The 144,179-nt window shown below is 38.6% G+C and overlaps 8 protein-coding genes and 1 pseudogene across 14 annotated transcripts; 2 read left to right on the top strand and 7 right to left on the bottom strand.

The window, feature by feature from the left end:
- Nucleotides 1–56,074: 56,074 nt before the first annotated feature.
- Nucleotides 56,075–57,819, bottom strand: LOC121995606 (probable carboxylesterase 16). Of its 3 annotated transcripts, XR_006115874.1 has the most exons (3): nucleotides 57,495–57,819; nucleotides 56,532–56,891; nucleotides 56,075–56,420 (listed from the first exon to the last, which is right to left on the bottom strand). XR_006115874.1 is itself a non-coding variant. In XM_042549335.1 (2 exons), exons 1-2 carry the CDS (start codon nucleotides 57,593–57,595, stop codon nucleotides 56,249–56,251), a joined length of 273 nt encoding a protein of 90 aa, XP_042405269.1. In that variant the 5' UTR covers nucleotides 57,596–57,819; the 3' UTR covers nucleotides 56,075–56,248. The 3 variants fall into 3 exon arrangements, 1 of the variants encoding a protein (XP_042405269.1); XR_006115873.1 differs by having other exon boundaries at nucleotides 56,532–57,819; XM_042549335.1 differs by lacking the exon at nucleotides 56,532–56,891.
- Nucleotides 57,820–60,662: 2,843 nt separating this feature from the next.
- Nucleotides 60,663–64,219, bottom strand: LOC121995605 (plastidic ATP/ADP-transporter-like). Its single transcript, XM_042549334.1, has 5 exons — nucleotides 63,295–64,219; nucleotides 62,887–63,153; nucleotides 62,660–62,803; nucleotides 62,199–62,546; nucleotides 60,663–61,206 (listed from the first exon to the last, which is right to left on the bottom strand). The coding sequence occupies exons 1-5, from the start codon at nucleotides 64,060–64,062 to the stop codon at nucleotides 60,928–60,930; spliced, it is 1,806 nt and encodes a 601-aa protein (XP_042405268.1). The 5' UTR covers nucleotides 64,063–64,219; the 3' UTR covers nucleotides 60,663–60,927.
- An 8,121-nt stretch (nucleotides 64,220–72,340) lies between these two features.
- LOC121995604 (protein FAR1-RELATED SEQUENCE 5-like) lies at nucleotides 72,341–75,161 on the top strand. Its single transcript, XM_042549333.1, has 2 exons — nucleotides 72,341–72,499; nucleotides 72,911–75,161. The coding sequence occupies exon 2, from the start codon at nucleotides 72,915–72,917 to the stop codon at nucleotides 74,955–74,957; it is 2,043 nt and encodes a 680-aa protein (XP_042405267.1). The 5' UTR covers nucleotides 72,341–72,499; nucleotides 72,911–72,914; the 3' UTR covers nucleotides 74,958–75,161.
- A 470-nt stretch (nucleotides 75,162–75,631) lies between these two features.
- Nucleotides 75,632–83,060, bottom strand: LOC121995603 (serine-threonine kinase receptor-associated protein-like). The gene is made up of 7 exons (XM_042549332.1): nucleotides 82,720–83,060; nucleotides 81,109–81,244; nucleotides 77,682–77,763; nucleotides 76,980–77,155; nucleotides 76,456–76,593; nucleotides 76,225–76,364; nucleotides 75,632–76,118 (listed from the first exon to the last, which is right to left on the bottom strand). Exons 1-7 carry the CDS (start codon nucleotides 82,835–82,837, stop codon nucleotides 75,880–75,882), a joined length of 1,029 nt encoding a protein of 342 aa, XP_042405266.1. The 5' UTR covers nucleotides 82,838–83,060; the 3' UTR covers nucleotides 75,632–75,879.
- An 11,898-nt stretch (nucleotides 83,061–94,958) lies between these two features.
- Nucleotides 94,959–95,533, bottom strand: LOC121993782 (annotated as a pseudogene).
- An 11,143-nt stretch (nucleotides 95,534–106,676) lies between these two features.
- LOC121995602 lies at nucleotides 106,677–121,918 on the bottom strand. Its single transcript, XM_042549331.1, has 10 exons — nucleotides 121,705–121,918; nucleotides 120,807–120,964; nucleotides 119,824–120,715; nucleotides 118,583–119,286; nucleotides 118,425–118,490; nucleotides 118,177–118,360; nucleotides 118,004–118,099; nucleotides 117,849–117,915; nucleotides 107,693–107,837; nucleotides 106,677–107,600 (listed from the first exon to the last, which is right to left on the bottom strand). The coding sequence occupies exons 1-10, from the start codon at nucleotides 121,771–121,773 to the stop codon at nucleotides 106,943–106,945; spliced, it is 3,039 nt and encodes a 1,012-aa protein (XP_042405265.1). The 5' UTR covers nucleotides 121,774–121,918; the 3' UTR covers nucleotides 106,677–106,942.
- A 1,533-nt stretch (nucleotides 121,919–123,451) lies between these two features.
- Nucleotides 123,452–123,751, top strand: LOC121993776 (MAPK kinase substrate protein At1g80180-like). Its single transcript, XM_042548090.1, has one exon. The coding sequence runs from the start codon at nucleotides 123,452–123,454 to the stop codon at nucleotides 123,749–123,751; it is 300 nt and encodes a 99-aa protein (XP_042404024.1).
- Nucleotides 123,752–124,156: 405 nt separating this feature from the next.
- LOC121995600 (cytoplasmic tRNA 2-thiolation protein 2-like) lies at nucleotides 124,157–127,382 on the bottom strand. Its single transcript, XM_042549330.1, has 7 exons — nucleotides 127,010–127,382; nucleotides 125,767–126,115; nucleotides 125,603–125,689; nucleotides 125,034–125,155; nucleotides 124,882–124,966; nucleotides 124,358–124,743; nucleotides 124,157–124,287 (listed from the first exon to the last, which is right to left on the bottom strand). The coding sequence occupies exons 1-7, from the start codon at nucleotides 127,330–127,332 to the stop codon at nucleotides 124,230–124,232; spliced, it is 1,410 nt and encodes a 469-aa protein (XP_042405264.1). The 5' UTR covers nucleotides 127,333–127,382; the 3' UTR covers nucleotides 124,157–124,229.
- A 2,241-nt stretch (nucleotides 127,383–129,623) lies between these two features.
- LOC121995599 (peptide chain release factor 1, mitochondrial-like) lies at nucleotides 129,624–137,136 on the bottom strand. Of its 5 annotated transcripts, none has more exons than XM_042549328.1 (13): nucleotides 136,918–137,136; nucleotides 136,703–136,825; nucleotides 136,349–136,541; nucleotides 134,986–135,086; nucleotides 133,636–133,738; nucleotides 132,217–132,400; nucleotides 132,048–132,096; nucleotides 131,906–131,984; nucleotides 131,722–131,796; nucleotides 131,543–131,620; nucleotides 130,527–130,685; nucleotides 130,059–130,154; nucleotides 129,624–129,986 (listed from the first exon to the last, which is right to left on the bottom strand). In XM_042549328.1, the coding sequence occupies exons 5-13, from the start codon at nucleotides 133,669–133,671 to the stop codon at nucleotides 129,795–129,797; spliced, it is 948 nt and encodes a 315-aa protein (XP_042405262.1). In that variant the 5' UTR covers nucleotides 133,672–133,738; nucleotides 134,986–135,086; nucleotides 136,349–136,541; nucleotides 136,703–136,825; nucleotides 136,918–137,136; the 3' UTR covers nucleotides 129,624–129,794. The 5 variants fall into 5 exon arrangements, 3 of the variants coding, with proteins under 3 accessions (XP_042405262.1, XP_042405261.1, XP_042405263.1); XM_042549327.1 differs by having other exon boundaries at nucleotides 133,636–133,734; XR_006115872.1 differs by having other exon boundaries at nucleotides 131,722–132,096; nucleotides 132,217–132,357; nucleotides 133,636–133,734.
- Between the last annotated feature and the right edge of the window lie 7,043 nt (nucleotides 137,137–144,179).

The raw sequence follows: 144,179 nt of genomic DNA, 5'->3' as shown, positions 1-144,179 counted from the left end.
CGGTTTGGTCCAATTTGGTTTGATTTAATTGCTAAAGGTTTAGAGGAGATTAAGTGAAGAAGAAGTCCAAATTCAAAGCCTCATTCAAAAGGCTAAAAAGGAATTGCAATTGAACTGGTTCATTTAGGTTCAGTGGTTCGATTTGGGTTTAGTCTAGTTTAGGCTGGTTCAAGCAACTGGTTCACTAGGAGCTTTAAAAGGGAATTTGGTTTAGTCTAGTTTATTAATTTGATTTACGCATGTGACATTTGCGAACATTATTAAGCACTTGGTTGCCGCTTACTATTGTTGCACCAATCTAGCCGCTTAGGCAGATATTAACTGTTGGTGCAGAGAGGACAACAAGAGGGGGGAGGGGGTGAATTGCCTACAATAAAAAAATAACCCCTTCTTGTTCTTTTGATTTGATTAGTAGCACAATAAAATAATAACTTAAAGAAAGTAGATAAAAGATCAGAGTTTTACTTGGCTACAACCTAGGTGGTTATTAATCCAAGACATTGAAAAGTTTTAATAGATCTACTTCGTTTAAGGCAGAGAAGCCTTTTATACACGTTAACAGTTCAGAAATGACTAGGAAAGTTAATACAGAAGTTGTTAATATTTTTTAGGTCCAGAAGTCTTTTTATAGCCCCTGAAAATTCTATCCGAGGCTGAAAGACGCCTCCAAGATGGTTCAACGTGCCTTCCATCATATATGTTTTATCCGTGCGAAGATAAAACTCTATCTTTGCTGACAATCACTGTTTGCTCAATTTAAGTCACCTCCAAGGCTCCTCCTCGGCTTCTCGTCCCTCAAATGCCGTGCATATTTTTCTCATCCACCTGTATACTCTTCCGCAACATCTTGTCCCTTGGATGCACTGAGTCTGTCGACTCCTTTTCCATGTCATCCTTCTCACTAGCCACGTCTTCTGCTCAACTTCTTGTGTTTCTAAGCCCATGCACAATTAGACACAAGGATCAAATACACAGGACTTAACTTAACTTAGTTGACCACATCAAAACAACTATGCGGTACTTATAATTTTCTTTTTTTTTATATGCATCAACTCAAGTTAAGGTTAGGATTAAACATAAAGTAATAACATGATTATTTAAAGAAGTAAGAACTTATAATTAGAATAAAATATTGCAATCCAATGAATTAAGTAATAAAATTGCAGTAGTCGTACAAAGAAAAAATGTCCTTACTCCGACCCCCTTAACTTATACATATTTCTTTCCCTTTAATTACATAAAAAAAATTAGAAAAAATAAAATAAACTTTTTAAAATATTTATCTTGGGGTATATAATAAGGATTATCAGTAAAATAATAGTTTTCAAAAATAATTTTTAGAAAATATTCAATTGTTAAAAAGAATAATTGAATAAGCATAATTTATATAACTAGAAAAATTTTCAAAAAAAATAATTAGTTTAATTAATAGAATTTATTTATTTTATCAGAATGATTGTATTTTTTTAGGATAAATCTTAAAAATATATTTAAATTCTAAAATTTCTTCCAAATTTTTTGAATAGGGACAATAGATTTTTGAACATTAGAAAAATCAAAGTTCCTAAATTCCTATTTTTCTGACTTTTTAATATTAAAAATTAACTTTTTAGAAGATAATTCATAATATTTCAGATAAATTCAAAAAAATATTAAAATTTTTTATTGTAATAGAATACATCATGATTTATCCTAGAAAATTAAAAGATTTCAAAGATACAACTTAAAAAAAATTTTAATTTTCAAAAATGATTTATCCTAGAAAATTAAAAGATTTCAAAGATACAACTTAAAATTATTTTTAATTTTCAAAAATATCATTTTCATTAACAAATTCATAGAAAATAATTTAACGGCAAAAAAATTTTAAAATTATTTATTTTGACAGAGAATATTATATTTGTTAGGGTTAATTTGTAGCTAGAAGGGGGAGGTGAATATCTCGTCGCGCTTGGTTTGCTTACTTCGGTGTTGTTGATTTGCAGCGGAATAAACTTGAAACAAGACTCACAAGGATTTACTTGGTATACATCTCAAGAAGAGGTTACTAATCCAAGGATCCACACATGACACGCTCTCTACTATGAAAAACACTCCTTCTCAGTAACTACCGGAGGTGGAGAAACCTCGTACAAACTCACACAATAAGATACAACACATGCAAGAAGAAGATTCAGGAATACAAAGTAAAACCTCTTCTTGCTTGACCTTGTTGATGTAGATCGCCTTTTGAACCTTGGAAGTGCAACAACACTTGTCCCCAATAGCTTCCAAGAACTGGCGGAGAGTAAGCGGAGAAGATCGAGTGCGCTAAAAGAAGGCTCGAGCAACAGAACTCTACTTAGAAGAAAGCTCGCCACGACTTTATACACTGCGCCTCTAGGGCTCCCAATCGATTGCCACATGAGATTCACGCTATCCTAGCCATCCAAAGCTTGCTACATGTGCAATAGTCATATTCCAATTGATTGGCAATTATTTGGGAAGACTTGAATCGATCGGCTGATTGATTGAGAGCGTCTCTGTGCTCTCACTAGAAAAGGCCTAAATCGATCGCCCAATCGATTCAGCCTTCCTCGCATCGCGCAAGAATTCCAGCCCCAATCGATTGACCGATCAATTGGCAGTGCCCAATCGATCAGCTAATCGATTAGGGATGCTTCTGTGCTCGCGATTCAGGCTCCCAATAGATTGGCCAATCGATTGGGTTGTTGTTTATCGCAGCACTCTACCAATCGATTGGCTGATGGATTGGACTTCGGTTTAATCGATCGGTTAATCGATTGACCTCCCTTGACTTGCTTAACTTAAGATCAAGGGTTCCTAAATCCAACATCCGGTCAACTGTGACTTGTTGGAACTCCTCATGCCTAGCATTCGGTCAACCTTGGCCTGTTGGAACTTCTTCACCAAGTGTCCGGTCAATCCTATGACCCACTTGGACTTTTCTCCTCATGCCAAGTGATAGGTCAACCTTGACCCACTTGGACTTACCGTCTCATGCCAAGTGTCCGGTCCTCCATGATCCACTTGGACTTCCTTCTACCAAATGTCCGATCATCCTTGACCCATCTGAATTTTCTTGTGCCAAGTATCCGATCACTCCTTTGACCTACTTAGACTTCTCAACACTAGGTGCCTGGTCAACCTTGACCCACCTAGATTTTCATGTGTCTGGCTTCACTCACCAGGTATTTCCATCTGCCTAGCTTCATTCACTAGAACTTTCCATCTGCCTAGCTTCACTCATCAGGATTTTCACTTAGCTTCACTCACTAGGATTTTCACCTGGCTTCACTCACCAATATTTTCCCACTGCCCCTGCCTGACTTCACTCACCAGGACTTTCACCTAGCTTCACTCACTAGGATTTTCATATGACTTCACTCACCAGGATTTTTCCACTGTCCGGCTTCACTCACCGAGACTTTCACCTTTACCTAACCTCCAGTTAGAACTTTCCCGATCAAGTATCTGGTCAATCTTGACCTACTTGACTCTTTCTCACATCAAACTAGTCAAACCTTGATCAGGAGAGAATTGCACCAACAATCTCCCCAATTGGACCATTGCATCTGCAATCTCCATATATTGTCAAACATCAAACTCACACATCAAGACTCAAGCTTGAGCCAATTCAAGCTTAGTCAATTTGGTCAACCTTGACCCAGGGATATTGCACCAGCAATATTTTATTACAAAAAATAATTGTCCAAAAAAAAATCTAAGGAATAATTTTAAATTTTAAAATATAATTTTTGTTAATAATTTTATAGAAAATAACTCAACAGTAATAAAAAAAATCTGAAAAATTATACTAATATAAATACTATTTTTCTATAAGTATAAAAATTTTGAGTAAGAGATTCGAACAAAAAAATTCTAATTAAAATAATTTCTATCCTAATAATTCAAAACTTTAGGAATATTAATCTACAAAAGATTTTGGAACTCAATATAGATTTCTACCTACTAGATTTACTAAAAATTTTGGAGGTACATAATTTCTAGAGATTTTCTTAATTTATCCTTGGTGTTTTCTAATGTACTAGTTAATTCTACCATTATTTTTTATTCTGATTTTTGAAAGATTCAAATTCAAACATGCATAGTTATTTTTTAGTTTTTCTATTTGTACTTTCAATTTTTCATTTCCAATTTTTAGATTATCAATCATATCTAAGGGGCTTGACTTTGCTAAGTTTAATTTTAACCTAACAGTATCTTTTTCTAATTGTATTATGTTCTTTGAAAGTATTTTAATAAATTGGAAAAATTGTTTGGGAGAAAGTACGCGTACCTCACTTACCTCATGTTCTGATGCTTCCCCTTCATCGCAGCTTTCTTCCGAAGACCCTCCCCTTCGTCGATGCTCATCTTTGAGAAACTTTCGGTGTTCCTCTGGTGGTCTGCCATTAGGGCTAGCTTGGCTTAAGCTTCAATCTCGAACTCGGAGGACGACGATTCATCCCACATAGCTTTCAAGTTCTTGTGCTTGGACTTTGTTGGTTTGTTGCCTTTATCTTTCTCTTTCTTCTTTAGTTTAGGGCAATTATCCTTAATGCGCCCTTCTTCTTGGCAGTTGTAGCACCGAACCTTTCTTTTGCTCCAAAAGTACTTTTCGCCTGCGACTTATTAAATTTATTAGATTTAATAAACTTGCTAATCTTTCTCACCAATAATGTTGTTTCATCTTCGTCGATTGATTCTTTGGAGTCTGGATCTGGTTCGCCTTTTTGGTTATCTTTTAGTGCTATGTTGTGGGTTGTCTTGTCTTCCTTGTTTCGTAAGTATGCACATCTTAAGTCATGAAGTTCAAAAGTGAAAAATAGATTTTCTAATGAACTAACTTTAAGATCTTTAGATATATAAAATGAGTCGACTATAGATGTCCACTCGGGTGTCCTAGAAAATGTATTTAAAGTGTACCTTAATGAATCATGATTCGTTACATTTTTTTCAAGATTCGTGAGTCTGGTGATGAATTATTTAATCCTTGAGTGAAAATATGCGACTGTTTAGTCTTCTTCCATCCAAAGGTTCGTTAGTTGGTTTCGAAGCAGGTCCCGTCTCATGAGCTTTGCTTCAGACGTTCTTTTGTGTAGCTTCAGAAACTTCTCCCAAAGTTCCTTTGTTGATTTGTAATCTCCTATCCGATTGACTTCCTAGGATGGAAGTACGCTTAGCAGGTGGAATTCGGCTCGTCTGTTTACTACAAAGTCAGCTTGATCCATTTTGATCTACTAGTACTCTTCTTTTTCGACTCCTTGTTGGTCTTTAGGGGCTACAAAATCATATTTAATAATTAAGAGTAATTCAAAGTTTATTTTGAAAAAAACCTCCATGCGTTTTTTCCATATTGTGAATCTCTCCCTCAAAATTCAACGGGTAGATTGTCGGTCCGACAATCGTCTCAGTCTTCAGTCGACGGTTAGTCCTTATGAGACATTCTGACTCTGATACCACTTGTTGATAAAGCGAGACCGGTAAGAGAGGGGGGGGGGGGGGTGAATTGCCTACAAGAAAAAATAACCCCTTCTCATTCTTTTGATTTGATTAGTAGCACAATAAAAATAACAAAAATAAATAACAACTTAAAGAGAGTAGATAAAAGGCCAGAGTTTTACTTGGTTACAACCTAAGTGGTTGTTAATCCAAGGCATTGAAAAATACTAGTAGATCTCCTTTGATGAAGGCAGAGAAGACTTTTACACACGTTGGCAGCTCATAAATGACTAGGAAAATTAATATAGAAGTTGTTGAATATTTCATAGTTCTAGGGGTATTTTTATAGCGCTTGAAAAATTCTATCCAAGGCTGGAATACACCTCCAAGAAGGTTCAAGGCGCCTTCAATCAGATAAGTTTTATCCATACGAAGATAAAACTCTATTTTCGCTAACAGTCACTGTTTGCTCAGTCTAAAGTGTCTCCAAGGGGTTGAAGGCACCTCCTACCAAAAAGGTGCAAGAGTGCCTCCAACCCTATTAGAAGCCCCTCCAGCAGCTCCGTAACTCTCTGTTTGCTCTTCCACTACTCCGATCGCCTGGATGATTTTGTCTATCCGGAATTGGGTGTTGGTGCAATATCCCTCAGGTCAAGGTTGACCTGGGTAACCAAGCTGAGTCTTGGTTTGGGTTTAGATGTTTGACAATAAGATATTGATTGAAGAAGAGTCAAGTAGGTCAAGGTTGACTGGATACTTGACTGGGAAGTCCTAACTGGGATGTTAGGCAAAATGAAAGACCTAGTGAGTGAAGCTAGGCAGTATGAAAGTCCTGGTGAGTGAAGCCAGGCAGAAGAGAAGTCCTGGTGAGTGAAGCCAGGCAGAAGGAAGTCCTAGTGAGTGAAGCTAGGCAGATGGAAATCCTGGTGAGTGAAGCCAGGTGAAAGTCCTAGTGAGTGAAGCTAGGCAGTGTGAATGAAGAAGAGTCCAGTGGTGAAGCTAGGCAGATGGAAATCCTGGTGAGTAAAGCCAGGTGAAAGTCCTAGTGAGTGAAGCTAGGCAGATGGAAAACCCTAGTGAGTGAAGCTACGTGAAAGCCCTGGTGAGTGAAGCCAGGAAAGGGAAATCCAGATGGATCAAGGATGATCGGACATCTGGTGCTGGGAAGTCCAAGTAGGTCAAAGGATTGACTGGATACTTGGCATGAAAGAAAAATCCAAGTAGGTCAAAGGGATTGACCGGATACTTGGCACAGAGAAAAGTCCAAGTGGGTCAAAGGGATTGACCGGACACTTGGAGTCCTAGCAGGTCAAGGAGTGACTAGATGCTAGGCATGACATACCAACAGTCAAGGTTGACCGGATGTTGGTTTGGGAGGTTTGGGACTTGGTTTTGGACAAAATCAAGTCTGGATCGATCGATGGATCGATCCGGACTGTCCCAGCGAACAGAGAGCTTACGGATCGATCCGTGGATCGATCCAGAGGTCCCAATCGATCGATGGATCGATTGGGACGCGACTGCTTCGCGCGATAGGATCGATCCGTGGATCGTTCCAGAGCACAGAGGCGCTCTGGATCGATCCGTGGATCGATCCAAAGCCTCCCCGATCGATTGGGAACATTCGAATCGATCGGGATCCGACCGTTGGCGTCGTTTATAGCTGCAGGCGTGTGATGGCTGCGGTATTGCTTCACCGATTCACTCCAGAGCTCTCGCCAACTCCTCCACAGCGCTCACAAAGCTCAGATCGCCAGTTCTTGAAGGATCTTGGAAGCTCTCCAAGTCAAGAGGCGGATCAAAGCCAAGAAGAGAAGCTAGGGTTAGGGTTTTGTACTCATTGTAAGCTTGTAAGCTTGTATTTCTTGTATCCTTTCCCTCTCTTCTTGTATTGAGTCTTGTAGGGCTTCTCCGCCCTTGGTAGTTACCATAAAGGAGAGTTTTATTTAGTGGAGGGTGTGTGTGTTGGTGTGGATCCTTGGATTAGTCACCTCTTGTGAGGTGGATACCAAGTAAAACCAACCGTGTTAGCGTTGTGTGTTTGTTTCTGTATTTTCCGCTGCACATCTTTGAAGGAACAAGCAACGCCGAGCAAGAGCGAAGCGCGATGAGCTATTCCCCCCCCCCCCCCCCCTCTAGCTACTTTTGGTCCTAACAAGTGGTATCAGAGCAAGGTTGCTCTTCACCGGAATCACCGTCGGAAGGGGCAAACATATCAAGAAAAGCTAGAGGGTGAAGAAGTTGGAGCAAATTCTTCAAGTTCAAGATTCTATCAAGCTCAACTTCAAGATGCAATTCCAAGATGGATTTGGTTTTGACACAAGGGTGGCTCCACCATACACATCGGCAAGCTTCGATTCTTGGAGATCAAGAATCGAAAACTTTCTTATGATGGAGATAGAGCAATGGTTTGCTCTAATGGAAGGCTTCAAAGCTCCAACGAACTCCAAAGAAAAGCAGATGGAGCTCAGAGCAAATTCAAAGGGGCGAGGCAAATGACAAAGTGACCAAGCTTCTGGTCAACTTATTGCCTAGCCACATCTTGGCTCGAGTTGGAGAATTCGAAGATGCCAAGGAGCTTTGGAGCAAATTGGCCAAGCTTCATGAAGAGATCCCCTCCACTGTACAAGATCATGAAGAATCCAAAGAGGGTGACTCTTTGGAGCAAGACCAAAAGGAGGATTCCGAGGTTGATAGATGCTCAACCTCCGAAGAAGTCCAAGAAGAAGCTTCATCCTCAAGGGAATGCAACGAAGGGAACAAGGAGGGAGCATACTCCTTGTTTCATATTCAAGATGATGAAGCCTCCACCTCTAGGATTGAGGGGGAGCAATCCTTGGTGACGCCGGATCAAGAAGAAGGAGAAGCTTCTACATCCGGGTCAAGAGACGAAGAGGAGGAAGTAGATTCTACCTCCACAAGTCAAGAAAAATCAAATGGAGGAGAATCAAGGTCCGATCAAGAGGAAGCTTCTACCTCCGGATCCAAAGAAAAAGATGTCACCCCTACAAGCAAAGGTATAAATATTTCAATTAATAATAAAAATCATATAATATGTTTTGAGTGTATGGAACATGGGCACTATAAGAGCAAGTGTCCCAACTTGGCCAAGAAGAAGGGCCAAGTGGCACAAAAGGGCAAGGAGAAGCCCAAGGAGACCACCCTCGGGACAAAGAAGAGCAAGGAGCACATTGTGTGCTTCTTGTGTCAACAAAAAGGGCATTACCGAAGTCAATGCCCCAAGGGGAAGAAGATGGTCAAGGCTCAAGGAGGCACTAGTCAAGGGGGAGCCTCCAAGGTAAAAAGGAAGGTAACTTTCATTGAGCCTATTCCCTTGCAAAATGGTAAAAAGCATGCTAGGTCAAATTTTTATCATTTTAATGCGATTTACCATAAGAATAGGAAGCATGAGGGCTTTAAGGAAAAGCATGTGGCCCTACATGCCAAAACTACTATCCCTAAGGCTAGGAATGTAGGTAAAAACCTAGGCGATAACTCTAAGGATGTAAGATACAAGCCTAGAAACAAAAATGCTCATGGATCAAATGAAAAACCAAAAACTAAGGACTTAGTGATAGAAAATCAAGTCTTGAGATCAAGGCTTGATAAAATGGAAAAGACCCTAAAAAGGATGGAAAATATCCTATTAGGGCAAAATGAGCATAACCTAGGTTTAGGGGTACAAAAGTATCCAATGGTCATAGAGGTTTGGGATACAAACCAAAGGCTAAGGAGGATGTGCCCTCTTACCATAGAGTTCCATATAGTTATGGAACAAACCCTAGGTCTAGTGGTCAAGCCAAAAATGCTAGGGAAGTCATCCCTAAGAGTATTTTTGCAATAAATGTGACTAAGACTTCTAAGAAGTCTAAGAAAGTCACAAACAAGGTCACAAGGGAGGTTATCCCTAGAGTTGACCTAGAAAGTGTGACCAAGGCTTCTAAGAAGCCCAACAAGGTCACTAGGAAGGTATCTAGGGAAGTTATCCCTAGTGAGTACCTAGAGCATCCAAGGAGCACCAATAGGTGTTGGGTTCCTAGGAGCATCTTCTCTACCCCATAGATGGGTTAGAGAGTGTCAACTCCGATTAGAAGGGTAGTTAACCCAACTTTGAGGAAATTGACACTCAAGGAGCATTTTCAAGGTTTTAGTTAACCTTTGAAAATGAAATGGACCTTTTGATTACTCCTTGAAAGAGTAAAATGTGCCTAATGGTGGAAGAATTGATTTTAATCTTAAATGACACATATTGGGAAATTCATAAGAACTATCAAGTTGGGATTTTGGTATGTTCTTAAGCAATTTAAGGCAACCGGGCCTTAAATTTAAAAGTGCTACTCTTGAGGAAACATGGAATATGCCAACATTTGAGGACATGTTTATTTTCAATTGGCATACATTAAATCAAGGAAATTAGAAATGCCAATTTAGGTTTTGACATTCTCTTGTAGCACTTTAGGGCAATCTAGGTTTAAGGTGTAAGTTTAGCTAAGACTTTAAGGATACTTAGATAGTTAATCTAGGTATATTTTATTTATGCTAAATCTTGCCATGATTGTTTGCCCATCATATGCCATGACATCATGTCTAGTTTTTGCATTCATGTATTATTATGGAAAATCCAAAAATATCATGTCATGACATTCATACATCATGTAGTAATAGAATATTTTCTTTTGAAAATTATTTTCTGTTGATGTATGCCATAACATAATCATGCATTTAGTTTAATTCCTTGTAATTAAGGACGAATGACATTTAACGACACTTATTAACAAGTGACATCCTGGGTGGATGTCTAATATCTCTAAAATGCCTAGATAGATATGCATGATCCCTAGATTAGGGCAAAAACCAAATTTTACATCTCACAAAGACCTCTAAGGTGACTTGTATGTGTTTTAGTGCATATTATATACAAGTGAGATGTTAGGATGATGAACAAAGCTCAAGATGTTGATTTAGTGCATTCCTTTGAGTTTTAAATTCATCAAAACACATAGTTATGTGTTTTCCCATCATTGGGAAAGCTAATGTACAAGTCATGTGCATTATGCCCAAGGAACATGATGGGATATTGGTTTTGAAAATGTTTTAAAATGTTTTGGAAAACCTTGGTGAAGGCTATCTTTTGATAGTAATCACCATTGAATAGTTAGACACAAACTTGAAGAAAAACACTAAAGTTTTTGCAAGTTTTCAAGTTTGTGTCAATCTTTGAAAATATGATGTATTTTCATAGAAAGCTATTTTTCCATGATTAAGTATGCCCTAAATAATGTCTACACGAAATTTCATAATTTTTAGATTTTTGTAGAATTTTCTAGGGGTTTCGAAGTTGATGAAATGGAATTTCAGCAACTATCGAAACTCCGATCGATCCATGGATCGATTGAGTTCTGAATCGATCCGTGGATCGATTCAAGCGGCAATTCCCGGAGCTCGCTGGATCGATCAGCCGATCGATCCGAGTCTGAATCGATCGGTGGATCGATTCGGAAAGGTTCAATCGATTGGAACCCAACTCAATCGATCCAAGTTGCTGATTTTGGTGGGAAGGCTGATTTCAACATCTTTGAACCTCTTTGAGTCTAGGTAACCATTCAAACCCTTAAATACATTTGTATACATACAAAGGGTGTTTTCATGTTGAAAACAAGGATGGATTGGTTAACGAAGACTAAGTAGAAGTTTAGGTTGAGGTTGTTTCAAATTTTGAATATTTGAACCTCAAAACTTCTAAATTTGGGTTTCTAATGTGTTAGGGATTCCAAGTCATTGTTGGTGCAATGACGAAGTTACCACCATGTCTTTAGGGAGGGACTCTTTAAAGACATGAAAATTATTTTCATGAACCTTGGAAGGTGGTTAACCTTCCTTTGTGAACTTGCTCAAGGTTGAGCATTTAAACTTGAAATGGGGAGAAATGGGGGTGGATATCCTCATTATTTCAAGTGGACACTCAAGTGGTAGATAATGCTCAAGGTTGAGTAGTTGTCTACATTGAGGAGAAGTTAAGGATAAATGAAGGGTATGGGACCTTCATTATCGTGTTGATCATAACGAGTGATGTTGTGAACAACGATGAGCAACTCTTCAGGGGGAGAGTCTTCAACAAATGGATTTGTTGAAGTGTGCCCAGAATGGAGCATAGGTTGATGTGTGTCCAACGATGGGTTGATGTGTGCCAATAGGGGGAGAATGTATGGTTAAGCTTAGTCCTTCATTACCTATGGGAAGGTCATAGGGGAGAATGAAAGGACTCATGAAAGGGAGTAAGTTAGGCTTTCATTACCTAGAGGGAGTTTGCCTTCTTAGGGGAGAATGAAGAGCTTAATTTATGCTTTCATTACCTAGTGGCATGAAGAAGGAGGCTATGGGATTAGCCTAACTTACATATGGGATTGTAAGTGTTATTGTGGTATTGTCAAACATCAAGGGAGATTGTTGGTGCAATATCCCTCGGTCAAGGTTGACTGGTAACCAAGGTGAGTCTTGGTTTGGGTTTAGATGTTTGACAATAAGATATTGATTGAAGAAGAGTCAAGTAGGTCAAGGTTGACTGGATACTTGACTGGGAAGTCCTAACTGGGATGTTAGGCAAAATGAAAGACCTAGTGAGTGAAGCTAGGCAGTATGAAAGTCCTGGTGAGTGAAGCCAGGCAGAAGAGAAGTCCTGGTGAGTGAAGCCAGGCAGAAGGAAGTCCTAGTGAGTGAAGCTAGGCAGATGGAAATCCTGGTGAGTGAAGCCAGGTGAAAGTCCTAGTGAGTGAAGCTAGGCAGATGGAAATCCTGGTGAGTGAAGCCAGGTGAAAGTCCTAGTGAGTGAAGCTAGGCAGATGGAAAACCCTAGTGAGTGAAGTTAGGTGAAAGCCCTGGTGAGTGAAGCCAGGCAAGAGAAATCCAGATGGATCAAGGATGATCGGACATCTGGTGCTGGGAAGTCCAAGTAGTGTTAGGACCAAAAGTAGCTAGAGGGGGGTGAATAGCTCGTCGCGTTCTCTCGGTGCTCGGCGTTGCTTGGCGTTGCTTGTTTCTTCAAGAATATGCAGCGGAAAATACAGAAACAAATGCAACAACGCTAACACGGTTGGTTTACTTGGTATCCACCTCACAAGAGGTGACTAGTCCAAGGATCCACACCACGCACACACCCTCCACTATGAAAACACTCCTTTTCGGTAACTACCGAGGGCGGAGAAGCCCTACAAGACTCTCAGTACAAGAAGAAAGGAAAGGGAAACAAAATACAAGCGCAAAGCTTACAATGAGTACAGAAAACCCTAACCTAGCTTCTCTTCTTGCCTTTGATCCGCCTCTTGACTTGGAAAGCTTCAAGATCCTTTGGCGACCTGATCTTTGAGGCTGTGGAGGAGTAAGCGGCGCTCGGGTGAATCGGAGAATGACCATCGAGCGCTGCGGCTATAAGCGACGCGGCGGATCCCGATCGATTGAAAGTTCCCAATCGATCGGGAGGCTGGATCGATCACGGATCGATCCAGAGCGCCTCTGCTGCGAAAGCGCTGGATCGATCCACGGATCGATCCGGCGCTTATCGCGCGAAGCGTCCCAATCGATCCAGCGATCGATTGGGACCTCGGATCGATCCACGGATCGATCGAAGCTTTCTGGGACAGGTGCGGATCGATCCAGCGATCGATCCGGCTCGATCGATCCAGAGCTTGGTTTTTGTCCAAACCAAGTCCTAAACCTCCAAACCAACATCTGGTCAACCTTGACTGTTGGTATGTCATGCCTAGCATCTAGTCACTCCCTTGACTGCTAGGACTCCCTTACCAAGTGTCCGGTCAATCCCTTTGACCCACTTGGACTTTTCTCTGTGCCAAGTATCCGGTCATCCTTTGACCTACTTGGACTTTTCTTTCATGCCAAGTATCCAGTCAATCCTTTGACCTACTTGGACTTCGACCCGGATGTCCGATCATCCTTGATCCATCTGGATTTTCCCAGCTTCACTCACGGGACTTTCACCTAGCTTCACTCACTAGGGTTTTCATCGCCTAGCTTCACTCACTAGGACTTTCACGCTTCACCTGGTTTTCCATCGCCTAGCTTCACTCACTAGGACTTTCACGCTTCACCAGGATTTCCATCCTAGCTTCACTCACTAGGACTTTCACCGGCTTCACCAGGATTTCCATCCGCCTAACTTCACTCACTAGGACTTCCACGGCTTCACTCACTAGGATTTCCATCGCCTAGCTTCACTCACTAGGACTTCCTTCTGGCTTCACTCACGGGACTTTTCTTCTGCCTTCACTCACCGGGACTTTCATTTTGCCTAACATCCAGTTAGGACTTCCAATCAAGTATCCAATCAACCTTGACCTACTTGACTCTTCAATCAATATCTTATTGTCAAACATCTAAACCCAAACCAAGACTCAGCTTGGTTACCCAGGTCAACCTTGACCTGAGGGATATTGCACCAACAATCTCCCCCTTTTTGATGTTTGACAATACCAACACTATCACTTACAATACCACATGTAAGTTAGGCTAATCCCATAGCCTTCTTCTTCATGCCACTAGATAATGAAAGCATAAATTAAGCTCTTCATTCTCCCCCTAAGAGGGCAAACTCCCTCTAGGTAATGAAAGCCTAACTTACTCCCTTTCATGAGTCCTTTCATTCTCCCCCTATGACCTTCCCATAGGTAATGAAGGACTAAGCTTAACCATACATTCTCCCCCTATTGGCACACATCAACCCATCGTTGGACACACATCAACCTATGCTCCAATTCTGGGCACACTTCAACAAATCCATTTGTTGAAGACTCTCCCCCTGAAGAGTTGCTTATCGTTGTTCACAACATCACTCGTTGTGATCAACACGATAATGAAGGTCCCATACCCTTCATTTATCCTTAACCTCTCCCTCAATGTTGACAAATACCCAACCTTGAGCATTTTCAACCACTTGAGTGTCCACTTGAAATAATGAGGATATCCACTCCCCATTTTTCCCATTTCAAGTTTAAATGCTCAACCTTGAGCAAGTTCACAACAGAAGGTTAACCACCTTCCAAGGTTCATGAAAAATAACTTTCATGTCTTTAAAGAGTCCCTTCCCCTAAAGACATGGTGGTAACTTCTGTCATTGCACCAACAATGACTTGGAATCCCTAAAACATTAGGAAACCCAAATTTGGAAGTTTTGAGGTTCAAATACTCAAAATTTGAAACAACCTCAACCTAAACTTCTACTTAGTCTTCGTTAACCAATCCATCCTTGTTTTCAACATGAAAACACCCTTTGTATGTATACAAATGTATTTAAGGGGTTTGGAATGGTTACCTAGACTCAAAGAGGTTCAAAGATGCTGAAATCAGGCCTTCCCAGCCAAAATCAGCAACTTGGATCGATTGGAGTTGGGTTCCAATCGATTGAACCAACTGAATCGATCCACTGATCGATTCAGTATGTGTGGATCGATCCACTGATCGATCCAGCGAGCTTCTGCTCGCGAGATTTACCTTCTGAATCGATCCACGGATCGATTCAGGCACTCCAATCGATCCATGGATCGATCGGAGTTCTGATAGTTGCTGAAATTCCATTTCAGTCAACTTCAGAAACCCCTAGAAAATTCTACAAAAATCCAAAAATCATGAAATTTCGTGTAGACATTATTTAGGGCATACTTAATCATGGAAAAATAGCTTTCTATGAAAATACTTTATATTTTCAAAGATTGACACAAACTTGAAAACTTGCAAAAACTTTAGCGTTTTCTTCAAGTTTGTGTCTAACTATTCAATGGTGATTACTATCAAAAGATAGCCTTCACCAAAGTTTTCCAAAAACATTTTAAAAACATTTTCAAAACCAATATCCCATCATGTTCCTTGGGCATAATGCACATGACTTGTACATTAGCTTTCCCAATGATGGGAAAACACATAACTATGTGTTTTGATGAACCTAAAACTCAAAAGAATGCACTAAATCAACATCTTGAGCTTTGTTCATCATCCTAACATCTCACTTGTATATAATATGCACTAAAACACATACAAGTCACCTTAGAGGTCTTTGTGAGATGTAAAATTTGGTTTTGCCCTATTCTAGGGATCATGCATATCTATCTAGGCATTTTAGAAATATTAGACATCCACCTAGAATGTCACTTGTTAATAAGGGTTGTTAAATGCCATTTGTCCTTAATTACAAGGGAATTAAACTAATGCATGATAATGTTATGGCATACATCAAAATAAAATAACTTTCAAAAGAAGGATTCCTATAATTACATGATGTATGAATGTCATGACATGGTATTTTTGGATTTTTCATAATAAAACATGAATGCCAAAATAGACATGATGTCATGGCATATGATGGGCAAACAATCATGGCAAGATTTAGCATAAATAAAATATACCTAGATTAACTATCTAAGTATCCTTAAAGTCTTAGCTAAACTTACACCTTAAACCTAGATTGCCCTAAAGTGCTTCAAGAAAATGCCAAAGCCTAAGTTTGCATTTCTTATTCCCTTGATTAATTTATGCCAATTAAAATAAACATGTCCTCAAATGTTGGCATATTCCATTTTTCCTCAAGAGTAGCACTTTTAAATTTAAGGCCCGGTTGCCTTAAATTGCCTAAGAACATACCAAAAACCCAACTTGATAGTTCTTATTAATTTTCCAATATGTGTCATTTAAGATTAAAATCAATTCTTCCACCATTAGGCACATTTTACTCTTTCAAGGAGTAATCAATAATTCCATTTCATTTTCAAAGGTTAACAAAAACCTTGAAAATCCTCCTTGAGTGTCAATTTCCTCAAAGTTGGGTTAACTACCCTTCTAATCGGAGTTGACACTCTCTAACCCATCTATGGGGTAGAGAAGATGCTCCTAGGAACCCAACACCTATTGGTGCTCCTTGGATGCTCTAGGTACTCACTAGGGATACCTTCCTAGTGACCTTGTTGGGCTTCTTAGAAGCCTTGGTCACATTTTCTAGGTCAACTCTAGGGATAACCTCCCTTGTGACCTTGTTTGTGACTTTCTTCGACTTCTTAGAAGTCTTAGTCACTTTTATTGCAAAAATACTCTTAGGGATGACTTCCCTAGTATTCTTGGCTTGACCACTAGACCTAGGGTTTGTTCCATAACTATATGGAACTCTATGGTAAGAGGGCACATCCTTCTTAGCCTTTGGTTTGTATCCCAAACCTCTATGGCCATTAGATGACCTTTGTGCTCCTAGACCTAGGCTATGCTCATTTTGCCCTTTTAGGATATTTTCCATCCTTTTTAGGGTCTTTTCCATTTTATCAAGCCTTGATCTCAAGACTTGATTTTCTCTCACTAAGTCCTTAGTATTTGACCCATGAGCATTTTTGTTTCTAGGCTTGTATCTAAAATCCTTAGAGTTTTCGCCTAGATTTTTACCTACAATCCTAGCCTTAGGTGTAGTAGTTTTGGCATGTAGAGCCACATGCTTTTCCTTAAAGCCCTCATGCTTCCTATTCTTATGGTAAATCGCATTAAGATGATAAAAATTTGACCTAGCATGCTTTTTACCATTTTGCAAGGGAATAGGCTCAATGAAAGTTACCTTCCTTTTTACCTTGGAGGCTCCCCCTTGACTAGTGCCTCCTTGAGCCTTGACCATCTTCTTCCCCTTGGGGCATTGACTTCGGTAATGCCCTTTTTGTTGACACAAGAAGCACACAATGTGCTCCTTGCTCTTCTTTGTCCCGGGGGTGGTCTCCTTGAGCTTCTCCTTGCCCTTTTTTGCCATTTTGTCCTTCTTCTTGGCCAATTTAGGGCACTTGCTCTTGTAGTGCCCATGTTCCCTACATTCAAAGCATATAATATGATTTTTATTATTCATTGAAATATTTATACCTTTGCTTGTAGGGGTGGCATCTTTTTCTTTGGATCCGAAGGTAGAAGCTTCCTCTTGATCGGACCTTGATTCTCCTCCATTTGATTTTTCTTGACTAGTGGAGGTAGAAGCTTCTTCCTCCTCTTCATCTCTTGACCCGGATGTAGAAGCTTCTCCTTCTTCTTGATCCGGTGTCACCAAGGATTGCTCCCCCTCAATCCTAGAGGTGGAGGCTTCATCATCTTGAATATGAAACAAGGAGTATGCTCCCTCCTTGTTCCCTTCGGTGCATTCCCTTGAGGATGAAGCTTCTTGGATTTCCTCTTCTTCGGAGGTTGAGTATCTCTCAACCTCGGAGTCCTCCTCTTGGTCTTGCTCCAAAGAGTCACCCTCTCTGGATTCTTCATTATCTTGTACAGTGGAGGGGATCTCTTCATGAAGCTTAGCCAATTTGCTCCAAAGTTCCTTTGCATCTTCAAATTCTCCAATTTTGCAAAGAATGGTGCTTGACAATAAATTGACCAAAAGCTTGGTCACATTGTCATTTGCCTCGCACCTTTGGACTTGCTCCGAGCTCCATTTGCTTTTCTTTAGAACTTTGCCCTTTGAATTTCTTGGAGCCTTGAAACCTTCCATTAGAGCAAACCATTGCTCTATCTCCATCATCAAGAAATTTTCAATTCTTGATCTCCAAGAATCGAAGCTTGCCGATGTGTATGGTGGAGCCACCCTTGTGTCAAATCCAAGTCCATCTTGGAATTGTATCTTGAAGTTGAGCTTGATAAAATCTTGAACTTGAAGAATTTGCTCCAACTTCTTCACCCTCTAGCTTTTCTTGTTATGCTTGACCCTTCCGGCGATGATTCCGGTGAAGAGCGGCCTCGCTCTGATACCACTTGTTAGGACCAAAAGTAGCTAGAGGGGGGGTGAATAACTCGTCGCGTTCTCTCGGTGCTCGGCGTTGCTTGGCGTTGCTTGTTTCTTCAAGAATATGCAGCGGAAAATACAGAAACAAATGCAACAACGCTAACACGGTTGGTTTACTTGGTATCCACCTCACAAGAGGTGACTAGTCCAAGGATCCACACCACGCACGCACCCTCCACTATGAAAACACTCCTTTTCGGTAACTACCGAGGGCGGAGAAGCCCTACAAGACTCTCAGTACAAGAAGAAAGGAAAGGGAAACAAAATACAAGCGCAAAGCTTACAATGAGTACAGAAAACCCTAACCCTAGCTTCTCTTCTTGCCTTTGATCCGCCTCTTGACTTGGAAAGCTTCCAAGATCCTTCAAGAACTGGCGACCTGATCTTTGAGAGTGCTGAGGAGTAGCTGGAGTGAATCGGAGAAGTTCTTCCGCAGCCATCGAACGGCTCATATACGACGCAGCGGTCGGATCCCGATCGATTCGAAAGTTCCCAATCGATCGGGAGGCTTTGGATCGATCCACGGATCGATCCGGCGCCTGCTCTGAAGCGCGCTGGATCGATCCACGGATCGATCCAGCGCTTATCGCTCGCGACGGCCTCCCAATCGATCCAGCGATCGATTGGGACCTCTGATCGATCCACGGATCGATCCGAGCTTCGGGGACAGTGCGGATCGATCCACCGATCGATCCAGGCTCTGAATCGATCCATCGATCGATCCGACTTGGTTTTGTCCAAACCAAGTCCTAAACCTCCAACCAACATCCGGTCAACCTTGACTGTTGGTATGTCATGCCTAGCATCTAGTCACTCCCTTGACTTGCTAGGACTCCCTTACCAAGTGTCGGTCAATCCCTTTGACCCACTTGGACTTTTCTCTGCCAAGTATCCGCAACCCTGACCTACTTGGACTTTTCTTTCATGCCAAGTATCCAATCAATCCTTTGACCTACTTGGACTTCCACACCGGATGTCCGATCATCCTTGATCCATCTGGATTTTCCCTGGCCTGGCTCACCAGGACTTTCACCTAGCTTCACTCACTAGGGTTTTCATCGCCTAGCTTCACTCACTAGGACTTTCACCGCTTCACTCACCGGGTTTTCCATCCGCCTAGCTTCACTCACTAGGACTTTCACCGCTTCCTCACGGGATTTCCATCGCCTAGCTTCACTCACTAGGACTTTCACCGGCTTCACTCACCAGGATTTCCATCCGCCTAACTTCACTCACTAGGACTTTCACCGCTTCACTCACCAGGATTTCCATCCGCCTAGCTTCCTCACTAGGACTTCCACCTTCACTCAGGGATTTCCATCGCCTAGCTTCACTCACTAGGACTTCCTTCTGCCTGGCTTCACTCACCAGGACTTTTCTTCTGCCTGGCTTCACTCACCAGGACTTTCATTTTGCCTAACATCCCAGTTAGGACTTCCCAGTCAAGTATCCAGTCAACCTTGACCTACTTGACTCTTCTTCAATCAATATCTTATTGTCAAACATCTAAACCCAAACCAAGACTCAGCTTGGTTACCCAGGTCAACCTTGACCTGAGGGATATTGCACCAACAAGTAGGTCAAAGGATTGACTGGATACTTGGCATGAAAGAAAAGTCCAAGTAGGTCAAAGGGATTGACCGGATACTTGGCACAGAGAAAAGTCCAAGTGGGTCAAAGGGATTGACCGGACACTTGGTAAGGGAGTCCTAGCAGGTCAAGGGAGTGACTAGATGCTAGGCATGACATACCAACAGGTCAAGATTGACCGGATGTTGGTTTGGGAGGTTTGGGACTTGGTTTTGGACAAAAATCAAGTGCTGGATCGATCGATGGATGATCACCAGATCGATCGGTGGATCGATCCAGGCTCTGGATCGATCGATGGATCGATCGAGACTGTCCCAGATCGAGCCACGGATCGATCCGTGGATCGATCGAGGTCCCAATCGATCGATGGATCGATTGGGGGCTTCCGATAAGAGCTGGATCGATCCGTGGATCAATCCGTGGATCGATCAGCTACCGGATCAATCCGTGGATCGATCCAAAGCCTCCCGATCGATTGGGAACATTGAATCGATCGGGATCCGACCGTTAGCGTCGTTTATAGCTGCAGGCGTGTGATGGCTGTATTGCTTCACCGATTCACTCCGAGCTCTCGCCAACTCTCACACAGCTCAGATCGCCAGTTCTTGAAGGATCTTGGAAGCTCTCCAAGTCAAGAGGCGGATCAAAGCCAAGAAGAGAAGTTAGGGTTAGGGTTTTGTACTCATTGTAAGCTTGTAAGCTTGTATTTCTTGTATCCTTTCCCTCTCTTCTTGTATTGAGTCTTGTAGGGCTTCTCCGCCCTTGGTAGTTACCATAAAGGAGAGTTTTATTTAGTGGAGGGTGTGTGTGTTGGTGTGGATCCTTGGATTAGACACCTCTTGTTTGGTGGATACCAAGTAAAACCAACCGTGTTAGCGTTGTGTGTTTGTTTCTGTATTTTCCGCTGCACATCTTTGAAGGAACAAGCAACGCCGAGCAAGAGCGAAGCGCGACGAGCTATTCACCCCCCCCCCCCTCTAGCTACTTTTGGTCCTAACATTGGGCTCACCTGGACCCATCTTCCGGTCTTTTCCTTAAGCAGACTTCCTCCCTGGCTTCTCATCCCTCGAATGTTATGCATGTCTTTCTCATCCACCGATGTACTCTTTCGCAACATCTTGTTCCTCAGATGCACTGAGTCCGTCGGCTCCTTTTCCGTGCATCCTTCTCGCTAGCTACGTCTTCCGCTCGACTTTTTGTGTTCTTAAGCTCCTGCACACTTAGATACAAGGATCAAATATACAAAATCTAACTTAACTTGGTTGACCACATTAAAACTACCACGGGTACTTACATTAACAGTTCTAAATCTTCTTGCGACAAAGTTACTGTAATGAGTCATCTAGTGTCGTCCATTTTTGCATTTCAGATGTAGGTAAAGTTTCCCACAGACGGTGCCAAACATGATCCTGTTTGAAAGCGAGGGAGATGACACACTGGGTAGTTGGCTCTGGTGTTGATTGTGCGAAGACTCCAAGCTAGAAAAGATAATTCTGAACTGAGCGTTAGCAACTAGGCTAGGGACGAGGTCCCCGGTGCAGACACTCCGACACTCAAGTCAATGATACAGTTGAAGGTGATTAATAGTATAATAAACAATAGGATGAACAGTGGTTATGAGTATGTAAAATTATATAGCATCGCATACCTACGCTTGTAGGTAGAGATTACTGTTTGTTTGTGCATGAATCTCAAAGCGTTTCCAAAAAGGGCAGATCATAAAGATGCTCTGACACCTTTCTCAAAAAGGATCCGCAATTCCTGTATGGAAGCTTCTAATGTACAACTCATATATAGAATATTCTTTATCATCCGTAGCACAAAACGTTAAAAAGGAATGTGAGACCATTGGGTGGAGGGACCATTAATATGCGTAACTGGCCAACCGACCGAGCCTCTTATATAGTCCGATCGGCTATCTCTTATAAGAGCGACCCGATCGGATTTGAGGAATGTTGCCAAGGACCCTTCCTTCGCTCGGCCTCTCCGTTTGGCACTAGAGTTTGGTCAGACCAAGTGTCTAGTTTGTCCTATCAGATCATAGGTCTAATTGGCTAGATTATTTGGCCAAAATAGTTAACCGTGCTAGCCCCGAGTGATGAAGTGGACCTTGCACTAGATGGTGTTGACTCGGCTTAGAGTTTTATCAATAATGAGGGGATCGACATCCGACCGACCCAAGGGTCTAGTCAGATGACCTCTCGGTCAGGACGATTGTCTAAGCTGGCTCTGAGTGTTGACCCTCTCTTGACTTTGACTATCATGTTTGCCGGCCACCTTAACTTTGACTCGACTACGAGGCCCCACCTTATTCACTGTATCACTATTATATAACCTTCATTGAGTAACTCTCCTCATTATGCCATTATGATTCCCCTTTTGCAATGGCTGTCAGCCACCATTATTGTCCACCAATTTAGTAACATCCCCAAATCACCTCCTTCTGTAACAAGTAACGACTAATGTTCGTCATCATTGATCACCTTCATTGCTGGCCACTCCTAAACTGAATCACTATCAAATTAAATCTTCACCTCTCTCATTCTCGATTTCCTCAAGTCCTAGTCTCCAATATCGAGCACTACACGCTATTGGGTCCATGCCCCAAGTGCCTAGAACCACATGCTCCCGAGCTCAAGTACCGAACCACATACATTCCTGAGCACGCGTACAATCAAGCCCAAACTCCTTCTATGCTTCTCCTTCCGGACCTAAGATAGTCACCCATATGTCTTGAACACTTGGGATATCCTAACTCTTTAATAGTAGATTATGTTGGGTTCGGAGTGCAGCAGAAGACATATACTGAATTATGGATCTTTTCATGGTATATATAGTTTTATATAAAATAACATAAAAACATACCTCAAGTCCTCGATAGGCGCGAATGATATCATAGACAGATAAGAGCCACACATGTGACTCCTCTAGCGGTATCCACACGCATTAGATCATGAACTTAATACGATCCGTTAGGTGCTAGCCTCTTGGATCAACAAAGTCTTGGAAACACCACCGATCTCTTCCTGTGGAAGAAAACAAAGAAGAAGTTGATGAGGGAGAAATCAAGAGAGGGAATTCATCTATTGAATCTTTCCGAGGATGGCTACTTATAGCCTCTAAGGAATACGAAGAGTTAAGTTCTCAATAAATTCATCATTTATGATCTTCATTAATTAGGAAGGTGAAGAGTTATATCATCCATAAATTTTTCATTTATGACCTTCATTATGATGACTCTTCAACTTCTCCATTAATTATCATTATGATAACTCTTCGAATTCTCCATTAATCATCATGATTATGACTATTCAAATTCTCTCTTCTTTGTATCAAATAAATCGATATTTAATCTTGATCTCAACTAGCTTCTGATACTATTGTTCATGTCTACGTGCTATGCGTGTGACCATCTAGATTTTATACACGGAGGCAGTGTAAATCCATATACATACTAAGGTAATCGTCTAGCAATAATTTTTAGCCACCCAAAGTGATAAAATTAATATCAGTCATAAACTGTAAACTACCATGAACTGATTACTGTGTAATTCAATTTCTTTATCTAAGCCTACATCTCAATTAATTCGGTACATTGTGCATCATTACCAAATTAGTTGTTTTACTTGATTTCCAAGATATAATAGTACAAGTGGGAGATAAGGCCTTTGTGAGTGGGTCTGCGATGTTCTCACTGGTATCTACTATGCTAATCAACACATCACCCCTCTAAATAATCTCTCTGAGGAGGTGATACTTCCTTAGTACATGCTTGGATCATTGGTGAAACCTTGGCTCCTTTGCCTGTGCAATGGCCGAATTATTATCACAGTATAGCACAACTGGATCAACAAATGCTAGGAACCATGATAACCATGATTTTACTACACTATTCTCATTCATACAATCATGGTTTGATGTAGTTTTCATATATATAACCCATATTTACATCACATTTTATTCATTGTATCGAATTTGGATTTAATTGTAAATTATTTTATTATGGGTTAATCTGATGCTAATATTTGATTATTATTTTGTAGGCATCAAATGATCTCGGATGGGATAGATTGGAACCAGATTTGCGCTCGGATAGGAGTTTTAACGAGGCGATCAAGATCCAGAACGATCTTAGCTGTTCATTCAAGATTGGAACAAATCTACACCATCCAATGAAGATCTGGTCCATCCAAATTAATCAGGAGTGGATCTGGACCGTAGATGAAGATCAGTACTTGGATCGAATTTTAGGTCATCTTTCACCATTGATTTAGCTCCGAAGCATTCTAGCCGTCCGATCAGATCTGAGGAGATTTAAAAGGCCGCGAGAAGCTATAGTGCTCCCCTGAGCTCGGTACCTCACGATCCTCTACTGTTCACCATCTTCTTTCTCAGCGACGGCGACGCTGCCATCAACATCTCGATCAGAATTCAAGATCTGTTTTCACCAGAAGCATTTGGATGGCCGACGATCATTGTCCGACCATCAGATTGCGAGAGAAGAAGGTTTTTCTGTCGCGATCTTAACATTTCACATTCACCAGACGAGCTCAGATTTTGGGGAGTTTTTCTGATATGAGGGATTCTATCAAGCAACAGAAGATTCGAAAGAGTTTTTTTCGGAGGTTCTGCTTCACATCCATTCTTCAATTCGTTCGCGAATTCGCCATCGATTCGATCGATCGATTAACGATCACGATTTTGTCATCCTTCCCTGTTCTTCGTGCAATGAACCTTTGATGAGATGTTAAGCTTGTAGGGAGGTTTCTACCAGCTGCGCACTTCTGAATTCTTAACCGGGAATCTGAACTAATCTAGTGATTACTCACAGAAGTTTCCGAGAGTTTTTCTCCAAGTTTGCAGGAAGACAGTTCATGAATACTGATTTGAGTTGTGATGTTCTTCATTCTGCTTTTAGATTCAATTCTTAGATCTGTTGCATTTATTTGTTTCCCTTTCCGTTGCAAGCAAAAACCCATTGAAATGAATTCTGTTAGATTTAATCAGTGCATTTCGGTTATAGTAGTTGGTTAAGTTTGTAAATGAAATCAGAGACAAGAGTTAGGGTTTGAATTCATATTTAGGTTTAAACTTTTAATCCATATTATAGATACAATTCTGTTAGTGAAGTTCTGATTCTTAGATCTTAATTAGTTAAGAATTGTTGTTAAGTTTAGTCACCTTAAATTGATTCCTCTATGATTCATTCCAGTTTCAAATTCTGATCTCCACAGAAAATTGCAAATTAGTTCAGTTAGGTTTCAAGAGATTTGTATCAGTTGCTTAAGTTTTGTTGGAATTCAAATTTAAGTCTAGTTGTTATTAGTTCATTTGAACTATGTTAGTTTTATTTCGGGCAACAAGTAATTTGTTCAGAATCAATTCTGTAAGCATGCATTACTTTTAATTCTATTGCATTTGATTGTGAGAGTGAGCAATTTCAATTCTGAGTATGCAATAATAAAAACTTTCAGTCAATAAAAGAAACAAATTAAATAAAGATCACATTTAGTCAAACACATTCACTAGTTGACCTTGGAAAAAAAAATACGACTTGGGACTCATTACTACAATGCTTGTCTTAATTTTAATGAGTTTCAATCTTTATTAATTTGGAGCGCCTCGTGACATGCAAAAAGGCTAATACCAAATTTTGGCGTCGTTGCCGGGGAAGACACTAGAAAAGTGTGATTGTTTCTATATTGTAAAATTTCTGATTACTTTGTTTGACATATTATTTGCTTTCATTGGACTTATCTGAATACTCATTTTGCTTTTGATGTCATGACCAGGACTTCGAAGGACAAATTATTTAAGTTACTTTTAGGGCTTTGAGAATTCAAGAGAAAATTTCAGAAGACTCTGAGAGTACTTTACCACATTCAGATATTTCCATGGATGATCATAATAGAACCATGAAGGAGCTTGCAGCTCCTGACGAGGCTTTCAAGTATTCATGCTGTTGGTTGCTACTTGGAAAACCTAGAGGTTCCACTGTACAAAAATTTTGTACAAAGGTCTGAACCTTTTCCTAGCTACCATGTGTTCTTTTAAATTAAATTTTGGATCGCCTGCGGAACTTAACACGTTTGATCCAAAACTTAATCTATTCGTTCTTTTAGGTTTTGACTTGGGTCTCCTGCGGAACTTAACACGTTCGACCCAAATCACCTTAAGTTATTAATTCCATTAAATATTAATTTCCATAATCGGTTCCCAGTACTGACGTGGCGAGGCACATGGCCTTCTTGGATATGGGAGCAACCACCACCGACTAGACAAAACCTTTTATAGAAAGCTAATATTTAATTTCCTAAAATAACTTTAGGTTAACCGAAAAGAACAATCAAATCACAAGGAAAAGAAAAAACAAAAGAACACAACATCGAAAAACATATTCGAAATTCTAGAATCATAAGCCTCTTGTATTTGGTATTTTTCCAAAAATAACTAGTATGATGCGGAAAGAAAAATTACTAGTTATACCTTTTAGAAAGACCTCTTGATCTTCTACCGTATTCCTCTTCTAACCTCGGACGTTGTGTGGGCAACGATCTTCCGAGATGAGAAACTACCAACCACCTTCTTCTCCTCCTAGCTAGGTTCGGCCACAAAGAAGCTTTACCAAGGATGAAGAACAAAACACCAACCAAGCTCCAAGAGATGCAAGCTTTCTCTCCTTCTTCTTCTTCTTCTCCAAGTAATATCCGGCCACCACGAGAACTCCAAGAGGAGAGAGTATTCGGCCACCACAAGAGGAAGAGAGGGAGAAGATGATGGCCGGCCACACCAAGGAACAAAAGAGGGAGAGAAAATAATAGAGGTTGTGTCTCATGAAGGCACCCTCACCCCTTCTTTTATATTCCTTGGCCTAGGCAAATTAGGAAATTTAATTACAATAAAATTTCCTTAATTCCCTTGACATGATTTAATTGAGAAAAATAAAATAAAATTTCCCCAATTAATCTCTAATGGCCGGCCACATCAAAAGAGGTAAATTAGACAAGTTTTAATCAACAATTAAAACTTCCTAATTTGTTTCCGGAAATTTTAAAAAATAAAATTTCTTTTTAAAAATCTCTTCATGGTTGATAAAAGGAAATTTCTATAATTTTAATTTAACAACATGTGAATAATTTTTTAAAGAGAAAATAAAATATCTCACCAATCTACAAATAAGGAAAGAGATTTAATCTCTTTCTTTAATCTTTTGTAGATCTTTTACAAGAGAGATATTTTAATTTTAATTCTCTTTAATAAATTATATCTTCCACATAATAAAAATTAAAATTAAAATTCCTTTTTAATTTAATTTGGCCGGCCCCCACTAGCTTGGGTTCAAGCTAGGGCCGGCCACCCAATCTTATACCTAGGCCGGCCCTAGCTTGGTTCCCAAGCTAGCTTGGCCGGCCCCCTATTGGTGGGTATAGAAGGTGGGTATAGGTGGGTATATTACTCTATAAATAAGAGGCTACGATAGGGACCGAGAGGAGGAATTGGTTTTGGTCTCCCGATAAAATTAAGCATCCGCCCCGAACACACAACTTAATTTTATCAATAATAATTCATTCCACTAGAGAACTATTATTGAACTACCGCACCAATCCCAAATTACATTTTTGGGCTCCTTCTTATTATGAGTGTGTTAGTCTCCCCGTGTTTAAGATATCGAATGTCCACTAATTAAGTGAGTTACTGACAACTCATTTAATTAATATCTTAGTCCAAGAGTAGTACCACTCAACCTTATCATCATGTCGGACTAAGTCCACCTGCAGGGTTTAACATGACAATCCTTATGAGCTCCTCTTGAGGACATTATCAACCTAGTATCTCTAGGACACAGTTTCCTTCTATAATCAACAACACACACTATAAGTGATACCATTTCCCAACTTATCGGGTTTATTGATTCATCGAACTAAATCTCACCCATTGATAAATTAAAGAAATAAATATCAAATATATGTGCTTGTTATTATATTAGGATTAAGAGCACACACTTCCATAATAACTGAGGTCTTTGTTCCTTTATAAAGTCAGTATAAAAGAAACGACCTCATATGGTCCTACTCAATACACTCTGAGTGTACTAGTGTAATTATATAGTCAAGATAAACTAATAACTAATTACACTACGACCTTTTAATGGTTTGTTCCTTTCCATTTTGGTCGTGAGCTTCTGTTTATAATTTATAAGGTACTGATAACATTATCTTCTGCATGTAACACCACATACTATGTTATCTATAATATAAATTAATTGAACAACTACAACTAAATGTAGACAATTTAACCAAATGTGATTCTTTATTCATAATGAATGTTTTACAAAACTTAGACTTTCAGTATACACTCCAACACATGCATCATTTATCCAACTTTAGCAGAAGATTTTGAGTTGAGATCAGGGCTGATTTATTTACTTCCTAAATTTCAAGGGTTATCTGGAGAGACCCAAATAGACATTTGCATGAATTCCATGTTGTGTGTTCAACCATGAAGCCATAGGGTATTTCAGAAGAAGATATCAAGCTAAGGGCTTTTCCATTTTCATTAACTGGAGTAGCAAAGGATTGGTTATATTATTTTCCACCAGGATATATTACCTCATGGATTGATATGAAGAAGGTTTTCTTGGAGAAATACTTTCCAGCTTCAAGGACCGCTACTATCAGGAAGAGTATCTGTGGAATTCAACAAGTGGTGGGAGAGACACTTTATCAATATTGGGAGAGATTCAAGAAGTTATGTGCAAGTTATCCTCAACACCAAATAAGTGAGCAGTTACTAGTTCAGTACTTCTATGAAGGATTATTGCCCATGGACCAAAGTATGATAGATGCGGCAGCTGGAGGAGCTTTGGTGAATAAAACTCTAGAACAAGCTAGAGAGCTAATTTCTAATATGGCAGAAAATTCTCAGCAATTTGGAAGTATAGCTTTAACTACAAGAGGAGTTGGAGAGGTGCAAATGTTTTCTAATGAACAAAAGGAGATAAGGAATTCACTGTTAGAGTTGACATCTTTGGTGAAGCAATTGGCATTGAATAATGTTAATCAAACTTCCACTTTGCCGAGTACACAATTTCCATATCAATCAAGGGGAGTTTGTGGTATTTGTTCTAGCCAAGATCATGATTCAGAGTTATGTCCTAATCTTCATCAAGATGAGTCTTTGGCAGCATTTTCTAGAGCTCAATTTTCTCAAAAGTATGATCCTTATTCCTCTACTTATAATCCTGGTTGGAGAGATCATCCAAATTTGAAGTATAGAAATTCATTTCATCAACAACCATCCTTGAATCAAAGTTTCCAACAGCCATTTCAACCTTCTCAGAGACAATTTCAGTCTTATCAGCAAGTACCAAATCAAAATCAGCCAAATCAGCATAGTTTCCAGAATTTTCAGAACTCACAATTCCAACCTGCAAATCAATTCCAGCAGCAAACACTTCCAGCACCTTCAAGGTTGAGTTTAACTCAAGGTGGCTCTAGTAATGCTTCAAATTCAGAGTTACAGCAGACAAAACTGGAAGAATTGATGCAATATATGTTGCAACAGCAACAAAATTAGCAAAGGACAGATTCAACAATTAAGAATATAGAAAGGCAGATTGGGCAATTAGCTTCTAGCCTTAATCAAATGCAAGCCCAAGGATCCAGTCAATTGCCTTCACAAACAACTCCTAATCCTAAGGGGAATGTTAGTGCATTAACTTTGAGAAGTAGGAGAAGAATTTCAGAATTTTCAAGCGAAGAAATTGATGCTGGAAAATTTCCAAAAGTCCAGCAACAAAATTCCAGCACTGAAGGAATTCCTGAAGTTCAGAATTTGCCAACTTTGAGTTCTATTCCAGACTTAATTGATCCATTGGACTCAGAGCATTCACAAGGAGGTGGGAGTTTGATGCCAAAAATGTCCAGCAACTCTTATCAAGCTGAACAATTTCCAGCAGAATTGCTAAATTTCAGCAAATCTAGAAATTCAGGAACTCGAAATTATGTTCAAGAAGATTCAGAGCCAAGCATTCCATTGCCTTTTCCTCAACGAAAAACTCAACCAAGGAAGAATTTAGAAGAGGAAAGAGCTAAGGAATTTCAAGAGCTTGTGAACTTATTTAGCAAGGTGGAGGTAAATGTCCCTTTACTCACAATGATTAAGAAAATTTCAAAATATGCTAAATTTTTGAAGGATCTTTGTGTGCATAAGAAGAAGTTGAAGGACAATGAGTTGATCAGTTTAGGAAAGAATGTATCTGCTCTTATTCAACCAGTTCCCCAGAAATGTGAAGATCTAGGAGTGTTTACAGTACCTTGCGAGATTGGGAGTAATCTTTTCAAGGATGCTATGTTGGATTTAGGAGCTTCTATTAATGTGATGCCAAGATCAGTTTTTCAGACTTTAGGGATTAGACCATTATTACCTACAGGGGTTGTGATTCAGTTAGCAGACCGCAGTCAGACTCATCCAGCTGGAGTTATTGAAGATGTATTGGTTAAGGTGAGGGAACTTATCTTTCCTGCAGACTTTTATATCCTTGATATGGAGGGGGACTGCTTGGCCAGTAGATCTCCACTTATTCTAGGGCGACCGTTTTTGAAGATTGCAAGGACTAAGATTGATGTTCATGCGGGTACACTTTCTATGGAGATAGGAGATACAGTGGTCCGGTTCAGTATTTTTGACGCTATGAAGCATCCTAGAGAGGATCATTCTATTCTCAGTCTAGATATTTCAGAGGAGCTGGATAGCATGGATTTCTTTTCAGGGTTTGATTCAGATTTTGTAGTAGTTGATCAAAGTGATGTATCATCTTCGGTTTTGGAGGATATTTCAGCCATGGGAGTGGATGATGAGTTTTGTGGATTATTTCCTAGTGAGAGAGATGAATTATGCGTAGGGGATTGCTTAGGAGAAGCTTTATCCCTAGGATCTCTCAGAGAAGAAGAATTATGCGTAGGGGATTGCTTAGGAGAAGCTTTATCCCTATGATCTCTCAGAGAAGAAGAATTATGTGTAGGGGATTGCTTAGCAGCATTACCCCTAGGATCATATTCTGTTGATTTGATATAGGATGATTTGAAGTCATTGCCTTAACATTTGAAGTATGCTTATTTAGGAGAGAATCAACAGTTACCTGTCATCATAGCCCAGAATTTAGAACCAGAACAAGAAAGAAGATTATTGGAGATTCTGAGGCAACACAGGAAATCCATTGGATGGACATTAGCAGATATTCTTGGTATCAGTCCTTCTATTTGCATGCACAGGATTTATTTAGAGGAGGATGTGAAACCAGTGAGACAACCCCAGAGGAGACTTAGCCCACTGATCATTGACGTAGTGAAGAAAGAGGTGACTAGACTTTTACAGGCAGGTATCATTTACCCTATTTCTGACAGTAAGTGGGTAAGTCCCATTCATGTGGTTCCAAAGAAATCTAGAGTGACAGTAGTGGCTAATGAAGAGAATGAGTTGGTGCCCACTAGAGTGAAGAATTCTTGGAGAGTTTGTATAGACTACAGGAAGCTGAACCAGGCAAGCAGAAAGGACCACTACCCTTTGCCTTTTATTGATCAGATGTTGGAGAGATTGGCAGGTAAGTCACATTATTGCTTTCAAGACGGTTATACTGGATATTTTCAGATTTGCATCAACCCTGAGGACCAGAAGAAAACTACCTTCACTTGCCCTTTCGGTACATTTGCTTATAGACGCATGTCATTTGGACTCTGCAATGCTCCAGGAACCTTTCAGCGATACATGGTTAGCATTTTTGGAGATTTATTAGAGCATTGCATGGAGGTTTTTATGGATGATTTTTCTGTATATGGTTCATCATTTGATGCATGTCTGGAAAATTTGTCTAGAGTTTTAGATAAATGCATTGAGACAGACTTGGTACTTAATTTTGAAAAATGTCATTTTATGGTTAAGCATGGTATTATTTTAGGACACATAGTCTCTAGGAGAGGAATTGAGGTAGATCCTGCTAAAGTTAGTGTTATATCTTCTTTACCTTACCCCGCATGCGTGCGGGATGTTCGAGCTTTTCTTGGCCATGCAGGATTCTACAGGAGATTTATTAGGGACTTCGGTAAGATTGCTCTTCCACTGTCTCAGCTTCTTCATAAAGATGTGGAGTTTTAGTTTGATCATAGGTGCAAGGAAGCTTTTCAGAGATTGAAGGAGGCTTTGATTTCTGCACCTATCATCAAGCCACTGGATTGGACATTACCATTTGAGCTTATGTGTGATTCTTTGAACTTTTCCATTGGGGCAGTACTGGCACAGAGAGTAGAAGGAGCACCACATGTGATCTGCTATGCATCAAGGACCTTGGATTCGGCTCAAGCAAATTACACCACAACAGAAAAGGAGCTTCTTTCCATTGTTTTTTGCTTTGGATAAATTCCGATCATATTTACTTTGTTCTCACGTGGTTGTATTTTCTGATCATGCAACTTTGAAGTTTCTCCTCAAGAAGCCAGATGCTAAGCCCAGATTGATTAGATGGATGCTTCTACTTCAGGAGTTTGATTTGGAGATTCGTGATAGGAGTGGGAAGAAGAACTTAGTTGCAGATCATTTGAGCAGAATTGAAGGGGATTTAGATCACACGGCTATTGATGATGACTTTAGAGATAGGCAACTTTTTAGGGTGCATGGTGAGTCTCCATGGTATGCAGATCTGGTTAACTTCTTAGTAGGTAACGTTTTTCCTGCACAATTTTCAAAAGCTCAAAAGGACAAATTGAAAAGTGATTCAAAATATTATGTGTGGGATGATCATTATCTATGAAAATTTTGTAGTGATCAGATTATTAGGAGATGCATACCTGATTTTGAGTTTCAGTCTGTACTTGTATTTTGTCATTCATCTGAGTGTGGGGGACATTTTGGACCCCAGAGGACAGCTAGGAAAGTTCTAGAGTGTGAATTTTATTGGTCTACCCTTTTTCGTGATGCCTATGTTTTTTGTAGATCATGTGATAGGTGTCAACGAACTGGGAACATAGGACCTAGGAATGAAATGTCTCAACATTATATACTATTTTGTGAGATTTTTGATGTATGGGGTATTGATTTCATGGGTCCATTTCCTATTTCTTTTGGATTTTCATATATTTTATTGGCAGTAGATTATGTTTCCAAATGGGTGGAGGTCATACCCACCAGGACTAACGATTCTTCAGTTGTTGTGAGTTTTGTCAGGTCAAATATTTTCTGCAGGTTTGGATTGCCCAAGGCGATAATTAGTTATCAGGGGACACATTTTTGTAACAGACACATGAAGGCTATGTTGAGCAGATATGGGGTTTCACATAGAATTGCTACTCCTTATCATCCCCAAACAAATGGACAAGCTGAGGTGTCAAATAGAGAAGTGCAACCAATTCTAGAGAAAACTGTGAGGCCTGACAGGAAAGATTGGAGCAAGAGATTAGATGATGCACTTTGGGCTTACATGACGACTTTTAAGACTCCTATAGGGATGTCTCCATATAGAATGGTTTATGGTAAAGCTTGTCATCTCCCGGTGGAAATTGAACATAGAGCTTATTGGCCAGTTAAAGCTTGCAATTTTGATGCTACTTTGGCAAGAGAAGAGAGAAAATTGCAGCTCCAAGAACTCGAGGAAATTCGACTAGAAGCATTTGAGAACTCACAGATCTATAAAGAAAAGACCAAGAATTTTCATGATAAGCACATTGTGGGTAAGGAATTTCATATTGGTGACAAAGTGCTCTTATATAGGTCACGACTCCAATTAATTAAAGGTTCGTTGAGATCTCGTTGGGAAGGACCTTATGTTGTAACTAATGTGTTTTCTTGTGGAGTTTTTGAGATTAGGGAAGAGCCTACCAACCAGATTTTCAAGGTGAATGGGCATAGACTCAAGTTGTTTCATGAGATTGGCAATGGAGAGGTGGTGCAAAAGATAAAGGTTATGGATGCTATCTACTCATGTGAAGGGGAGTGTGTTCCAACTTAGTTTTCCTTTTTATTTTCATCTCTAGTTGATTTAATAAATTGCTTGTTTTTGTTAAAAGAATTGATTGTTACTGTTGAAATTTTATTTCTAGTTGTATTTGGTTTTGATTTGAATAAGAAAATGGTACCCCCTAGCAATTTTTCTTTAACATGTTATAAGTAGGGATTGTGAGCTGGATTTGAGAATCTATTTTGTAGCTTAATGTCAATAATGGACTTTTAATTTTCTTATGGTTTCTATTTAATAATGGACACTTGATTGGTAAATTGAAATGATAATTTAAATACCTAGTGAGGATGAGCCTTAATTGAGTGATGCACTTGTGTTATTACACTCTAGAACTTGTTTTGATTCTTTCAAAACCATAATCCAATGGATTAAATCATGTTTATGAAGGTAAATTTATTTGTTTCTTTCTTCCACACAAATTCTTGCTATTCTTCGTGATAATCATCATATCAATTTATGTCTTCTTAATTGTAAATCTTTTGGATGTGGATACATTGTTTGTTATATGATGAATTTTTGGCCAAGATGGATAAGTTGAAGTGTGGGGGAAGGATGGAATGAACTTTGAGTTTAGTTTGTTTCCATAGGATTGTTGCTTCAATAAGTTCAGAAAATTTTTTCACTTTGAATTTGGATCCAAATTTTGTAATCAGAAATAAATGGAGTTCAATTAAATCAAGAGCATTTTTCAATGGAATTTTGTTGGGAATTGATGATTAGTAGATTCAGGAAGGATACCTAATTTTATGAAGCCAATGGAGAGGAACTTTGTGCAAGGACAGTATAGTGGACAAAAATGTAGAGAGCATATAAGACATTCTGAAAAACTGTGATGTTTGAAGCTGTTTTTAGAATTCAATTGTGTGCCAATTTTCTTGGACCAGATTTCTACTATGAAGCTTAGCTTCTGATTTAAAAGAATGAATGAAATATTTGTTTCAGTGAGTTGGAATGTTTAGAAGGGACTTTTATGAATGATCTTTAAGTGGAGAAACAACTGCAATTATCTTTTATAGAACCTGATTTTTCTGCTGTAATTGTGAGGAGCTTGTATCTGAAGGAATCCACAGAAACAGAGGAAGAGAAGTACAGAAAATCTGCAGAATGAATGAAATGAATAAAAGGGTGTGGCTGCTGGGATACAGAACTGGATCTGTTGAAGAGAAACTTGTAAAATGAAATTCTGTTTGATGCAAAAAGGATAATTCTGTAATACTCCTTGAATCTAATTGCTTTGTGACAGATTTGAAATTTGTTGATAAATACATAAAAGGATTCATTTTGCTGAAAATTGAGTTGAAGATACTGAATTATATTCAAGAAGCATTCAAGATTGTATTAATATAAAATATTGTATCATAAGCTTTGAAAACAAATCTGGATAAAACAGAATTATAGAATGTTAAGAAATTTTCAAATTCTGGTGCTGAATTGAAGTTGGGAAACTGCAGTTCTGTGTTGTATCAAGAATGTACCATAATCTTATCAGCAATCCTCTAATCAGTGAGGAACTAAGTGTAGGTTGTATGTTTTTCAAAAACAAATGGCATGATCTCTACAAATTCTATATCAGAATTCCAGAGCTAAGTAGTGCTAAAACAATGCAAGAAGATTCAGAAACAGAATTGAAACAGTGGTTACTTGTAGTTGCTGGAATCTGATCATGTTGGATCAAAATTCGAAATTCATTTGTAGAGCACCATTCCACTCATGGAGCACCTTCATTTGGAATAGAAATTCTGTAGAAATGAGGACAATAGCAACTTGATACAAAATTCTTCTGAAATTATGAATGCAGAAATCTACAGATTTCTATGCAGAATCTATACAAATTTCTCGCTAGTATCTACTTTGCTAATCAACACATCACCCCTCTAAATAATCTCTCTGAGGATGTGATACTTCCTTAGTACATGCTTGGATCATTGGTGAAACCTTGACTCCTTTGCCTGCGCAATGGCTGCATTATTGTCACAGTATAGCACAACTGGATCAACAAATGCTAGGAACCACTTCAAGCTCCGCTATGAAGTTCTTGATCCATAGAACTTCCTTTACTGCCTCTGAAGCTGCTATGTACTCGGACTCAGTTGTTGAATCTGTAACTATCTCCTTCTTGGAACTCCTCCAGCAAATAGCTCCACCATTCAAACAAAACACATATCCTTGTTGCGATTTCATATTATCTTGATTTGTTTGAAAACTTGCGTCAGTATATCCTCTGACGACTAATTTTTCATCTCCTCCGCAAACTAAGAACATGACCTTTATTCTTCTAAGATACTTGAGGATAGTCTTTACCACAGTCCAATAACCCTCTACAGGATCTGACTGATATCTACTCGTCATACTTAATGCATATGAGACATCTGGTCGAATGCATATCAGAGCATACATTATGGACCCTATAGCCGAAGCATAAGGTATCTTGTCTATTCTACTTTTTTCCTCTTGTGTTCCTAGACATATAGTGTTAGTGTTAGGACCTTCGGATGCGGCTAAAGAGGGGGGGTGTGAATAGCCAACCCCAAATTCTCGTTTCTTCCTACAATTTGAGTTAGCGCAGCGGAAATAAAAGATATAAACGAAACGGAAGAATATCAAACCTCAAACGCGACGATATAACGAGGTTCGAAGATGATACTCCTACTCCTCGGCGTGTCCGTAAGATGGACGAATCCTATCAATCCGTCAGTAGATGAGACCCCGGAAAATCGGCTAATAAAAACTCCTTCTGGGTGGAGAAACCTCGCCACAATTTCTCTTGCAACAGCAAGATCAGAGTACAAGAAATACAGCAAGAAGCCAAGGACAATATGAATGTAAAAACACTAGTTTGCTTGCCTTCTCGTCGACTGTTGATGAAGCAGCAACTTCACGGATGCCAACCACAGCAGCAACTGTTCAGTTGGAGACCCAGCCGAGGGAAGCTCACACGAAGCTTCAGTAATGGAGAGCTCAGCAAGCTCAGATCGCAGGAGCAAGAAGAAGTCAACCACAGAATCTCTAGAGGCCCTCCACCTCCACCTCTTGATTTATATGAACCTGCGAAGAAGACAAAGAAGACACAGAAATCTAGCCATTGTGACTCAACGGCTAGGCCTGGACCGATCAGGCTCCACCCTGATCGGTCCAGGATGGATCTGATCGGTCAGGGGACCGATCAGGCCCTAGGCTGATCGGTCCCTAGACCGATCCCAACTCTCACAGAGAGTTGGTTACAGAGCCCTGATCGGTCTGTGGACCGATCAGGCCATAGGTGGATCGGTCCACCGACCAATCCCTCCTATTCCTTCTCCCAATCTGTTTGGTTACTGATCGGTCACCAGACCGATCAGATGACCCACAGTGAGAATCAGTGTATCACTGGATCGGTCAGCAGACCGATCCAGATACCCATAGTATAACTGGATCGGTCAGCAGACCGATCCAGATACCCATAGTATAACTGGATCGGTCAGCAGACCGATCCAATTTCTCAGCCTTAAACCTAAAGCCTTCCTGATCTAGAGAACGAGCTACCGAGCCCTCTTTGACCTAGTCCAGAGAACGAGCTACCGAGCCCTCTCCGACTTCCACGTCCGGTCCAGAGAACGAGCTACCGAGCCCTCTCTGACCTAGTCCGGAGAACGAGCTACCGAGCCCTCTCCGACTCCATCCAGTCCAGAGAACGAGCTACCGAGCCCTCTCTGACCTAGTCCGGAGAATGAGCTACCGAGCCCTCTCCGACTCCATCCAGTCCAGAGAACGAGCTACCGAGCCCTCTCTGACCTCCCATGCCAAGCTTCCATACTTGGACTTTTCCCGTGCCAAGCTCCCTGCTTGGACTTTTCCCGTGCCAAGCTCCCTGCTTGGACTTTTCCGTGCCAAGTCTCTATACTTGGACTTTTCCCGTGCCAAGCTCCCTGCTTGGACTTTTTCGTGCCAAGTCTCCATACTTGGACTTTTCCCGTGCCAATCTTCCTGCTTGGACCTTTCCGTGCCAAGTCTCCATACTTGGACTTTTCCCGTGCCAAGCTCCCTGCTTGGACCTTTCCGTGCCAAGTCTCCATACTTGGACTTTTCCCGAATCAGGTCAACTCAAGTCAGGTCAACCAGGTCAACCTTGACTAAAGGTTGCACCCACAATCCTCCAAGTTCCTATTCTTGTCAAACATCAAAATATAACTTCTCTATTCTTGTCAAACATCAAAATATACCTCGAGTCAGGTCAACTCGAGTCGGGTCAACCAGGTCAACCTTGACCTAAGGTTGCACCAACAGTTAGATCGTTAAAATGCTTGGAGGGGGGGGATAGCGATCGTTAAAAATTCATTATTAAATCAAGTATGCAACGGAAAGATAAAAGTCACAATGCTAACACAAACCAATTTTACTTGGTTCGGAGTCTTCGGCGACTCCTACTCTAAGGCCCGCATGTGAGAGTGCTTTCGTTGGGCAATCACTAATAAATCATAATAAGTACAAGAATTTATAGAATGAAAATACTAACAACAATAAAATAAAGACTTAATCACTTAGTTGTCGGAGAGGCTTCGCAGCGTAGCAAGAGCGTCTTGGAAGCAGCATGCATGAGAGTAATCATAGAAGAGAGTTGTTCTTGAAGCTCTGGTGGAGACCTTCTTTAATAGGAGTGCTCCGGGCGCCCGGATCCCTTCTGGGCGCTTGGACCGTGATGTCGGCCAACCAATCGACGCGCTCCAAGCTGTCGAGATAAGTTTTACCTTCCGAGCGCCAAGATCCCTTCCGGGCGCTCGGACCATCATTTCCAGCACTCCTTTTTTTTGCAATAAAATGTTAATCCGAGGTAAAATATAATTTATACTACCCTGCAAAACAAAGTGTTAGCACAATTATTTTCAGAATGGCAGTAATTAGATTCTGTCCCCCCAAGACCAGAATCTAGTCACGATATCAACTTAGATTCCCGAAATGGTTCTAAGTTGGATCAACGCCTACTGTTCCCTTGAACGGGGAACGCATTCTCACCAAGTCACTCCCCTCCAGTGACCTACCTTAACTTACCTTCCAGACATCCGGTCAGTCTGTCGACCTATCTGGACTTCGTGCCAACTATCAGGTGAGCCCGTCGACCTAGCTGGACTCCGTGCCAGACATCCGGTCAGCCCGTCGACCTATCTGGACTTCGTGCCAGCTATCAGGTCAGCTCGTCGACCTAGCTAGACTTCATGCCAGTTATCTAGTCGGCCCGTCGACCTAGCTGAGCTTCGTGCCAAATATCCGGTCAGTCCGTCTGGACTTCTCTTATACACTCAGTCAAAGTGTTAGATCACTACGAAACTAACTTAACCAACTTTATCATTTATCAAAATCTGAGTTAGACCATTAGTGCTAATTGCACCAACACATAGCCTTGATAAGATGCACACCATGTGACACTGGTAAATATCCTCTCTTGGAGTCCTTACATACCAAATCTACTCAACATTTTGTCAATGCATGTACCTTGACTCAACCCTAGTAACTTGCTTTGTCTATCTCACTATATTCTAATACCTAAGATATAGGTTGCATCCCCAAGATCTTTCATTGAGAAACACTCTCCCAACCAAGTCTTGGTAGATTCTAGGCTAGGGATGTCATTGCCTATAAGGAGTATATCATCAACATACAACACTAAGAACATAATCTTGCTCCCACTAACCTTCTTGTAAACGTAAGGTTCTTCTTGTTGGATTGTGATCGTTCGATAGAGAGGGGGGGGGGGATATCGATTATAAAAATTTCGAGAAGAGTAAGCGCATCGGAAAAGATAAAGTAAGAACAATGCTAACACAAGAACCAATTTTACTTGGTTCGGAGCCTTTGGCGACTCCTACTCCAAGGCCCGCACACAAGGGTGCTTTCGTTGGGCAATCCACTAGCAATTCGAATATACGATTACAAACAGTTAAGTACAGGAATGCTAGAAAAATAAATACCGATAATGAAAGAAATGGAGCAGAGAAAGAAAACTCGTCGGAGATCGCGGCATCGCAGGAGCACAAGAGAGTAGTTCTTCAGTTCTGAGTTGTTGTATTGAGCTCTGCCTTTGACCCTCCTTATATAAGAGGCTCGGGGCGCCCTGGATCCCTTCCGAGCACCCTGGTGTGACGTGGAAGTCCCAACCAGCGAGCTCTACGTGTCGACGCCGCGTCCTGGATAATATTTGCCTCCAGGCGCCCGGATCCCTTCCGGGCGCCCGGACCTCCTTTCTCCAGAAAGTCCTTCTCCTGCAAGACAAGGTTAATCCGAGACAAATATATAATGTGTAACCTGCAAAACAAAGTGTTAGCACAGTTTATAAGTTCAACATAATAAGTATGACTTAGATTCCGTCTTTCCGAGACTGGAATCTAGTCATGATCTCGACTTAAATATCCGAAATGGATCTAAGCCGGATCGACGCCTAATGTTCCCTTCCCGAGAACGCATCCTCACAGTCACTCCCTTCTAGTGACTTACCTTTACTCACCTGCCAGACGTTCGGTCAGCCCTTCGACCCGTCTGGACTTCTCGCCAGCTATCCGGTCAGTCAGTCGACCTAGCTGGACTTTGTGCCAAGCGTCCGGTCAGCCCGTCGACCCGCTTGGACTTCGTGCCAAATGTCCGGTCAGCCCGTCGACCCATTTGGACTTCGTGCAAGACATCCGGTCAGCCCGTCGACCTGTCTGGACTTCGCCTGCACACTCGGTCAGAGTGTTAGATAACGACAAACCTAACTTAACCTGATTTGTCATTCATCAAAACCTGAGTTAGACCGTTAGTGCTAACCGCACCAATAATCTCCCCCTTTTTGATGGAATGACAACATGGTTAAGTTAGTGAAAAAATATGCAAGTAAAAAAATCAGCATGATTTTTAAGGTTTAAGTTTGTTTTTAAATTTGACATTTTGCTTCTCTAACTTAACCACCTATCCCTCCTCCTTTGGCATTCATCAAATAAGGACATAAGCAACAATACAGAGTACAGATAAAGTAAAAATTGTAAGAAATGATGTCAAGTCAACTTGGAGAAGTTTAAATTTCACCATATAGTAACTTAACTTTTGTAACATAACTAACTTTTGAAAAGTACCTAATTTAGCAACATAACTTAGTATATTTTGAGTAATTTTTTTTTTAAGATAATTTTTGCAAAATTAGATGAATTTGCCAACTCAAAGAGAAGTTTTCAAAAGCTAATATTCAAGTATAAGTTTAGGGAAGTTAAGTTTAGATAGTCTAATTTTCAAACATAAGTGTATAAGTTCCAAATTTTAAGATCAAGTTTTAAATTTTCAAAATAAGTTTCAACTTTGAAACACTTTTCAAACATAAGTTTTCAAAATCAAAATTTCAAAGCTAAGTTTGAAAAATCTACTTTTTCAAAACTAATTAAAATTTTTCAAAATAAGTTTGTAAAAGAATCAGTTTTCAAAACCTTAGTTTATAAAATCCAATTTAAAAACTTAGTTTATAAAAGCTAGTTTTCAAAAATAGATTTATCAAAAAAAAAATTCAAACATGAGTTTTTAAAACCAAAGTTTCAAGACTAAAAAGAAACTTTTCAAAACTAATTAAAATTGAGTTTTCAATTTTCAAAATCTTAGTTTATAAGATCCAATTTAAACCCTTAGTTTTGTAAAAGCTAGTTTTTTTAAAAAATAGAGTTATAAAAATATTCAAACATAAGTTTTAAATAATTTTAACACTAATTTTGAAAAATCTACTTTTCAAAACTGATTAAGATTTTTCAACATTAAGTTTGTAAAACCTTTAATTTTCAAAACCTTGGTTTATAAAATTCAAACTCAAAACAAAAAAATTTGAGAAAAGACATTATTTTTAAAGTAGAGAAAATAATTTTGGTGCTAAAAGTAGGTTGATTTAATCCTCCCCCTAAACCTGACATTCAAAATAGCTGTCTAACCAATTAGGTACTTACTGACTATCAGAAAATAGCAGCTTTCACTTGGTTAGTCAAGTTAAGTGGATTGTAATCAGTTAGTGTTTGACTAAACTGAATAACTTAACTTGATAAATGTCTGTTTGGTATTTAACGCCCAGACTTATATCGATGCACTGACATAAGCATCTTAAGTCTAGGCAACTGACCTATGCATCTGACCCCTTCCTATGTTTGTCAATCACAAGAAAGGTAAACCTAGGGTGTTGGTGAGATGCTCAAGTACTAGTCCTAGGGGAGCATGATTTCTAAGGGATTGACCTAGTCTAAGGCTAAAAAATTTTTTTTGAACTTCTAAAAATAAGAAAGTTTTGAAAAATAAATAGTTTTAACCTAGGATTTAAAACACTCATTTTGAAAGCAGTTTAAATTTTAATGATCCTAATCTATTAAATTAAAGCAGAACCAATCAAATCTGAAATGATACTCAATAGATCAAGATGTACTACAAGAGCTGTAATAGAGTCATAACAGAACTATATAAAAGACACAACTACTGAGATGATGAAGGAGGTGGTCCGGAACCCAGAGAACGAAGTAGTGCCAGCAGCTCAGTATGTCGGGTCCGGTCATCCTCTCGTAGGTCTCGTCGTAGGTCGGAGATCTCCTCCCGCACATCTCGTCGTAGATCGGAGACCTCCTGTAAGATATCGCAAAATTCAATAATAAATATTATTGGATGAAAAATCTTATTGGATTTTTCTGGAATTTTTTGAAATTTTTTGAGATTTAAACGGAGTCCGTACGACCCATTTTGAGGGGATGGATTCGGGATACAGTGAAAACCTGTTTGGAATACCCCTTAAATAGGAGTTGATTGAGGAATGAACTTAGGGGTTAATTATGTTAACCTAAGTTTATTAACCCCTAAATTCCCTCTTCCCCCTCCCGATTTCCTCCCTTCTCTGTTTGCCCGATCACGATCCCTCTCTTCTCACCTGCGATCTCTTTCCTAGTGACGTCGAGCATGCCACCGTCCGCCGGCGTAACCTCGGCCGAGTCTCCCTCCTCCCTCTCCCTCCCAAGGAATGGAGTCTTTCTTCCTCTCTTCTCCTCTTCACCGTCGGCGCAACCCTCTTTTCTCCTGATCTCGTCGCCGTGCCCTAGATTGTTGATGTCGAATCTCTCTTGTCGAGCTCTCCCGACCATGCCACGCCACACGGTGTAGCCGGTTCACCGCGAGCACCAGCGACACTGCTCCTTCCCTTCCGGCCAACCGTCGCCGTCCCTTTCCCGCGCCTGATCGCCGACCACCAGATCTTGACCTTTAATTGCCAACCTAGCTTCAAGATTGATGCTAGGCCTGATCCCGGTTCTGATGTGAAGTGTCCGACCAAGCTGTATTGATCCAGCAATGTGACCAAAAGGTGAGATTTGATCCTGTGCTTAACAGGTGTTCGACAAAATGCCTTAAGTGTCTTGTCTCCTCTGTTTGTGCCAGACTAGCTGCGAATTGGTGGGGAAGCTTCATTCTTTCTCCACAGCAACTTCAGATTTCTTCATCAAAGGATGTGGATCTGTCTTAGGTTAAGGTAAGACATATGTTATTAATTTTTCAGAGGTTGGATTTCATTTCTGGTTTTTGGGAGATTGTGAGTGTGGTTTTGTTTATTGGATTCTAGCATATACAGTGATGTATGGTTTCTTCTTGGATTGATGTTCTTGGAAGAATTGGTGTATAGGTTTCTTTTGTAGCATTCGAGCAGAGGCTGCTACTGGATTTACTGGTATACCTCTCGGATAGGTGCGTGTGTTCTCCTGTAGCTTATGGATAGGGAGTTATAGGGCTGTGAGCTACTGGATTTGCTGCCACCTCCCAAGGTAATTGATGTTCCAATGAAGTGTTTCGGTTGGTTTCATTAGTATGTGTTATTATGTGGTGGTTTGGTTAGTTATTGTTGATGATGTTGGGTTGTTGTGAATTTATGATAGAGATTTGATTTTTTGATAGGTTATTGTGGGTTGATATTATTATGTGGTGGATTGGTAATTAAGATAATAGATTTATTATTGGATTAAATGATGGGTTGATTTAGAGGAGTTTTGGAGATGTATCATGTATAACCTAATCTAATTAGGTTGTATTATGGTTAAGGTTAGTTGGGGGATTAATCCATAATCATGTTTGATTAGGGTTATTCTAATTAGGTGGGGGGAAGTCGTGTAGTTAATTACTTTCTATGTAATTAGCTAAATATACTATGTGATCGCAAGACTTGGATTCGGGACGAGCGTCTCGATGTGAGATTTTCCGGACACGATCTACGTATTAAGGCGGGTATTTCTTCCTTGGCTCTATGTGGATTTTCTTTGAGCTTAGTGCATGGTTGTTATTTGACGGATTAGGTTACTTTACCTTATATCGTGTTCGGTTGCTGTTTTTCCTGCTTGTTACTTTTGCTTGAGCTTAGAGATGATCTATTTAATTCATATATAGTCTCAACTCTTAATATCTACTCTGTTGTGATTACACGTGTAGAGTAGGTCTTGTAGGGATTGTCGGGCTATTAGTATTACCATGCTGATTGGGTATATGATGTAGACTGTACGTAGGTTGGTACGCATGATAGGAGTCATCATGTTGACTATACATTTGCATGTCATATGTACACACGTATTTGTTATGTACTTTTGGAGGAGTTGTGTTGGTTGTCGGTTTGTTGTATATACATGTATCTAATGTGTTTACCGGAGGTTAAATGTTGATTGTACTTATGTTCTGTGTACATGTGTCTTGTGGGGTTATTGGAGATCTTTGGTCGATTATACATGCGTAGTTGTGCGCATGTGGTTGGTGGTATATATGGAGGTATCATGACGATTATACTCATATTGTGGGGTACTCATGTGGTTTGGAGGTTGCATTGATGATGACAGTGTCGGTATCATGATTATATATGTATATATATCATGTTCATCATTCATTGCATCTGACGATTATCGTCTTCCTTGTGGTTAAGAGAGTCGTCAGTTGTTTATAGTCGTCCTTTCAACCACTGTTGGAGAGTGGTAGTTAGGAGTGGAGCTAGTCCTGTCGCGCTCATTCAGCCGCTCAGTGTTCTGTCAGCCTCGACCACTCTGGAGTAGTGGGTCTTGAGGGTACAGTAGTCAGAGGGTTTGAGTTATGAGTGGGCAGGGACCCTTAGCTATGTAGTTATATAACTACTTAGCTGACCGTCCGCTTCGGCCGCCTATAGCGGTGCATGTACTGGAGGCTAGTACGGTTTGTCATGGACCCAAGCCTCTCAGCCATACAGGGGTCGTGGTGTCTAGAGAGGTGGCGGGGGTGACCATGGAGCATGCATGCACATTTGCATTTGATGCGCGGTGCATCGTTGGAGATATATTTGTATACATGCCTAGTAGATACTAGTTGCATGTGTTTGTGGTATGTTGCATTTGTTTGCGATATGATTGTTGCATATGGTTGTCATGCTGCATACATGTCATTTATTTTACATGTATTTGCAGTCGTATTTATATTGCACAGGTGTCACGAGTAGGTCTATTGCAGATCTGGTGAGTTTACTGACCATTGTACCAGGTGTCAATTCCAGATTGGGTATGTATCTATCATTATGTCGGTTGTGGTTTGTACAGTATGTATGTCAGGTTAGTAGGTCTGATATGTTCAGATGCATTGATTATGATAGTAGGACCATGTTCTTTGATTCCCTACTGAGACTGTATACCTTTGATCTCTATGTTTATTTATAGTCCATGCACTATCCTTTTCTATTACCCGTTGAGTTACCTATACTCACCACCGCATGTATATCTTTATATTTTCAGGTAGATGGTTGGAGTGTCACTCGGAGTATCCTGTCTGTCGGGTCCTACGTCACATCCGATGATCGTTTCGGGTTTTGTATATCTTTTATTTGTATTTGGTGATTGTTGTATTTGGTGTGTTGTTGTATAAAGCTTAGCCGGCTAGTAGTGTGTTGATTGTGTTGTGTGGGCTTTCCTTCATTTTTCCGCTGTGTTTTAGTACAACCATGTGAGCTGTTTTATATATAACTGTGTGGTTGTGATTGTTTCATTCCAGCCGAGTGGGCTGTTATTATAACTGTGTGGTTGTGTATATAAATATTCCAGCCGCATGTGGCTCACATATTTTGCTTGTATTGATGCTTCAGATTGTCACCGGTATAGGGGAGATGTTGCCGGATTTTTGTCTGGCAGAGACTCCTTTGGGGGCGTGACACCTCCTGTCGCACCTCTCGTCGGAGACCTCTCGCCGTATGTCTCGGTGAAACTCGTAGGACTCCTGCTGGAGGCTCGGCATAGCTCTCTCTAGTCCGGATACTTGATCGGCTAGAGTGCGAGGAGCGAGACGTGGGGCTCGAGCTGGTGCTGGGGCAGGAGCGGCCTCGTCAGGAAACAGTGCGAGAAAAAACTCATCCTGCTCTGCCTCCTCCTGCTGGGCATCTGGGTCGGGCTGGTGCTGTGCCCCCCTCTGCCAAGACATGATACCCTCACCATCTATATGAACACCAGTTAGGGAAATGTTCCTAGCTCCTATAACGTCAAACTCGGTCATATAGTGGATGTCACCTCTGGTGACATCAATGTCCAAAGAGGACATATATGCTATCAGAATGTGACAGTAGAGCATATGAACTCGGCCACTAGTCACGTATCCGGCCGAGTAGAAAATGGTGGAAAAGAAATGCAAGCTGATGTCAATATCTAACCTATGACACAGGGCATAGAGAAGAAAAGAGTGGAATGGACGCATCATCGCGATGTCACGAGTGCTCAGTGGTAGAATGCAAAAGACTAAGACCCTATAAAGGGCGTAGTCCTGGACTCGAAGGGCAACTAACCTAAACTGGGTCATAGTGGGTACTCGCTCACCCCCAAAAAAAATACGAATAAATCGTATCAAAAGTAATATGCGAGTAGGGATCTCCAAATGGTAGATCCCTGGGAGGATAGCACTGAAAGGGATAGGTAGATGGTCGTAACTCCAAAAAGTCCCGAATGGTAGTAGGGGATAGCGCGATATCAGTGCCAGCTGCCCTAGTAGTATAGGTAAGGTCGTCTACTTTCACTAGGTTGTTATAAAATTCGGCACACAAATTTATGTTTACTGGACTAGCACATTCAACAAGGTTCCGCAAGTTATAGTGGTTTATAACCTCTATAACTGGAACGCAAGAGCGTAAAAAGAACGCTCTATCTACACATTTAGTCCTAATGACCATATAAATGGTCGACTCAAACTTAATCCTAAGCTCATCAGTAGGAAACCTAAGGTCAATGCTAGCAGTGGAGGGTCCGACACCAGATTTAGAACGTTTCCTAAATTATGAAGCAACAGTATACTAATTAAAAGAACAAACATGCAACAACTTTTAAAAAAATTTAAACAAAGAACAAGAATTTTACCGAGGAGCCATCGCAGAATATATTTAGAAATGACGACCTCGGTTGATTCGCACAGCGTATTAACCGCAGAATGAAGTAAAATTTAATTTTAATCACTCTCGTAATAAAGCTCGGAAGGAGCCTTGACGAAATGTGAAATTTGTGGTGCGAGAGGGGGGGTGCCCCTGCCCCCTATATATAGGGGGTTTCGGGCGCCCAGATCCATTCCGGGCGCTCGGGGTCAAGTGGGGCGGGGCGCCCGGAGTCCCTTCCGGGCGCCCCGGGTCAATATTCCAGGGGCGCCCGCCCCTGTTTTTTCACTCCGGTTTTCATTTAACTATTATTTTTTAAAATAAGTTTAATTTTGAAAAAAACTTTAAAAATTAGGTTTAACTTTGAAATAAATTTTTAAGTTAAAAGAAATTCAAATAAATTTTTAAGTAAAAAAAATTTAAGTTTAATTTTTAAAATAAATTTTTAATTTAAAAAAAATTAAGTTTTAACTTTTAAAATAAGTTTTTAAGTTAAAATAATTAAGTTTTAATTTTTAAAATAGTTTTTTTAGTTTAAAATAGTTTTTAAGTTTTAAAATAGTTTTTAAGTTTTAAAAAAGTTTAAAATAATTTCTAAGTTACACAAAAAATATAGTTTAATTTTTAAAATATTTTTTTTTAAAAAAAAATTAAGTTTAATTTTTAAAATAACTTTTAAGTTTAATTTTTAAAATAATTTTAAAGTTTAAAAAAATTAAGATTAATTTTTTAAGTTAAGAAAAATTTATATTTAATTTTTAAAATAAATTTTTAAGTTAAAAGAAATTAAGTTTAATTTTTAAAAAAAAAAATAAGTTAAAAAAATTTGAATTTAATTTTTGAAGTAAAAAAAATTAAATTAAAATTTTAAAATAATTTTTAAGTTAAAAAAAATTTAAGTTTAATTTTTAAAATAAAATTTTTAAGTTAAAAGAAACTATATAAGTTTAATTTTTAAAATAATTTTTAAATAAAAAAAATAAGTTTAATTTTTAAGTTAAAAGAAATTAAGTTTAATTTTTAAAATAAATTTTAAGATAAAAAAAATTGAATTTAATTTTTAAGATAATTTTTAAGTAAAATTTAATTTTTAAAATAAATTTTTAAGTTAAAATTAAGTTTAATTTTTAAAATAATTTTTTAAAAAAAATTTGAATTTAATTTTTAAAATACTTTTTAAGTAAAAAAAATTAATTTAATTTTTAAAATAAATTTTTAAATTAAAATAAATTAAGTTTAATTTTTTAAATAAATTTTTAAGTTAAAAGAAATTAAGTTTAATTTTTTAAACAAATTTTAAGTTAAAAAAAGTTTGAATTTACTTTTTAAGTTAAAAGAAATTTAAATTTAATTTTTAAAATAATTTTTAAGTTAAAAAAATTTAAGTTTAATTTTTAAAATAAATTTTTAAGTTAAAAGAAATTAAGTTTAATTTTTAAAATAATTTTTAAGTAAAAAAATAATAATTTAATTTTTAAGTTAAAAAATTAAAATATAATTTTTAAAACAATTTCTAAATTAAAAACAAATTAAGTTTAATTTTTAAAATAAATTTTTTTGTTAAAAGAAATTATGTTTAATTTTTAAAATAATTTTTAAATTAAAAAAATTAAGTTTAATTTTTAAAAGAATTTTTAATTAAAAAAATTTAAGTTTAATTTTTAAGTTAAAATAAGTTAAGTTTAATTTTTAAAATAAATTTTAAGTTAAAATAAATTAATTTAATTTTTAAAATAAATTTTTAAGTAAAAAAAATTAATTTATTTTTTAAGTTAAAAAAATTTTAAATTTAATTTTTAAAATAATTTTTAAGTTAAGAAAAATTTATGTTTAATTTTTAAAATAAAATTTTAAGTTAAAAGAAATTAAGTTTAATTTTTAAAATAAATTTTAAGTTATAAAAATTTGAATTTAATTTTTAAGATAATTTTTAAGTACAATTTAATTTAATTTTTAAAATAAATTTTTATGATAAAATTAAGTTTAATTTTTAAAATATTTTTTTTTAAAAAAAATAAATTTAATTTTTAAAATAATTTTTAAGTTAAAAAAATTTTAATTTTTAAAATAAATTTTTAAGTTAAAAGAAATTAAGTTTAATTTTTAAAATAAATTTTTTAAGTTAATATAAATTAAGTTTAATTTTTGAAATAAATTTTAAGTTAAAAAAAATTGAATTTAACTTTTAAGATAATTTTTAAGTAAAATTAAATTTAATTTTTAAAATAATTTTTTTTAAAAAAAATAAGTTTAATTTTTAAAATAAATTTTTAAGTTAAATGAAATTAAGTTAATTTTTAAAATAATTTTTAATAAAAAAATTTAAGTTTAATTTTTAAAATAATTTTTAAGTAAAAAAATTAAGTTTATTTAACATGTTAATTTAATTGATTTTAATTAATTAATTTAAATTAAATTAAATTTATTTTAATTCAATTAATTTAATTAATTTCATTTAGGTCCTTAGTCATCTCGCCCGATCTATGTTCTCAATCAGGGAATCCTATAATTTTGTGAGATAAATTAGGTTTAATTTTAGGGTTTGTTTTTAACTTGTGTTAGATTTAGGTTTAACTTTGGGTTCAACAAATAGACTTTCTCTGGATAAACTTCTAGGATATGGTGAGTCACTTGGACATCATTAGAGTAATCATGCCTTCGAGGTTTTCCAAATAGTCCTATCCACTGGACTTAGTACAAAACCTTGGTCTAACTGGTTAGGATCCATAAAGGGTAGCTTCGGTCAGTTCCACTTAGCCAAATGCACCAGGTCGAAGTCATATCTTCCTAGACATACATAGACTAAGCTTCCCTAACGTACTATCATCCAAAATTTCACCAGTACCATTTTTCAAGTTAAACTTGAACCCTTCTTAACTAGTCCTAATTACCCTGTCGGGTAGGTTGGTTAGGGTTATCCTGCCTGGTAGATTAGTTTTGGAGGTGTCAGCTATTCTGGAGTCTCCCCCTGAATTAATGGCCGTTAATTTAATTTTTAGTTCTAGGTTTATATCTATTTATTTTATAATTATATTTTACTTGGTGATAGTTTAAATTTTGGTGAGTTCTAGTATATTTACATTTAAAATTTTTTGGTTTAGGTTTGTATTCTAGTTTTTGATTTGGTTTATTTGACTTTACGAAATATATTTTATCTTTAGGGATATAATATTGGATAGGCCCTATTTGCATGGTCAAACACGCTTTCAGAACCCAGGCTTTATTCGTTGGTTTGTATTGGGTTATTAATGATTTAAAAGTTTTATTTGAGTTCGACTTATATCCGAGTCCGATTTTATTATAACATGCTTTTTGATTATTTAGGATTAAGTCTAAATTTTTTGATCTCGTAGTAAATTTTTCTAACATATTTTTTAAATTATTAATTTCTAATTTTAATGATGAATTCTCCTCCTCATGTGTTAGATCTTGAGTTGGTTTATTATTTACAACTTGTTCCTTGAGGATTTGATTTTCCTCGAGGAGCAATTTGTTTTCATTTTCTAATTTAACTAACTTATTATTTAAACAAGAAATAATTTTAAAGAACTTTCGGTTTAAGGTTAGGAATACCTCTTTGAAACCTTCGGAAACGAGTACGGACTCGTGGCTCGATTCGGGTTCGGACCCGTCTTCCGAATCGTCTTCCGACTCAGCTTCACGGGTCATCAGCGCGAGGTGGCTCTGGTGCTTCTGATCTTCTGCCTCCGATTCGTCCGAGGAGGAATCGTCCCACGTTGCTTTGAGAGCCTTCTTTTTTGTCGGCTTCGGTTTGTCGATCTTCAATCTTGGGCACTCGTTCTTGTAGTGCCCCTTTTTGTTGCATCCGAAGCATGTCACATTCCTTGTATCGGCTGGCGAACTGATCCTTTGTAGATCCTTCTTGCTGAAGCTTCTCTTCCTCCTGGTTAACATCTTCCTTACCAGGTTCACCAGGTGTTCTTCATCTTCAAAGCTTTGGTCAAAGTCTTCTTCAGGTTCAGGCTTGTTCTTCTTGGAGGAACCTGCATATAAAGTAATACCTTTCTCGGCTCCAGCGTTAGTCTGCTCACGTAACTCCAATTCACAAAATAGTTCATCTAATTTGAGCTTAGTTAAATTCTTAGAAATTTTGTAGGCATCCACTATGGATGCCCACAAACTATTATGTGAAACTACGTTTAACGCATACCTGATTAGGTCTCTATTGTCCATCTGATGGCCTATTGTGTGGAGCCCGTTGAAGATATCATTGATCCTCGTGTGCAGCTGACTCGCTGTTTATCCTTCCTATATTTTTATATTAAATATTTTATTTAATAATAAATCCCTTTTTGTTACCTTAGCGTCGCTAGTTCCTTCGTGCAGCTCGATCAATTTGTCTCACAGTTCTTTAGCATTCTAGTGCAGTCCTACCTGGTTCAGTTCTTCCCTTGTTAGTCTGCATTGCAAAGTGTTGATTTCTTTGTTCTCCGTCGATGCCTTTTTCTTCATGTCCGGAGTCCACTGTTCCGGATTTAGTGGATTCTCGGAGTTGTCGACTGGAGGTCTGTAGGTTTTTGTGACGGTTAGCCATTGGTCGAAGTCTGTCTTGAGGTACACCTCCATTTGCTTCTTCTAGTATGGGAAATCATCCCCGTTTAAAAGGGGAGGTCGCACTGTGCTGAAGCCCTCGATCTGCGACATTTTAATCTGTACAAAAAAAAACAAATAGAGAGGTTCCAAGACTTGGTCTTGGATTAGTAGTGCGGGAAGAATTAAATAAAAATAACTAAATTGGTGTTGCACCAATTTAGATTTAATTACGACGAAAGGAGATTTCCAAAAAGGTAATAATACCAATTTGGAGTTTTACGAAAAATTGAAATCCGAAAATAGAAAAAAAAAATTAAAACAAATCACCCCCTTGTCTGATTGGTGGTTGCACCAAATCAGAGTGGTACCTGCTCTGATACCACTTGTTGGATCATGATCGTTCGATAGAGGGGGGTGAATATTGATTATAAAAATTTTGAGAAGAGTAAGCGCAGCGGAAAAGACAAAGTAAGAACAATGCTAACACAAGAACCAATTTTACGTGGTTCGGAGCTTTTGGTGACTCCTACTCCAAGGCCCGCACACAAGGGTGCTTTCGTTGGGCAATCCACTAGCAATTCAAATATTCGATTACAAACACTTAAGTACAGGAATGCTAGAAAAATAAATACCGATAATGAAAGAAATGGAGCAAAGAAAGAAAACTCATCGGAGATCGCGGCATCGCAGGAGCACAAGTGAGCAGTTCTTCAGTTCTGAGTTGTTGTATTGAGCTCCGCCTTTGACCCTCCTTATATAGGAGGCTCAGGGCGCCCCAGATCCCTTCCGAGCGCCCTGGTGTGACTTGGTAGTCCCAACCAGGGAGCTCCACGTGTCGACGCCGCATCCTGGATAATATTTGCCTCCGGGCGCTCGAATCCCTTCCGAGCGCCCGGACCTCCTTTCTCCAGAAAGTCCTTCTCCTACAAGACAAGGTTAGTCCGAGGCAAATATATAATGTGTAACCTGTAAAATTCTAATAGACTTAAGCATTGTAATGGGTGCAAATATTCATCATAGTCAATTCCTTGAAGTTGATTGAAACCCTTTGCCACAAGCCTAGCTTTATAGGTACTTATGTTCCCATCCATGTCAATCTTTTTCTTGAAGATCCATTTGCATCCTATGAGTTTTACCCCAACTGGCACATCAACCAACTCCCAAACTTGGTTGGTGTACATGGAGTCCATTTCAGATATTATGGCTTCTAGCCATTTTTCAGAATCAACTGCTTCCTCATAAGTCGACGGTTCATCATCTTTGATGAGTAGCACATCCTCATCTTGGGCTACCAGCTAACCATATCTGTTTGTCTCTTGGTGTATTCTTGTAGACTTATATTGATCTCATGTTTCTTGAGCAGTCTCGGATGATGGAGACACTTATACTTATGGCACTATCTCATTATCCAACTGTTCATCTTTCAACCTGTTTGTAGAGTCTATAATTTCTTTAAGACTTACTTTACTCTCACTACTTTCTTTAGAAATAAACTCTCTTTCCAAGAAAGTAGCATATCAAGCAACAATAACTTTGTGCTCATTTGGGAGATAAAAATAATATCTCATTGTAGCTTTGGGATAACCTATAAACGTACATTTTATGGATCTTGCTGCAAGCTTATTAGAATTTTCATTCTTCATATAAGCATCACAATCCCATATCTTAAGGTAAGACAAATTTGATTTCTTTCCAAATCATAATTCATAAGGAGTTTTATCTACTTTTTTGGTTGGAACTCGATTAAGTATGTATACTGCTGTTTCTAAGGCATAGCCCCAAAATGACATTAGAAGACTTGCATGACCCATCATTGATCTAACCATATCCATGAGTATGCGATTTCTCTTTTCTGAAACACCATTCCACTTCGGCATTCTAGGAGGTGTAAGTTGGGAAATTATCCCACACTCTTTAAGTAATCAATGAACTCTTGGCAAAATAAGTCCACTAAGCAAATTTATTGGATAAGTTCCTACAGCTAATGCAACAATTCTCACTCCATTAGCTACTCGTAGGTCCATTTCACCCTTCGACAACTGTCTATAGTCACTTAAACCCTGCATGTCTACACAAATGTGAGAACTACTTCCAGAATCTATGACCCATTATGAAGAAACAGAAAAATTGCACTCTATCATAAAGATACCTAAAGCATCCGCTCCACTGGCATTCTTCGTCATGAAAATATAGCAATTTTTCTTCTAGTGACCTTTCTTGCCACAATGGAAGCACATGGCTTCCTTCTCATCAGATTCGGGCATCTGCATCTATTTCTTAAGCTTCTTCTGAGCTTGATATCTAGGATTTTTCACTGCATTATCCTTGGGATGAAATTTCCCGATGCTAAGGCGCTTGTTGGTCTTTCTGACCATCATTGTATGCAGTGAAGGATTCACCTTCATATCCTTCTCAACAGTTTTCAGCGTTACCATCAGATCAGTCAAACTCTTGTCCATGTTGTTCATGTTGAAGTTTAACACAAACTGGAAAAATGATAGAGGTAGTGACGACAAGATTAGGTCAATAGCCAAGTCCTGGTCCAACTTGGAACCTAAGCTCTCGAGCCTCTATATGTACCCGATCATCTTGAGTACATGAGACCCAACTTGGGTTCCTTCCTCCAACATAGTCCAAAATAGTGCTCGAGAGGTTTCATGCCTCTCTACTCTCGCACTATCTTGGAAGAGCTCACGCAAGTGCTGATCAATCTCCCTAGCACTCATGTTTTCATGTTGTCTCTATAACTTGGGAGTCATAAAAGACAGTATGATGCATTGCAGATCCAGTACATCTTCCATATATTGAGAATAATATGACTGATCTTCATCTGAAGCATTGGATGTAGGTTCTTTCAGTGGTTCATCTTCGAGCACATAAATTTTTCTCTCTTGTCTTAAGACAATTTTTAGTTTTCTATACCAATCTAGGTACTTGGAACCGAGGATATTCTCTTTCTCGAGAATACTTCATAGTGATAAAGTACTTGTATTTGCCATCTAAAATTTAAAGCAGAATTTTATTACTTGTGGAATATATTTAATTAAGGTCTTTTATAACTTCTATTATTTTATTCAAATTCAACAGCCCCCACTGTTAGAATCAAAAATTGGTTGATAACAATTCCTAATAAGACCAAAATCTTGAATCATATAGAATGCACACAACTGAGCTGCACCTATATGCTAATTCATCAAGTAGGCCTTAACTTGTCAATCACAAATCTATATGATTTTCGGTATATTCTTGTTGAGCCTTATATTCTCAACACTCGCCCCTCAAATCAATTAACTTTAGCTAAGCTAAACAAATCAATGAATTTGAGTTAAATCGACCCACTAATAATTATGATAAATTATAGATATTTTGACACAAGACCATAACTGAATTGTATCGATTTATGTAAAAACTTTAACTATCATTATAATTATTAGTGGAGGGCATTCAACAAATCTTGACTTTAATATATTTAAGGGATTTTATAATTATTAAAATGTCTCACCATGATTAACTTCTTATGAATTTGCACAATCTCATTACGAGATTTATCTCCATTAATCCTTAGGGTGTGTTTGGTTCAAGTTATGACACATAACCTTAGGTATGTGATTACCAAGTAATCACATAACCAAGGTTATAGGTGTTGGGGTTGCAAGGTTGCAAACATAGTCCCATATTGGAAACACATGGGAAAGATCATGGGTTTATAAGAAAAAAGATATCTCCATTGGTATGAGGCTTTTTGGGGAGAGCCCAAGAGCAAAGTCATGAGGGTCTAGGCTCAAAGTGGACAATATCATGCTATTGTGGAGATATCTAAATTCTTTTCGATCCTACAATAGGGAATGAAACATAACTATTGGTTGTTTGGTTCAATTTTAGTACATAACCTAATGTGATATTTTACCATATTACCCTTGATTTAATAATGATAATATTATATTATTAATAGTGATATATATATATATATAATTAAATTTTTGTTTATTATTTTATGTTTTTTTTATTTTTAGATAGTTTTAATTTTTGTTTATTATTTTATGTTTTTTATTTTTAATTAATAGTTTTATTTTTGGTTATTATTTATGTCAGCTCCAATTTTTATTTTAAAATTTTCACACTACATGGAGGGATCACAGCCTTTTTTTTAATTCTTTCCTTATTTATTTATTTTTTTACAATTTTAATGCTGAAATTTAATGAGATCGATAAAATTTTAGTCCACTCAAAAGTCGACCTCTAAAATATTCATCCTTACTTATATACCTGGTTTTTTTCCTATAAATTTCATGGAGAGTCCTCATCTGGCCAGGTAGCTAGATACAAAAAAAAAAGATTGAGAGACATTTATTCTATATTATTGATGTATAGTTTACAGGATTGTACATTAAAGAGAGTATGTGAAGGAATAAAAGAATGAGAACTAAGAGGAACAACATCATGATGAAATGGTTCCTACACTGCATGTTCCGGGATAGAAAAGAAAAGAGCATGAAAGAATTCAACCAGTTAGCTTTAGTTCAGAATGGGTGGGAACAGTTCCTGCGAAGAAGAGACACATCAACACCTGGGCGACAACCTTAACCGGTTCAATCAGCTTTCCCTCCTCGACTGCTTTTCGAGCAACAAAATCAGCAATGTTCGTACCACAGCTCACACCAAGAAGAACACACCTGTTCCAAAAATGTCAGACAAACCTTAGGTCAACTTATGTAAATTGATACCAATAACACAAGCTGTAAATGGAACAAAAAATAATGATAATTTGTAATTATGATGACGACCTGTATCTCAGTTAGAGGACAATACGAGATCTTGCAATCTCAATCAGACTCTGTATCTTTTTTCTTCCTTGTTTGTGGAATCATTCTAGAGTTTCTATTTTCATAAGAGTGAAGCTAAACTCACTTGACCTTAAGCTACTTGATGATGGAAAGACTGTCATCAATCTCAATTATAGATTGCAAGTGTTGTGCCCTTGACTGTTTTTTTTCTTGCAATTGATATCTTACTTGTGGAAGCTTATTGTACATGTTTAAGTCTGTAACAAACTGATTTGATGTTGGAATAAGTGAGCAGCCATGCCAAGCTTTTGTTGTTTTGTTATGAATGCAGTATTTAGATCGACAAGGAGCCAAATTTTGCTGCAATGCAATGGCAAATATTATCATACAACACAAACCACATGAAATATATGTCAATTATACAACATAAAATACATGAAAATAATAACGAGCTATGTATATGTATATAGAAAGAGGAGATCATCCCTGTGCAGACGGATCTAGGGAGAATAAATCATATGGGATGGCCATTTGCCTCAACCAAACACAAATCTATTGCAATCCAATACGCCAAACTAGCAATCTCTCTACCGATGCATCATGTTTTGGTTACATATTCACCAAGGCAAAGGAAAATTATCAACTAAACAAAAGAATAAAATTTATTTATGCTCAGTGTATATATATTATCATTAGCAAAAACTGCAAAAATTAAATTCAAACATTTATTTTGCCACAAGTGAAATTAAACTTGACTGAAGGAATAGCCATCTTTGCTTCTGCATTCTACAACACAGGTAGGCTTGCTCATCATCTGATGATAAACTGACATAGAATTTGGCAGAGGAAGAAATGTATCGGGCAAAAGTTCTTCCTTGAGGTCTAATTTATGCATCATATATCCTACTTCAGTAGGATGTCCATGACTTGGAAATGAATGGACTGGTGGAACAATTGGCGTACTTGCTGCTGCAATAGGATTGAACCAGACATGGAAAGGTTGGACAAGCTTGGCTGCCCCACTGTGAAGGCCTGAGCTTCGTGTGCGCGAGAGGGAGGATCATCGCGGAGAATCGCCGCTAGGTCGCAGCGAGAGGGAAAAGCTCGTGCGTGTTCACGAGAGGAGGAGCGGCAAAAGGCTAGGGTTTTCCTACCGTTCGCGAGAGGAGGAGCGGCGAAAAGGGCTTCCGTCCGTGTTCGCGAGAGGAGGAGCGACGAAAAGGGTTTCCTTTCCGTGCGTGTTCGCGAGAGGAGGAGCGGCGAAAAGCTAGGCTTTTTTTTTTGTTTGTGAATCGGGAGGATTTGATTATATTGGAGGGGTAATATTGTCTTAAATTTTTGGTTAACCAGGGAATCAAGGAAAACTCCAGTTTTATGAGGTTTTCTGATTCCGGGATATATGCCCAAATTGCTGATGTGTCAGGCATATATCATAACTTAGGAATCATCAATTACCAAAACCAAACAAGGTTTTGGTTGATAACCTTGGATGAATAACCAAGGTTATCAAATATAACCCTGAACCAAACGGGCCCTTATAGTCTTTTAAGACAAATAGGGTCTCAGATATTTTAACATGTTAATATACTTATGTCATAATTATTACTTTACAGGTTTTTAGACAAAATTCATTTCTATCATGAAATGTTACGGCATATAACTTTAAATAAAAAATTAAGATTTCTTTGAAATCTCTTGAAACACTGATTCCTCAAATAAATTTTTTTCAATGATTCCTCAAATAAATTTTGAAGAATAGGCTTCGTATTATATGATCCAAGCACGAATTTACTCTAATACCAACGTTGGGTTCGGAGCGCAAAGGAAGACATATACTGAATTATAGATCTTTTCGTGGTGCATATAGTTTTATGCAAAATAATATAAAAACATACCTCGAGTCCTCGATAGACGTGAACGATATCACAGACAGATAAGAGCCCCACGTATGACTCCTCTAGCGGTATCCACGCGCATTAGATCACAAACTTGATACGATTCGTTAGGTGCTAGCCTCTTGGATCGACAAAGTCTTGGAAGCACTACCAATCTCTTCCGGTGGAAGAAAACAAAGAAGAAGTTGATGAGGGAGAAATCGAGAGAGGGAATTCATCTATTGAATCTTTCCAAAGATGGTTACTTATAGCCTCCAAGGAATACGAAGAGTTAAGTTCTCAATAAATTTATCATTTATGATCTTCATTAATTAGGAAGATGAAAAGTTATAGCCTTCATAAATTCTTCATTTATGACCTTCATTATGATGACTCTTCAACTTCTCTATTAATTATCATTATGATAACTTTTCAAATTCTCCATTAATTATCATAATTATGGCTATTCGAATTCTCTCTTCTTTGTATCAAATAAATCTATATTTGATCTTGATCTCGACTAGCTTCCGATATTATTGTTCATGTCTACGTGCTATGTGTGCAGCCCTCTAGGTTTTATACACGAAGCCAGTGTAAATCCATACACAGACTAAGGTAACCGTCTAGTAATAATTTTTAGTCACCCAACATGATAAAATTAATATCAATCATAAACTATAAACTATAAACTATCATGAACCGATTACTGTGTAATTCAATCTTTTCATCTAAGCCTACATCTGAATTAATTTGGTACATTGTTCATCATTACCAAATTAATTATTTTACTTGATTTCCAAGATATAATAGACTCTTCTTGAATGATAAATCATTCCTTCTATGACCATGGATTTTGAGTCAATAATATCTCTATCAAGCGGCCAAGATGTTAACTCCTAATCCAAGAGAGCGATGAATCCTCTATTGACTCAACACTATTCTTTCTACGCTTTGTCATACACCCAACTACCATATTAATCACAATTCGATTACAGACTACTTTTAATGACGTCAAAGCATATAATTCCACGCATAGAATAAATGAAGTCTCAAGTCAAAAGATCAGTTATACTCGTTCATAAAAGGAAAGACCAATGATGCTTAATATATGGTCTCCTCTTAATCGGGTCGTATCTAGTGTACCTCTAAGCTCAAGATATCCCCAAGTACAATTTGGATATTCATCCCTCGATCTATCTCAACCTAGTCATATTCAGTGTTGATCTAGATATCCATATCTCCTCTAAATATCTATTCGATCAAGGACTATTTTCAGATTAATATAATCATTAATCTGTAGGACTTTATCATTAATCATATACATATAGAAAAGTAAATAATTAATGATAAATATTTATCTTTATAAAATAATTATCTATAAAATATATAAGAATGTCTTAACACATAAATACATTTACTAACAGATTATTATGAGGTATCAGCTATAATCACCTCCTTCCATAATGATTAGCTGTTGGCCACCATTACTATCCACCAATTTAGTAACAACACCACGATCACCTCCTTATGTAATGACTAGCCGTTTATCATCATTGATCGCTTTCATAAACTAAGTCTCTGTTAAATTAAATCTTCACCTCTCATTCCCAATTTCCTCAAGCCTAAGTCTCCAGTATTGAGCACCACATGGTACCAAGTCCAAGCCCCAAGCCCCAAGCACCACATTCTCCTGACCCCGAGTGTCAAATCACATACATTCCCGAGCACTGATACACCCCAAGCCCAAGTTCTTTCTATATTCCTCCTTCCAGATTTAATCCGATTGACTAAACCTAAGTTAGCCCGGCCCATATATCCTGATCACTTGGGCTATCCTAACTTTTTAATAGTAGATTATTACCGAGTATCAATTACAATTTCAACTAGTTCAACTGTGATTTTATAAGCAACTCGCCTATTCAAGCAACCATCAATTGTTTTAGTTTAGATAAGCGGTTAAAAAAAAATTAAAATGTTATATTTTTAAATAAAAGATTAAATTAGAATGACAAATTCATTAAGTAACAAGAAAATTGAATTTTCATTTCATACAAGTTTAAATTTCTAACCATTAATTAAAATTACTAAATAATTATTAGTAAATCTTGGTCTGCTTTAGCCAACCCAAAACTTATTCAATTAAAGAGAATAACTCTAAGATGCAAACTGAGTGGCAACATTCATTTGGTAGATATTACATAGAACCAAATAGATCAAATTAAAATTTTATATTATAACATAAAAAATCGAAACAAAATTGAACTACAATTATCAGTTCCATTCAATTCTAATGTAAATTCACTTCCAAATATTATAATTTTGTAATTTAAATATTAAACTTCAACACAAATTGTTCAAACATTACTTGTTTCTTTGCCTCTGGTACTTCTTTCAAGTGTAAGTTTGCTGATGCCCATGGTGGTTCTTGTTCAAGTCTCAGATTCAGTAGCAAATTCTACAATTGCAGGCGACCCATTCGACAAGTTCTCACCCTCTACAGACTCACAAAGAGAACCAATCTCCTACTCGTTCTTGATCGTTGCATCGATGACTACTGAAGACTCTTCAGCCTTCCGTGACTTCTCCTTCTCGAGCTCTTTCTTGACCAAAGGCGAGAATTGAGAGTCCAAGGATCTGGCAGCACCTAGCCATGCCAGAACAATCACTAGAAGTATGCCTCCCAAGTAAGGAGTTGAGTTTGCCAGAGACCCAAATGTCAAGATCATGAACTGCTGGATCAAGGCACCTCCAGATTTTCCCAAGGGGTTGCAGACAACATCAATGGCAGCCTTTCCTTTGACCTGTAATAAAAAGGATAGTAATAGAAATGATCACTAGGGTATCGATCAATGTGGTCATATGATAAACACAGTGCCGAACTGAGAAAGTTTCGATGTTGCACTGAGGCTACGTTTGCTCTACTACTCAAGTATATCTTTTCCTTCCATCCAAGTAAATTCATTTTTAGAACTTTTTCCTTTATCCTAAGATGGGTGTATTATACCGTAAATATGCACAACTTCAATAGAAAATGAACTGAGAATTTAAATCAAGATGGTTACAACATGTTCGAAAGTTAGCACTTTTATGATTAGACAAACTGCATAGAGCTCAACGAAGGAATAAGAATATGAGATGGTTACGTGGTTCTCTTGTATCTTTAATAAATAGCAAGCAACATTAGAAGTAGCGAAAAGTAGATACTTCGAGGGGAAGAAGTTTCTTTATGAGTTATGTTAGTGAAAAGTAGCTTGACCACAAGGTGTCCTCACACCACATTCAATGTGAAACTATTTCCTGGTCAGGGTTGGATTGACAAGATTAAACCCCTTTTAACAGTGTCGTCATACGGATTTGAAGTCTGCCACATTGGAGGAAAGTCCTTGTCTAGGTTTTCAATAACATGGAATGTAGTGTGTTCTTGGAAATGAGACAGTGTAAATAGAATAAGGATTTGTGCTGCTTATTTTGGCTCATTGAATATAATTCTAGATTTCTAATATGCGAAAGCATGAATTTCTGCAATCGATAAAAGGAATAGCTAAGTAATAGCCAATGGCAATGCTGTCAGGACTAATATTCAAGATCTATTTGTAATTAAAATCCATAATAACTTTACATTCAATAAGTAACTATCAACTTATTCTTATAGTCACAGGTTAGACATGAAGGAATCAACTGTAAAGACAAGTTCCATAAATCTACAATCATTGTATCCGAATACTTTGTTTCATTTTGATGTTCATGAATAATTATTATGGCAGATGCAGATAAATGGAGAAATTATGCTAACCTTCATCTCTTCATCCATAGGAATGTAAGCCATTTCTTTGCAAGGATCAAACAAGCTGTATTTCGCACTCTTGCTGAATATGTTCTGTAATGCACCAACATAAACAGCTGCAAGCAAAGGAGTCATACCGAGACTTCCTAATACAGGAGCCAATGGGTCACCAAACAGAATTAGCGAGAAGAACCCGACTCCTGTGAGCAGTAAGACTGTGGGAGTGATCATAGCCGCCACTCCCCATCCAAATTTCCGGAGAATCCATCTTCCGACCAACATCATTGTGAATGTTGCAATACCAGTAGCAGTTGAAAAATCACCCATGAAAGATGAGTATTCATTTGGACTAGGAAACTGTCAAATTGATACGTAGAAACAGTTTTAAGGTCAATACTCAACTATAGAGTGAATGACTAGTGATATAGAAGATGATTATGAAGATGGTCATGATGATACAAAAGTGTTACCTGTGCCTTGAGCTTTGATTTCCATGTGACTTCTACAAGGTTGATGCTTATACCATAAGCAACCACCAAGGTTGCGAGGTCTCTTACATATCGAGAGGACAGAAGAACTTTCAGGCTCTCATTCATACCTAGCTTTGGCTTCTCCTGCAATGAATTTATCCTCAGTAACTAGTGACACAAAAGAGAAGATTTTAATGAAGCACAGTAGTGTTTCTGGTGACATGAACCTTCTTCTTGCGTTCTGTTCTTGGAATAGATGGATCATTGACGACAAACTTATTCACACCCCAATAGATTCCACAAATTACAAGGCCAAGGAGAACAACAATGCTCATCATTCCTTTGAGTGAAATCGCCCAGCCATCGACGCCCGGTCCCAAATTCTTGCGCATGTTAGAGAAGAACTTGACTGTGCGTCCAGAGAAGATGAGGGCAATATTAGCTCCAAGTCCAAACAACGGGTAGAACTCTTTGGCTTCCTCAACAGTAGTAATCTGGAAATTTCAAGGCCTTAAATTAGGAAAAATCTTTGAATTATGATAAACGTTTTGATGGAGAGACACAGGTTGACACCCAAAAGGGCTAAACTTGGTTATAAGGTAGATTAATGAAGTTCATCATGGAAAATTTGTCACCTGGTTGGCGAAACCCCAGAAGAGGACCGAGATGACCACACTTCCCCATAGTTCTGCCATGACATAGAACAAACAGAAGCTCCAGATTCTCAGAATTGCGACGGGGCCAAGGAAGCTCGGACCGAGAGCCGCCAAGAGCCTGTCGGCGAGCGCAGTGGGATGAATGGCGTCACGCATGGGATACAATAGGAATGCAAAGGCTCCGAAGAAGGCGATGAAGGGCATAATCACGGTGTAGAAAAGAGCCTCCTTTGACAGCACGTTCGACAGCTTGGTGTACAGCAGCATGAACCCCACGGCCATGGGCAAGTTCACCCAGGTCTTCAAGAAGGGTATGATCTCGGCGCTGCTCCCTTTGGCCGTCACCACCAGTACATCCTTGGTGTCCCTCAGAATGGTATAATTGAATAGAATACAGAAGAACATCATCCCAAGCGGGACTATTTTCTTGAGCGTGGATAACTCGATGCCCAGGAACTTGGGGTTGTCCTTTCCCTCGACGACTCCAGCTCCGTCGGCCGGAATCGCGGCGCTTGCCCTAAAAACCGGAACTTTCCTCCGTTTCGCGGCGACCACTGGGTAAAGGAGCAACCTTTCGGTATTCTCTGCAGCGATCGAGGTGGGTCTATCCTGGGACGCGAAGCCATGGTGGGCGCGGAGGGCGGGGGAGGGGAAGCGGCAGCGGAGGGAAGGGAGAGGATGGAAAGCGCGAGGTTGAGATTGGGAAGGGAGGGAAAAAAGGGGTTTCAAGGAGATGACTCTCTCCATGTCTCCAAGCGGCGATGGAGTTCTCTGCTAGCTCAGGGGAGGAAGAAGCTACGGAGAAGGAGAGACTCGACCTCAATGGGCGGCGACGAAAGGGCGCAATGGCGGAGCAGCTACGGCGACGCTGATAGAAAAGCAGCAATTTTTTATTGGGTGAAAACTTTGTTTTTTGAATTTTAACCTGGATTCCTTCGAAATACGAATATATTGATTTCTTTCCATTTATAGGTATACCCAACATGGTTTGACTTCGCTTGGTGCAATGAGAGTCCAAGTGAGCTGGTGTTTTATTACTAAGATATGACCCTCATTAGAGTATTTACTTTAGTGGGAGCTCTCGGAGGACTCCGTTACTATATTCATTACATGTCAAAAGTCAAAAATTTTATTCATCATTTAACTATTAAAAAAAATCTCTCAATAATTCCTTTGACAAGTCTCACACTGTTTTATTATATATATTTCATTATATCTCATTCATATTTATATTTTATATAATTAAATTTTTATAAAATTTAAATTCATAAACTACTAAGTAACATGAAATAATATTAATAATTAAAAAAATTATATAAATATTACAATACATATATCATAATTAATAAATTATTTCTCACTTATTACAATTATAGTATGTCCAGATATACTCAATCGGTTCGAAGTTAATGATGTAGTTGATTATCATACAGCTTACAATTTCTCCAGATATATTTTTGAAATTCTTGGGTGGAGCCTTGAAATATTTGTGATGAAGAATCTTCTTCATCGTCTGACCAATTGATTACTACATCTCCCTCAATCTTAATAATCATGTTGTATAAAATAATACAGATATACATGATGTCATTCAAATGATCCTTGTACCAAAACCGTCCTGAACCTCATATCATTGCCCATCATGATTGAAGCACCTCAAATGCCCTCTCGACATTCTTTTTCGAGGCCTCCTGTCGTTTCTTAAATATTTTTTCTAGAGATTCTAGGGACACGGAAAACTCTTGACGAAAGTAGTTCATTCTGAATAGATATCATTGGTCAGATAATATCCTTTTGTATACTATGTATTGTTAATCGTAAAATTAACCTCGAGTTCATTTCCTTGTAAGATGTTGTTGAATAAAGGTGATTTGTTAAGCACGTTAATATCATTACGTGACCCATGCAATCATAAAAAAGACGTGTCATATCCACAAGTTCGAAGATGCGACGACTTCAAGCACAATTGTTGGGATGTCATGATCTCCCCTTTTAAACTGGCCTTTCCAAGCAACGGGATAATTTTTCCATTACCAATGCATATAATCAAGACCACCCAACATGCTAGGAAAGTCATATCTTTGCTCATGCATTTCAAGTAAGTGTTGGATATTAGCAGCATTAGGTATGTTCAAATGTTAGGCCCCAAACACTTCAATTAACATCGACAAAAGTTAAATAAACATTGGATGATAGTTGGTTTCAACAATCCATAAGTACTGATCATAATGATCAGCAGAGACTTCATACACCAATTGATGGATAGTCGCTGTATATTTCTGATGTGGCGATAAATTTTTTTTCCCATTACATCGACCTTCTATTGAAAATATTCTGAATGATTTTTCACGGCATCGATTATACAAAGGAATAACCCTTTTTGCATTCGAAATCGACGTCGAAATATGTCATCAAGATATACCGAATCATCAGATAAGTAATCATTGAAAAGACAAGCATGTCCAACTTCACGATTCTGATTCAAATATTTTCTCCTTTGTATCCTACCGGGAAAACTTTGAGCTCTTTGATGTATCATTTGTCGCTACTCATATAATCGGAGTATTCTTTGTTCATCTATATCCTCAGCATCTTCTGCCAATTTATTTCTTCATAATTCATGTAGCATAAATCGATCTGAATTTTGAGTCATTTGAAATAAATCAAGATATTTTTATGGCTGAAAGAAATAGAGAGTTGAGGAATAAGAGGTAGAGAGTGAAGATAGTGATGAGAAGAATGGAAAAAATGAAATCGATAGTATATATTGTTGGAATACAAACAATCTGTTGCTGGAATTTTTTAGGAGACTTAGTAGAATTTAAAAAATTACATAAAATTTAAATTCAACTTACAGTTAAGCTGACCTGAGCAGATAATCTCAGGTTGCCAGCAGGAGCTAGTTTTTATTCAAGTGTCAATCTCAGAGTGACTGAGTGAGCAGAGCGTTCGAGTAAAGAGGTCGGTCGGACAAGACAGATAGACCTAATAGGAGAGGCCGATCGGATGAGGTAGACAGGCCGAGCAAGAGAGGTCGGTTGGGTCAAATAGACAGACCGAACGACAGACAAATCGAGTTGTCAGAGAGGTCGACTGAATCGAACAGACAAACTAATCGAGCTGTCATATTAAAACCGTTACTCGGCCAGCGAAGAGGGCAAAGGAGCCTCGATGGGATCAGTCTCGATGGGAGGGGGTCGGGGGTCTTAGACTTTGTAGCGACGATGATGGTCCGCTCCGCGTGCTGGAGTAGCCACCAGATGATCTGATCATCCGACTTGTGCCCTAGCTTGCGTGTGAACATCCCTTCCACCTTATTAACGTTTTATTCATAAGCCGTTTTTAGATAAAATTAATTGGTAAGAGAAAAAGCGGGTAGAAAAATGTGGGTGACATTAAAAATGTACTCATTACAAGCAAGCATTCGAAGACGATTAGACGACACTTAACTTATTTTTCTATCAAGTTAACTCAGAATATAAATATAGATTCTAACACAGCTTCGCTCAATAATATAATATAATATAATATAATATATTTTTATTTATATATAATTTATAATAACATATAATTTATTATATTAAATTCCAACTTTATCTGATTTTAATTTCTCATTTGTCCCTTACCAACGAGCAAGACGAGCATAAAGGAGCCCGCTCATTACATTAATTGGATAGACATATTTCTTTCCTCCTCAATCTCATTTACTCATTTTCATATCCTTTTTCTTTATGGTCGCTCATGGACACAACCACTCTCTCCATGGCTAGATCCTTGCCCTTGAGGTATAGTCATCAACATGGTCCCTCGACCGGACTATCACAACTGCATCGGCATGTCCTCCACGCCAATGTACCTTTACGTTGACGTCGGAGACGAGCAGCTGTAGATTGAGGTCCTACTTGAGATGCTTGAGCACGACCTCACGTTGAGTTCGTGGACCAAAATTTTCAATGTCTACAAATTAAATATCTTATCGATAAATTAACTTAAAATTTTCATAAATAATAAAAAATTATATTCAATAAAAAATTGAAAATCGATAAAATATAAGAAAAATGGGAGATGGTAACGAACTTACATGAAGTGAACTCGAACCTCTTCTACCATAGACTCAAGTAACTTAAGATCAACCCAGTCTATATCTAATTCTTGGATCTGTAACTACTATCTATATATTGTACTCACGCGCGCGTCAAGATGGAAGCATAAACACTTTTTATAATTTTTTTCAAGACCAAAAAGTATAAACTTTTTTAGGATCGATTTATAGAACAAATTATAAATGTAATGTAATTAATAAAGGTGGGTTTATAATATTAACCCCATTGCAGTGGCCCTAAACCATTAATATTTCAACTTGAGGTGAGTGCGTTACACGACTGACTTGGCAATTTTTTTATATATACTATAGGTGTTCAACTCGATTTATTTAAAAATAAACAATTTTTTAAGATAAAAATAAAAAAATAAAAATAGAATAACTCTAATCTCTTAATATAAGATCAAATTCTTATTTTTAAAATAGAATAACTTTAATCTCTTAATATTTGGCACAGACCAAGATAAAGGTCAAAATCAAGAGGGTCAATATTAGACTATCAAAAGATCGAATGAAGGACGATTGTAATGACTGATTGGGATAGTCAGTGCCGACCAATGGAAGACATGTCCGAGCGGACCACCCGTTCAGCTTGGGATAATATGATAAAACAATCGAACGCTGAATGTGGAGCAACAGGACGCCAAGGAGACCAGAGAACTTATCTGAACGGGGAGTGTCGCGGCTACACAGTCACCGCAGGGAAGAGCAACTGAGACCGACAGAGCGGAGGAGTCCCGATCGAGCGGCTACCCCGCTTAGCCAAGCAGTGGAACCTGACCATCAATGGAATGGAGTCCTGGCCGAGTGGCTACCCCGCTCGGCTAATCAGCAGGACATGACTATCGACGGAGCGAAGGAGTTTTGGCCGAGCGGCTACCTCGTTCGGCCAAGCAGCTGGACCATTGTCGTATCCCTCGATATCTTTCTGGGAGATAGTGTCGCTAACACGAGGCATGGTTGACAGACAGATCGTACGGCGAAAGCTTCTACTATCTTATCATGGATATGCATGCCCTGTTAAGGTATAGTGTTAGAGGTACCTTCCTGACAGGTCACTTCATATGATATATTGGAAAACGTGTCCATATCTCGAGGAATGTGCACGTCGCTGACCAGGGCTCTATATAAAGGGGGGTCTATCACCGGTGGAGGTACACGAGATTCATTATTTGTGCTAGAGTTACTATTGTTCCGCTTTCTTCCACTATTCCGGTAACTGACTTGAGTGTCAAAGGGCCAACGTCAAGGACCCCTTCCCTGGCTCGGCACTGACGTTATTTGTTTTGTAGAGCGGAGCGAAGTCTACAGCCAGTCAGCGAAGCCACCACATCCCTAACTTCCCACCTTTTCGCTTTCGGATAGGATCATTTTGGCGTTATATGTGAGAACGTAGCCTGCATCCGAATGAGAAGATGGACGACGCTGGATGATTTGCCACAGTGATGCTGATGCAAGAGGAGCTCGACATGCTAATACAAGCCCGAGCAGCCAAAATAGTATAGCAACAGCAACAACAAGCGTTGGTTGAGTGCCAAGCTCAGGAGCCAGCAGCATCAGCCGCTGGTCATCAGGCTGAACCCAGAGACTGAGCGGACCAAATGTTTGCTCGAGGAAAGAACAAGAAGCTGATCGACACGTATGGGAAAGCTCCCAATGCGCCAATCCCCTTTCACCGCGTGCTATTCCGGAGTCCAACAGAAGAATGGGGTTGAGCGGACAAGGACCGGGGGATCTTCCTCTGATGATACGCCCGTTCGGGACGCAAGGAAAGGGAAGGCACCAAGGGACGACGATTCACCCGAGCTGGTCAATTAATAATTTTTGCAAGGTGAATGACCCTCTGCCCCAGCATTACACTTCGTTGGTGATCAGAGAATACAATGGAACTATCGACCCAGACGACCATCTGGCCAAATTTGACAACGCGACCACACTCAGTACACCAATGGGGTAAAGTGTCGGGTCTTCCTCACCACCCTCTCCAGATCAACGCAACGTTGGTTCAAGAGATTGCCAATTAGCTCCATCCACAACTTCAAGGACTTCCGAGCGGCATTCCTTCATCACTTCGCTAGCAACCGTCGCCACCAGAAGACAAGCGTTAATATGTTCTCCTTGAAACAAGGGTCCAAAGAGGCACTGAGGGTCTACATATAGCGCTTCAACTAGGTGACCATGGACATCCCAACAGTCTCATCAGATGTATTGGTGAACGCCTTCACCCAAGGGCTCACCCAGGGGGAGTTCTTCCGATCGCTAATTCGGAAGCCGCCGAGGGACTTCGACCACTTGCAAAGGAAGGTCACAGAGTACATAAACGTGGAGGAAGGCCAAGTGGACAAAAGAAGGGAGGTGCCGAATGAACACATAGCAGTGTCTGAGTGGCATCCATCGAGCAGCCATCATCCTCCCAAAGGGCCTTGATCGGGGGGAGCGCAGCCACACAATGAGCCCAGGGCGCATGTCATGCAGCATGTGGCGGCCGATCGCCCAAAGGCTACAAAAGGTAAAGTATGGACGCCAATGTTCTACTCCTTTCACCAGTCGGCGACACACAACACCCGAGACTGCTACGACCTGATGACGATAGATAGCAAGCCGCGTCGAGGGGATATCGCCGTCGATCACCACCTCCTGATTGGAGACATAGGCACAGATCAGCCGGACAAAGGGAGGAAGAAAGGACGACGGCCGAGTCACACCATCATCAATCTCAGAGGAGGAACAACCAGAGTCCTGCCCGAGCCTCTGTCGAGCGGAGCAGACCTTCTGCTCGAGACGAGGAGAAAAGGAGTAATGTCGCTCGGGGAGAAATAAAAATGATCACTAGTGAGCCGACCGACGATGATTCCAATTGAGCAAAGAAGTCGCACGCTTGGCGACTCGAGATCCATGTCGTTGCCTGCAGCAAGGCGAAGGTCAAAAGACCCGAGATCAGTTTCAGCCCAAAAGATTTAGAAGGAGTGGAGATCCCTCATGATGACGCACTGATCATCCGAGCGGTAATCTCTAACTACATTATTCATGGAACCTTTGTTGATACAGGGAGCTCGGTAAATATCATATTCAAGAAAACGTTCAATCAGCTGCAAAATCGACCGGAGCGATTTGCTGCCCATGACGGCTCCACTCTACGGATTCATAGGCAATGAAGTGTTGTCGATTGACCAAGTACGCCTAGCCGTCTCGTTCGGGGAGGAACCACTAAAGAGGACAAGGACCACAATTTTCATTGTGGTGGATGCGTCGTCGGCCTACAACGTTATATTGGGTCGACCAGCACTCAATGAGTTCCGAGAGGTGGTGTCCACCTTCTGCTAGAAGATTAAATTCTCGGTGGACGACAAGGTGGGCGAAGTCAAAGACGACTAGCTGGCCGCTCGGCGATATTACGTTAAGATGGTCAAATCCGAAGCAAGGGCCGCTCAGAAGAACCCGCGCTTGGAGGTGAACGCTATCACGGAGAAACCTCCTACGCTAGTTTATGAAGAAAACGAGGAAGTTCAAATTCACCCAAGCCCATCGAAGACAACTATCTTTGTCACCGCCGACTTGGAAAGCGAGAAGAAAGCAAAGTTAGTCGCCTGCCTTAAACAAAATCATGACGTGTTCGCCTGGTCGATACACGAGTTCTCATATAATCATAAAATAGCTCCCAAGGTGTAGCAAAAATAATGGACGAATAATATCTTGGTATACTAGCGGGGGATCAATTCAATATAAAAATTATTAATAAATGTAATAATTTATTCTAATATTTTGAACGAATAAATATTAATAAATTTAATGATATAATAACATATTTTAAAGGATAATATGACTTATTTGAATCACTTTTTTTTTATTTTGTGCTTTCTATTTTTAAATCTTTTGATTTTTTAATCTATTTTTTATTCTTTTATATTTTATAATTTGTATTATTTTTAAGGATGCGAGTTAGGTTAAGTGGCCTCCTTGATATAGAAAATCATACGTCTATATAAATCAATTAGAGATGACAACATATACCTAATAATTAAATACTCATAATATAAGTCAAATTTAGATATTAATTACACTTGACAGTCAATGTAGCTCACATTGAGATTAGATTAAGATAGGTATTAAATGGATATGAAATTATATAAATATTTAAATGAATATAAAATTCGAAAGAATTTTAAATACAAAAGTGTAAATTCAAATGTTTTTTTATTAGATAAATGGTCCTAAACTTCCCATATGTAAACTCAATTTTCTCAGTCATGTCAGATAAAATTTACTCTCATTTCCTATTTCCTATGTCAACTTTTTTTTACTTAACTCACTAATTAGTATATTGATTTACCTAATTACCATCACTTTGTTTAGTATAAAATATTCAAAATAAAATATAATTCCTTCCAAATTCAACACATTTAAACTAAAATTTAATATATTTTATATTAAATTAAGCTTAATTTTTTTGCTGACTAATCGATTGATACACTCTATTCTAATTAAATGGTATTGAATTATACCATTATTTTTATAGATCTGAATCTCTAATTATTTTTTATAGGTATAAAAAGTTTAAATAATTTATAGGTATAAGAAGTCCATTTTTAAATTCAGTACCATTTAATTAAAATTAAATATATCAATCGATTGATCAGGTAAAAAAAAATTATGTTCAATTTGATAGAAAATATATTAGATTTTAATTTAAAAATGATGTATTTAGAAAGAATTATTTATATGGTAGTTTTTTACTTTAAAAAATTAAAGATAATTAGTTAAATTTGTATGTATTACGGAGTTGAAAAGGAGGTGAAGTTTAGAAAAAATTGTACGTAGGAAATGGAAATAATTTTTTTTTTTTTTTTTTATTGAGGAAGAAGTTAGTTTGCTATCAGGATTTTAGGACAATTAACCGTTTTTTATTCATCTCATAATTGTTGTCTATTTTTTTTTTCGCATTATTCCTTCTCACTCCTCCGGCTTCTGTGTTAGCGGGTGAACCAGGACGGTTCTTCGCCGCCGCAACTGCCGCTGCGGCCGTCATCGCCTCCATCGCGTCGGAAACTCTCTCCTCCGCCGAACCCTAAGTCAAGCGATAAGGTACTGATTTCTTGAATTCGCTATCTTCAGGCTTTCCCTATTTCTGCTCCCCTTTTCTCCATATTCGGAACCCTAGCCCTTAGAAATTTCTTGTCACGTAAAGTATCCGATCGACTGATATAGTGGAGGGCGTTTTTCTTCTCGGAAGATGCCTTTTTTTCATTGTTTTTTGTGAGCTCGAAACCCTAGCATCCTAATTCTTTATTCTTTTTCCATATTCCTGGTCAGAAGAATTCATGGAGGCATTTTCTTTTGATCTACATGTTAAAGTTGCTAGTTGACGTCAATTCCAGCGAAGTTCTAGTTTTGCTTTTGTAATGAAATTTCTTCGCTAGGGGTTTCCATCAATTATCCAATGAAAACATTATCACAATCGTGTACATCTCGATCTTGATCTTGAATTATACTCAGGACCATGGAGTATTCATCCAGTGAAGACGATGAAATGGTTGAGGACAGTGCTATTTTTGAGGATGACGTCAAGGCACCGGATGTTGAACAACAAACAGAAGAAGTCACCTCATCACTTCAGACTGTTTCTCATGGTGGGAGTGCTCTAGCATCGATCAGGAATGCCATTGAAAATGAACTACTTGCGGTTGAAGATTGCGATGAGGTTAACCAGGTACCGTCTCCAGGTATGGAATTTGAATCCGACGGAGCTGCACGTGCATTTTACAATGCCTATGCATTGCGTCTTGGCTTTGGCATTCGAGTTGCACGCTCTCGCTGTGAGAGACGGAAGGGGGTCGAGGTGTTGGTCATGAAGAGGTTTGTATGCCTGAAAGAGGGTCATCACAAGAAGAAGGTTGCTGAGAACAGCACCAAAAAGAAGCGTAAGCGTCTTTCCATAAGGGATGGTTGCCCAGCAATGATGGAAGTTGTTCGAAGGGGACCTGAGAAGTGGATTATCAGTAAGTTGGTGTTGGAGCACACCCATATAGTGGTTAGTCCCGAGAGGGTTCGTGAGATCCAGCTTAGTCGCCTCTCTGGAAAGGATAGGGAACACCAGGACTACTTGAAAGAGATGCGGCGTAGAGTCTTTGGTGAAGGAGATGCACAAATCCTTATCAATTATTTCAGGAGGATGCAGGCAGAGAATGCAGGGTTCTTTTATGCAATGCAAGTTGATAACAGAAACTGCCTGACAAATGCGTTATGGGCTGATGCAAAAGCTAGAATGTCTTATAGTTATTTTGGCGATGCTGTAACTTTTGACACATCATATAGACAGAATAAGAACATGATGCCTTTTGCTGTGTTCACGGGTTTGAATCATCACGGGCAGACGATCGTATTTGCTTGTGCTTTGGTTATGGACAAGACAGAATCCTCATTTACTTGGATATTAGAAACATGGCTGACAGCAATGTGTGGCCGACGACCTCTAACAATCACTACTGATCAAGGCAAGGCTATTGAAGCAGCAGTTGCAGAGGTGTTTCCTGAGACATGTCATCGTTTGTGTAGATGGAGAATCCTATCTAGATGCCAAAAGAAGTTATCCGATGTCTCCTGTAGGTTCCCTGCCCTACATGATGAACTAAAGATGTGCATTAATGAGTCTGAAAATGTGGAAACCTTTGAAGTTTACTGGAGGACAATTCTTGATAAATATAACATTGGTGAGAACCTATGGTTGCAGTCATTATACAGTATTCGTCATAGATGGGTTCCGGCCTATCTAAAAGGTTCCTTCTTTGCAGAGTTGTCTACAACCCATAGAGTAGAAACACTGAACAGGTTTTACCGAAACAACTTTGTCACAGAGTGCTCTTTACAAATGTTTATTGCAAAACTAGACCAAGAAATGGATAGCCGATATGAAAAGGAAGCCCAAGAAGATTGTGCTACGTTGAACATCCAACGCATTCTTAAAACTCAGTCACCTATGGAGAAACAGGCTGCCAATATTTACACACGGATGGCATTTGAGAAGTTCCAAGAAGAACTAGTTGAAGCTTTCAATTATTATCCTCTCAAAATTCAAGATGGTCCGATAAGCAAATTTTCTGTTGCAAGGGATGGTGATGCTCGTAATCGACATTTTGTGGTCTTTAAGGAATCTGAGAAAAAAGCGTATTGTAATTGCTTTAAGTATGAAGGTTCAGGAATACCTTGCAGGCATTTACTTGGACTCTTCTTGGTTTGTGGCACCATTCTTATTCCTGAATATTGCATATTGAAAAGGTGGACTAGAAAAGCGAAGAGCGGCTTGATGCTACAAGAAAGTGTTCATGAAGGGCAATATTCTGAAGAATCTCCCATCTTGTGGTACAATGATCTATTGCACGATGCCATGAAGTGTGTGGAGAGGGGAGCGGCATCGGCAGAGGCATACAGGATAGCGAAGAGTATGCTACAAACCGTCTTTGCTGAAATTTTAGGATTTGAGGAAAGTGAGAGTAAAGGGATGATGCTCCCTCATGTGGAAAAGGCCCCAAAACGTACCGGTTAGTTAGAGGACGGAAATACCACTGTTTTGAAGCCGTATTATTTCCTTTTAAAGGCAGATAAATAAATCTCAACTAAAGAAGATGATGATTTTTAATTTTTAGACCTAGATCTTCATTTTGGACTCAAATTTCTTTTGACGCTTGTAAATAGTGCTAGACTTTTAGTAAGTTATTCACGAACGCCCTATTCTGGACTTGATATTTTATTTACGAAGATTTCTTGCTGTTTTTGCATTCTTGTTGGTGGCCTTGTAGTTTAGTTTGCTATAATTGACTAGTTGAACTTGCCAATGTAACTTCTTGTATTAGGGTGGTAAAAGTACTATCAAATCTAGTACACTTTACTCAAATTGCTTGCAGTGGTTATGAACTATTTTTGTTTCACAATTGCTTAAGATATCTGGGGTTATGAAGGGGAGCTTTAGACTGCAATGGTACACTTATTATGCTACAATGCAAGATGAGATTATGTGTAATGGACTTGATATAACCTGATCCTTGTCCAAGATCCCATATTAACGAGAGCTCCGTGCATTGAGATCAAATGTTAATGAGAACTCGAGCTACCTTTGATTGCTTAAGATATCAATTAGTGCCTATATTACACTCGAAAATTGTATCATACTCAGATTGAAATGGCGGTCTCTACTTGTCCCCTTCCTCATGGCTATGGAACTGGAAAATTGTCACTGGATTTCTTGACAAATATGACTAACATTTGCACTAGGGATTGCAGGAATAGAGGTTATTGAAATTGAGTTGACAAATCTGAAACAGAAGGGAAGGATTTCTGTTTTAAGAGATCTAACTGGTGAGGCATCATAGAAATCACCGTGTGCATGGCCTTACAAAAATGAAAATAGCAATAAGCCCTTGCATACATTGAACCAACGGAATGCAGCTTGCGATCTGTGGGTGCAAAGCCTATTCCTTCAGTTCATCCTTGGTGATGTGAAAACCCTCGATCTTACGAGCGACGTCATCAGCACCAACCTTTTGTTTCCCAGGAGACGTGTTTGCGCTGTAAGCATCATGATCGTCAGCCACGGCCGGACCCATCTGCCAAATTCTGATGGTGCCGTCCTCGGACCCAGAGGCATATGATTCGCCACCAGGAGAGAAGCGCACACAGTGAACTGGACCATGGTGACCCTTGTTACAGACTGCATTTATAAAGAAAAAAAAAACATTAAGAATCATTTGATCTAATAGATCAACATTCCAGATAGTGCACTGGGTTAATATGGAGTACTAAAAAACTGAACTCACCAATTTCTTCACCCGTATGGAAATCAAAGACACGAATCCACATATCTTCTCCTCCAACAACAAATTTGTTTCCATATTTGGGCTCAAGTGAAGCAGATTCCACAGTGCATGGCATGTCGTAGCTTTTTATAAGCCCAAAACTGAAGAACAAGTATTGATATTTGAATTTGAAGGTCTATTCTTAACACACAAAACAAAAAAAAATAATAAGAAAAAAGGCGGTAAGCATACTGATTTGCATCCCAGAATTTGACAGTTGAGCCATCAGCAGTCGTGATATATCGACCATCTTGACTAACTTCAGCACTAGTAACAGGTGACTTGGTTTCAAGTGTTTGCACAATTTTTCCACTTCTGGTGTCCCATAATCTGTGAGATATGTGTTTGTGACCACGAAAATTAGGATCCAAAAGGAGGTTAACTGATATCTATACAGGTGAACAAATCAATCAATGTACGAGATCTTCATAAAATAGTGAATTAGAACATACAATATCATTTATATTGGCCACAGCAATACAAAAGGTTCATTCAACAATATCGAGGTGTTCACGAGCAAACTGATTAACGAGTTCAAGAAAAGGAAAACAGATTCACCAACTACAAACAAAATTGGGAAGGGATTTAACAATCTAGCAATTCGAAGATATGCAGATAAAATTGGGAAGGGATTCAACAATCTAGCAATTCGAAGATATGCAGATACTGATAGTCAAATGAACAAGGCTGACATCAAAGGAATTTGCAGAACAAACCTCACACCTCCCATATCAGTGCAAGAACTAAGTATCGTTTGGTCACTATGAAGCCAAGCAACTGTCCTGACTGAACCAGGTGATTTATCAATTTCTCTTGGAGGTGCATCTGGACGATTCAAATCAAATGTCCGTAGTATCTTTTCAATTCCTCCAGTCAACAGAAGGTGTGTATCCTGCAGCAGAAATGCACAACATCATCATGGTAGCCAATAAGTATTGTGCCAAAGAATCCATCTTCAAAAAGAGCAATCGGATTACAAATTCAATATTTCACAAGCACTAATTGCACTTAGTTCACATAATGATGGTATACTTGACTCATGTAAACCAGCTTACTTATTCAAGTGATGTAATCACACTCATTATCTGCTATAATATATATGCACTCAAGCTTGATATGTCTGTGTTGGAATACAAGGTGTTACACGGGTATGGAGTAAACGAAGAGCCATAGTATCAAAGCAGTATAGCGCATCATTTTTCTAAGTAGATACGAAAAGAAAGGAGCATGATATAACACCAAACACAGGAACTAGATGTTGCTAGTAGAAAACTAGTAAAGAAAAGAAATCACAATAAACGCATTGCAGAAAACATGTAGGAGAATTCATGAACAAAAACAGAAACACTTTTACGAGTGAAACAAAAAAAAAAGATATGATTCAAAATAAAAAATAATTGAAAACCATCCTCATGTACCTCAGAGAAGGCACACGCTCGGACAATGTGTTTATGTTCAAATGAATGCAATTCATTCCCAGTTAAAGCATCCCATACTTTCCTGAAAGAAATGAGGCAAAGATCATTAAAATGAAACATAGTGAGATCACTCAATCTTTTCCCATGAAAGAGAAAAGAGTACTAAAGTAGCATATTGGTCTAAATTCTAAGGGCAAGAAAAAAATATTTACATTCTGGTCCTAATAAAAGCTTCCACTAGCATGGTCTAAAATATCAATCTACACTTGTCCAACAGAAGTATGATAGACCAGCTATCCAATTTAGCTAATAAGTCTATAAACTAATCTAAATATATGAACGACTAAAACTATCTCATTCATATATACTAATTCAATACCAATGTGAACAATACAAAAGGTGATTACAATGTCATTATCTGGTTAGATATGAATACTGAATCCTAATTTAACAGGTGAAGACACTAGAAAAAGACACTTGATTCCAATCATATCCATGAATTCTTCATCAGATTGAGCAACAACTTCAACTAAATTTTCTATATATAAACTCATACAAAAAAAGTGTATATTTTTAATGAGAAATTAATCCAACTTTTAATTTTATTGCAACCGAGCAACCACTGAAATTTGGCAATCCAGCTTTTGTCTTGAGAAAAATCATAGTACAAATCTTTCAATTCATGTTACAGTCAACATCAATTTATCCAATAAAAAAAGAATAGCCCATAGCCCGGTGCACGAAGCTCCCACTAATGCAGGTCTCGGGGAAGGGTCTATTGCACATAGCCTTATCTTGCTTTGCAAGATGCTCTTTCCGCGACTTGAACCCGTGACCTCTAGGTTACACAACCGCAACTTTACTATTGTGCCAAGGCTCCCCTTCCAATGTCTCCAATAGGCATTTAAAAATAATAATTTATATCAAATCTACACTTATTGTTGCAAATGCTTCAAAAGGAAACCACATGTGAGCTGACTCGATGATGCCTTTGCACAAAATGAGGAAGACGATGATTGAAATTTGAATGACGCCGCTGAATTGAATAAGATAGTGCACAAAAAGTCCCACCTTCTCCATTCATATTGGGGAAGAAAAGGTCACGACTAAAAATGATATTGCAAAATCCAAAATTATCTTAAATCACCTATAAGTTTGCAAACTAGTAGAATCATCAGTTGCAGCATTTTCAATCCCAACCTTGACTTGTCACAAGTCTTCATTAGTCACAAACAAGAGCTGCTCGGACAAAAAGGTTAAGCTACAACAAATAACAGTGGGGAGAGTAAAGCTAAGTCAACCATTCAGATGAGATCAACAAGAATGATGCCGAAGATGAATAGACACAGTGCCCACAAAACTATAGTTTGAAGATGAATAGACACCCTGCCCTATGAAAGTTTAGTTTGTTGTTGGGTCCATTTGATTCAAACCATTTTCTTGCGAGGAAAAGAAGTTTATTTTTAACCAGTTCAACAACTCTTGGATGAGTAATAAGACAACAGGACAAGCTTAAATGAGACTATTGTTTGAAACAAAGTTTCTTGCTAGCCCAAACATAAAAATCTGCAATATATAAGTTCATTAATTAACCCACTATCGTACATATTGTTCCATTCCTACTACCTATTTTTCCAAAATTGGCATCAGTCTTTTCTTATCTTTAGATTATTTAGAAAGTCAGTAGTAAGGGTTTCAAATCAGAACATTAATTGTTGCTGAGGCATACTCCACTATTGGATTTCGTAGAGGACTATCACATGACTCTTCATAGGCCTCTTCATTTGTTTGTTTCTGAATTTTCTGCATCTTGGTTCTTGCTACTTGATGCCTTAAAAGGCTTTACTATGTAATGACTTACTAAAATGTGCTTGCTTAACTATGTGAGCAATGAGGGACTTAGTTGATGCCAATGAAATTATTGTGACAGTAAGTGGGTTTCATTCTATCCATGGGAAAAGAAACCCTTGGGTCATGATTAAGGTTGATTATTGCAAAGTGATTATTACTCACATGAATAGCCATAGTTGAACCACCAATAAGTTTTAATTCAATCCTTACACCAATATATTCACTAAAATGACGATTCCAAACCAAAAAAGGTCAAGCTCGAATACATGATAAGGAAAGATTACTGCTAGGTCACATATGAGGATATTAAAGAGAAAGATGAAGATGAATAACCGGCTTTCATAAGTTTAAACTTAACACAATATAAACTTTATGGTGGTGACAATAACGATCATGAAGATGATACAGTCAGTGGAGGTTCTACCAGATTATATACCAAAACAAAAATTATTTACTGAGGCATAAATAATAGAAAAATACAATTTGATATTTGTTGAGAGGGAGAAGAAGCTCAATGCTAGACAAATGAAACACAATGGATGTATAGAGAATCAAAGTAGGTCCACTTGGGTGCCAGTGTACAAGGGCAAGCTTCAATGAGATTTAGTCAATTAAAGTTGTTTTTAGCTGCCACTTTTTTAGCTCAATAAAAATCTACCCAATCTACAAAGGTTGATCACGGAAAAAAACAGTTTTTCTTTTCATGGATGCTCCTTCTTCTTAGTGGTAATCATAGCACAAATATGTCAACATTCCATCAATGTCTTGAACTCTTGATATCAAAATGTATTGTTAGAGGTATTAGATTAATAGCACCATTGATCTATTACCTCTAACAACGTATTTTGATGGCTTTCCCAAGATGAACTACCAAATCCTTCTAATGATCTTAGATGCGAGGACTACTTACTCATTCAATTAGATTCATTCAACATCGACTCAATTGATCATGTACCTGTAATTTAAATTTTTGAGGAAAATCATACATTGAGGATTCAATTCAAAACTAGTTAGAAATATGACCAATTGGTATCAGACAATACAAGTGTCCATATTTTATTCCAAACCCGCATTATTAGTAATAAAACTGAGATTGTAGACCTTGCCACTGGCTGATATCATCATGATTCAACTGTTGCTGGCCAATTTATGTGGTCTTACATGGAGATCAACAAGCACACAAGATCTCTTGATGACATGTTTATGGAAATAAATATAATGGAATGTCCATTTCATATGTACCATGTAGCAAATAGAAAAAAAAGGAAGGTGCAGATTATGTTGTGCATGCACTTATTCTGCTGGAAAAGGGACATGTAAATAGGCAAGGAATCTTCAATGTTCACCTTTTTCATCCCATGCCTATGTTCTCTCTTTAGGTTCTACCTATAAACATTATAAATCCTTGCATATCTTTCTATGCAAAATATTCTAAAAATAAAGATTCAAAGTTTCGTATGCACCCTATGTATTCAGATAAGTTCAACGAATAAAATATTAAATGCTCAATTGAAGTTGAACATTATTCAAACTTTAGCTTTCATAAATTTTGGTGATTCTAGATAAATTGACATACGCAGAAAAATCAGCTGATCCAGTAGCTGCACGCAAAGCATTGGTATCAAGGCCGCAACTCCAAACTGCACCTTTGTGTCCTTCAAATGTTCCAATCCAATCTCCAGTCTCACCATTTCTAAGCATTGGATTTGCATCTAAGATGTTAAACGATCATTAACATCTGAAATATCCTTTTAAGGATTTAATAGACATTAAACTAACTTAGCATGCAATCTCTCCACAAATTACAAAATATTTTTACTCAAAACAAGGAAAAAGGGATACCAAACACAATCATTCATAGGCCGAAATCAAAGTGAAACAGTAGAGAATCTTATCGGTATTTTATTCCGTAGGCACTACCCATGAAACTTAACACAAAAGTGATAGTAAAAAAGAGAAAGTGAATTAGCATATCAGTAATTTCATGAATTAGAGGCGTAGTGCCCATCAGTTGCAAAGCAAGTTTTTCAATTGAAATTCTGAGATTAGATAGTGTGGGAGAAGAATTATTTAGTCCCTAGAACATTAATACAAAGACATCATTATATTAATTTCATGTTGCCAAAAGAAGAAAACCAGTGGAGCAACAATGAGCCTCCATCATCTGAGTAATAGAGGCAGTGTTACATCTTGGTGAAAACTTTAACTCCAAATTTCAAAAGAATTATCCATTCATTTAAATATTTACATGGTCAAAACAACATGTGACATCGGGATTATCACTCAAAAAGACATTTTCACCTTATAAAATTTCTCATACACACACACACACAAAAAAAAAAAGAAATGGAAAATGGTTGAGGGAGATTTGAAGCGCATTCAGTATTTCACCAAAAAGGTATTTTTCCACCATTTCCTTCTCTGGTTTATATTACTATTTCCTTAGCATCGCTGGTATTCAGTGTTCACCACTATACTCTTCTTCCTTCTCCTTTTCCATATATATAATTAAGTATGCACAGTGTCTACATAGAAGAATATTAAGGTAAATAACAATTTAAAGTCATCTGATAACTTCAGTACTTGATCACAATAGCTTAGTGGAACCTCCAAACTTCCTAGGTAAAAACAGACCACTAGTGTTGTTAATGAGTCTAAAAGCATTCAAGCGTTCATTGTGGTTCCTCTATTTCCTTTAAGAGATAATGATGATGATAAATTGCTGCAAAAACTTGACACACTACTCAAAGAAGAATTAAAAGAGGTGGAAAGCCTCAAATATATGAAGCAGCAAACAATTTATCCAAGCTGCCTTGTGAAAAGAAATAAAATATGTTCAAGGAAAAAAATAATTACGTTGACATACACTAGTGAACTATGGCAAATGATAATCTTTTTAATGGTAGATCACATTGCAGACTGATAACACAAGTTGAGGACTAATCATTTCTTGATCAATTTAATCAGTTAAAAAAATCAACCACTGATCATCTTTACAGTACTGACAAATCTGAACATCAAGGACAACCTGTCGATCCATCAATAAGAAAAATGGTCACGGATTTGGTTAATTTTGTCTTCTGTTCACTTAACCTTTTAGTTTCTTCATTATTTGCAACAATTATCTACAAACTATTTAAAGAACCATTGATCCCAATCAAATACATCAGAAACAAGAAAAGCTCACCCTTGCTTGCACTGATCAGGAAGAATCCATCCGGGGTAACAGGGCTGTAGAACAAATCCACGACGGGTCGCGAATGCCCATGGCACACAAGAGGAACTGCCACCTTCTTCTTGTCCATGGATTCAAGAAGGCTATGCGACAGTCCGGACTCAAAGATCGCTGGAACCCTAATCCAAAAATTGCTAACAATAACAAATCCACCTCGAAGATCAGAAGATGGAGATCGACAAGAGGAATCCTCAATAGAGATCGCGAAGAACAACGTATTATCTACAACACTGTAAGATTCGTCTCTGGGAAAAAAAAAGAGGAGCAAAAAAAAAATGATAAGAACGAAGAACGGCCCGGTGGTGGGCGGAGGAAGAGCGTGTTTTTATAGGCGACAGGGGAGAACGGGATGGAATATTGGCCGTCAGATTTATATTCAACGGTTCCAAAGACGCCTAAATTCCTCGGACTAATCAAATCTCACTACTTCCTCCTGAAGTTTACCAAAATTTACACTCTTCCTCTTATAATTTATTTAGGTGAATTATCAAATTACCCTCTCTAAAATTTGACAACTTTTCAAATGCCTGGGAAATGCTTCATTATTATCAAAACACCTTCTAACTTGTTATTTATTTATTTATTTTTGTAAGAATGCCCTGATCGAAATACCAATTTTGATATTTAAATTATAGTTTAAATCATGCAATTCTTTTTTATCGATGAAGAGTAAGCATTTTAATAATAAAATAAAATAGTAAAGGACATTACTCAATTATACCGTACGAGGCATTTTTAAAAGTTGTTACGAGTTTAGGAATATTTTTGTTATAAATAAAAAAAGCCTTATGTTAAAAATAATCAAAAGAGTAGCTTTTTCTAATTTTTAAAAAATTATCTTTTACAGCGTTTCTAGCTTTTATCAACCGCATCATAAATTTTCATAAATATCCTAATCACATGTTTAAATTTTAAAATTAAAAAATCACATATCTCATAGTTATTTTATCCCTCCATATTTACCCCAATATATTATTATAGTACATAATTTTTTTTATTAAATAGACTATTTTTTTTAAAGACCGAATCATATTAAAAAAACATAAATATAATAAAGAAAATTTTAGTTGTATGTCATTTTTAGTTTCGATTAAATCTGAGTTAAAATTGGCTAATGTACCTAGAGTGCTCAGAATAGCATGAAACCAGATCATATATGTTCGTCTAGTTCTCCTGATTATAACAATGTTCTCAAATATCAATTTGACACACTATATTAGGGGTATAAATAAGTCAAGCCGCTCGCGAACGGCTCAGTCAAAGCTCGACTTAAGCTCGGAGTTGACTGAGCTCGAGCCGGCTCGTTTAATATTTGAGTTGATCTCCCATTTAATACTGGCTCAAAGGCTCGTCGAGCCGGTTCGAACTCGGCTAATTTAATGTTTTAATATTTAAAATAATTGCTACTTTAAAGTTAAGTAATAAGTTGAGGAGGTGTTTGTGGCTAGAGTGTTTCATAAGGTTATTAGAGGTTGAAGGTTTGAATCCTAGCTTGTGCGCACTTGTTTTTACATTTAAATTCATTGTTTTCGAGCCAAGCTCGAGCCCATGATTAAACAGCCAAGCTCGAGCTCAAATTCAGAAACTTGAGCCCATGATTAAATGACCGATCCAAGCTCGAGCTTGGCTCGGCTCATTTGCAGCTCTACACTATATCACTGTCGAGTAGAGGAAAATACGAAAACCTCTAATATATGCATTTTACGACAGATTATATTTATCCGTCGCTATTAGCAACAGATTATATTTATCCATCGCTATTATCGACAGATTATTTGATTATCAGTCGTTAATAGTGACAAATTTATTTATTTTTCGTCTCTAATTGCGACAGATTATTTTATATTCTGTCACTATTAGAAACAGAATAATTGATTTTCGTCGCTAAACCTTAGTATTTTAGCCGATAGAAAATATCATTTTACAATGAATTAGCGATAGATTAGCCATCACTATTAGCGACGGATTAGCCGTCACTATTAGCGAAGAATTAGTTTATTTTTTGACGCTAAATTTGGGATATTAGGTCATCACATGAACTCTTCTCTTTACGCGATTGGTGATTTCTGGCGAATCTAGTGCTCCGACGATCTCTCCTCCCTCCTTCGATTTCTCCTCCTTCGACATTTAGGTACTCATCTTCTCCCCTCTACTATGCTTCTCCTTGTTTGGCACTGCTCTGCCAAAGCCGGCTGCGGTTGACATTGCGCATCTGGCACTGTGCGGCCAGTGATGGCCACGACGAGCACTACTCAAACACTATTCGACCGCAACCGGTAAAGCAAGGCTACAGTCGACACTATTTGATCGCAGCTAACAATAATCGAGCACCGCCGACACTGTTGGGACCGATTATGTAGCTAGAGGCAGAGAGAGGGGGTGAATAGCTCGTCGCACTCTCGTGCTTGTCGTTGCTTGTTTCTTCACAGATATGCAGCGGAAAATACGAAGAAACACACACACAACGCTAACTCTAGGATTTACTTGGTATCCACCTCAAGATGAGGTGACTAATCCAAGGATCCACAGACTCATGCACCCTCCACTATGAAAACACTCCTTTACGGTAACTACCGAAGGCGGAGAAACCTTTACAATCTCTCAATACAACAAGAAAGCAAGGGAAGACAAATACAAGAAATATCTTACAAGATATGCAGTACAAACCCTAACCCTAGCTTCTTCCTCTTGTTGTAGTCACGCCTCTGGACTTGGATGTCTCTCCAAGATCCTTCAAGAACTGGCGATGAGAGTGGAAAACACTGTGGAGAAGCTGCTGTGAAGATGGGAGTTGAACAGTGTAAGAGTTGTCGAAGAAAGAGCTCGACAACGGCTTTAATCGATGTCAACGGTCAAATCCCGATCGATTGGATTGCTCCCAATCGATCGGGGAGGTTTTGGATCGATCGGCCGATCGATCCAGAGCACCTCTGTGCTCTCGGGAATTGCCTGGATCGATCGACTGATCGATCCATCCTTTATCGAGTTGAATCGCGACTCTCAATCGATCACCCGATCGATTGGGAGCTTTGGATCGATCGGTTGATCGATCCAGCGCTGTTCTGTGCGATTGCGAGCCTCTCCCAATCGATCCATCGATTGATTGGGAGGAAGCTTGTTGCGGGGACTCACCCAATCGATCGGCCGATCGATTGGGCATGAGCCAATCGATCGGCTGATCGATCCAGCTCCTTAATTTTGCCCAAAATCAAGTCCAAAGCCCCCTAAACCAACATCCGGTCACCTATGACCTGTTGGTACATCATGCCTAGCATCCGGCCACCCTTGACCTGCTAGAACTCGCTCACCAAGTGTCCGGTCAATCCCTTTGACCTACTTGAACTTCCACGAGATGTCTGGTCAACCTTGACCCATCTGGATTTCCTCATGCCAAGTATCCGATCAATCCCTTTGACCTACTTGGACTTCCCAACACCAGATGTCCGATCATCCTTGATCCATCTGAATTTTCCTTGTCTGGCTTCACTCACTAGGTCTTTCACCTGGCTTCACTAGGTCCTAATCACATGTTTAAATTTTAAAATTACTAAATCACATATCTTATTTTATCCCTCCATATTTACCCCCAATATATTATTATAGTACATAAATTTTTTATTAAATAGACTATTTTTTTTAAAGACTGAATTATATTAAAAAAAACATAAATATAATAAAGAAAATTTTAGTTGTATGTCATTTTGATCTTTCTACATCTATCAGTTAGTTTCGATTAAATCTGAGTTAAAATTGACTAATGTACCTAGAGTACTCAGAATAGCATGAAACCAGATCATATATGTTCGTCTAATTCTCCTAATTATATCAATATTCTCAAATATCAATTTGACACACTATATTAGGGGTATAAATGAGTCAAGCCGCTCGCGAACGGCTCAGTCAAAGCTTGACTTAAGCTCGGAGTTGACCGAGCTCGAGCCGGCTCGTTTAATATTTGAGTCGATCTCCCATTTAATACTGGCTCAAAGGCTCGTCGAGCCGGTTCGAACTCGGCTAATTTAATGTTTTAATATTTAAAATAATTACTACTTTAAAGTTAAGTAATAAGTTGAGGAGGTGTTTGTGGCTAGAGTGTTTCATAAGGTTATTAGGGGTTGAAGGTTTGAATCCTAGCTTGTGCGCACTTGTTTTTACATTTAAATTCACTATTTTCGAGCCAAGCTCGAGCCCATGATTAAATAGCCAAGCTCGAGCTCAAATTCAGAAACTCGAGCCCATGATTAAATGGTCGATCCAAGCTCGAGCTTGGCTCGGCTCATTTGCAGCTCTACCCTATATCACTGTCGAGTAGAGGCAAATACGAAAACCTCTAATATATATATTTATCTATCGCTATTAGAGACAGATTATTTGATTATCAGTCGTTAATAGTGACAAATTTATTTATTTTTCGTCTCTAATTGCGACGGATTATTTTATATTTTGTCACTATTAGAAACAGAATAATTGATTTCCGTCGTTAAATCTTAGTATTTTAGCCGATAGAAAATATCATGTTACGATGAATTAGCGATAGATTAGCCATCACTATTAGCGACGGATTAGTCGTCGCTATTAGCGAAGAATTAGTTTGTTTTTTTATGCTAAATTTGGGATATTTAGGTCATCACATGAACTCTTCTCTTTACGTGATTGGTGATTTCTGGCGAATCTACTGCTCCGACGATCTCTCCTCCCTCCATCGATTTCTCCTCCTCTGACATTCAGGTACTCATCTTCTCCCCTCTACTCTGCTTCTCCTTGTTTGGCACTGCTCTGCCAAAGTCGGCTGCGGTTGACATTGCGCATCTGGCACTGTGCGGCCAGTGATGGCCACGACGGGCACTACTCAAACACTGTTCGGCCGCAACCGTTAAAGCAAGGCTACAGCCGACACTATTTGACCCCAGCTAACAATAATCGAGCACTGCCAACACTGGATGATATTGTTGGTGTGATTAGCACTGACAGCCTAACTCAGGTTTTGATGAATGACAAAGTAGGTTAAGTTAGTTTCGTTGTAATCTAACGCTTTGACGAAGTGTGCAGGAGAAACCCAGCTAGGTTGACGGGCTGACCTGTTAGCTAGCATGAAGTCTGGACTGGTCGACTGGCTAACCGAATGTCTAGCACAAAGCCCAGCTAAGTCGACAGGCTAACCTGATAGTTGGCATGAAGTCTGGACTGGTCGACGGGCTAATCGGATGTCTGGCATAAAGCTCAACTAAATCGACGAGCTAACCTGATAGCTGGCACGAAGTCCAGACTGGTCGACGGGCTGACCGAATGTCTAGCACGAAATCCAACTACGTCAATAGGTCGACTGAATAGCTGGCACGAAGTCCAGACGGGCCGACGGGCTGACCGAACGTCTGACAGGTAAGTTAAGGTAAGTCACTGGAGGGGAGTGACTTGGTGAGGACACGTTCCCAGTTAGGGAACTTAGGCGTCGATCCAACTTAGATACATTTCAGAAGTCTAAGTTGAAATCGTGACTAGATTCCGGTCTCGGTGAGACGGAATCTAATTATTACTCTGTTTAATTATAAATTGTGGTAACTTTTATTTTGCAGGGTAATTTAATTTTTATTTTGTCTCGGACTAACTTTTTCATGTAGGAAAAGGAATTTCTGGAGAATGGTGGTTCAGGCGCCCGGAGGTGGTTCGGGCGCTCGGAGGTGGTCCGGGCGCCCGGAGCATGCCTATAAAAAAAGGCCTCCACGGAGCATCAAACACAACAACTCCTGCTACAACTACTCTGTTGCGCTCTGCCCCTACAATGCTGCGAAGCTACTCTGATAACTTGTGCTTCAGGTTTTTTTTCTTATTGTTGTCGGTAATTCGATTTAATAGTTCTTGTACGTTCTGTTGTAATCAATTTACAAATTATTAGTGATTGCCCAACGAAAGCACTCAACAAGTGCGAGCCTTGGAGCAGGAGTCGACGAAGGCTCCGAACCAAGTAAAATTGGCTCCTATTAGCATCGTGATTTTTATTTTTCCGCTGTATACTCGCTTCGAATTTTCGATCACTATTCACCCCCCCCCCCTTCTAGCGACTTTCACGATCCAACAGATATCATTTTTGTATAGTTTGACAACTTGATAAATAACTTGCATAATTTCATGTGACCTAAATGATTACGATTTAATCATGCTTAGTTTGATATAATTAACTATGTTGAAAATTTTATTCTCATTAGGATATAATGTATATAAAAAAGATTTGGATATACAATAGGTTAGACAATAGATTTATTATTCAAGAATTTTTTTGTTGGAGATGAAAAGTTTATGAACTTCATTAAGCCTCATGCTGAATGAATGATGTTGAGTTAAAATGTCCATGTAATTAGTGTAAATTACAGCGTTCTATGATGAAGATATAGTGAAAACCCATATATAAATGTATGAGTTTGTTCCAAATTAGTACTGTCAAGCCCCGAGGAAGTCCCTGTCCGAAGAAATTTCGGCAGCACCTCCCCTGTACGGGTGACAATCTGAAGCATTTCTACAGACACAATATATATCAGCCACATGCGGCTGGAATATATACACAACCACGCAGTTAATAATCTCAGCCTACACGGCTGGACAAGTAGAACAACAACCAAGCAGTTATATATATTTTAAACATCCCACTCGGCTGAAATCAAAACCAATACAGCGGAAAAACATAAAATACTAGCCCATACAAAACCAAATAAATCATTGCTAGCCGGCTAGGCTTACACCACACAACAACACAACACAACAATATAACAATTCCATAAATAAAATCGGAACACAAAGCTAAATACACCCATTATAAATACCGAAGTAAAAGTACACAAACGCGTAGACATGTCTTCTAATGTGATGTGGGGACCGGCAGCCAGGATACTCCAAGCGTCTCCATAAACAACCTAGTACCTGAAAAAGATAGTGTCCACGGGGGTGAGTTCAACAACTCAACAGATACCTAGTTGACATGTATAGTAAACTATAACAAATAGTAATAACTATGGAGTACCGTCTCGTGAACAAAAGAAAGTAATGCATAATAGAAGAGGGCTGAAGAGAACTGTACTCACCAGGTCCACCTATCAGAAAAATCATGTCGTCAGACCGAAAGTGTCATAAATCCTGTATGCATGTCAAACATATGCATCGATCCAAATGCAGCATATAAGTGCAGCAAACACAAGCAATAAATGCATAAGTGCGTATGATGCCAATGATGCGTCCTGGTCACCCCTGACGCCAGTCAGCCACCTCACACACAATGGTGAGACCAAGTGGGTAGGGTTGAGACAACTGTGCACTCTGACATCACTACTTCTGATGAGTGACCGAGTGGACGGGATGCTGTCGGAGTACTCCTGTCCTCTGACCCCAAATCATAAATGGGGGAGCTCAATGCTCTCATCTCCCGGTACACAATGATGGGGAGGTATCTCTGCCGGCTATCACGCTGAATCACCTGACCAACGGAGCCAAACAGAGTCCACCGTCTGTCGGCTACCACGCTACTACACTAAATGCCAGCGGAGCCAAATAAAGCGGAACTGTCTGCCGGCTACCACGCTGAGTCACCTGACCAATGGAGCCAAACAGCAGAACCGCCACACACCTGCCTGATATACCACTAATCCATGAGTGGTGGTGTGTGCAGTACATGTAACTGGCGATGTGCTCAATCATAGTGGAGCCGACAATCGCGTAGCATGCAATCATGATGCATGACACTAAGCATAGCAATAAACTGATCAACATAACCAAATCCATATATATAAAATGAGTACCGTAATATCGACGGTCAAATACGAAGCTCTAAAGTACACAGGTCAGATAGGATATCAAAAACCTAGGTCCTTAACATATCAAGTATGATATGTCACTACCTCTCTGAGCATATATATAATCATGTGGATACTAGCATAAAATGCATAACAGGTGAGCAAACAAGCATGTAACAGGTATCCGGTAGTGACGTACTGAAACAATGACGAACATAATTATTACTAAAGGTTATAATCTACTAAGCATATCAACAAGACATTATCTAAAAGATAAGTCAAGGTACCCGCCTCCAATGTAAATCGAGCTAATCAACCTCTATGTCGAAGTGCTCGTCCCAAATCAACGTCCTGCAAATCACATGATTATAATTTAGCTAATTACATATACAACAATTAGCTAAATCTCAACTCAACCTAATTAGGGAAAACCCTAATCAAATCATCTATGAATCCTTTAATCTTTCCAAGACACTCCACATTTTATAATCAATCCAATGATTATATCGTTCATAAACTCTTCTATTAATCACAATGTCAATTTAATTAACAATCCATCATAACAAATCATGATACTAATCCCATAATCCTATAATTGATCATGTGACCTTCTACATCAACCAATCAATAAGATTTCCATCACGAATCAATTACCTCATAAAAATCAATCACTTAATATTCAACATATGATGAACCCAACTCACATAATTCCCCAAATAACTTAATCAATCCTCTAAACAACAATCCGCCATTTTAATCCTAGCAATAACTTCAACCTTAAAACTCACCAAATCTGATGATAACCACTAATGCCTCGTGATCAGAGTGTAACCCACAGCTGGAAATCACCGATGTGTCTACTGCTGCTGGAATTTAATTTAATGTTGCCTCCTTGTGGCTAGCGCAATAAGCTGCAGCTAATTCCCAAACCAAATTACCTAGATCAGTACTAAGTAAATACTAAAACCTCCACAAAATGAGTGGCAGCAATATACCTTATGAGTGCCAGCAAGGAAACACTACGAGTTCTAGCGTCGATGGCTGCGATGCACTCCCGGCGAAGGATGCAGTACGGCGATGTCTGAGATTTACAAAATGGATCGTACATCAGAGTTGCAAATCGTACCCAATCATCACCAAATCGTACTCTACTTCACAAAACATAGCTTACCTCAATACTGGCCATCGGAACCCTAGGTCAACGATGACGAAGAGAGCAGTTGATCCAGACTAGGGCACATCGTGGAGTAGTCCAGCGGCAGTGGCGTCGGAGATCGGCCGATGGGAAACAATGAGATGCAGTCGCCGTGAGGGGTAAAGGTGCGGCGGCAACGGCTGTGAACCCAAAACTAGGGCACGAGAACAGGAACCTTCGGCGATGGTCGACGCGATTTGAGGATCTCCGCGGTAAGGAAAGAAGGGGCAAAGAGTGCTAGGGCACAAGTGCGCCGGCGGTGGATCGGCGCCGCTCCGTTCGGCCTCAAGTGGTGGCGGCTCCTGGTGCGGCTCGGGAAAGAGAAGAAGGAGAGGAAGGGCTCGGCTTGGGTTTTAATCGTGAGAGGAGAGGAAAGAAACCACCTCCGGTTAGGTTTTTTTTGGCGTCGGGCACGCGAGGAAGGAAGAAGAAAAACGGCGTGAGAAGAGGAAATAAGAAAAAAAAAAAGAAAAAGAATAGAAAAGAAAAAGGATTTAAGAAAATAAATATTTCCTCGATAAAATAGGGTAGCCTAAACTGACTTTCCCGGACCCTGTTTTTATCCCCATAAACTCGTCCATACGAGCTCCGAAAAATTCCCAGAAAACTTCTAAAAATTCTGAAAAATTCCCATATCACTATTCGTCATTTTTCGGTATTTTACAAGTACAACTAATATTTGAAGGATCGATAGAAAGAGATAGAGGGATGGGGGGGGGGGGTGAATATCACACATTAAAAACTCTTTTTTTTCGTAAAGTAAAAAACAAGAGTAGTGAAGCGGAAAATAAAATACATGTTTCGGTTACTTGGTTCAGAGCTTAGGTCGTCTCCTACTCTAAGACCCGCGATCCTTAATTGTACCGTTGGGCAATTCATTATAATCCTTCTTTCCAAAACTTTTGGAAAGAAGTAATTCGTACAATGAAAGATGTAAGATATAATAGTCTACTATCTTACTAGAAAATAAGTATAATACAAGTTAATAAAAATTACACCGACAGAAGAATAAGGATATAGCTTGTCGGCACTTCTTGGAGCAGTAGTTTGCCTACGAAGATGTAGCATGAATAGTAGCTTTGTACATGGATCAGCAGAAAATAGATACTCAGCCTCGGACCTCGAGCTCTACTTTTATAAGAATCGTTAACATTCGGTAGACCGATCCTCGAGTTCAGTCGACTAAATCCGAAGCTTGGACTGTCCTTTATATAGAGCTCCTATAGTACGCGTGCATGCTCCCCAAGGCAGGCATGCTTCCCCAAGTTTCCCTTGAAAAGACTTGTCAATAAAGTGCCCTTGACACAGTACCTTAACAGGTCGGCATATCTCTGAAGTAACAGTGGAAGCTTCCGTCGTACAATCTTCTAGTTGTCCATGCCCGATGTCAGCGGCACTGACTTCCAAAAAGATGTTGATGGATATAGAGGGAGTATATTATTGGGCCAAGCGGATTGGTCGCTCGATCAAAATTTTGCTGCTCCTGTGTCCCGTCCGCTCGACCGTAACTCCGATGTTCCTGTGTCTCGTCCGCTCGACAATAACTCCCCTATGCTTGTGTCATGTCCACTCGGGCATAATTTCGTTGTTCCTGTGTCTCGTCTGCTAGCTCCGCAGTAACTCCCCTGTGCTTGTGTCACGTTCGCTCGGCTGAAGTTCCGCTCTGCCAATGTCGAGTCCTACTGTCTGGCCAAGCAGGGTAGCCGCTCAGCCCGGCTTCTGCACATCGTCTCCTCCTCTGTCCGACGTCCAATACTCCATTGTGCGTCGGTCATTTGACACCTCCTCGTGTCGAAGGCAGGATCGGACCGGAACCTTCTCCCTCCCGGTCGAGGCATGCTCGTCCGACCGACCAATGCTATCTGCGCGTTAACTACCTTGACTTTGACCTCTACCGTAGCCGCTATCCTCCGCGAGATGGGACCCCTCATCATCACATCAGTCGCTAATGGTTAAACATAGATACTCTCTTTCGATTTTTTTGGACTTAGCAATTAGCAACGGATATTAAAATTCATAGCTAATACCTCAACAGAAATTTCGCCCCGTTCAACTAGCAGCGAAGGATATATTAATTTTTGATACTAAAAGTAGCGACGGATATTCGTTAATTTAGTAACGGATATTTATATTTATATTTATGCAACCATACTCATTTCATTACTATTCCGTTGCAATATATGTCTATTCCGTTGCAATATATGCCTCTAGTAGTAACGAAATATGTCCATCGGTATTTGGAGCATTTTTTGTTGTATCCTCTCAACTACAGCGTGAGACGTCATGACATGACATTGCCCCAATCAAAACGTGGCTAATTGGGGAAATGGCATTCCCGCAACCAGAATATGATTTAGATGTGAGTGTCATCTCTCTCTCTAAGGTAGTATAAAAATGGGCTTGGGGTCTCGTGGGTGTAGATATCCGTCCATCATGGACATACATTTTCTCTACTTTCCATTTTTTCTTATTCTCTATTTTCTAATCATCAAAATCGGATTTAATCATCGTAATAGTTTATACCAATATCCATTTTGACCTCCATTTTAACCTTTCTTTAAAGGTAGGCTTTCCGTCCCCTCGGATGGATCTAGTAATTAGCACATGAAGTATTATCATAATGAGATCTGGAGTTCGAATCTCAGTAAAGTCGAGGAAAATACCTCCCTTATGTGCTAGTCACTATTCCAAAGGCTAGTAGCCGCTCGTGATTTACCTTCTCCGTGTTGACCTTGGGACGGGATTTACCTCCTCCGTGATTTACCTCCTCCGTGTTGACCTTGGGACGAGATTTATCTTCTCCATATTGACCTTGGGACGGATTGACGACGGAGACGCTAGGAGCGAGTGCCACAATTTAAAGGTAGGCTCTCCGAAGTTCGACTACCCCAAGCTCATTCAGAGTCGTCCGGTAAAAATCAATCCGATTTATATTCAACCGATCAAAAGAAAACGATCATGAGTCCTTTATTGAGTCATCCCATCGTTTGATGTTGGACCGGATCATTCCCCATCGGTGAATCTAAAAGAGGTGCGTGGGTATCGCTGCGTTGTCCTATGGGGGACAATCTCAGGATCTAAAAGCTAACTAAAAAAGTGTAGGCAATGTCAAACAATTATATATAAAGCATTATTATTTCACATTCATTTAATTTGATCTCTTTTACAGTAGCACAATACAATTTCTACTATAAACCAAAGATAAATAAATAGCTAGATTTACAATCTTTTTCAGAAATCTCCAAGTTTCAGATCAAACCTTGTGCAAGCAGATTTATTAATCTTCGCATTCCAATTAAATTAAAGGTCCGACTCCATGAATTCGATGTTGACAGAAGCAGCCCTGAGGCTGGCTATCCTCCGGTACGCCTCCAAAGACATCACCATATATCGTCGTGCCGTTCTTCGACGGCGGCGACCGGAGCGCGCTCCCCTGATCGACGATCTTCACCCTGACAGAGCCGCCGGCGACGCACGCCCTCGGCGACGCCGAGCTGAGGCACCTGACCATGTAGAACCTCCCGCAGGCTGCGCCGCCGTCCCATATCGCCTCCCCGGCCGCCGCAAAGAGGTTGCCCGGAGGGAACTCGCCGGTTTCCCCGCCGTAGCAAACCGTCGCTGCATGCGAAATAGATTACCGGAGTTTCGGTCAAGAAGAGTGACGAGCAAAAGAGAACTCACGGATGTACGGCGGAGCGTAGAAGGCGGCGGTGCCGACGTCGGCGATGCATCGCCGGAGGAACAGAAACAAAACCAAGAGACACGGCGAGAGGAAGCTTGAAAGCTTGGACATAGTTGTAGATGTTGCTTGAAAGCTTTAAGAGAATTAATTCCTATTAATTTCTATTACAATTTATAGCAAAAAAAACGATTCCATGGATTAAAACAAATCCAATTTTAAGGCAACTGGATATTTAAAAAAAGGTTAAATAAAAGTAGCCATCAATTCCTAACCATCTATGCAACAAATTCCTTTAAAATTTACTGTATTTATATTTATCATTTCAAATTTAATTTTAGTAATGAATTCTTTCTCTTAGAGCATTCATTAAGACATTAACGTAGTTGTGGATGCACTATATGCTGATCTCACGGGTCATTCAAGTTGATAAGTAATGATTCATTTGTCACTTGAGAACGTGAGATCGAATTATGGGATGATTGGGGTGTAAATCTTTGGATCTTGTACACCTCATCCCATTCATTATTTTTCTGTATGCTGTCGTGATTTATCTCCCTCGTGATGACATAAGGTCGGATACAATGGGAGCGCTGAAGATGAGCGATTTCACCTGGCCACATGAACACGTTAATGACAATTAAATGCTCTGATAGTAAATCGACAATTAATATTGTCATTCAATTTACAATATTCAGTTATTGAATATTATTAAGAATGATATTTGAACATGAGAAAAGATAATTAAAGTACAAAGTGAATAGAAAGGAAAAGATAAAACGATGAAATTAAATGATTATCAATTCTTTTTTATGGTAGGAGAATCTGTTCGGATGTGGCGGCGATGGCATGGGCAACCTGGCGGTTACAGTACTCGATCAATGCGGTCCGTCCGATTCAAGCCGGAGCTGGAGTCAAATCAGTCGAACTCACGGCGAGCTCAAGTCAAACTCTTCAAAGCTTGAGCTACGTCAACTCGACCCACGGTTGAGTTTAACTGAAGTCAACACAACACCCGGCTGAGCCTGAGTCAGACCAATCCGATCGTTCTTGAGCTTGGATGCAAGACGACATTTATGATGAGCCAGGATTTCTTGGACCATTTTTTGTGGTATAGGGGATAGACCATTTGTTGGTGCAATATCCCTCAGGTCAAGGTTGACCTGGGTAACCAAGCTGAGTCTTGGTTTGGGTTTAGATGTTTGACAATAAGATATTGATTGAAGAAGAGTCAAGTAGGTCAAGGTTGACTGGATACTTGACTGGGAAGTCCTAACTGGGATGTTAGGCAAAATGAAAGTCCTGGTAAGTGAAGCCAGGCAGAAGAAAAGTCCTGGTGAGTGAAGCCAAGCAGAAGGAAGTCCTAGTGAGTGAAGCTAGGCAGATGGAAATCCTGGTGAGTAAAGCCAGGTGAAAGTCCTAGTGAGTGAAGCTAGGCTGATGGAAAACCCTGGTGAGTGAAGCCAGGTGAAAGTCCTAGTGAGTGAAGCTAGGCAGATGGAAAACCCTAGTGAGTGAAGCTAGGTGAAAGTCCTGGTGAGTGAAACCAGGCAAGGGAAAATCCAGATGGATCAAGGATGATCGGACATCTGGTGTTGGGAAGTCCAAGTAGGTCAAAGGATTGACTGGATACTTGGCATGAAAGAAAAGTCCAAGTAGGTCAAAGGGATTGACTGGATACTTGGCATGAAAGAAAAGTCCAAGTAGGTCAAAGGGATTGACCGGATACTTGGCACAGAGAAAAGTCCAAGTGGGTCAAAGGGATTGACCGAACACTTGGTAAGGGAGTCCTAGCAGGTCAAGGGAGTGACTAGATGCTAGGCATGACATACCAACAGGTCAAGGTTGACCGGATGTTGGTTTGGGAGGTTTAGGACTTGGTTTTGGACAAAAACCAAGTGCTGGATCGATTAGTGGATCGATCCAGGCCCTGGATCGATCAGTGGATCGATCCAGGCTCTGGATCGATTAGTGGATCGATCCAGACCTGTCCCAGCGAACAGAAAGCTTCTGGATCGATCCGTGGATCGATCCAGAGGTCCCAATCAATCAGTGGATCGATTGGGACGCGGCTGCTTCGCGCGATAAGCGCTGGATCGATCCGTGGATCGATCCAGGCGCGTTTCCAGAGCACAGAGGCGCTCTGGATCGATCCGTGGATCGATCCAAAGCCTCCCCGATCGATTGGGAACATTTGGATCGATCGGGATCCGACCGTTGGCGTCGTTTATAGCTGCAGGCGTTTGATGGCTGCGGTAGAACTTCAAAAATTCACTCCAGATCACTCGCCAGCTCCTCCACAACGCTCTCAAAGATCAGATCGCCAGTTCTTGAAGGATCTTGGAAGCTTTCCAAGTCAAGAGGCGGATCAAAGGCAAGAAGAGAAGCTAGGGTTAGGGTTTTCTGTACTCATTGTAAGCTTGTAAGCTTGTATTTTGTTTCCCTTTCCTTTCTTCTTGTACTGAGAGTCTTGTAGGGCTTCTCCGCCCTCGGTAGTTACCGAAAAGGAGTGTTTTCATAGTGGAGGGTGCGTGCGTGGTGTGGATCCTTGGACTAGTCACCTCTTGTGAGGTGGATACCAAGTAAACCAACCGTGTTAGCGTTGTTGTATTTATTTCTGTATTTTCCGCTGCATATTCTTGAAGAAACAAGCAACGCCGAGCACCGAACGAAGCACGACGAGCTATTCACCCCCCCCCCCTCTAGCTACTTTTGGTCCTAACAAGTGGTATCAGAGCAAGGCCGCTCTTCACCGGAATCATCGCCGGAAGGGTCAAGCATATCAAGAAAAGCTAGAGGGTGAAGAAGTTGGAGCAAATTCTTCAAGTTCAAGACTTTATCAAGCTCAACTTCAAGATACAATTCCAAGATGGACTTGGATTTGACACAAGGGTGGCTCCACCATATTCATCTACAAGCTTCGATTCTTGGAAATCAAGAATCGAAAATTTTCTTATGATGGAGATAGAGCAATGGTTTGCTCTCATGGAAGGTTTTAAAGCTCCCACAAATTCCAAGGGCAAAGTACTCAAAAGGAGCAAGTGGAGCAAAGACCAAATTCAAAGATGTGAGGCCAATGACAAAGTGACCAAGCTTTTGGTCAATTTATTGCCAAGCAACATCTTGGAACAAATTGGAGAGTTTGAAGATGCCAAGGAGCTTTGGAGCAAATTGGCAAGAATTCATGAGATCCCCTCCACTGTATCAAATCAAGGAGAATCCAAAGAGGGCTCATTGGATCAAGACCAAGAGGAGGACTCCGAGGTTGAGAGATGCTCAACCTCCGAAGAAGAGGAGATCAAAGAAGCTTCATCCTCAAGGGAATGCAACGAAGGGAACAAGGAGGGAGCATACTCCTTGTTTCATATTCAAGATGATGAAGCCTCCACCTCTAGGATTGAGGGGGAGCAATCCTTGGTGACGCCGGATCAAGAAGAAGGAGAAGATTCTACATCCGGGTCAAGTGAAGAAGAAGAAGATGGTGCCACCTCCGAAATTCAAGAAATATCAAATGGAGGAGCAAGTGTCATCCCTATACAAGAAGGTATAAATGTTTCAATTAAAAATAAAAATCATATAATATGTTTTGAGTGTAGGGAAAGTGGGCACTACAAGAGCAAATGCCCTAAATTGGCCAAGAAGAAGGGCCAAGTGGCACAAAAGGGCAAGGAGAAGCCCAAGGAGACCACCCCCGGGACAAAGAAGAGCAAGGAGCACATTGTGTGCTTCTTGTGTCAACAAAAAGGGCATTACCGAAGTCAATGCCCCAAGGGGAAGAAGATGGTCAAGGCTCATGGAGGAAGCTCTAGTCAAGGGGGAGCCTCTAAGGTAAAGAAGAAGGTAACATTTATTGAGCCTACTCCTCTACATTATGGTAAAAAGCATGATAGTTCAAATTTATATCATTTTAATGCTATTTACCATGAAAATAGAAAGCATGATAGTATTAAAGAAAAACATATAGCTTTTCATGCTAAAACTACTACACCTAAGGCTAGGATTGTAGGTAAAAATCTAGGCGAAAACTCTAAGGATTTTAGATACAAGCCTAGAAACAAAAATGCTCATGGGTCAAATACTAAGGACTTAGTGAGAGAAAATCAAGTCTTGAGGTCAAGACTTGATAAAATGGAAAAGACCCTAAAAAGGATGGAAAATATCCTATTAGGGCAAAATGAGCATAACCTAGGTCTAGGAGCACAAAGGTCATCTAATGGCCATAGAGGTTTGGGATACAAACCAAAGGCTAAGAAGGATGTGCCCTCTTACCATAGAGTTGCATATAGTTATGAAACAAACCCTAGGTCTAGTGGTCAAGCCAAAAATACTAGGGAAGTCATCCCTAAGAGTATTTTTGCAATAAATGTGACTAAGACTTCTAAGAAGTCTAAGAAAGTCACAAACAAGGTCACAAGGGAGGTTATCCCTAGAGTTGACCTAGAAAATGTGACCAAGGCTTCTAAGAAGCCCAACAAGGTCACTAGGAAGGTATCTAGGGAAGTTATCCCTAGTGAGTACCTAGAGCATCCAAGGAGCACCAATAGGTGTTGGGTTCCTAGGAGCATCTTCTCTACCCCATAGATGGGTTAGAGAGTGTCAACTCCGATTAGAAGGATAGTTAACCCAACTTTGAGGAAATTGACACTCAAGGAGCATTTTCAAGGTTTTTGTTAACCTTTGAAAATGAAATGGAATTATTGATTACTCCTTGAAAGAGTAAAATGTGCCAAATTGGAGAAGTATTGATTTTATCTTAAATGACACATAATTGGAAAATTAATAAGAACTATCAAGTTGGGTTTTTGGTATGTTCTTAGGCAATTTAAGGCAATCCGGGCCTTAAATTTAAAAGTGCTACTCTTAAGGAAAAATGGAATATGCCAACATTTGAGGACATGTTTATTTTAATTGACATAAATTAATCAAGGGAATAAGAAATGCAAACTTAGGTTTTGGCACTCTCTTGAAGCACTTTGGGCAATCTAGGGTTTAAGTTTTAGGATTAGGTAAGATTAATGATACTTAGATAGGTAATCTAGGTATATTTTATTTATGCTAAACCATGCCATGATTGTTTGCTCATAATATGTCATGACATCATATTTTATCTTATTTGGATTTTGCATTCATGACTTATCATGAAAAATACAAAAATACCATGTCATGCCATACATACATCATGTAGTTATAGAAATCTTTCTTTTGAAAGCTATTTTATTTTGATGTATGTCATAACATAATCATGCATTAAGTTTAATTCCTTGTAATTAAGGACGAATGGCATTTAACGACACTTATTGACAAGTGACATCCTAGGTGGATGTCTAACATTTCTAAAATGCCTAGATAGATATGCATGATCCCTAGAATAGGGCAAAACCAAATTTTCATCTCACAAAGACCTCTAAGGTGACTTGTATGTGTTTTAGTGCATATTATATACAAGTGAGATGTTAGGATGATGAACAAAGCTCAAGATGTTGATTTAGTGCATTCCTTTGAGTTTTAAATTCATCAAAACACATAGTTATGTGTTTTCCCATCATTGGGAAAGCTAATGTACAAGTCATGTGCATTATGCCCAAGGAACATGATGGGATATTGGTTTTGAAAATGTTTTTAAAATGTTTTTGGAAAACCTTGGTGAAGGCTATCTTTTGATAGTAATCACCATTAAATAGTTAGACACAAACTTGAAGAAAAACACTAAAGTTTTTGCAAGTTTTCAAGTTTGTGTCAATCTTTGAAAATATGATGTATTTTCATAGAAAACTATTTTTCCATGATTAAGTATGCCCTGAATAATGTCTACACGAAATTTCATAATTTTTGGATTTTTGTAGAATTTTCTAGGGGTTTCTGAAGTTGACTGAAATGGAATTTCAACAACTATCAGAGCTCCGATCGATCCATGGATCGATTGGAGTTCCATGAATCGATCCATGGATCGATTCAAACGGCAATTTCCGCGAGCAGAAGCTCTCTGGATCGATCAGCCGATCGATCCAGGGAGTCTGAATCGATCCGTGGATCGATTCAGAAAGGTTCAATCGATTGGAACCCAACTCCAATCGATCCAAGTTACTGATTTTGGCTGGGAAGGCCTGATTTCAGCATCTTTGAACCTCTTTGAGTCTAGGTAACCATTTCAAACCCCTTAAATACATTTGTATACATACAAAGGGTGTTTTCATGTTGAAAACAAGGATGGATTGGTTAACGAAGACTAAATAGAAGTTTAGGTTGAGGTTGTTTCAAATTTTGAATATTTGAACCTCAAAACTTCCAAATTTGGGTTTCCTAATGTTTTAGGGATTCCAAGTCATTGTTGGTGCAATGACAGAAGTTACCACCATGTCTTTAGGGGGAGAGACTCTTTAAAGACATGAAAGTTATTTTTCATGAACCTTGGAAGGTGGTTAACCTTCTGTTGTGAACTTGCTCAAGGTTGAGCATTTAAACTTGAAATGGGGAGTGGATATCCTCATTATTTCAAGTGGACACTCATGTGGTAGATAATGGCTCAAGGTTGGGTAGTTGTCTACATTGAGGGAGAAGTTAAGGATAAATGAAGGGTATGGGACCTTCATTATCGTGTTGATCACAACGAGTGATGTTGTGAACAACGATGAGCAACTCTTCAGGGGGAGAGTCTTCAACAAATGGATTTGTTGAAGTGTGCCCAGAATTGGAGCATAAGTTGATGTGTGTCCAACGATGGGTTGATGTGTGCCAATAGGGGGAGAATGTATGGTTAAGCTTAGTCCTTCATTACCTATGGGAAGGTCATAGGGGGAGAATGAAAGGACTCATGAAAGGGAGTAAGTTAGGCTTTCATTACCTAGAGGGAGTTTGCCCTCTTAGGGGGAGAATGAAGAGCTTAATTTATGCTTTCATTACCTAGTGGCATGAAGAAGGAGGCTATGGGATTAGCCTAACTTACATATGGGATTGTAAGTGTTATTGTGGTATTGTCAAACATCAAAAGGGGGAGATTGTTGGTGCAATATCCCTCGGGTCAAGGTTGACCTGCAACCAAGGTGAGTCTTGGTTTGGGTTTAGATGTTTGACAATAAGATATTGATTGAAGAAGAGTCAAGTAGGTCAAGGTTGATGGATACTTGATCGGAAGTCCTAACTGGGATGTTAGGCAAATGAAAGTCTGGTAAGTGAAGCCAGGCAAGAAAAGTCCCGGTGAGTGAAGCCGCGGAAGGAAGTCCTAGTGAGTGAAGCTAGGCGGATGGAAATCTGGTGAGTGAAGCCGGTGAAAGTCCTAGTGAGTGAAGCTAGGCGGATGGAAAACCCGTGAGTAGCCGGTAAAAGTCCTAGTGAGTGAAGCTAGGCGGATGGAAAACCCTAGTGAGTGAAGCTAGGTGAAAGTCCCGTGAGTGAAACCAGCAAGGAAAATCCAGATGGATCGAGGATGATCGGACATCCGGTGTTGGAAGTCCAAGTAGGTCAAAGGATTGACTGGATACTTGGCATGAAAGAAAAGTCCAAGTAGGTCAAAGGATTGATGGATACTTGGCATGAAGAAAAGTCCAAGTAGGTCAAAGGATTGGCCGGATACTCAGGCAGAGAAAAGTCCAAGTGGGTCAAAGGATTGACCGGACACTTGTAAAGGAGTCCTAGCAGGTCAAGGGAGTGACTAGATGCTAGGCATGACATACCAACAGTCGAGGTTGACCGGATGTTGGTTTGGGAGGTTTAGGACTTGGTTTTGGACAAAACCAAGTCTGGATCGATCGATGGATCGATCCGATTCAGATCGATCGGTGGATCGATCCGACTGTCCGAATGAGCAGCTCGGATCGATCCGTGGATCGATCGAGGTCCCAATCGATCGATGGATCGATTGGGGGCCCTCGCGATAAGCGCCGGATCGATCCGTGGATCGATCCAGCGCTTTCGAGCAGAGGCACTCTGGATCGATCCGTGGATCGATCCAAAGCCTCCCCGATCAATTGGGAACATTCGGATCGATCGGGATCCGACCGTTGGCGTCGTTTATAGCTGCAGGCGTTCGATGGCTGCGGTAGAACTTCAAAAATTCACTCCAGATCACTCGCCAGCTCCTCCACAGCGCTCTCAAAGATCAGATCGCCAGTTCTTGAAGGATCTTGGAAGCTTTCCAAGTCAAGAGGCGGATCAAAGGCAAGAAGAGAAGCTAGGGTTAGGGTTTTCTGTACTCATTGTAAGCTTGTAAGCTTGTATTTTGTTTCCCTTTCCTTTCTTCTTGTACTGAGAGTCTTGTAGGGCTTCTCCGCCCTCGGTAGTTACCGAAAAGGAGTGTTTTCATAGTGGAGGGTGCGTGCGTGGTGTGGATCCTTGGACTAGTCACCTCTTGTGAGGTGGATACCAAGTAAACCAACCGTGTTAGCGTTGTTGTATTTGTTTCTGTATTTCCCGCTGCATATTCTTGAAGAAACAAGCAACGTCGAGCACCGAACGAAGCACGACGAGCTATTCACCCCCCCCCCCCTCTAGCTACTTTTGGTCCTAACACCATTCATATTTACGGTTGGATCGTGACCGTGATCCGGCCGCAATTGGTTGCGATTCTTTCTTGGGTTCACCGTCCCCATCATGTTATAGTTTGGTTTGGAGCGAACAGTCGTAGGTCGCCCAGAAGAGACCTTCGCTCGGCGCCCAGCAATCTGGTCATTTATCCACCACCAGTGTCCTCCAGACGGCCTCCGGCCGCCTGCTCCGAACCAAACTATAATCTGGTGGGGACGGTGAACCCAAGAAGAGATCACAACCAATTGCGGCCGGATCGCGACCACGATCCGACCGTAAATATAAGTAGTTCATCTCCTGAACCATAAAAAACTGGTCCAGGAGATATGCTCTCTAGTTATGATATATGGCGCTGGGTGCCAAAAATAAATTCGACCCACTAATCTGACTCGAGTCAATCTAAAAAATATTGGATTTGAGTCAGATTCGGATTGAGAGGTTTTCGGATTGGGTTAAGATCAAGTGAGGGGTAGAATTGATTTGGAGTGACATGAATTTAACAATTTAGTAGTTTTGTGGAGTTAAATTAAATTTTATTTTAAAAATTAAGATATATTTATATAAATCAATATAATAGTGATGAAACCCCGAGGCTACGTGCAGGAGAAGGACATCAAATTGTCACTCAAGCATTCGCTATTCAATCTCCATCTATGGCGCATTTATAAAGATTTTTCTTCTAAATGAGGCACACAACTATGAAATACTGGGTTTCTGGATCACCACTATAAGCGCTTTCCTATTTACTCCATTGACTGATGAAAAATTATAGTTAGACGAAATCGATCGTCTCATATTTAATATTATCTGATTCATCATTTTTGTTAATATAATAGTGATACAGTATTAAGATAAAAATAAAAATTTATAAAAAAATAGTATAAAAAATTTATCGGGTTATTCATATTATTCAAGTTAGTCTGATTATCATATTCGATTTAGGATTTAGATTAATTTTTTTTAATAAAATTTTTATTTCAACCAATCCAAATCTATCCGACCCACTTAAGTTAACACCCCTAGCAGTTTCGTCGGAGTCCGATAATTTTTCACCCGATTCCCAGAGTGTGTGTTGTTTGACCCAACAACTATTGGCCCTACAACCACCGACTCGACAGAAGTCGATCAAGGAGCAGACCAGACACATATCCGACTTACCAAAAAATGTTTGGCTGCGAATATACTAAGGAGTTAGTCAAGTCCATCCACGGATCTCAGTTGTATTAAGTTCCTATTGAAATATTATGTACTCAATTTTAATTAAACATCATTAGTATGAGATTAATCTAACTTATTGTTTATACTAAATTAATAGATTGTTAGTCACTATTTAAAAAATTAAGAATCATCCGGGCCCTGAAACGAATTGATAACGACCATAGATTAATCGATTTATAAGGAGTTGTTGCAATTAATTTAGTCCAGGAACGCATTGGCCGATACTGTCATTGCCCTGGAGGTCATCCTTCTCATTAGCCTATGGCTTCCGATCTGCTACATCGGCGTCAACCGACGGCGATCGTCCGATCTCCGGCGAGTGTCCCATGAGGGTTGGGAACTCCGGTTTCAGTACAGCTTCTTCCGGCGAGGCACAGGCTCGCCCACTAAGTACTCGCTACGAGACTTTGACAGGGCCACCGACAACTTCCGGTGGCTGCTGGGTCGCGACTCCTCGGCAGCAATCTTCATAGGGGTCCTCAACGACGCCATGCCGATGGCGGCTCTACTGCTACTGCCTCATGCCCAGAGGTCGCGACCGTGGGCCCTGTTTTCTCGTCTCTACGACTACATCAAGAACGACCCTCTAGACGAGTGGGTATTCCCGTCGCCGTGGCCGCCGCAATACTGGGTGGCAGTGGACATGGCGCCAGCATACCTGCACCACCACGACTGCTACACCCGCTTGCTGCATTTGGATACTGATCCTGTCCGAGTACTGAGTCCACAGACGCTGGGGACGTGACGCTCTCGTTGAGGACGTACGATCCTCCGACTGGTGTGAGCCTCCGGTGGAAACCTGCAAGCACAAAACCGGACCGGGAAGGGGTTCCCGGCGACGGCCCTCCGACGCTCAAGTCAGCTCCGGCGAAAAGAGATTGAAACAGCGTAACGAGACCAAGAGCTACAGTAGATGAGAATACATACCTCCATCGAAATCTGAGAGTCCTTATATAGGACCCCTGGGAGGCGCGTGCACGTTTCTCGAGGCGTGCACGCTTTCCAAGACATACATCAAAATGGATATGTCAGAAAAGCACGTCTAATGCCATACCGCAACCGTCCGAGCATATCTTTGACAAGACAGTAGAACCTTCCGTCGTACGATTCTCTGTCCGGTCCGGTCGTCGACCCTGCTGTTTGTTGACGACACATGTCTCAAGAAAAATATCATCAGTTGTCCCCTTCGTCCTCTTCTGCATCTTTTGTTTGTTACTGGCCCGGCCGAGAGGGATGCTTGGGCCCACCGGCGTCAGGGAGGGGACAAGTCGCTCGATGTCAAGGAGCGACTTGTCCGCTCGACCATACATTCGAACGAGAATGTCATCTTCGTTAGCGAACTCATGAGTGTCGGAAATCCGACCTGCGATCAAGCTATCTCCGCGCTACTCTAGGCACTGTTGTAGCCGATCGGCCAAGGAGACTTTCGCTCGGCCAGACCTCTAGGCTGCACATCTTGGATTTGACCACCACGTGTCATTGACCCCGACCGTACGGGACCTCCATTCTTACTACCGGATTAAGTATTAAACCAGAGAACATTCTGTTGGACGGCGGATTTCAGACAATCAAAGCTGATGGACAGGGAGCAGAGCCGAATCGCGGCATGTTCTTTCTGAGTTGTAAGCACAAGAAGAAAAAGCATAAACAAGGGTCCAACAGAGAAGCTAAATTGGAATGCATGGTTTGCATTACTAACACATTCATAGCTGGAACGAGTGGAACGACACGACGATGATTATCAGTGAAGAACAGGAGTTTATATTCGATGTGTGTCGAAAGTACTCATGTGCCACCACTTCCTCTGTTATTATTACTGTGAGGAGTAAGAGGAGGAAAGGAAGGCACAGACTGCAGTATGAACTTGCGGCCACTTCTACCGCTGGAAGAGCTGCTTCTCAACCGATGCAACAGCCTTTTTGGCGGAGATACACGTTTCTGTTTCGGTGAACTGGCCTTCACAGCCTGGGTAGGCAAGCAGGAATCCTTCAAGATTTCAGGAGTATAGTCAATCGTCTCTTTGTTTAGTCTGCAATCAGAATCTGATTCCGGAGGTACCTTCCTTCCGCCGAACTCATGAAGTGGAGTCACCGGTGAACCATGACGATGAAGTGATAAGGAATTTGCTCGGACTAGTCTTGTCTGTAAAACTTTGGGTTCTCTTGTATTGCTCGGCGAATTTTTTCCCAAGGGACTAAAGGTGCATATGTCTGGAAAACCATTCCATCCAGGAGAGAAGATGTCGACTTTCAGATCATTCTCCGAGTCCGGGTCATACGAGGCTGCCAACATGGAATCTTCTCCTGCATTTTCAGAGGATCCTTTGCTGATCAAATTCATAGGAGAACCTGGTGATCTTTCATAGCACACTAAAGCAGAACCACTTGTTTCTGGCGAAGTCAAATAACGAGGAAGCACCAAACACTTGGCTGCATCAACTCCACTGCCATAGAATGACAAGAAAAGCAAATAAGAAATCAAGAAGCTAGCAAATCAACAAGATATGTCGTCTGCAAGACAATACAAGGGGCGTACCCTGTGACTTGCACTGAAGGTGTTAGTGAGGACAGGCGAGAATCCACCATGCTTCTAGGGTTTTTTCCTTTGGTTTTGGTGGATGGATCGCCCTCCAATTTCTCTTCATTGCGCTTGTGTTCAATCTCAATGATCTCGGTACATCCTGCAAAAGTAGAGAAAAAAAAAGGTGTATGTTAATTGTCATTAAGGAGTATTTCAGCAAGGTATCAACAGATATACTAGAAGAAAGGGCCTGAAGATTGGGATAATATGATCAGGAGAAGAAAGAAATAAAAAGTGTTTATGATTTGCCAAGGAATCTTCAACCTAATTGATTTGATCGACAATTTTGATTACTTTGGGTGCCAACATACATTTAGATTACCTGATCATAACTTCTTTTTTTTTAATAAGTAAAAGTGGTATATCATGAATAGATTTTAGAGTCTATTCATGTTTAATATAGTATCAGATTTGAATAGATACCTAAAGACCTATATATATATTTCAATTTTCCAGAAATTTTCAATTTTAGTTGGTCAAGTTGCTTTGATACAAATTTACGTTCTGGTAGGTTGGATAGGATTGCTCTAAACCTCAAGTTTTTGTTTCTTTTCTTTCAATCTCACCAGTGAGCCTCACCTAGTAGAGAGCCTCTAGAACGGTTTAGTAGTCCTTTGGCTACTAACCCCAGCTATCTTCAAGTCTTACGGTAGCCAACACAAGTTTTACAGAACCAAAAAGGTCTACAATTCCGTCTTCTCCCTTAGCTAGTTACATTTCTACAAAGGTATACTCCGATAAGGACTGAGGAATTTTGATTGAGAGATAAAGAAAACAAAGCCCTAAGGACTAGAGACAATAGATTTACTCAGCCATAAAAACATCTTACACAAACATATAATTTACAGCAGTATAGAAAGAAAATGACAACTACTACTTACAGATCTTAGTAGGACATTACAGATTTAGAACGTAGAGAGTAGATGAGAGAGGAGAAGAGAGGAAGAGAGTTACTTCAGACGTGCTTCTGCTAGCTTGTGCGAAGAAAGTTCTAGAGGTTGAGTGAGGTAAGTGCTTTGAATTGTCATAGGTGATGTCTTTTTACAATAAGTGTTTGATGACATCACTGCTTACGGTTCTGGGATGAATGTCGTCATTGCTTCCATCAGCTTTCCATCATATTGATTAGATTAGCTTCTTCAACCGATCCCATAGAGGGAGGTAGAGTGGAGGTAGATGCTGTTGATGGTGTTTTTGTCTTTTGTTTTTCAAACCAAGCCATATTTTTCTCTTGGTAAAATTGGCAGAGGTTTGAATGTTGAGTGGAGTAAACAAATGGAAAGAAGACCGTGCCAAATATTGTTGGCCAATAAATTTTTTCCGTGAATGTTTCACCGGCCAAAGTATACTCTAAAGGATCTTGATAAGGATCCCAGAGCCAAGAACTGCCTTGGAGAGAGGCTCTCCAATATTTAAGTTGTTCCTTGAGTGGTTTTGGTGAAGTCTATTCTTTGTTTGGGTTTGAAGGATAATCTTCAAATGGAAGTAACTGAATATTAAACCCTTATACATCAAGTCTCATTAAGTATCTGACAAGTTCAAAGTATGCGGTTCTCCATTCTGAAGGAGAACTAGCAAAGGTACATAAGACAAAAGTTTCTTTCTCTTCAAGTATATGTTGTATTAATCTCCCAAGTAGTTTTGGAAAAGTTTGTAAAGAATCCAAATCATGTACCCATTGTTGTTGCAGAAGAAGTCATTAAAGTGAAAGGAATAATAAGTCTTCCTCGGTAACTCTTTCGTTGAAACTTTTCATAATGAATATTAGCTTTTCCGAACAAGTAGAGTAATGGGCATCTACAACCTAAGTCTATCATGTCCTGTTTGGAACACTGAGGAAAAACTTTAGTACAGGTAATTTTGTATGTATATTTCTTCTTCATAAGTAATTGCAATGCCTGATGTTGCATTTTGATGGAACCAGTTGAGTGCCTCTTCTAATTCCAGAAAATGTTGTAAAGTAGAAGTATCACCCAAACTTTGGATATAAGTTCTTATATCCTCTAGTGAAGTATTTCCTTCCTTCTGTAGCTTGAAGTATTTCAAGTGATTGGTAATTCATCGATTTTTGTAGAACCGATAGTAAGTATCAAGTCTGGCAGGAATAAGATTTATCTTTTTGGATTTTTCCATCTATCTGAACTAATAGGCTTATAATAAAGTTTAGGTCCAAAGTAGTTCTCACTAAGTCATAGCTTCTTCTATTGAATAAAAGTCTTTATAAGAAGGCTTATTATCTACTGCTAAAAGTACCTTGACCTCATCCCAGTTGGCATATAGGCCAGCATAAGGGCCTGAGAGAATAGTATAACAAGAGAACTTTTTGCCCAAAGGTTTTGTAAGATGGTCTAGAAGTAATTAGTCAGGGCAATAATAATAGCTATTTTCTGACCGGATATTCCTGGAGAAGTGGGTATATTACAGACGTTGTCAATCAGACATTGTTGGATTGGATCAAGTTGAATTATCATAGAGAATTGAAAAGTATCCTCTTTTTTGGCGAATTGAGGAAGTTCATGGATACCAAATTTCATGGTTTTAAAACCATAAGTACGGACTTTCTTTTGTTTATCCATCCTGCAAAACATATGTTAAGTTAGGAAACGAGATAAGTATCGGCAAAGGAATTATTAGTTCCTTTGATATGTTCCCATTTTATTCTCAATCCTTTATGAAGGATAGCATCCGCAAATTTGATCTAACGTTTAGATCCAAGTCATTTTCGAGTATCTTTTGTCTTAGCTATATTTTATTTAACTTTACAGTCTGTTCTAAGAATAATTTCTGGTTTGCTACAGATGAAAAGCATGAAAGCGTCTAAGTAGTAAATAACCGCTAACAGTTCATAGTTTAATGAAGATGACCTTTTTCTTTGTATTTACCTAAAGCATATCGGCAGAATGATTATGATGTTTTGAGTCATACTTAGATGCTTTGTGAAATAAAACTCCACCACATCTAGTTTCACAGCCATCAATTTCTATGACTAAATAGTCTGAATCTAACGGTAGTGTTAACATGGGTAAGTGTTAGACCATGTTTTTAATCTGTGTGACAAGATCTAAATCTTGTTGATTAAAGTATATTTGCCCAATTTGAGAGGTTTTATTATATAATAGGCCACTGATTTTGTCAATATCTTTTTTAAGTATAGTCTAGCATAATAAAGTAATCTTAAAAAGGATCGGAGCGTTTTTATATCTTCCATCTTATCAGGAAAAGCCAAGATTTTACTCGTGATGTGAGCTTGGAGTGTTATTGTTCCTTGTCCAATTATGCTACCTAAAAAGTTAATGTGTGTGACGGCTAATTTCATTTTCTTTCTGGACACTATTAAGCCACATTTTTCAAAGAAGTTAAAGACTCGGTGTAAATGAGCATAATGTTCCTCTTTTGTCTTAGAGAAACCATAATATCATCATATACACAAGTAAAATGTGTTACTTCTCTATAGGAAGTAAGGTATATTTCTATTGTGGTTATACCTTTTGTATTCACTATCTTATTTAGTTTACTATTAAACCAGTTGTTTCTATACTTGTCTCTTGGGTACTCATTGATTTGGTTTTGCATGGCGACATTTAGCCTTGTTCGCAATCATGGTCAAGATCGACCACTGAAGTGGTCTTGTTATCTAGAATCTAGGTCTTCACCTAGTGATACTTGTCATTCTGGCAATCGAGTTTCCGTCAAGGATGTTAAGAAAATGGCATTACTAGTCATTCAAAATGTCCTTCAAGACAAGAAAATGCAATCCATAGAATAGACTCTAGGTGCATTTTTACTTGTCAAAATCCATATTTCATATCAAATTTAGAGTACCATTTTGACTTCTAAATTTTATTAAGTAGTTGCTCCTTATCAGGAATTTTGTACTCGTCTTCATGACAATTATCATTGAATCGTTTATAGTTAAAGATCATTCTAGATTGTCCTCATTTTTATTCTGCTCCTTTATTGACAATAAAAGTAGGACCTCTATGTCTAGAATCTAACCTCGTAAGGCTTTTAATGTCAGGAGTTGAGTAATATGCATTTTGCATTCTTCAACCTCCCAATTGGTATATTTCAAATCTTGTGCCTTAATGGTTAAATCGGGATTGATAATATTTAATTTACAATATACCTTATCTTTTTTCCAATATTTGGTAGAATTTTCTCCTATAATTTCTATTTTTTCAAGTCTAGAAATTACGACATCAAGATTATCCTAGTGACTAAAGTATATAAGTAAGTGGGGTTGAAACAATCCTGATAATAAGTGTCTGTGTCTAAGTCAAGGGTCCTAAAATAGTGAGTTAAAGGGTCTTCTAGTTCTTCGGGGTTATCGCCAAGTCTCACTAGTTTTCCTGCAAAGAAATGTTAACAATTGGTTTCTTTTTACACGAACAAGAAGAGGAAGTAGGATTACAGGTTTCGGCAGGAGGGGTGTCACCATGCTTCGGAGCATGAACCTCTGATGGATAGGCAGATAGAATGGGAGAAATAATAGGAGTGGAAAAGAAAACATCATAGTCTTTAGTGAGTAAAAAGGCTCGGTAAGGGGAGATAAGAAAATTAAGGCCTAAAATAAAAGGAATGGTTTTGTGAGGCATAGGACGAGTCCATAACTGAGAAAGAGTAAGGGGGGCACTAAACACCCCGTACTTGATATAAAATCGAATATGAACATTTTTTATAAATTTATGGCAACTAAGTTGTTGGCCATCAAATTGTGTACTCAAAAGAGGAGTATTAGTCGTTTTTATTAACGTCGGAGGAATAAAAGAGGTGAGTAATGTTTCATCAATAGAGTAGCACCACTATCTAAGAAAGCATGCAAAATAAGTTCATGTCCTTGAATATTTAAGGTACACTTGACAAGAATATCCAGAGTAAGACCAGTATTACATATATTAGGAGTTTGAATAAAAACAAACTCAATATGGTCTGGTTCTTCTTCAGGAAGAATAATTCCTTTGCCTTTATCCAAAGGTAGTTCGGGAGAAAAGGAAGGACTAGGTTGAGTAAACTGCTGAGGAGTGCCCTCTCTAAGAAGAGCAAGTTCGTCTCTAATAAGTTGAGACGTGCTTCAAGAATAGCTACACGAAATTCTAACAAACTATTTTGTGTACTGCATTTGACAATATGAGTTTGGGGAATGGATATTTGGAAAAGAGTATTAAGACAGAGATTGCAACACTGTCGCTTGCAAAGTTTACAAGTGCCACGGTTGAGGATAGAAGGATAATATCCACAAGTAAAACAAGGAATGTTATCCGACCCTTCTTTTAAAGTCCATTCATGGGAACATGTTCGTTGGTCCGAATGTAAATCCATTAAGTTCTGAGGGATAAATTGGTGATACATAAATGTTAGATGTTGAAAATCTTGTGAAGTTTCTTCAAACATACGGTCTGATAAAAGGTCATCCTCAAACTCATCCTCATAGGTAGGATCTAAGAAGGAATTGATCAAAGAGTAGTCTTTACTTACTGCTGTTGGTAATTCTTTCAAGTCCAAGGTAGAAAGAATAGAGTAAATAGAATAAGTATTAGAGATATCTAATTGTATGTCTATTAAATCAAAGTTTGTATTACCAACAACCTTGGCTTCTCGACTATGCAAGTTTATGTCCAGGTTTATGACAGGCAAAGCACGTAATGGTGTTAACATAAGTTTTCTTTGGTTTAAACTTCCTAGCATGTTTTTCTTTATTCAAATAAGGTTTACGTTCTTTGCTTTTTCTAAGATAGTAAATCTTTTTAAGTATGAATTTGGGTTTAGGAGCCGATAAACGTTGCCTTTGTTTGGTATGTTTTATCTATTTTTGTTGGCTCCCATATTATTGTGGTTTCTTTTCCTAATTCTCCTAGTAGTTTGCTAAAATGGCATTCTCCTATGGTTGGATTACAATAATTTCCATATACAGCTGTTAAAGCTAAGAAATCATTACAAAATGGTTTAATGTAAATTCCAATTAAAAAGTTCTCATGGCTTCTTTTTGTCTGATGTCAAGACCAGTATTTGCATCTCTGGTTGTTAAAAGTCTATGGATTGCATAATAGAAATTTAAAATGTTATTTCCCTGAGCGGCAATTCGAGTAACTTCCTCAAGAAAATGATGTTTAAAGTCTTTTCAAGATATTCTAGCTACATCTCCTAAGTAATTTTCTCCTACCCTAATCATAGCATCACCTGTTTCTATGTCAAGTTCATGTTTCACTTGGTAGTCTCATTTGACAGAAACTACCCATTGTTCTAAGTAGGTATTGCATAACTGAAGGTCACATTTAGTTATACCAAGTAGGACGACATCTTTGCCAAAAAAAAAAAACATCATTTCTGATGGTCTTCTTTTTCCTATGGTTCGCACTAAAGGATTATTATTAGTATAAGGTACTATTCTTGTTCTTGGTGGATGTCCTTGACCATAATCCATAGTTTTCATTGTACTTTCCAGTAATCTAACCTCATAAATACTTTTTCTTTTTTCTCTGAGTCGATATGTGGTTTGGAGTATATAGTTTTTTTGTAAGGTGTAGATGTTTGTAGCCAAAAGTTCTTAAGGTTTGCGTAAGATCTACTGCTTGATTCATTAAATTAAGTTGAGTGGCTGTCTGTTCTTCTATTTCTATTTTAGGTGCTAGAGTCGTTGGTTGATATCCATAAAATCTTACCAAATGTTAATTGTTTCTATCCTTATACATGAGTGAAGAAGTTGGTTGTAAAGTGGTGTCCTGAATTTGTAAATTAATATTCCATTCCATTTCTACTAAAGTTTTAGAGTTATATTCTCTGGTTTCAGAAAATGTATTCCTTTTGAAGTTAAGACTTCTATTATATCAGTGACAAATACTTTAAAATGATTGTGCATATGATTCATTATTTTTCCTAAAAAAAATAGTCAAGCTGAAGATTATCACCTTGAAATTGGACATACCCTAGCTTGAATGTGGATTTGAATATGTTTAACAAAGTCTCGGATGGTCATATTAAAATTTGGGCATAAGTAGGTAATGCCTAAATTGGCGTTCATATCAACTTCTATAAGTCCAATAATAGCTTTCTCCATATCGGAGAAGCGAGTATCATGTAAGACTAGTAAGACTTTTCCTCCTAATTTAGCTCTAGTTAGACCTCTTAACCCAAACACAATAAGTCCAAGATGTATATAATTGTGTTTTCGAATATATAGGGTTTTAACGGCTTATTTTGTTATTAAACAAAATTTAACTACTCTTCCATCAGGAAGATGAAGAGCTTCTTGTTTGTGATGTTAATACACAAAAGTAGAAAAGGTTAAAATCCCTTAACTGTAAAGTTTCTTGGGATTTGGAGAGTTTAATTGTTCATTAGAAAAGATTGTTAAATCTTTATCAATATCAATGATCTCTTCTAATCGATGAGGACCTAGAGATGAAGCACTACTTTTTTTGGTCAAAGAATCTATCCAAGAAGTTGTATTGGCTTCAGTGGATCTCACCGAGTGAGAAGGACCCGTAAAAGCTTCAGTTTTTGTGAGACTCATTAGGTTGGTTATAAGTTAAAAATTTTGAAGTTATTGGTGGAGTTTTAGGAAGTGGTTTTCCTAAGGATAACTGACTTAAGTCTCTACTAATTTTAGCAAAAGCTTCTGTAAAATCACTCGAATAAAAACCTAGGGAAGTATGTTGTTCTAGTTGAAAAAGTTTTGTTTCAATTAAAGTTAAGCGATAATGAAGTGAAGTAATAAGAGCTATAATCATGTTGTTTTGTTGTACCTATATTTAATCTCCTTTTCTAGTAAGTTCAAAATGACAATATCCATCGTCTTTTGAAGTAGAAAATTATTTTATATATTCTATAGCCTCATCATAATGGGAATTTTTATATTTTAATTTGTTCATTTATATTTAAGTTCCTCCGATAAGTGTTGTAGCATATTTAGTTTTTCATACAATTGAGTTTTGTTACTTACTATGACTTCTTTTGACTGAAATAATAATTGTTTAGAGTCTGTTTCTAAATTTTGAGTTTCCTTCCCTGTAATTTTGTTTGTACTGTTTGGGTAATTAAGTTTGAGGAGGCTTTTAAGTAATCAAGACTTCATAACACTTCTGATAAAAGTTTTTGTTATTGGAGTTGATTTGTAAGTAAGTTTTCTACTTTCAGTTCTAGTAATTGATAGTGAGATTCGAAAGATAAGCCTAGACTTAATAGTAAGTCTGTTAATGTATGCACCAGTAGTTTGCTTCTAATATAACAAGTATGTTTGGTATTATCTATCGTTACTACAATTCATGGAAGGCAAGATCTAGGTAATCTAATTTTTGTGCAGTCATACAAAGTTTCTAAGTCCAAGAATCATTATGACTCTGATACCATGTTTTCCTTCAATGTTATATATATATGTCTAAGTCCAAGATTAATACATATGTAACCACAGCAAATATAACCAGCTCTAGGGTTTCTAAAACATTATTCATTTGATATACTAAATATCTTATAATCACGTCATATATTGATTTTTTCTCAAAAGATAAAAGGAATAATAATAATAATTTATATTTTTAGTTAATAGATTCATTCTTCATCTATTACGATAAATGCAATATTAAATCTAAGTTTTGACTTTCGATCACTATGATAAAAGAATTGATAAAATATTGGCTTAACTAATAGACTCAATCAGGAGACATCATTCACTTCTATCTCCTAAGTGGTCCTTTCAACCTTTACATATATAAATATGATCTTATTGTTATTTTACATTTTCATCTAAATGAATGGTATATTTACAATTCTTTACCAATTTGCAATTAGATAAAAAAAAGACTCCTCATTAAGCAAGTTCAAAAATATTGTAGAGCCTCAACTTATACAAATATATTCAATTTTAGGACCTTTTCATTCTATGACCTCTAAAAATTTAGATGCCAATCTATTAATTAATCATTGAAATTGACATTTGAAGTATTAATCTGCTTGGGCTGAATTGTTTCCCCTTATAAGGTGACAATGTCTATATGTTCCATACTCTTTTGAAATATTGGAAATGGCAAAGTTCCCAATCACATTTATAGCTCGGTAAAAGCATTAGAATCAGTACATGGTGTTGACAATTTAATTGATCATCCTTATGGCAAATGATTCGTCTAGTGATTGTCCCAACGAATCTCTCATACTTCCCATAGATCAAATAATAACTTTCCCTGTCTTAGCATCACTCTAACATTATGATTCATGAGATTGCAACCACCTATCTAGTAGCATACCAACTGCATCAAGCATGATAACCATTTACTTTTGTTGTAAAATATAAAATCCCAACTAGGCAACCTCAATGCCAAGGAAATACTTATGAGTCACCTAGATTGTCAGTTTCAAAGTATTGATAAAGGTACATTTTCAGTTTCGTGATTCAGAAAGAATCAGCATCATATGATCAAACACGCTTTTCTAAGTAAAAGGTAAGATGAAATACATAAAATTCTAATCATCCCAAAGTGCATTTATAAGCATTGAAAGAGCATGAAATTCAGAAGATGAAATGTGATTGGTGAAGATGCAAGTGGCTAATCAACTAAAAGCCTCTTGCAAGAGACTTAGGTGTTAAGTGAGAAACACTCAGTTTGTTATAATAGTTCAGAAAGCATACTGGCAAGATCTGCAGATTCACAGGACCAGAAGAAGGAAGCTAAAGAAAAACTATGAGACTCAGAACCAACCTCAGAGAAAGGAATTCAAACCATCAGCTAAGATTACTCAATAGGTAAAATGCAATGGACAAAATGAAAGGGCACATGATTACCAGTGTGAAAGCAACTTATAATGATCAGAAAAGTGAGTTCTAATGCATAGGTGTGTCATTAAAAGAAGAAAATAAATAGAATGGGTGTGAACTGCAATATTATATAAGTCAACTAAAGAACATAAAGTTTATGCACCATAAGCATGCATACAGGTTCTTAGATCATAGTAAAAAAGGTAGTGATTTCAAGTTTTAGCTCTCCCATAATCAACAAATTAAAATAAAATAAAACAAGTCATCTTCTCTTCGTCCTTCAGACCAAATTTAGGAGATATTAATCTCTATTGGTAACCAGCAAGTGATCATATTATATAGCAAAAGAAATAACTCAGATTTTACCCTCTTTCCTGCCAAAAGGATTCTTGCAACCTTCACATCGGCATCCAAATGAACATCCAACACCAGTCTTCAAGAAAGAAACAGGAAATAAAAGCTTAAGGTCTAGTAAAAGAGAAAAGTAAATAAATTGCTAGCATATCTAGTTATGAAACAACCTGATAACATTCACAATATTTCTTAAGGCAGAGTGACTTTTTGCAATTGCATCCTCTCTTGTGTCTTGCAGAATTTGGAGTTGCCCCCATAGTCTCCTGCAAAATTGGAAACTTAATGCGGTTCCACAGGAAGAAATAATGCATGAGAAACAACATTGAAGAGTTATTATTACTTCACTGTCTTTTAGAGGATCACTGACACAAAGAACCACCTTGGGTGCAAATGCAAGTGGATTTCGAGACTCTATCTGATGTTTGGCTTCATGGATAGCATCCTCATTTTCTGGTTTGTTAGTGCACTGTTGGCAACCACAAACTTCTGTGCAGAATATCCCAGCAGCAAAGCAGTCACAGTAACTGAAGAGAGAAACATGACGTTACCACAGTGAAAAACATTTAGGCAGGTTTAGAGAATACGTACAGTTTTAAACATTTGGACCTCTTACAACTGCAACGCTTCTGACCTTCAATTTCAGATGGCTTCCTCCTAATAAATTCAGAGTGCAAACAAAGTGAATTGGAAGGAATAAAAGATTAAAGAACCATGAAAGCTGAAATTATCTGCATGGAGATAGTAACCTTTTCTTTCTAGAACTAGACTGACTTGAGTTATCAAACTTGTCATCATCTTTAGAAAGTGGCCTTTTCAAGTTACGAGGGGTTATGTATTGCTCAGCAAGCTTTGACTGCATAGAAAATTGTACAGTTTTTGCATACTGCGGAGTTTGATGGCTAGAAGATGTTGGAAGTTCCAAAACATGATTTTCAATGTCATTGGCTCCAGTGTCTTCACTAGCACATTCAAGAAATGGGTTCAGGACATTTGCAGTTAATGCGACTGTATGTTGTCCTACTAAGCCTGTGGAAACTGACTCCATGTCTGAACCTTGTGAAAGTTGATCATTACTGCCAAGAAATGAACTTTCTTCCAAGCATGAATCCTTTCCCATTAATTGAGCTACCATACCAATACTTCCAATGCTGTTCAAGTGCAAGCCGATACGAGATGGCCTAGGATCTAGCAAGGAAGAACTTCCCACAGGTTTAACCATCAAATTGGGCATGAAATTTTGAGTGTCTGAATGAGAGCCTTGCTTCATCCCACAGGTTTCAAATGGTTCCGCATGAGAAGCATTTGAAGTAAGCATGTGGGCAGCAACATCTGATGGTTCTGCACCAGAGAGATCATACGTAAAATTCTGATTGGGTTCTTGGCATGCAGTATTTTTGATAGCCTCAAACTGAAGACGCTTCCGCATCCCACGCTGAAGCTGAGCAATGTCCTACATTCACTACCATAATCATCAGATCCAGCATAATGGAAAAAGTGTTTGATAACCACTAATCATACAAGATGGAGATAACTATTGCTGAGATTGTTGAAAATTATATAGACGCCAATACAAGTAGACAATGGACTTCCTAGCTAGGTCATACAAGACAAGACAGGAGTGACCGGTGTTTCATCACCAAACTTATCAACACATGGTGGATAAAGGAAAATAAGTATTGCACCATTTTTTTCACTTTGTTTCTAAATATGGACTTAAAGGTAACTTTTCAGTGTTTTGTGGGTCAAATATACATTGTGGGATTAAGATGAGCTAAATAAAAACATCTAATATTGGACCGACAATGCTAGTGCTTACTGAACCATCCCGTTATCAGCACAAGTCGAACAATAGGTCCATCATAGAATTGGTACACAGATCATGCACCCTTTGTACATCTTACTGACTCTTAGTCTACAAAAGTCATCTATGTTATTATTTTTTTTGAACCAAAAGTAGAAGATATTGAATGTGAACGCCAATTTGTACCTCATCATATGGAATCTGATTGTCAGCAGATGGTATAATCTTATCTTGTGAAACATCAGGATCTTTGATAACATCTTGAAAATCCTGAATCAATTCAAAGGATTGAGGGGTTGAATGCAATTCATCTGAGACTTGTGAAAAACCTTGTGGTCTTACACCTTTCAATTTGGTTGTTGTATTCAAATCTTGATCCACCATATCCACTTCAGCTTTTCCCCCTGTTGTTGGTGCCAAAAGTGAATGAATACTATCTGTGGGGTTATTGTTGATGATTGATACTGGTTGCCCATCAAGTGAAATTTTATTGGTTATCTCAACAGCATCAACAGATTTTGTCTCGCCATCAGTTAAAGATGGTTCAATAGGAAAATATGATTCAGTACCAGAGAAACCTTTTTCAACATCAGATGAGGCGAACTGCTCAGTAGTCTTATGATCAGAAGTTTTTTGTGTATGGTATTCACAAGTTTGATCATTCATTTCAAGGGAACTGTTAGAGTCAATTAATGGACGTTGCAGAACAACCATAACTTCTGAGTTCAAATTAGATGGATCAGAGCGCCCCACAGCATCATCTATAGATTCATCTACCAAAGCTGAAGCAGAAGTAGCAGAATTCAAGTATGCAAAATCATTCTTAGAAGACTCCATAGTATTAACGTTGGCATTAGTGCAAATTTCATGTACAATTTGAGTCATTTCTTTAGCTTGGCTTGAAAATTTACAAGAAGCCTTATCAAAATTATCTAGTGGATCTTCCAAAAGTGTGTCAACAAAACTTGAAGAATCACCACTATTTTCATCCTTAGAAGATGGATTGCCATCGCCTTCATGAATTCTAGAGCTCAATTGAACCACTGATTCCGAGGTAACCAAGGGTAGTGATAAGAAACTGACAGAAACAAAAATGAAAGATTTGTAACAAATCAATCCTTCAGATATTTTTCTTCTTACAGAAATTAAAGTATTACAAAATTTGGTACCTTCTCGCAGTATCTTTTCTAGGAAGAGAAATATGTGGTGATGTAAATACAGGTTGAGGAGATGGAAAACTAAGATCTTCATACGCTTGCAAGCCATGCTCCAAATTAGAATATTGAAATGGTGACAAAGTGTTAACATAGCTAGAGAAAGGTGATTCCTGCAAAATGAAATGGAACCGAAATCATAACATCAAACGTTGCAGAAAGGATGGGAACAAAATCTTTTAAAAAAAAATAGACAAGTGATAGATGAAAAATAAATACTATGAAATGGGTCAGAAATCTAAAATAAAAATTATTAGAGAGAGCAGAAACTGCACCACCCATGTAAATGAAAAGCAAGGATCAAAGTTTACACACGAATATGCAATCTTATCATCATGCAAAATCATCATCCTTTAACAAGACGCACAGTACAGACCAAGAAATGTTTGTCATCGTGCAAATCATCATCACATTCTTAGAGAAGCATCTCCTATTTTTTCGAAGTAAATCTTAAAAAAACGAATCAGAATAGCCAATCGGAACTATTCTTCCAACTCAAAGCACTACTTTAGAAAGGAACGAGGTGGTGCGGTAACAACTAGAGCAAAGCATCATCCGCAAAAACTAACTAAATATCTGAAAAGGGCTAATTTTGCATCAAAATGAATACCAGCGTGAGCCAAGAATGCCTGCCAAAAACCCTAAATCTACTGTAAAGAATGCCACGGACATCAAGAGATAATCTCGAAAGTTTGTACAAGAGACTTTTCCAGCAGATTTCTAGGGTTACTAAGTACGACGGCCAAGAAAAACAGTATCTCGGAGCAGGAACCCAAAAAATGAGCAAACAAAAGCACAAAAACGACCGATTCCCGCTGGAATTTTTAATGGAAAACCGAGAAAAAAAAAGAACCTTGATTGGCGGGGAGGGGTCGGAGCCGGGGGCAGAAATGTTGGTTGCTTCTGGTGAATCCATGTCCATGGCGGCCCCAAACCCTAATCTTTCGCCCTCGAGCTGCGAAGAAACGATCTAAAACACACGAACGAAGCGTGAATTTTTTTCCCCTTCTTTTCGTTGCCTTCCCTTTGTGTTGTGTGAAAATAAAATTCGGCTTTTAACTTTGTTTTGTGATGCAGAAGGAAATAAGGGGAGGATTAAATAGATGTGGGCGGGAAGGATGAAATTACCAAAAGGGCCATGAACTCCAACTTATTTCGGCCCGCCTGCTCTAGTAAGTGCAATATTTCGGATGGCAAATGAGTAAAAATAATTGACAAAAGAAAAAAAAGGAAAAAGATTAACAATTGATCGCATTTTTTTTCTTTTTGGGTAATCTAAATATCCAACCTTTCTTACTAAATCGGGAGATGAACGACTTCTCCTCATTTATCTATTGGATAAATTTTAAAACTCAAGTGATAGTGTCACTCAGTAAATATGTTTGTGTAAGAATTTGATTATTCCTAAAAATTGAATATAACTTTTGGATTGCCACTGTGTATCTAACAAAATGAAATAATTTGTGTTTACTTAGGTGGCAAATTAAAAAGAAATGAAATAATTTTATTGACTAGAAAAAATAGTTTGTTGTATTTTGAAACAAAAATATTCAAATTTTATATTTAGTTGAGGTGGCAAATTAAAGAGAAATGAAATAATTTAAATGAAGAGAAGAAATAGTATATCTTATTTTGAAATAAAAAAATTTTAAAAAAATCTACTATCTCTGAATCTAAATAGGTAACAATAATCGGTTAACAACAACGATTAAATTAAAATTGAATAAACTAATTATTTTAATTAATCGAATAAAATTTCCTAAAAACTAAAATTTTTTATCATTAGTTAGCTGATGTTTTTTATTTTTATATCTTGAACTTAAACCAAATGGATAAAAAAAATCTAAATTAACCCAACTATTTTTTTTATTTCAATCGGTGTTAATTCGATTTGGTGTTAACTTTAGGATGTTTGGTTGATAGATTTGAGAATGAGAGAATGGAATGATAATTAAAAATAATATTTAGATTGTAAATTTGGAAATGATAATTTAAAAATGATTTTTAAATTTATAAAAATAAGTCAAAATCATATCATTAGATGAATTTTATTTTTACTCTCATTTTTACTTCATCTTACTATAATCATATCCACTGTCATTCTAGTCCACTTTATTATACACTTTCTTTTATTTTTATTGTTACTTTTAATTTTTAAATTATTATTCGAAATGGACTATTAAATTGCTTTAGATAGTAAATATTTAATTATGGATTAACTCCCCTACATTATGATTAGGCTCATGCGTTCTCATATGGTGTAAAAAATTATAAGGTCTCGATTGCCGACTAGAAGATAGAAAAAAAAAAAACAAGAACAGTCTATCAAAAATTAATCCTGATTATAACAACTCCCCTGCTATATTAAATCACGGTGAAAACAAATAAATCAACTTTGACCGACGGTGTAAGCAAATAAATCAACTTTGACCGGCGATTAAAGCCAAGCACGGCGTACCTACGCCGGCGGTCAGCGCAAGGAAGCCAACACGTCAAGAGCTACACTTCGAAATCGGCAGTTATTTATCAGTGCGCAGCTAATTAAGCAAAGCCGCAGACGCAGATCACAGAGAGAGGGGAAGAGACAGAGAACAGTGATCATGGCTGAGCTGCGAAGGTCGAAGACGACGTTCCGGCGGTCAGGGTCGTCGGGTTTGGTGTGGGACGAGACATTCTTAGCATCACGAGATCACTATCCGTCTCGGGTCAAGAATCATCGGGACGATGGCCGCAGATCACCGGAGGAGCTGCAGCAGCAGCGCTCCAAATCAAGCACAGTAAGCAGACATGGAATTATCTCACCGGTGGTCGACCGCCCGTCTCCTAGTCCTCTATACTTTTGCTGCCCGTTCCCCGGCAAGAGCAGCTCCACCAAACCACAGAGACCAAGAAGGCGCTAATTCACTGTTTATCTCATCGCGCCGCAGTGCGGCAGAATGATCTGAATCTGCTTGGTTTCTTTTGATATGGTTCAAAATTTTGCAGGCTTGTACATGTATATATAAACAGTATGCTATGAACTTTCTTTTGTATACTATGATAAACTTTCACTCTTTTTTTTTGGAAAAAAAAAATAGCAAGAACTTCAAGTTTTGATAAATCAAAGAAACATAACTGATCTTTATCATATTTTCCAAAAAGAGCATCAACATCATCAAGTTGATGTGTTCAGTATTTCTTAATATATTGTACTAGGAAAAATCTTCAACAACACAGAAAAAAAAATATATTTCTAATAGTAAAACACCTAAATTCAGAGACCATAGAGCTTTGATTCTACAACAGAATGGGAGACAAGAGATCCATAATGTTAAAAACTTTATGATGATTATGCATTACCATGAGAAAAGCTGAGAATGGCGAGATGGTTTTATACTTTTAAGTTCTATCACCATCAGCATCATCATCAACCAGCAGACAATCATCTATCATTTCCCTGAACAAACAATGAGGAGTTCTAAGGGAGATCATATGTGCCGTGTATAAACGCACGAAACGACTATTACCTCAGCAGACTTTGTTCCAACGTGCTATCTGCCACTTTTCTTGTCATTGATTGTGGTAGGAAGGAAAGGAAGTGTTGGAGAGATTCAGACTCCTTTGGCAAGATCTGGAATGAACAGCTCTGGCAACAAGCTGCGGTAAATGTGTCAACCAAAGTTTGGGACTTTCCATGCATGTCATGGAGTTCTGACTCACTTAGAGGACTCATGCAGAATGTGCAAAAGACCTCGGCGAGATCAGATCCACCATTGTTGGTATTCTGAAACTTGCAACGCAGACGAGAAGGGATGAACTCATGGTATTTATTCTCAACAAACTTGTTGAATCCAAATGGCTTGAGCTTTTCTGCAGTTCTTACAATAGTGCGCTCACGGGCAGGGTTGTCATCCTGAAAATGCAACAAATTCTTTAATCGACACTGGAACAGAAAGACAAGTAAAAGTAGTTGAAACAATCGAGAGAATAAGTAAAATCAGGTAAACTGAATATATAGCGCATTTAATGGGAGGATAATAGGAAACTTTACCTGTAAGCGGGATATGAATGATGAAACCAAATTGTTGATACTATTAGAGCTGGAAGGCCTCTTGGACAGCTGCAGTGTCTCCAGACTATCTAATCAATTAGTTGAACGATCCAGATACGAAGTATTAATGTGCTGCTATAAATATGTCTTACCCATCAAGCTGACAAAGCAAACTTAGTTCATCTGTTAAGCAATCACGAAGAGGAAGCACGACTGGAACTTCCCACCTTGCATCCACATACTGCACGTCAGCGGGAAGCGAGTAACCTTGACCCTGAAAGCAAAGTTTAACCAATGCTTCAAGTCTCACAAATGTTTCAATAATAAAACATGGACTTGGATGTGAGATGCTACAAACATTTTGACACAGCAATGGTTACAAAATTGTGCTAATCCCCAAATTTATCATGGAATAATAGTGTGCAAAACTGTATTGTATTTAAAGTTCTGTACTAAACTATTTAGAAAACAAATGTTACCAAATTGAAAAGCACATGTGAGTGGCTTTCATACTTTCATGAAAAAAAATAAACTGGAGTTACAGAGTCTGAATTTTCATTAAAAGGAAAAAAAATGTTCAATGTGCATAACAAACAAAGTGAAGCATAAAAATTGGCCTTTCTGATACATAAAATGGTGGTAATCAAAAGATCACTCTAGTTTGATATGATTTTGAAAATGTGCAAACAAGCAAGAGCACAGAGCTTGAAAAATTACAAACCTTAACAGTTGCTGATATTACATGGCGTGCTATAGTTGATGAGCAGGACCCGATCACAAGTTTAGTGTATCCATTATCCAAAGCAATCTGGTGAAGATCATTTAACATTTAACAAATTTACAATTTTTTCTCCATGTATAAATACAAATAATTAGAATTAGAACCTTTTGTAATGAAAGCATGCACAAATGATCCAGAAAATCTTCTTTTCCAGTAGCATCAGAGACTGAATTCAGTAACTTGTTCAATCTAGTTGTTCCATCATCAGAACCCATAGAACATACATCCTCAATTGGTGCAATATGCAAATCCTTATGACCAGGAACCAGAGATGACACGATCAACTTGATATGTTTGAAGATCCTGTCTAATTCGGGTGATGGGATCACAGAGCTTATACTTTCATCAACGAAAGCAACACCCACACCGAAAACCGGGAAAGATTGAGATTTACTTGCATCCCAGCTTTCCAGTGATTTCTTCTGCATCTCATGAACAAATTGTAGAGCTACTCTGATACAAACAAATATAATGAGCCACGGAAAGAAACATTAGATAATGAATAAGATCTCTCCATGGAAAAATTTCAATGCCTGGAAACAAATAATATTGGAAAAATTTCAAAGAAAAAAACTAGCAAGAAATGTAAACTACGGCTTCAAAGCAACTATAGGCTGTGCTTAGGCAATCACACAACCAATCAATTGGCAATTTTTAAGAATTAATTATCATAAAAGCTCAACCTTTCGGCCATATTCAAATTTTGAACCCCCATTACTAGCAAAATAAGCAGATCTCTTTTGTGCTCACCAAGCAATTAATACTTTGTCATTTTACCATTCAAATTATTAAAATGTTGCCAAAAATATTAATTCAAACACCATTTTCATCTTTCTTGAAAGTCTCTTAAAGAGGGATAAGTCATCCAGAGGATTTTTGGGAGTAAATTTAGTGGGGCTCACTTAAACATTCTTTGGTCTTTGGAGAAGTCACCAAGCAAAGTAGGAGTTTTGATTGTCATATAGTTAGTAGCATGCAAAATATTTTCCAATAGTAGTAGGTCATAGGGGGATCTATGGGAGTTTAAGCCATGGGGATCACTTTTCTTTAATTCTAAGATGTTTTCTTTACTAAAATTCAGGATATATTTTGAAATTAACTACATCAATTTCGTGCTTGACTACTTGTATTACTACCAAAATTTGCTTTTTATTCTATGAATTTCTCAAGATTTTCTCTAACACGGACCTGAGTTGGAAAAATATCTTAAACCTTCGCTAGACAATTTAATATGGAAGAGAAAAAGTTTGCGTAGTTAAACAACATAATTAATCAGGAATAAAGAGAAAGCTGATTCATTTGCTACGTTTTCCTCTTTAGTAAAGGAAGAGAATTGGCGAGGAGGACCTGGAGCCCGGGCCGCCGGAGAAGGCGACGAGGATTTTGTCAGTGGGGGAGATCATGGCGTTCGTGGAGACGGCGAGCTTGAACTTGCCGTATAGGTAGGAACGGAAGCAGGATGCACACATCCCGTTGAGTACCCTATGCGTCCCCGCCTTGGGCTCCTCTCCGCACTTGCTGCAGCGCGCCAAGTCCCCGCCTCCGGCAGTCTTCGATGTGTCAGAATCACGGGATGCGGAGAACCTCTCCGGCACATCCTCCTCTGCGCCGCCGCTGTCATCCGGCCGCCGGCAGTGGGACTGGTCGCAAGCGGAGCCGCAGGACGCCATCCCTTTCCAAAACTAGCTCCGTCTCGAGGAGGACGGGTCGGATCGGGGTTTTACTTGGGAAAAAGTTGCACGCCCGCATAGTTTATTTTCGGTTAATTTTCCAAATCTTCCACAATTTTTAATATTTTTTAAACACCCCAATATTTCCTAAGTATAAAAAGCATATTAAAAATTTATTCTATCAAAATATATTAAAATATTTATTTTTTAAAAAATATTGTAGAATAAATCACTCAGTTACGTGCCTTTTATGTTCATTCATTCTGGGGCAGTAATAAAAAAAGGACATCTCTTTTTTTTTATTAGAATAATTACTTGTGCCTCTTTTTAATTTTTATTAAAAACGGATTTCCTACTCCCAAGTCCCAACCTCCCATATAGAATGACATAATTATTCTAAATATATTATCTAATATTATTATTCCCGTCATAAGCATTAAATTAGGATTGTAAATAAGTTAAACCGAGTCTAATTTTAAGGTGTTCAAGTTTATTTGAGAAGGCGACTAAATTAAGTCTAAAACAAATCAAACCTTTAAATGATTGTTCAATATTGGCTTGGTTTATTTTTTATGAGCTTAAGTTTAATTTGAGCTTAGTTCGTTTAGATGTTATCGAACTTTCAATTCAAGTTTCACTTTAGTTTGATTTGTTTAGATGTTATCGAGTTCTCAACTCCAACTTGTTTGATTTTTAGAATTTTTATTTGTTTGATTGGTTATTAAACTTGATAATTTAAACTTGTTTATTTATTTTAAAAGATTTTTTTATTTCATATTTAGATAAAAGTTTTATTAATAGTTCGCGAGCATTGTTCATGAATATTAATGAGTTGAACACATGTGTTCAAATTTGTTTATTTAGTTTAGTGAATTGTTTAAGTTTGTTCATTTAATCAATCTTATATGTATTGAACAAATATAAACAAACTCTTACCAAACCAAATATCTAACTTTGTTCATGAACATTCGATTCATCTAAAGTCTTATATTAAATCTTGAACTAGTCTATTATTAAATCTTGAATTGGTCTATCCTTTCAAAAATATTCACTTTGTAGTAGAAATTATAATTGCTACAATGTAAATTTAATTTTCACCTAACATTCACATTATAGCAGCTATGAATCTATAACTATTATAGCATTTATAACAATGAAAGTTCCTTCGGAGAAGGAGCTCCCATTGTCGATGTGGCGACACAATAGGAAGGAGTGACTCCATCTTTACAAAGCCACTCCTTCACGTTTTTTTAAAAAATTATTATTATTAAAATAATTTTTTTAATTTAAATATGATAATGGAAGTGTTTTTTAATTAGAAGAGAGATATGTGGTATGGGAATTTAAAAAATAGGAGACCGGTGTAAAAGTTATTGAGAGATTTTTTTTAATAATGGAGAGATATTGAGATTTTTTTACTTTTTTTAAGTGACATGGATGTGACAACGAATGAACTCTCTAAAAGCTCCCACGATTAGGGGTGATCGTAGATCAGGTTGGTTCGGTTATTAGAATAAAAAATTATCCGACCCTATTAGATCAGATAATACAATATCAGGACCTACATCCGGTCCTATATCCGGCGATTATTATGTATCAGATATCCAACGAGTTGTCAGTTATTTGGATATCCGATCATATATCCAATGAAATATAAAATATAAATACAAAACAACAAAAATAAAAAATATTTTAAAATGATAATAGACATTATTCATTATACGTTGTAACAGCTAATCACCCGTAGATGCTATAACATGTAGTAGCTTATCGGCAGTAACTACTACAACGTGTAGCAACTTATCGACGATAGTTGCTACAAATAGGGGTGATCGCGGATCGAATTGGTTCGGTTATTGGGATAAAAAACTATCCGACCCTACTAGATCAGATAATGCAAGATCAGGACCCTACATCCGGCCCTATATCCGGAGGATTTTTTTTCCGGTTCGGATCAAGCCAGTATAAGCGAGTTGATCAATTTAACGGATTGACTGCTCACCCCTACCCACGATTGTGGATGTTCTAAGAGCATTTTTTTTTATTTTTGCCCTTCATTTAATTTAATAAATTATTAAATTTATTCATTTAATGTATCTGATTTATGATAAACAAACTTAGCAAATTAAATCCTAAATTACATTTGATTCATTTACAATTTCAATAATAATGATAAAACATAACTTTATGGGTAACCTCATATCTGTTTGCCTAATGATTCTATCATTTCTGAGGATTACAGTTTACAGCATAAACAATGCTGCAATGCACAAAAGTGGAATCAACAAACAGGTATTCAACAACATGATGGAATCTTTATAGATACCAAAGGAATTTAGTAGCAAGGAATCTCCTAGTTTCAAAATCACCAACGAACAAAAACCGAAGACTATCGATTCTGACCACGAGCTGTTTCTTATTCTTGGATGAATCCATTCCAGGAACCCAATATGTTTTGTCAATCACTGACTGCTGAATGAGGCAATGGCATCCATTTCCTCTTGCAAGAGAAGAGCATCGATGAACACGTCTAGGCACTCTCCCTCCATGACATCTTCTATCGAATGGTTTGTTATCCCAATTCGGTGGTCAGTGACTCGACCTTGAGGGAAATTATAGGTTCGGATACGCTCTGACCTATCGCCGCTTCCAATCTGTAAAAGACCTTGGAATGCTTATCGGACGTTGAGATATATCAAAAGTGAATGCCAAATACCGCCACCAACCTGCTCCGCACGAAGTTTTGACCTGCTCGTATGAAGTCTCGACCTCTCCATTTCATACAGCCTAGCACGCAATACTTCGAGCGCTTTTGCCTTATTCTGAATGAAGATGGTTAGATTCAGAAACTAAGGACTGAGTGAAGAAGGTTGAATTGAGAAACTAAGGATAATGGATTCTACAGATATTGAGAACTCACTTGAATAGGCTACACGAACGATCACTATAAAACCAATCTATTTTCAGGATTAATCGGTTTGCACCCAACTACAAATAACATCCCCTTTGGTTATGTAGGTTATAGTGATAAACTTTTTAGGTGTTTACAAACTGCTTTACATCCCCTTTGGTAATTCTCTACAGATTAACTTGCAGATGGTAGAACAAAAAGCGGGTATGGCACATAATAATTCTAATAAAAAAGCAATCTATTTGCGGGAGATAGGAAATGTAGAAGATAAGTGAATATAAACCTTGTGTTGTGATCTTTCATTTTGTATCGCAACTGCAATTCCTGTTGGTATATGAGTAACCCTGACTGCACTATCTGTGGTGTTCACAGATTGACCTCCAGCGCCACCAGATCGATAAGTATCAATCCTCAAGTCTTCATTTCGAAGTTGGACATCAACCTAGAGGGGAAAAAAGACAACAATGTATAGATGTATTATGTTTAAGAGTATATGAAATAAAACAAGAATAGTTCTGACTTCAGAGAAGGCATTCCTATTAGAAAAACTAAGCAGACTTCAAATGAATAAAAATATGGCAGCCAATTATTTGAGATCAGGAACACTAAATGGGGTTGTTTTGAATGATTCATGATTGAAGCCATATCGAAGGAATGAACCGGTCTAATCTGAAGTTTTGTGAGTGGATGAGGATAGCAATTCAGACGAATCAGCTCTTTCTGCATTTAACTAAGGTTTGATAACCTAACTATAATATACATAGTGTGATCACATATACCAATGGAGATATCACACCAGTGGAGCATATTTAGCACTGACAATTTCCACTTTCCGTTGTGCAGATTGAACAGTTGCAATTTACGTCACACCTTCAAGAAGTCAGAATCTGTGACACATATAGCAAGTCCTAACTTACCATACTAAACGATTTAAAGCCAAACCAAGATCTGGAAATTAATGAATAAAAGTTATCTTGTAAAGAAGATAAAACTATGTACCAACTTATGAATTTGGAACACTTATAATGAGAACTGTAACTAGCAAGGAGAATTCAGCAATAAAGGCAGAACAATCAACTGAGACATTTTAAACGACTGTAGCCAATATAATTAGAGTGAATCCAACTAAATTTACTAATGGAAGATATGTGAATGAACTTGAGCTCAAATTGGATCTCAAATGGTGCAAATTGAATGCAACCTAATATGTCATTCATTGTATAGTTCTGGGAATCGTTTACATAAGATGTTTAACTTTTGATGGTAATCCAACAGTAGTAGGTATATGAAATGAATGACCTCATCAGCTTGAGGAAGTATGGCAATAGAAACTGCACTTGTATGCACCCGTCCAGATTTCTCTGTCACCGGAACACGCTGTTACAAAGATGATTTTAATCTCAAAAACGAAGACATAATAATATCTTCTAATAGTGGGGGAAACAAACAAAAATATACATCAATGATCATCCTTAAACCTGAACTCTGTGGATCCCACTCTCAAATTTCAATCTACCATATACACCAGGTCCAGATATTGTCCCACTTGCTTCCTGTTGAACAATTCTCAGCTAAGCTTTAACAAAAGAGACCAAATGTATCTACTCAAACATTCAAAATGTGGATCAAATATGTTAGAGCTAGTCAAAAACAGAAAACTACCTTATATCCTTTAATATTAGATTCCATTATGGCAATAACATCAAAATTCCAACCTCTCTTCTGTGAATATTTTTCATACCTGTCATATCTTTATTTAAGAATCAATTGTGAGACCATGCATATTTTTTGAAAGAACACATACATTTTGAATATATCCATTGCAAATAATGAAGCTTCTTCGCCGCCAGTACCTGATAATTTTATGGCAATAAATCGCAATAAACAACCAGGAAGCTATCAATGGAATAGAGAATAATGTAAGTTAATGAGCAGGTTCAAGAACTAAATAGAGAAACATTATCATTGTTTACCTGCTCTAACCTCCAGTATGCAATCTCTCTCATCTGCATCGTCCTTAGGAAGCAATGACTTGAGCAGTAAATGTTGAAACCTTCTCTCCTCTACTAGAGCTTGCTCTAATTCCTCAGCTGCCATGTTGCTCATGTCTTTGTCTTCAGCACAGTCAGACATCAATGATTTAAGACCATCAATCTCCTGTAACCAGATCATTATTCCTAGTCTACAAATCTAAAATGAGAAGGATCTTATCATGAGCAATTTGAACTTTATTGATTGAGTGTGATGGGTAAATGTGAATACAGCCGCTTGAAAAAGGAAACTTGAGGAGTACATTCTCTTGTACAAGAAACATAAAAGCAAATTCATTTAAATTTGCTGTCTATTCATGTGGGATACATGTGTGGAAACATTGGATAAAAAGGATGGCTATTTCTATGCTTTAGATATTAATATTAAGTGGAGTTATGCTAGGACTAACATCTTGCTTTTTTTTCCCTTGGCCTTCTTCCTGTGCTCTTCTCAGTCTCTCCTATGCGCTAATGATGAGTAAATGTGAAAAAAAAATCAAATAATCTTTTGCATTATATTAAAGTATTTTCCATTTACATGATTATATAATCAGTTATAAAAGTATAAATGAATAAGAAAATAATCTCCATTAAAAGAAAACAGACTTAAGAAAGTGTAAATATAATCATATTGTTTCAGAATTTTAATTGTATTTTCAACAAAGACAAAAAAAAAATTAACCAGGATAAATTTGTCAATTTCTCAAATTCAGAATGCTTTACACCACATGTAGAAATGGTCGGTAACATGATAATAAAAAAATTTAAAAAAAAACATTATAGAAAAAGCAAAAATGACCATAGGTACCCATTAGTCGAGAAAATAATCAGGTTATTTTAGAATTGTTGAAATAGGAAGGTGAAGTGGTTGGTGGATAAATATTGAAGGATAAGGGTGGTTACTGGTTAGTAATTATGAACAACCAATCAATTATAAACTGATAATTTAATGACCATATGAAAGATCAAAGAGTTAGAAACATACAATAACATGTTGGCACAGAGGTTAGGGAATTTTTTTGTATTTGTCAGTTTCAAGTTTAAATGAAATTGTAAACAGAGTCATAATTGTATATAATCTATTCAACAAATTTGTATGCTAGGATTGCTGATGTTTTCTAAATCGTACCACTTTGAAAATTTGTGCATAACTTAAAAGTATGCAGAATGAGGTTTGCAGAAACATTATGCAGATGTTCTGTCTCTATGTAGTTTTATTATACACTGTTCATGTGGCTTTTGAATGATGTGTCCGGATGTGAAAAAAAATAATAAGGATCAAGAAACAGTGATCAAGTTGAGTTCAATAATGTTAGCAACTCTCATAACACACATGCAACAAGTCAAAATTTTAGAGAAAACCTTTTCTATGGATCTAAGCCGTTTTATTAATTCCATTGAGCTCTCAAGTTCCCGTAGCTCTTTATTAGCTCTTGAATAATCAGCTACTGATACTACTTCCTGTCTTACAAATAAACAATAACAAGAACCGTGATAAGTAAAATTTCTGGATGTCGAGATATGTCAAGTTTATGAAGTCATGTGAATTTTATTGTCAATAAAATCATGGTGACAATTGAAGTATACAAAAATGCACCTAAAAGTTTTATTCATATAATAACAATCAATGATCTTATAGGAAAAATTAAATGATTACATTAGCTTATGATCTAAAAAGCTCATGATTGTACATTTCTAGAAATGATAGAGAAAACAATGGATAATTGATATATCTGTGTTTGTAACATTTCTAACATCAACTCTCAGTTACCCTAAGGTTCTATATTTTAAATGCATAAAACTGGTAAATAAAAAACACTAGTGCCCTATCTCTACTCCTTTTGTTCCGTTTTTGTAAACATGCAAAAAGTATTTTTTTAATGTGATTAGGCATTTTTCTACAGTTCGTTAATTAGTGAGTCATGTAAGATTTCACTAATTTAATGTATACTGAACAAAGACTAAATTTTGGAATAAATTTACAAAACCTGCATAACTTTATGCAAAAAAGTGTTATGAGCAAAGACAAAAATTATACAAAAATCATAGTTGGGGACACATTAATTAACCCAGATAAAAACATGCAAAATAGTTACATTAGATCACATATCCCAAACAAAGAAATGCTAGAAAGTATTGAACTTAGAGCATCAGGATTGTTAATGTTGATAAGAATGATAGCACACAACTTAATTGCATCTATCTCATCATGACCACAAAGAGAAAGGGCAATATGAAAAAAAGTTGACAGATAAGGTGACAGTCTCTTGCTAGTTGATAACCAGTAATTTCTCCTAGAGGAATCTACATCAACATTGAACTTCTCTGACTGGAATCATTCGATTTTAAGGCAGAGACAAATTCAACATCTAGTTACTGGCAAACTATGCTGCATTTGAAATTTGTAAGAAAACATCTGCTTATTAAAGCCTAACTTAAAAAAAAAGAAAAACTGATCATCAGATTCTTTAAAAATTTTCCATGGACCATCCAACGGCTCATTGTCTTCTAAGCCATACTAAGAAAAAGACAAAATCCTTTCAACTCTTGTTACAATGCAATCATCTCCCCTGTATCTCATAGTGACATTTTCAGGGATCGTGCAATGATCATTCTGAAATATATTTCTTTAGGTTGAAAAATATATAATATAAACTTGATGCAGAGAACTGTTATCTTGATGAAAAATTAGAAAGCGATAATTTAATTTACCTGGTTAATTTGTTGTTGAAGGTAGGAGTTTTTCTGTTCAATTGCTATTATTCTCTGTTTCATGATTCTGAGGAGGTCAAGTGGAAGCTCAGAACTTGATTCTGTCATTGAAAGAATAACATTTGATGATCCAACTAGATTTAGAATTGCTCAGGAAAGGTCAAAGTTCAAACATATAATACCTTAATTAGACAGCAGAGAAATGTTATCAATGCAAAATCTACGAGATGCATGAAAATGAAATATGTTCACCAGATAAACTTGACAAAAGAATTTGCAGCTATGCTCATAAGAAACAGAATCTATAGAATTTTTCTTTGATGTGTGATCTCACGAAGGAAGGAGAACCTCGGCGCAATGGTAAAGTTGTTGATGTTTGACCTAGTGGTTAAAATTTTGAGTCGCGGAAATAACCTCTTAGGGTAAGGTTGTGTACCCTTCCTCGGGACCCCAAATTGACGGGAGCTTCATGCGCCATTTTTGTTGTGATCTCACAAAGGATTCAAAATTTGTTGTATATTTCATTCAACTCAGTTCCAAAAACATTAATGATAACCAAAATAAAAATGGTTTAAAACATCAGAGACAAAGGTCCATTGCCATTTCTACGATGGCCTCACTGTCTTGATTACATAACTTCCCAATTTGTATCATAAAATAAATCAGTCATCTTATCGACAAAGATTGAGGTTAGAGAGTAAGAAACAAAATTGTTGTTTAAGTGAATTCATAACTTTCAAATATGTTTTCCCTTGTTGGGTTGTAGACTGTAAACAATCATGAACCACAACAACATCGAAAAAAACAAAATCAATGTAGACATCAAGAAAGCAGTGCATCACCTATATGTTCTATGTAGTAAGCCTATGAAAAAAAATGAAGAGAAATTATGAATTATGGATCTAAGCCATAAAACCTGTTCTGGCGACCTAAATAAAATTACAGCCAATTAAAGATAATGGAATAAGTTCCCCTCAAATCTAGTATTTTTCTATAAAAAAAAAAGGAGCCTTGTTATGCCGAGGGTACAATGTTTCAAACACTTTCTGCATCATTTTTCCTTCCCAAACATCTTTTTTTTTTCGCTTGTACAAACTAGTAAATGTCGAAAACATATCAAGAATCCAAACAATTCAATTGACCATTCGGAAAGAAGGAAAATCGGGAGAACTGTTAGGCATGCTACAATTCAATTATAGTTTTTCCAACTGAAGCTAAACTTTCACTTACGACTTATGTAAATGTAGCAGTTTTAATCAGAAAACATCATTTTATTAAATAAGGTTTGTAGATACACAATAACTTCAGGAACAGAAACACACTAACAGGAAAATGACCAAGAAAAAAATTAGCAATATCCTACCGGTAGAGTATCCTCTAGAAGTCATCAGGAGCAACACATTGGATACGAAAACAGGCATCGGAGAGGAGGAAACTAAATTCTTGTTTCTATAGCAATGACGTCGAAAAAGGTTCCTTCCCCAATGCAAAATTAATTTTCTCATTCTGCTCACCCTTCTGGACACTTTTACCTTGTACTTCCTAAGGTCTTTTATCTGACATGAAACAACAGCATCACAAAGAGTAATCTAAGAATGACTCTGCGAAGAGATGATTCACAGTTCACTGGATTAGTAGTTCAAACACATGGTGGACTACTTTAGACAAAATTGTTAAGGGAGAAAGGATAACATACGATAGGAAAAAAAAAGAAGACCTTTCCATGTCATACTTAGCATGCTCTTAGTGCGATACAAGAAGTACTTCTAATATTCCCCTAAACTTAAATGGCGTCAGCGCAAGCTCCTGCACTGAAAGTTCCGGCCTTCTCTCTACTCGGCTGGTCGAACCAGAATCATATGCCAAACAAATGGCACAAATGAAAAACAAATATGAATACGAGAATCGGAAGTCCTTTGTAGCGGTGGTTACCAGACAGAAAGGCCGGAGGAAATCGGATTGCAGGAAATCAAGAGGAGAGTAGAGGGTCGCGGGAGAGGATAACGCCGTGGAAGGCGATGACGCGGCTGGGAGAGGGTCTCAGGAGCGGCGAGGTGGTCTCCAAGAGAACCTCGCAGTCGTCGTTCTACGACACGACCGCCGGCCGCAGCTACACAACGCCCCAAGAGCCGAATTCGACCTTTAATTACTAAGGACAAATATTCGGAAAACGCCGTGATTTTGTTAAAATATCATATTTTTTTTTATTTTTCATATATATATATATATATATATATATATATATATATATATATATATATATATATATATATATATATATATTAAAAAAATTGTATTGAAGTTTTAGAAATCTGAATTTTAATTTAATAAAATAGAATTTTAATAAAAGTTTATAGAATCTTAAAGTTAAGCAAAATCTCAATCCAAACAGTTAGTACAGGAAGTACTAGACGATCAAATTTGATTTTTGATTATGTTAAAGGGTCTAAAGTTAAGTTGTTTTATGATCTAATAAAGTTGATTGAGTTTGCAGGAAAGTCCTAAGTTGTCTTAGGCAAAAGTTCTAATGGATTCTAAGCTGGTGAAAAATCCTAGGGGGTGGTAATCCTAGGGGGTGGTAATCCTAGGTCCTAAGGGGCGGTAACCCTAAGTGATGGAAAGTCCTAACTGCGGTTAGGTATATGGAAAACCCTAGGTGGTGGTAACTGTTGGTGCAATATCTCCTGGGTCAAGGTTGACCAGGTTGACTAAGTTTGAGTTGACTCAAGTTTGAGTCTCGATATTTGGGTTTCGATGTTTGATAATATATGGAGATTGTAGGAACAATCGTCCGATTAGGGAGATTATTGTTACAATTCCCCTCTGATCTAGGACTGATCAGTTTGATATGAATATGAGTCAAGTAGGTCAAAGGTTTGACCGGATACTTGACTGGAAAAGTTCTAACTAAAGGTTAGGGAGGTGAAATACCTAGTGAGTGAAGCTAGGTAGTTGGGAAATCCTGGTGAATGAAGTCAGGTGAAAGAGCTAGTGAGTGAAGTTAGGTAGGCAAAAGTCCCGGTGAGTGAAGCCCCGGTGAAAGTCCTGGTGAGTGAAGTCAAACAGTAGGAAAATCCTAGTGAGTGAAGCTAGGCAGATGCAAAGACCTGGTGAGTGAAGCCAGACACGTAGAAATCTAGGTGAGTCAAGGTTGACTAGACACCTTGTGTTGGGAAGTTCAAGTAGGTTAAAGGAGTGACCGGATACTTGACAAAAGGAAATCCAGATGGGTCAAGGGTGACCAAACATCTGGTGGAAGAAAGTCCAAGTGGGTCATGGATGACCGAACACTTGGCACGAGACGGTAAGTCCAAGTAGGTCAAGATTGACCGGACACTTGGTGAAAAAGTCCCAACAAGTCAAGGATGACTGGATGCTAGGTATGTGGAGTTCCGACATGTTACGGTAGACTGGATGTTGGAATTGGGAACCCTTGAACTTGAGTTAAACAAGTCAAAGATGGTCAATCGATCAGCCGATCGATTGGGCGCCTGAATCGCGAGCACAGAAGCTTCCCCAATCGATTAGTCGATCGATTGGGCACCACCAATCAATCGGTCGATCGATTGGGGGCACAAAGGCGCTCTAAATCGATCAGTCGATCGATTCAAGCCTCCCTAATCGATTGGGATGTGACCGTTGCAAAAAAAACGTCGAGTTTAAAGTCGTCTTCCTCGCGGTGACTCGGCATCACTCCATGGTCTTCTCTCACAATTCTCACAGGTTATCACTGCCAGTTTTTGAAGCGTCTTGGAGTCAGGTGTTGCTGCATTTCCAAGGTCAAGAGGCATTCTAAACAAGAAGGAGAAACAAGCTAGGGTTCCCTCATTGTAAATCTTGTAAGATTTGTTGTTGTATTAGCTTGTATTTCTTTTTTCTTGTATTGAGAGGTTGTACAAGTCTTCTCCGCCTTCGGTAGTTACTGAGAATGAGTATTTTTCTTAGTGTAGACTGTGTCGTGTATGGATCCTTGGATTAGTCACCTCTTCTTGAGGTGGATACCAAGTAAATCTACGTGTTAGCATTGTGAGTCTTGTTTAGAGACAACACCGAAGTAAGCAAACAAAGCACAATAAGCTATTCCCCCCCCCCCCCCCCCCCTCTAGCAATAAATCGACCCTAACAAGTGGTATCAGAGCAAGGTCGCTCTTCACCGGAATCATTGCCGGAAGGGCAGCAAGCTAGAAGGAGAAGAAGTTGAAGCAAGTTCAACAAAGTCAAAGGCTTTAAAAGAGCTCAACTTCAAATGGAATTCCAAGATGGATTTGGATACAACACAAGAGTGCCTCCACCATACACATCGATAAGCTTCGATTCTTGGAAATCAAGAATCGAAAACTTTTTTTATGATGGAGATAGAGCAATGGTTTGCTCTTATAGAAGGCTTTGAAGCTCTAACAAATAGCAAAAGTAAAATTCTCAATAAGAGCAAGTAGAGTCAAGAGCAAATCCAAATATGTGAGACCAATGACAAAGTGACCAAGCTATTGATCAATCTATTGTCTAGCAACATCTTGAAGCAAGTGGGAGTATTTGAAGATGCCAAGGAGCTATGGAGCAAATTGGCTAAAATGCATGAGGTTCCCTCCACTGCACCAAATCAAGAAAAATCCAAAGAGAGTGACTCATTGGAGCAAGACCAAGAGGAAGAGGACTCCAAAGTTGAGAGGTGCTCAACTTAAGAAGAGGAAGTCCAAGAAGCTTCATCCTCAACGAAGTACAACGGAAGGGCAAAGAGGGAGCATACTCTTTGTTCAATGGGCAAGAGGATGAAGATGAAGAGGCCTCCACCTCTAGGATTGAGGGGGGAGCATCATTCACTGACACCGGAGCAAGAAGAGCCTTCCACCTCCGGGTCAAATGAAAAAGATGGTGTTGTTGATACAGCCTGACCTGGCTGTTGTTTTGATGTTGACACTGATTTAAGTTTGTATCAGATATTAATTAAACTCAGACTGATTGATGATCAAGGATGATCATGAGGAGAGGAAAAGTCCAAGTACGGATACTTGGCACGCAAAGTCAGAGAGGGCTCGGTAGCTCGTTCTCTGGACCGGACGAAGTCGGAGAGGGCTCGGCAGCTCGTTCTCCGGACTAGGTCAGAGAGGGCTCGGTAGCTCGTTCTCTGGACCGGACGAAGTCGGAGAGGGCTCGGCAGCTCGTTCTCCGGACTAGGTCAGAGAGGGCTCGGTAGCTCGTTCTCTGAACCGGACAAAGTCGGAGAGGGCTCGGTAGCTCGTTCTCTGAACCGGACAAAGTCGGAGAGGGCTCGGCAGCTCGTTCTCCGGACTAGGTCAGAGAGGGCTTGGTAGCTCGTTCTCTGGACCAGGAAGACGTTAGGGTTTAGGGCTGGGAGGCTCTAAAACTAACACAAGGACATTGGATCGGTCTGTTGACCGATCCAGTGATACTCTGGTTGTCTGGATCGGTCGGCAGACCGATCCAGTGATACATGAGTCACCTGATCGGTCTCGTGACCGATCAGTGACCACACAGAAAGTCTCTGTGGGTTATCTGATCGGTCTGGGGACCGATCAGTAACCACACAGAAGCATTCTGTGGGAAGCGATCAGAAAGACGCTGGGACTCAAAGCGATAGGGGGATTGGTCTGTGGACCGATCCACCCATAGGCTGATCGGTCCACAGACCGATCAGACTCTTCCTAGACCGATCAGGATGAGTCCTGATCGGTCCAGAGAGCTATGGATTGGTCTATTGACCGATCCACAACATGTCGTTTGTTTCTGCTGTTTCTCTGATATTTCTGATTCACTTCTGATTCACCTAATCAAATCATCTGCTGTGAGATTTTTAAGTTACAGGTTGCAGGTATCGTGCCATTGGTTAATTTCAAATGAAGCTCCATCAGAAGAATAAGAACAAGTGCCCTTTATGCTGTATTTCACTGCAAGTGATGCAATTCGGGCTTCAACGTTCACTGGCCGCGATCAGTTTGACTCTTGTTCATTGGTTCGAGCTCAGAGACACCAGTGAAGACCATGGATGGTATTGGTGTGAGTTCAGAGAACCAGATGAGAAGGAAGAGTGATTGGCGACGCCTGAGTTGGTTGCAGCGATTCGACACAGGTGATAGTGATTCGGGACAGTGAGAAAGCAGAATAAGAAGAAGGAAGAAGAGAGGTTTGCTAAGGTTCTGAAAAAACTCTCTGTCGATCAAGAGGCTGTGTTGTTGAGCTCTTGACTGAAGACTTCCTTCTGTCTTTGCATGCGTTTTGCTTCGTGACTGTAAGTTTCATTTGTTCATTCCGTTAGCCACAAAACTCTGTAAGTCATTGTGCTTTGTTTTCAAATCTATTCTGTGACTTTTGTGGAGAGGTTACTCCACCGAGAAGGAGAAACACTTAGCCGGATTTTGTCCCGGGTGTGATCTACCGAAAGATCAAGGGATCGTCCACCTTACGGACACGCCGAGGAGTAGGGGCAAGTTATCCCCGAACCTCGTACATCGTTTTGTTAGTGGTGGTTTGTTCTTTTCCTTGCATCAGTTTTCATTTTACTTATTTCCGCTGTGCTAACAAACTCTTGTGAGGAAATTGATTGGATTTTTAAAGAAGGCTATTCACACCCCCCTCTCTAGCCATCCGAAGGTCCTAACAAGTGGTATCAGAGCAAGGCGCTCTTCATCCGGATTAACACCCTAAAGAGCAAGAAGATGGCTATGAAGGAAGGTTTTAGTACCAATCGCCCACCCTACTTCGATGGAGCGGACTTCCAATATTGGAAGAGCCGTATGGAGTATTATCTTAAGACCGACATCTCCATGTGGTTCTCGGTTAAGGAAGGTTTCACACCACCGAAGGATGAAGAAGGTAAGGAACTAGAGTCGTCAAGGTGGTCCGCCGAGCAAACTCGCAAAGGACAAGCCGATGCCAAGGCGGTGGTCACCCTACAATGTGGAATAGCCAAAGATCAGCTTGTTAAGGTAGGTCCATTTGTGAGTGCAAAGGATTTGTGGAACAAACTCATTGAGCTCCAAGAAGGAACTCGAGACTCTCGGATCGCCAAGAGAGACTTGTTCCTAAACCAACTACAAAATCTCACCATGAAGGAGAACGAAACGGTAAGTGAACTATACGGAAGGTTCAAAGAGATCATCAATGGTCTTCATTCCGTAGATGAACGCGTAGAGAATCGCGATCTTGTAAGGTACACTCTCAAAGCTTTTCCGAGGAATGTCTTATGGTCATCTATGGTAGATGCCTACAAGGTCTCCAAGGATCTTTCAATTGTTAAGTTAGATGAATTCTTTTGTGAAATGGAACTTCATGAACTTGCTAACAAGGGTCAAAAGGAGAAAGGTATTGCTTTAGTTGCAGGAGAAAAGAGCAAGGATGGAAGAAGGAAGAAAGAAAAAAGAAGGAGAAAGAAATTCCTACATCCTCATCCTCCTCCGAGTCCGATGATGAAGGTGAATCATCATCAAGCGAGATGGCCAACTTCGTGAGAAGAATCATGAGAAGGAGCCGGAGATACAAAGGGAAAGGTAAGTCTATTGATCAAAATATTGATAAGACTAACGTTACGTGTTATGAGTGTAGCAAGAAAGGACACTATCGGAGCGAGTGTCCAAAACTCAAAAAGAAGGAAGAAAGGGCCAAGAAGAAGAAAGCTCTCAAAGCTTCTTGGGATGAATCCTCCTCAAGCTCATCGGAGGAAGAGAAGGAGAAAAACACTCGTCAATTAACGCTCATGGCAAGGGAGGAATCGGACTCCGGAAGTGATACATCAACCACGGCTTCATCATCTTCGGATGATGAAGAGGTAACTTCTCCACATTTAGAAAAATGCTATAAAACTATTGCACATTTATCAACTTTGCTTAAGAAATCAAAAACTGAAATCAAATTATTAAAAGAAGAAGTAGAACACTTGAAGACTCTTAGGGAAGATGAGGTTGATGACCTTCATCAAGAGCTTCTTGAGGATGAAAACAAAGCCTTAAAGAGTGAAATTGAGAAACTCAAGAAAATGCTTGAGAAATTCTCAACTAGCTCTAAGACCTTAGATATGATTCTAAATGCCCAAAGGACGGTCTACAACAAGGCTGGATTAGGATACCAACCTAAGGAGTCTAGTTTCATTTCTTTAGTGTCTAGAACCCAATTTCATAAATCACATGCTTCTAGGGTTCATGAGACTAGGAAGGGTGTGACCAAGGCATGGGTTCCTAGGTCTTTCATTGTAGATGCATTAGGTCCCAAGATTTGGGTGCCTAAAACATCTATCTTTCGTGTCTTCTAGGCATTTGTCAAGGGGGAGCATCTATCAACTTGGTTTGTTGATAGTGGATGCTCCAAGCACATGACCGGGGACAAGTCACTTTTTACTACCCTTCAAAACAAAAATAGAGGTAATGTGTCCTTTGGTAATAATGGTAGCCTTAAGGTTATAGGAGTTGGAGATATTCAAATATCCGAATGTCTCCAAATCAAAAATGTCCTTCTAGTCAAGGGGATGACCTTTAATCTCTTAAGTGTCAGCCAACTGTGTGATACGGGTTACACAATTGAGTTTCATTCAAGTCAATGTTTGGTCAAACACATTGACACACTTGACACGGTACTAGTAGGCACAAGGGTAGATAACATTTACCAAGTATCCTTTAAAAGCGCTACTAATGCCTCTGCTAAGTGTTTCATGTCAAAAGAAGAAGAATCATGGCTGTGGCATAAAAGGTTGGCCCACGTAAACATGAAGAATATTCGAAAGCTGGCCAACAAAGGATTAGTGCGAGACTTACCAAGCATCAAGTATCAAAAGACAAAACTATGTGATGCATGTCAAAAGGGTAAGCAAACAAAAGCGGCTCATAAAGGTAAAAGCGCTGTAAGTACATCTACTGCTTTAGATTTATTGCATATGGATTTGTTTGATTGCACTAATGTTATTTCATTGAATGGGAGTAGATACTGTTTAGTGATCATTGATGATTTTACTAGATATACATGGACCTTCTTTTTGAAAAATAAGGATCAAACCATAGATGTTTTTGTTTCTTTTTGTAGAAGAACTGAAAATGAAAAATCGACAACAATTAAAACAATTAGAAGTGATCATGGTGGAGAATTTCAAAACCATAGATTTTTAGAATTTTGTCAAGAAAAAGGATATAGGCATGAGTTCTCTACTCCAAGGACCCCACAACAAAATGGGGTTGTGGAGAGAAAGAACC

This window comes from Zingiber officinale, chromosome 6A (assembly GCF_018446385.1).
Source record: "Zingiber officinale cultivar Zhangliang chromosome 6A, Zo_v1.1, whole genome shotgun sequence".
NCBI lineage: Eukaryota > Viridiplantae > Streptophyta > Magnoliopsida > Zingiberales > Zingiberaceae > Zingiber > Zingiber officinale.
This window is presented reverse-complemented; position numbering and strand designations above follow the sequence as displayed.

Excerpts from the sequence above, each read along its gene's own strand:
- LOC121995606 (XM_042549335.1), bottom strand. The coding sequence starts at position 57,595 with ATGATCCTCCCTCTCGCGCACACGAAGCTCAGGCCTTCACAGTGGGGC. Across the intron at positions 56,421-57,494 it reads CAATCCTATTGCAGCAGCAA|GTGTGTTCTTCTTGGTGTGA; the intron begins GTACGCCAATTG and ends TTTTTGGAACAG.
- LOC121995605 (XM_042549334.1), bottom strand. The coding sequence starts at position 64,062 with ATGGAGAGAGTCATCTCCTTGAAACCCCTTTTTTCCCTCCCTTCCCAA. Across the intron at positions 63,154-63,294 it reads TCTGGGGTTTCGCCAACCAG|ATTACTACTGTTGAGGAAGC; the intron begins GTGACAAATTTT and ends TGAAATTTCCAG. Across the intron at positions 61,207-62,198 it reads CTATGGATGAAGAGATGAAG|GTCAAAGGAAAGGCTGCCAT; the intron begins GTTAGCATAATT and ends TTTTTATTACAG.
- LOC121995604 (XM_042549333.1), top strand. The coding sequence starts at position 72,915 with ATGGAGTATTCATCCAGTGAAGACGATGAAATGGTTGAGGACAGTGCT.
- LOC121995603 (XM_042549332.1), bottom strand. The coding sequence starts at position 82,837 with ATGGACAAGAAGAAGGTGGCAGTTCCTCTTGTGTGCCATGGGCATTCG. Across the intron at positions 77,764-81,108 it reads GGATCAGCTGATTTTTCTGC|GAAAGTATGGGATGCTTTAA; the intron begins GTATGTCAATTT and ends CATTTCTTTCAG. Across the intron at positions 76,365-76,455 it reads AAATTCTGGGATGCAAATCA|TTTTGGGCTTATAAAAAGCT; the intron begins GTATGCTTACCG and ends CTTGTTCTTCAG.
- LOC121995602 (XM_042549331.1), bottom strand. The coding sequence starts at position 121,773 with ATGGACATGGATTCACCAGAAGCAACCAACATTTCTGCCCCCGGCTCC. Across the intron at positions 118,100-118,176 it reads ATCCTCTAAAAGACAGTGAA|GAGACTATGGGGGCAACTCC; the intron begins GTAATAATAACT and ends CCAATTTTGCAG. Across the intron at positions 107,838-117,848 it reads TCCTTTTGGCAGGAAAGAGG|GATGTACCGAGATCATTGAG; the intron begins GTAAAATCTGAG and ends CTACTTTTGCAG.
- LOC121993776 (XM_042548090.1), top strand. The coding sequence starts at position 123,452 with ATGGCTGAGCTGCGAAGGTCGAAGACGACGTTCCGGCGGTCAGGGTCG.
- LOC121995600 (XM_042549330.1), bottom strand. The coding sequence starts at position 127,332 with ATGGCGTCCTGCGGCTCCGCTTGCGACCAGTCCCACTGCCGGCGGCCG. Across the intron at positions 124,744-124,881 it reads CATTCATATCCCGCTTACAG|GATGACAACCCTGCCCGTGA; the intron begins GTAAAGTTTCCT and ends TTGCATTTTCAG. Across the intron at positions 124,288-124,357 it reads TTGGAACAAAGTCTGCTGAG|GGAAATGATAGATGATTGTC; the intron begins GTAATAGTCGTT and ends TTGTTTGTTCAG.
- LOC121995599 (XM_042549327.1), bottom strand. The coding sequence starts at position 136,490 with ATGAGAAAATTAATTTTGCATTGGGGAAGGAACCTTTTTCGACGTCAT. Across the intron at positions 135,087-136,348 it reads TTCTAGAGGATACTCTACCG|AATCAAGTTCTGAGCTTCCA; the intron begins GTAGGATATTGC and ends TTTCAATGACAG. Across the intron at positions 131,985-132,047 it reads GCAATGGATATATTCAAAAT|GTATGAAAAATATTCACAGA; the intron begins GTATGTGTTCTT and ends AAGATATGACAG.